Source organism: Medicago truncatula, chromosome 4, assembly GCF_003473485.1.
Source record: "Medicago truncatula cultivar Jemalong A17 chromosome 4, MtrunA17r5.0-ANR, whole genome shotgun sequence".
Classification (NCBI taxonomy): Eukaryota; Viridiplantae; Streptophyta; class Magnoliopsida; order Fabales; family Fabaceae; genus Medicago; species Medicago truncatula.
Window position 1 is genome coordinate 23633274 of NC_053045.1, and position 144179 is coordinate 23777452.

The following is a 144179-nucleotide window of genomic DNA, read 5'->3' on the forward strand; positions in this document are numbered from 1 at the left end:
ATAAGTCGAAGTATATGTGGATGACATGATTGTAAAGTCAATAGATGAGGAGCAACATGTTGAGTATTTGACGAAGATGTTCGAGAGGTTGAGAAAGTACAAGCTTCGATTGAATCCTAACAAATGTACGTTCGGCGTCAGATCCGGAAAGTTATTAGGCTTCATTGTCAGCCAAAAGGGCATTGAAGTCGATCCTGATAAAGTCCGGGCCATCCGAGAAATGCCAGCTCCACAGACCGAGAAGCAAGTCAGAGGTTTCCTCGGGCGTTTGAATTACATCTCCCGATTCATATCTCATATGACCGCAACCTGCGGGCCGATCTTCAAGCTACTCAGAAAGAATCAGCCTATTGTATGGAATGATGAATGCCAAGAAGCTTTTGATAGCATCAAGAATTACCTACTGGAACCACCTATCCTTGTCCCACCCGTGGAAGGAAGGCCTTTGATCATGTATTTGGCAGTATTTGATGAATCCATGGGATGCGTATTTGGTCAACAAGATGAGACTGGAAAGAAAGAACATGCTATCTACTATCTAAGCAAGAAGTTCACCGATTGTGAAACTCGGTATACAATGCTTGAGAAGACTTGTTGTGCTCTGGCCTGGGCCGCTAAACGCCTGCGTCATTATTTGGTGAATCATACGACTTGGTTGATATCCAGAATGGATCCGATAAAGTATATCTTTGAGAAAGCTGCTGTTACTGGGAAGATTGCACGCTGGCAGATGCTTTTGTCTGAATATGATATTGTGTTCAAAACTCAAAAGGCAATCAAAGGTAGCATTCTTGCCGATCATCTTGCCTACCAACCTCTTGATGATTATCAACCATTTGAGTTTGATTTCCCCGATGAAGAGATCATGTATTTGAAATCAAAAGACTGCGAAGAACCGTTGATTGAGGAAGGTCCAGATCCCAATAGCAAGTGGGGTTTAGTCTTTGATGGTGCTGTCAATGCTTATGGTAAAGGAATTGGGGCAGTCATTGTATCCCCACAGGGGCATCACATTCCTTTTACCGCCCGGATTCTGTTCGAATATACAAACAATATGGCTGAGTATGAAGCATGTATCTTTGGGATCGAGGAAGCAATTGACATGAGAATCAAACACCTCGACATCTATGGAGATTCTGCGCTCGTCATCAATCAGATAAAGGGTGAATGGGAGACCCACCATGCTAAGTTGATTCCTTATCGTGATTATTGGAGACGTCTGCTGACATATTTTACAAAGGTTGAGCTGCACCATATTCCTCGTGATGAGAACCAAATGGCTGATGCTCTTGCTACTCTATCCTCCATGTTTCGAGTAAACCATTGGAATGATGTGCCAATAATCAAAGTGCAACGCCTTGAAAGACCTTCACATGTGTTTGCTATTGGGGATGTGATCGATCAGGCTGGTGAAAATGTGGTTGACTATAAACCCTGGTACTACGACATCAAACAGTTCTTGCTAAGCCGTGACTATCCGCCAGGTGCTTCCAACTAAGACAAGAAGACCCTGAGAAGATTGGCCAGTAGATTCATGTTAGATGGAGATATTTTTTACAAGAGAAACTATGACATGGTATTGTTAAGATGTGTTGATGAACACGAAGCAGAGCAGTTGATGCATGATGTACATAATGGTACCTTCGGGACCCATGCTACAGGGCATACTATGTCAAGGAAGCTGTTATGGGCAGGTTACTACTGGATGACCATGGAGCACGATTGCTACCAGCACGCCAGAAAGTGCCACAAATGTCAAATCTATGTTGATTAGATTCATGTGCCTCCGCACGCTCTCAATGTTATTTCATCCCCATGGCCGTTTTCAATGTGGGGTATCGACATGATTGGGAGAATTGAACCGAAGGCTTCAAATGGTCATCGTTTCATCTTAGTGGAAATTGACTACTTCACCAAGTGGGTTGAAGCAGCATCTTATACTAATGTGACCAAGCAAGTGGTAGCTAAGTTCATCAAGAACAACATCATCTGTCGATATGGTGTTCCCGGCAAGATCATTACCGACAATGGTACAAACCTGAACAACAATGTGGTGCAAGCTCTTTGTGAAGAATTCAAAATTGAGCATCATAACTCTTCTCCTTATAACCTCAGATGAATGGTGCAGTTGAGCCGCCAACAAGAATATCAAGAGGATTGTCCAGAAGATGGTAACCACTTACAAGGACTAGCATGAGATGTTACCCTATGCTCTGCATGGCTACCGTACTACTGTGCGCAGTTCAACCGGGGCAACCCCTTTCTCTCTTGTATATGGTATGGAAGCAGTTCTTCCTTTGGAAGTGGAGATCCCATCTCTCCGTGTGATCATGGAAGCAAAGTTATCTGAGGCTGAATGGTGCCAAAGCCGGTATGATCAGTTGATCTGATTGAGGAAAAACGTATGGATGCCATGGCTCGTGGACAGTCATATCAAGCAAGAATGAAGACTGCCTTTGACAAGAAAGTCCATCCTCGAGAATTCAAGGTAGGGGAACTTGTATTGAAAAGGAGGATAAGCCAGCAACCCGACCCAAGGGGCAAGTGGACGCCTAACTATGAAGGTCCTTATGTTGTCAAGAAGGCCTTCTCCGGTGGTGCTTTAATCCTTACACACATGGATGGTGTAGAACTTCCAAATCCAGTGAATGCCGATATAGTCAAAAAATACTTTGCCTAGAAATATGAAAAGAACAGCGTGGTAGGTCGAAAACCCGAAAGGGCGGCCTAGGCAAAAATGCGCTTCCCGGTGGATCGAAACCCGAAAGGGCGGTCCAGGCAAAAATAAGGGACAAAAAAAAGAGGATTTCCAGGAATGTGTAATATAGCACGAGCCATTACGTGCCCAATACTCCAGTGTCTTGTCTGTCTCTGCGAAACTGTGTCTACAAATCGCCAACAGTCATGCATTACAAGCATTCATACACGCATAATCATGCATATTACGTGCCCATGCATTTAATGAAATTGTTATATCATTCGTGCATATTGCATTTCCAATGTCAACATCAGTCTCAATTCAATACTCATGTCGGGTTCTCTGTCAAAACCTTGTGAGCCAATAATATCGGTCAATTTCTACCTTTCAAATCAAATCGACGTCAAGTCAATCTCAATCTATATTTTGTCAAAAAAAACAATCCCCAGTGAATCTGTTTCTGTTTGGTCAAGTGGCTAGCTCAATCCAAGAGCAGCATGAACCTACCTATTTGTTTATGTTTCCGGTCGAGTTACCAGTTCGCATCCAAGAACGACTTGCACCCGTTTACTTTTCAATGTTATCGGTCGAGTTACTAGTTCAAATCCAAGAACAGCTCGTACCTGTCTATGCGTCTATGATTTTGGTCAAGTGGCTAGTTCAAGTCCAAGAACAGCTTGTACCTGTCTATCTGTTTTTGTTCGGTCAAGTGGCTAGCTCCATCCAAGAGCAGCTTGCGCCTGTCTATTTTGTCTTTGACTCCGGTGGAGTAACCAGCTCAATCCAAGAGCAGCTCACACCTGTTTATTTGCCTTGCTTTCAGTCGAGTGACCAGTTCGAATCAAGAACAACTCGTACCTGTCCATCTTCTCCATGTCCCCGGTCGAGTGACCAGTTCGAATCCGAGAACAACTCGCACCTGTTTGTCTGCTTTTATCCCCGGTCAAGTGCCCAGCTCAATCCAAGAGCAGCTTGTACCCGTCAATTTGTTCTTAGTCTCCTATCTACTCTGTTATCTGTTATCGTGCCAATGTCTACCAATCCCGCAATGGATACGACATCTTTTGTTAGTTCCATCTCTCGTTTGTCTCGCACTCATAATCCAAATGTTGCATGGCATTCATGATATTTGAAAATGTACAAGCGTATTTTTACGTCCAAACACAGTGCAAATGTTAATATTTAAGTATCTTCGTCCCGTCAAGGCAAAGACTCCGTCTCTTGACCCTCCAGACAAAGAAACTTAAATAGGGGCAGCTGTTATACCCTGATTTTGGACCTAAAAATACTCGTTCAAATTTCTTTTCTAACACTGATACTTGTCAGTTCGCTGTTATTTTACTCTGAATCTTTACTCTCTTTTTAAACGTATTTTACTGCCTCTGTCTGTCTTTTCTTGCATTACAAGTCATTTAAGAACTCTCTGAAACGTCGCATTACTTTTCTTGCATTTTATTTCAAAAATCATACAAAAGGGTATTTTGGTCATTTCCTGCAGTGGAACCCATTTTTAGTCCCTGTGTTTGCCTCTGAGTCTTTTCAACTTGTCTGTACGAATTATTGTTGAGTCTTTGTTTAAAAATCATTTCAAAAATTGCATCTGAGTCAGTTTGAGTCAGTTTAGTCCCTAGGGGCATTTTGGTCTTTTCCTGTCAAAATTTCGGCAGGGAGGTATTTTAAAATACCTCATGTCAGTAATTGGTTCGTTTTAGTCCTTTTGTTGATTTTATTTTAGGTTTCACTTTACTTTTTTTCAAATTACCAATTTTAATTCAATTTTCTTTTAATTGCATTTTGGTCCCTCAAAAGGTTTCCAAAATTGCATTTTTGTCCAAAACTTTTCAAAATTACATTTCTAGTCCATTTTTCTTATTTACAGTCCAGTCCTCATTTTTTATATTTTGCAGAAAGGTCCTTAAGGTCAAAAGTCCAAGGCAGAGTCAAATTAAGTCCAATTCCAGGTGGTAGTGTCCCATTGGGTCTCAGATACAAGTGGCAGCCTATAAAAGGCGCATTCAATGCACAAGTCAGAAAAAAAAGATCAATCACGCGCCACCACCAAAAAACACCTGAGAATTCTCTCTCTTGGCAGTTACAGATCAAAACAGAAAAAATCACAAGAACAATCACATAAACCCTAGATTTCCAGATTCATCAAATTCATCTTTTTTGCGAATCATCATCATCGAATCAAATCCTTCGCAATTCCAGTGCGAATTCATCACCATTGGCGACGAATTCAAGCACGATCACGAAGGATCCGAAGCTTGAGAAGAAGAGAAAAAGAAACAGAATCTGAACCGGTGAAGAAGAAGAAGGAACAACACCGATTTATTTTCGGTTTTAAAGCAAGAAATCAACAAGCAGAACCAGATTCAAGTGTTTCCGAAGATCTTCGTTCGAAATCTCCAACCGAAAACCACAGGTAAACACATAAACTCCACTTTCTTTCTCAGAAACATCAACAAGGACGAATCTAACGTAGATCCGTGAAGCTCTGGAAGTTTCCATTCAAAAAGAACTAAAAAGAACAAGAAAAATTTTTCAAAACCGCAAACACAAACTTCAGATCTACGTTGATTCAAATCTTGCATGCAAAATCTAGTGCCATATTCGTGTTCAGGACAAAAAAGGATATCTAAAAATGTAAAAAATTTTGAAATCGGAGAAGTTTGCTCAACTCCGGCGGCGGCGCCGCCACCCTTGGGCGGCCGGCCACCACGCCGGAGGAGCAAACTCCACCGGAGAAGATGAAGATCATCCTCCTTTTTCCAGTATCCGGTGAGATGAGAGAAGAGAGAAGTGAGAGCTTCTCTCACTAGGTGAGAGTTAGAGAGAGAAAGAACATGAAAGAATGAAAAAACCGGCGCTATCATGCTTATATAAGCCAGTGAACCGGACCGGTCCAATCCCCTTCGTTCCTGGCCGTTGGATCTAGGGTTTCCTTCCCTGCATCAATCCAACGCTCCCTGTGAATCCGGATCCTTTGGTTTTGGTTTGGGCTTTGCTTTTTTCGTTTTTGTTATTTTCCTGCTATCTGCACCCTGCTTTTTTGCTAATTGAACCTCTGCGTGCTCAATCTTTTCTCTAAAAATTCCTAAAAAATTGTTGTATGTTTCTTAATACATTTTAATACTTTTGTGATATTTTTCAATGGTTTAAAAATGATAAAAACGTGTGTGTTATTTTTCTTGATTAATTTTGTGTTTGATCTAAGTTTGTGTATTTTTGTGGTATATTTTCTCATAAAATGTTGGCATGTGATGTGGATGATTGGTGTGTAATTTCATGGTGAATGTGTTGCTGATCATATGTATGTCTTGCTGATTGTGGATGTAGATTTTCATTTCTTTCTTGTTTTGCAAGTAATGTGTGTTTTTATCAAGAAATAAAGTGCAAAATATCTCTAAAAATGTGTCATGATTCTTGGCTTGAATGTGTCCTATTTGTTCCCACATTATAGCTCAAAATCAAACCCCTTTAACATTGCTATAATGAGAGGATTATAGGTCATGTGCATGTTTAAGTGTCATAACCAATTTTAGGTTTATTTTGCCATTTTATTTCATTTCATTACTTTTTTTTCTCTTGCTATTCTATTCAATTTTGTTTACCTTTCTACCATTTTTATGTCTTATGATACTAACCATTTCATCTCACATTTCATTCATCCCATAGTTTAGGCATCATTTTTCTATTCATTTCTATATCAAATGGGTTTGTAATAATTTTAGGTAGATTAGTTCCTTTTTTAATTCCTTGCAAGACCATAGCATGTATTTAGGACTCAATGTAAAGGACTATGGACACTATAAGTGATGTACACCGACACAAGCACCGACACGCACACACGTTGCATGTTTACCGTTTAGATGTATGCTTAGGAAACGCGATTTTTAGACAAATGCCAATTTTCAAAAAAATAATAAACCAATTCCATCACTCAAATTTTTCCAAACAAACCTTGGAGTCAAAACTCCATTGAATCTTTTCTTTATTTTCTTAAACAAATCCAAATGAATCCTAATTCCTACTTAGACTTTTTTAATAACAATTGAACCAACCATTCACCATTTTTCTCTCTTATGCCTTTAAGGCCTCTTTCTCTTCTTCAAAACCATTTTCCAACAAAAACTAAAATCAACCAAACACACAAAAAACATTTTTGAAAGAGAACTACATGGAGTTTGATCCCTTAAATGGGTAGGTAGGCATGAGGTCAAAACCTCTCCAAGTCCACTAAAATAAAACCTCAAACACTTTCTCCCCCCATTCTTAACATAAATAAATTTCCTTTTTCGTAAATAGCATTAAAAATAAAGCGTAGACATAAACTAAGAAAACGGCTCCTATAGAGTACTATAGTCACCGCGGGTGCCAAACACCTTCCCGTAGTGAAAACGACCCCCGAACTTAGAATCTAAGGGTTTTTTCTCAATTTTGCCCTTCCCAAGAAAAAATAGAGAATATCAAAGATTGAAAGGTTCAAGCCTAGTTAATGACTTGACACCCGAAAATCGCGATAACAGGGGTTGTAGCCTGACATGTCGAATTATGACATTAGCGAAGGGAGCTTTATGCTATGTTAATTTTAAGCGAAGGGGGTTGTAGCCTGTCAAGTCGAATTACGACGTTAGAGAAGAGAGCTTTATGCTCTAATGGTACCACATGCATATTGCATTTGTAGAGTCGTTGTTGTTGCATTGTCGAGTCGTTGTTGTCGCATTGTTGAGAGAAGTTAGCTGATGATTTATAGTTGGAATTATATGAAGCATTGTTGATGATAAATTGATGTTGTTATGTGTTGTTAAATTCTCTTAACGAATTATATACTTATTATTATTGAATGTGAAATCTCACCACTTTTATTTAAATGTTGCCTCTACGTGTTGAACTCTGATTTATTTTATATTATTTATATGTTTGGAAAACGGGGTGTTTCACCATGCATATAATAATATGCAACATCCCTACCAATTGAGCTAAGCTCACAGGGATATCTTTATCTTTGGCAATATTTTGACATATTTATAATATATTATTTGTTTTATTTTTTTTGAAAACTCTGTATCCGATCCATGAATCGACTAATCCGAGGGGACCAATCCCACCGCCCACTTGCGGGGACCCCATTTAAAGCCAGAGCAAGCTCTGTATGGACTTAGCCCATCGAAATTGGCACCAGAGAGAATCGAACCTGGGACCTCTGGAGGAGCAAACTTCAAGATCCCAAGCCAACCACTAGGCCAACTGTAACACCCCGTTTCCCAAAATCAATTTAATTAATAATAATACATCAATAATCAGAGTAATCATAACAGGCATGCTACATTTCTTCATTTAAAATTTACTAAATAGAGAGTATATAAAAAAAATCTATTTAATCAAACGTCGTTCATAAAATTGTCATTAAACTCGCAGCGGATTGTTTGCAACATCATTCAGTCTACAATAATTATTCTTGGCATAAAAGCCATTTTAACATAAAAGTCGATCACCAAAGGGCTACATCAGTAATATTTCAAAATTGATACATAGGAAAGAATTCAAGCAATAAAATCCCATCCCACGTATCAGAGCCCTAGACACTGTGAGCCACCACCTACTACTCAGGATCACCTGCAAGTTACCCATTGGAAAGGCAACATTTTCAAGCAGAAGGGGTGAGATTCTCAAACAATAATGATAATATATAATAACATAAATAAATCTAACCCCCTATCATCATAATCATTCAGCAGTTATAATATAGCATCATTAACAACTTCATCATCCAACAATAATGGCAACAGTAACAATGATTCATGCGACCACTCGACTTCACTTCTAAGACTCATGCAAGACATGACAACTCTACTAAGACTCCTCAACAATGCAACTATGCATGTGGTACCATAACAGAGCCGAAGCTCTCATCTTTATAGAATGGTTAAAGCATTCTTTTATCAGGACATGAGTCCTCATCATAACATCGTTTTGAACACATAGTGTTCCATCATTTTGAACGACAAGGCGTTCCAGGACCGAAGTCCTCATCATAACATCATTTTTATGCTTATGCAACTGACTCCACTAGTGTATATCTACATACAACTCAACGACTAATGCATATGTACTCATATGACTCACCACTCCTTAATGCAACATGTTCATTCACTTGATTCAAGTATTCCAATATCTTCAAAATTCACAAAGTTAACCAACTAAATATCATCATGAAATAAGTAGGATTTTATGTCTATACAAAGGTCATACAAGCTAGAGGAAACACCTAGAAGTACTCACAAAGTTACCTTGTGCACGAAGCAAAATTCAGAAAAGGGCTGACTACACTCAGTTCGCTTAAGCGACGAGTAGCTCGCTTAAGCGACCAGCTCACACAAGGTTGAGGTCCTCGCTCGCTCACGGTTCGCTCGCAGTTCGCTTAAGCGAACACAATGTCGTATCTAAATTAATTCTACGCTTACGGCTCGCTCACTGGTCGCTTAAGCGACCTGGCTTCAGCAAAATCTGGGTAGCGATCGTGATCGCTCGCTTAAGCGATGGGATGTTCGCTTAAGCGACCACTCATCTGGGCAGGGTAACAGCTACGATTTTCAGACCTCTCCTCACTCCAAAAAGCCAATTTTAATCCCCTGATCACCCAAAATGTTTTCCTGAAATGTTTACGAGTCCTATATACAACCAGACATCAAAGAAACAGCAAATTAGCATCAACAACAACAATTAACTCCAATCAAACATTCATTCAGAACTTCCAAAACTCATCTATCATATTCTATTTTCACTCCAAATTATGATCAATATCAACATTATAGATTAGGAAATCATACTAATCATCAAATACAACATTATAAACCTGATTCTTACACATTTTCTTCAGAATCATCATTAACCCTAAATTTCCCAATTTTACCTTAAGAACAGTTAAATTGATTAATTTTTCAGAAATCATATATTAGAACTATTGAAAGATAATCCCACCCTTACCTTAGAATTGCAAAGATAAAGTGCAGCAAGTCAATTCCTAAGCTCTTCTCTCTTGGTCTTCTCCCTTGCCTGGCTTTTTCCTCTCCCACTTGTTTTCACGTTAAAACTGTTTCTGACTTTTCTTTCCTTAACTTCTCAAAACTATAACTTCCCCTTTTTCATTAAAACCTCCCTTATTATTATTAATTTCTAATTAATCCCTAACCTTCTAAATAATTCTATTATTTTTATTATTCTATTTATATTAAATAAGTTATATAAATAAATACTACACACTACATAAATCACATAAATTAATTAAAAACACCCAAAAGACTCTAAACAATTCTAAAAATAATAAAATAACAACTAGGGCGTTACACCAACTCCAAATGGGTTTTATAATATATTATTTTGTACTATTAATAACAACAATTTCAATGTTTTTATCATTAACGTCACATTTATAATTTTTTTCTTCTTCTTGTTTTTCAATACAACTAACATTGCAATTATGCTTCGAGACACAACTCGCGCTTCGATGCTCAACCCATGTGAAACACAATCCCCTTACTCTATATTAAATATATAACGATGTTTTCTTACATTTATGGCATAAGAGATGAGCATAAATTGTTTTCTTGTATTTATTTCATAACAAATTGGTTTTTTACTTGCAAAATATTCATTAAGTCCATAAAATTAAGTAGATTATGAGTTTAACCGGGGTTAATTATGATATTTTTATGGAGATTAATTTTCTTATAGTAGTGTTATGGATGTTAGCGGTGTAGTTTGGTTCGTTTTTGAGCCTAAAAGTCGTCTGATCTGCAACATAAAAAAGAATGCGATTTGGTTTGGTTCGGTTGGCTTTGATAATAAAATCCGAATCATACTAAACAAAACCAATGTGATTTGAATTGGTTCGATTGTTGCAATTTTTTTATGAGACAATACAATTTTTTTTCCAATATTAAAATAAAGTTAAAAACAACTTATTTCTAATAATGTTTCAAATTTGATCCAACATTGCAAATTCTTTTTCATCCAACAATGTTCCATACCAAATAAAAAAATATGAATAAAAAAGCAACCCTCTTTGATAAGAAATGAAAAAGACTAAAATATTATCTAACATTATACGAAAAAATGCAAGTAGAATTCAATTAAAACAAGAAGAACAAAGAGTTAGAGAGAGAAAGTGAGACTCTGTGAATAGTTAATTCATTTAAAACAACGACATGTGCAACTAGAATTAAGTTGCATCAACAAACATACATTAAATTAAAACAGCGAACCAAAGAGGGATTAAATTAAATTAGTGAACCAAAGGTTGTTGTTTTAATTAATCTACTATTCTTGTTCATGCATGATGAAAGGTCGTGTGAGAGATACATAGAGTTAAAGAGAGAAATTGGGACTATGCGGATAGTTAATTCATTTAAAACAACGACAAGGTGCATGTAGAATTAAATTAAAACAACGACATAAAGTAAATTAAAACAACGAACCAAGAGAAAATTAAATTAAAACAACAAACCAAAAGAGTGATAACCAAAGGTCATTGTTTTAATTGATTCTACCATGCTAGTTCACGCATCATGAAAGATTGTGTAAGAGACTGAGCAGGGCCGGCCCTAGGGCATAGGCCGCGAGTGCGACGGCCTAGGGTCCATGCCGGTAGGGGGCCCAAAAAGTTTTTTAAGGTAAGGGGGTGTATATAAAATTATTTGGATTTCGGGGGGTATATATAGAAAAATTCTCTTCAAAGGCCCAAACTTTGACATGATAAAGGAATGGGCTGACATCTGTTAGTCTTTTTGGCCCTTTTAGTGAGATTTGTTATATATATCCCATGTAACACAAAATTTTCTATATACACCCTCATATAAAAGAATTTGGTTGTTCTTGATAATATGCTCCAAAATTTATTATCGAAGAAATTGGTGATATTTTTTTGGGCCCTTTGCTCCTAATAATGTGCTTCACTAATATTAAAAATATCGACAATATTTATTATCCAAGAAATTGGGATAATTTTCGTAACAAAGCAAATTCTATTTTAGTTGAAAATAGGGTGCTAAAATTTCAGTCTACTTCACATGTGCTATTTTTCTCTACTTCTACGGTATTTTTATTTTGTTTTGGTGTATATAGGATATTTAATTTATTTTCAGATGTTGTCTAAAAAAAACATTTATTTTGTAGTGAAAAGCAAAATAAAGAAACGAAATGAAAAGCAAAAAAACACAACAATGAGCTAAAAAAATTATGATGCATTATGTAAGGGCCCTTTTTTCATATTATGCCTAAGGCCCATAAAATTCTAGGAACGGACCTGAGACTGAGAGTTGAAGAGAGAAACAAAAACTCTAAAAACTTAAGTAAAACCTCATTCGTCAACTGTAATTTAGAGTATAGCCGAGAGTTAAGTAAAATTTGGTCAAGAATTGTTCTATTTAAGAATCAAACTTAAGTTATCCTGAACAATTCGTCATTTGTTAAAAACACATTTAATCTAGAACATATGCACTATTATTTTTCTATTTTTTACAAGGGTGTTTTTGTTTTCTCTTCCTATTTTTTTTAAATTGGTTCGATTATTGCAATTTTTTTATGAGACAACACAATTTTTTGTTTCCAATATTAAAATAAAGTTAAAAACAACTTATTTCCAATTATATTTTAAATTTGATCCAACATTAAAAATTCTTTTTCATCCAACAATGTTCCATACGAAATGAAAAATATGAATTAGAAAAGCAACCATCTTTGGTAAGAAATACAAAAGACTAAAATTTTATCATTTTTTAAAAATTCTTGTTGAGTTTCTATGATGTAAGATATATCTAACATAAACATATACGAAAAAATGCAAGTAGAATTAAATTAAAACAGGAGGAATAAAGAGTTAGAGAGAGAAATTGAGACCTATGAATAGTTTAATTTATTTAAAACAAGGACATGATGCAAGTAGAATTAAATTAAATCAACAACATACATTAAATTAAAACAGCGAACCAAATGAGGGATTAAATTAAAATAGTGAACCAAAGGTTGTTGTTTTAATTAATCTACTATTCTTGTTCATGCATGATGAAAGGTCGTGTGAGAGACACATAGAGTTAAAGAGAGAAACTGGGACTCTGCAGATAGTTAATTCATTTAAAAAAACGACATGGTGTAAGTAAAATTAAATTAAAACAATGATCCAGAGCAAATTAAATTAAAACAACAAACCAAAAGAGTGAACCAAAGGTCATTGTTTTCATTAATTCTACCATGATAGTTCACGCATCATGAAAGGTCATGTAAGAGATTGAGAGTTGAAGAGAGAAACCAAAACTCTACAGACAATTATTTTATTTAAAATAATAACATGGTACAACAGTGGTAGAGGGAGAGGGGGGCCTTTGGAGATAGGTCCCCCTTACACTATCAATAATTTTTTCTATATACTACAATTAAATTGTATTATATGTTTCATAAACTGTATATTAGGTTATGGTCCCCTCAATTAATCTAATTAAAATGTTTACAATGTTATTAGATTAATTGACAACTAATATCATTTGTTTTATATGTTATAGTATTTTAAATTATCTCACATGGTTCTTTTCGCATCATATTTTAAATGGAATGAACCACGATGATATATCTTTGCAAAATAAAAGATTATTTTAACGGAAAAAAAAGAGCAAATTAAAACCTAAAATAAAAATAGGGGATTAGGATATAATTTAGTCCTTAATGTATTTTATTCTCTGATGATAAAAATTTAATGTCTCTCACACTTGTATAAAAGTTTTTCTATTTAGTCAATTGTCGTTCTCTTTTTGTATTAGCCCTTCGATTCTCAGGGTAAATAGGTCATTGTGATTCGGAGTTTAGCCAAGAGTTAAGTAAAATTTGGTCAAAATTTGTTCTACTTAAGAATCAAACTCAAGTTATCTTGAACAATTCGTCATTCTCTAAAAACACATTTAATCTAAAACGTATGCACTATTATTTTTCTATTTTTTACAATGGTGCTTTTTTTTCTCTTCCTATTTTTTTTCACTATTAAGTCAATAATTGTTTGATAACTATACTTATTTATTAATGTCTCTTATACCGGAAATAGTTATAATTTTCTTTAAGAAACAAGAAAATATTAGTTTAGGGTTTCTTATATATATTTTGCATTTAAAAAATGATTTTTTTAATCAAATTATGTTCCTTGTTTGCTAAAAAAAGTGTTTGTTGTACTCGGTCCTCCTGACTTTAAATTTCTGGCTCCTCCCCTAAGTACAAGTAGAATTAAATTAAAACGACGACATAAATTAAATTAAAACAGCGAATCAAATGATGAACTAAGTTAAAACCGCGAACCAAAGATTGATGTTTTAATTAATTATATCATGCTTGCTCATGCATGATGAAAGGTCGTGTAAGAGACATAGAAAGTTAGAGAGAGAAACTGAAACTTTGTAGATAGTTAAACTAAGAGAAATTAACCAATGCTTATGGAGTACTCTTTAAGAATCATAAGGGCTATCTATTTATAAAAATATAATTCATTAGACATCAAAATATTTAACTTCTTTATCCTCTTTTGATCTTTTTTGGTTTGATACTGTTCCTGACTTTGTTACAGGGGAGTATATTAAGAGTAGATTGGAAATGCCAACTTTAGATTCACCATCTTTTAAAAAGATTTTGGTCTAATCCCCTTTTTCTATTCTGTACTCTTTTTTCCTTTTTTTCAATGAAATGATTTGATGCTGTTGCATCTTTTTTTTTTTTTTAAATAAATAACACAAAACAAAAGTGGTCATCACTCTCAATTTTCCCGGCCAGCACAAAAAAAGGTAGAAAACAAAAATCAAAATTCCCGCCTAAGCATTCCCCAAATAAAAATATAAAAGAAAATTTCTCATTCTCATCATCACTTACACTCCAAAGAAAGAGGTTCACACTTTTTTAACAGCAGTGTTTCTTTCTCCGTCACCAAAAATGGAAGATGGTTTAATATCGGTAGATCGTTGGGCAAGAGGAAGTGAAGCATATTTCTTAACACATCTTCACTCCGATCACACTAAAGGCCTTTCTTCTAAATGGTCACATGGCCCACTCTTCTGCTCTCCAATCACCGCCAGACTACTTCCAATCAAATTCCCCAATTTCAATCTCTCTCTTCTCCGCATTCTTCATACTGGCACCTCCCACACTATCTCACTCCGTTCACCTTCTTCTTCCAATCCCACCACCGTCATTGTCACCGCCATCGATGCCTGTCACTGTCCCGGTACATATCCTTAACACATTTAAACTATTCATTACTTAGACGAGTTTGTACCACTGTCGTGTCTGATGTTTGTGTTAGTGAGGGCTTCATTGGTTGCTACTAGTAGTACAGGAAGTAGAAATTGTTATTAATTACTCTCTCCGTCTCTAAATAATACTCCATCCGTTTTTGAATATAAGTAAATTTTACTTTTTAGGTTTATTCAATTAATGATGTATGTGGTCCATATTATGAACTACATACATCATTAATTGAATAAATCTAAAAAGTAAAATTTGCTTATATTTAAAAACGGAGGGAGTAATCGTTTAAGGTTTATGCACAATTATTAAGGAAATGATTAATTGTGTTGATTTTGATGGTAAAATTAGTATCGTTTGCTAAAACACCTTATTAACTATAGTTTGAGGAGTAGTTAAGTTTGATGGAATTCAATAAATAAGGTATAATAATGAGAAAAAAATAATAATAAATGTGGCATTGATATTTTAAAGTGACAATTATTCTGAGAAAAATATATGATAAAAAGACTGTTATTATGAGACAAAGGGAGTAAAGTAGTACTACTGACGACTATTTTACTACTTTGATTTCAGTTCTGTCGTTTGATTTGTTATTTGTTGAGTTTTTGGAATAGGTTCGATTATGTTGCTTTTTCGTGGAGATTTTGGTTGTGAGCTTCATACCGGTGATTTTCGTTGGGAAGGTAGTTGTGAGAAGGCAAGGATTGCTAGAGAAATGCTTGGTGTTGCTCTAAAGGAACATGATGGTGTTGTTGATGTTGTTTGCCTTGATAATACTTATGCTAATCCTACTTATGAATTTCCTAGTCGTAGCGTTGCGGCTCAACAGGTACATTGCAATTCTATCATTGTTGCCCTAATTTGAAACATTCATTGAGTTATGAATTTGGGATAGAAATGCTGTGATAATTGTGTTAGGGTTCGGAAAATGGGATTAATGAATATCGAATAAGCCTGGGGCAATAATGCTCCCGCAACGTAGGGTTCGGGAAGGGGTCCCACCATTTGGTGTATTGTACGCAACCTTACCCTATTTTTACATAAGAGGCCCATGACCTTTTAATCACATGACAACAACCTTACCGCTGCGTTAAGGCTCCCCCTTCTCTAAGAAAATATCTTAGCAAGTTTCATCAGTGGTGTTCATATCTGTGTTTAATAAACCAAATGTTTACCATATTCACAAAAGAATTTAATAGAGCTGCACTGTGCAGTGTCGGTGTACAACTCTTTTGCACCCACATTCACTGACATTTCATTGTGTTGCTGAATAACTCCATTTTAAAACTGCATTTTAAAGGGAACTGTCAATTACTTGATTCTCATTGGTTGTTGATACAAAATTAGCAAGTGTACTAACTTATATCGAAGAAATAAAATTTGTAAGATTCGTATCCACATGGACTGTTTCAACTTCTACTCGGTAGTAACGTTATTATTGAGGATGTTTGTAAAATGGGGGGGGGGGGGGGGGGGGGGGGGGGGGTGTGCACTGAGGCAATTGGTTTGATTTGCAAGTTAAAATAAAATGGTAAATGTAAAATTGGTTTGAGAAATAATTTGGAGAGATGACTAGGTCATTCAATTCATCTGCTCATCGCTCATTAGCAACCTGTTTCTTAAGTCTACGAATGCTATAAAGTTTACGACAAATTAACAAAATAGCTTAGGTCAATCCCTTGATCCTAAGCCCTCATTTCTGATTATAATTCCCTAATCCCTTAGGTGAACCTATAATCCTCAAAGGTTTTAAGTCCGTTAATCCAATTATCACAACCTAACAACTCTCCATCCCTAGATTGTCCGTTAGATTGAACAGTATAAATATGTCAGAGTTATACGCTACGGTCAATAGTCATACAATCTCTTAAATCAGTTATATTAAGTCAGAATCATGAAAGCATTAAGAACGATTTCTACTGAATAAATTAGAATGGCATTCATAAAGATTAAGAGTTACAGGTTACATAGTCATGAGCTAGAACAAAATCATCTATGACCTAATCAATGGAAATTAGCCACTCATGATAAAAGAATTTAAACAACAAGGTTAAAACAAATTACGAAGAGAGATGTTTTACTCATCAAATTTCTTCAATCCGTGATGCTACTCTTCTATATGCGTGCGTGCGTTTTTGCTTGTGGCTTTCCTTTCATTCCGTGCTCTTTCTCCAAAAAAACGTGAAACCTAGCTCCCGTTGTGCCCAATCGTGAATGTCTAGAACGTGAATACCAGGCTGTTGTGTAGCGCCCCTACTTTTTATATGGCTCTGGCACTTATATTTTCTTCACATATTAATCCCTTGTTAATTCTCTCGGGTCCACAAATTATGCATAGCCCAATGCACCAAATAATCTTGCTGCTATTTTTCTACTCATAACTCCTTTTTCTTATTAGGCTAGACAAGTGCCACATTAATATCAATAAATTAGAAATGATGCTTTATTTAAACTGGCTCCTTATTAAATACTAAACTAGTAAAAATTGACTAAAAATTCAACTAAAATTGACTCTAAAAATAGTGTATGACTGATTGTCATCACAACCCCAAACTTGAACCGTTATTTGTCCTCAAGGAACCAACTTAAAATGAAAAATAACAGTAAAATAACACTTACTTCATCAATGGTCATATCAAAAGTTCATTTCCCTAGTTAGCAAATGATGAGCTAACTTGCTTGGTTACACATCCATTCCACAACTTCTCACAGCAATATATTGAAATATAACGTGGTTCACTTAGTCGACATGTAGAACTACTATATTACCAAAACTTGAAAAATTTCTAAGAATCAATCAAAGTCAATATTATGCACACACTTTTAAGGACTTTTTAGGTTATAACGTGGCTTAGGTTAGGGGTGGGATCATTTGGAAAATAGGTTTAAGAAAACAACGGAGTTAGACTTCATCCAACTGATCTAAGGCACACCACGCACCACAATATCATATCAGGGGACTAGAGTTTTTTTTTTTTTTTTACTGAATGAAACAACTGATTACTTTTTGACTATAAGGATTTTATATATTTTTTTTAGCTGCAAATTTGACAATTCAGCTTATTTTATCATGCTTATTATTATTTTTATAGCACAAAGTGATTTTGCTTTTCCTTTCTCTAGTACCCCTACCCCAAACTTAGAGTGTTGCTAGTTCCAAGAGCAACCCCAAACTTAAACTTTTCAAAATAACACGCATAAACATGCCTAACTCCAACAAAATTTTGGGTACATTCTAAAGTCTCTAGGCTTGTAATGTGGTTAGTCACCGAAACAAGGGGTCTAAATCCTAGTGGCTCAACTTGGTTTAAACAAATGATAATTCAATATAAACAAAGATGGGCTACAAAGGCTCAAGGTACAAGCAATTTGCCTTAGTGTGTACAATATATGACCAATCAATTACAAAGAAAAATCGCAAATCATAGAAACAACATCTACATGGAAACACTCATATTTGTAAAAATTGAAAAATAAGTTTAGGCCATAACCTTACAAGCTGAGGTTTCTGGAAGTTGTGGCTACCTAAGCATCATTTCCTGCAATTCACTTCTCTTATGGTACTTAATCAAGCAACCACCTCCTTGGAACTTTTGACAAACCATTGGTGAAATCTTTGTTACTAGACTGGTAAAATTCAAGAAAAGTAAATTCATTAATAACAAACAAGCAAACAATAAAAGTTATTAAAAATGGGAACCAAACTGAGAATTGACACAACCGACAAAGACAAGTTATTGAAAAAAAAATAAGAACTGATGTGGAATCTGATTTCTTTTTCCGTCCATCTTTTAATTATTTTTTTACTGAATAGAAATACCTGCAAAATAAACAAAATTAGAAAATATGATGGGTTGACTCCCATCAAGCGCTTTCTTTTACATCATTAAACTTGACGCCTCAGCCACTGTTAGGGTGGAAAATATGAAAGAAAGAATATATCATCTTTCTTTTTCCTCTTGTTTGGTAGAAATTCCATGAACTTCATACAATGTAGCAGATGCTCCCATGATCCAACTGCTAGACTTTCGGCATTTGAGCTCTCCCACCAAAAACAATAATAGATATACCTTTGCAAATGAATGATTTCTTTCAACCCCGTTGGTTGAGACTTCAGATAGAGACCAACATTCCTCACTTGTGCATTTTCTTCCACCACAACATGACACCCAGTCTCCATCTCAACCAGCTGCTTCTCACATTCATTCGCTTTCCCAACAAGATCACCACACTGAACTTCAAATTTCTCAAATGAAACTTGATTTAATATCAAGATATCATCCAAAATATTTTGAAGCTGAGTATTGTAATTGATGTTGATAAGCTCTTTCAGCCCTTCACAATCTGTACCTTGATGATTCACCTCATGAAGATCACATCTCACATTTAATCTTGAGATTTGATTGTCCCATTGTTTTATCTTCCAAGAAAGCAGATATTTTTCATACTCCAACGTGACAATCTCCTCTGTGTCATAAAGGCGTAACCTGTCTAATAACCTGTCTATCATAGGTGCGAAATTTGGATAAACTTTTTAGGATCAAAGTACAATGAGATAAACATGAAGAACATAAATCATAATTTTTTTCAATTTTTTAATATATAGACAAAAAATGTAATTGACAGAAATCCTAAACAATAACGAAATTTCCAAGCTGAAATGATTCAACAGAATCATAAAAGCATTAAGAACGATTTCTACCGAATAAATTAGAATGGCATTCATAAAGATTAAGAGTTACAGGTTACATAGTCATGAGCTAGAACAAAATCATCTATGACCTAATCAATAAAATTAGCCACTCATGATAAAAGAATTTAAACAATAAGGGTAAAAGAAATTACGAAGAGAGATGTTTTACTCATCAAATTTCTTCAATCCGTGATGCTACTCTTCTATATGCGTGCGTGCGTTTTTGCTTGTGGCTTTCCTTTCATTCCGTGCTCTTTCTCCAAAAAAACGTGAAACCTAGGTCCCGTTGTGCCCAATCGTGAATGTCTAGAACGTGAACACCAGGCTGTTGTGCAGCACCCCTCCTTTTTATATGGCTCTGGCACTTATATTTTCTTCACATATTAATCCCTTGTTAATTCTCTCGGGTCCACAAATTATGCATAGCCCAATGCACCAAATAATCTTGCTGCTATTTTTCTACTCATAACTCCTTTTTCTTATTAGGCTAGACAAGTGCCACATTAATATCAATAAATTAGAAATAATGCTTTATTTAAAATGGCTCCTAATTAAATACTAAACTAGTAAAAATTGACTAAAAATTTAACTAAAATTGACTCTAAAAATAGTGTATGACTGATTGTCATCACAACCCCAAACTTGAACCGTTACTTGTCCTCAAGGAACCAACTTAAAATGAAAAATAACAGTAAAATAACACTTACTTCATCAATGGTCATATCAAAAGTTCATCTCCCTAGTTATGATTGACTCTAAAAATAGTGTATGATTGATTGTCATCAGTAGTTGTCAGTGTAAAACTAGTTTACACTGACAATGCATATCCCCTTTTCTCTTCACGAATGTTTTCTTTTGACTTGGTTGATGTCTGATTTCAGGTAATTGATATAATTTCATCTCATCCTGACCATGATGTTATTATCGGAATCAATAATTATGGGAAAGAAGATCTCTTGCTTCAGATTTCAAGGGCCTTTGATATAGAGGTATTCAATTTCTCTTCAGATCAAAAGTATATCCATCATGCTACTATGTTGTATTTAAGGAGAATGGTAAACCAATGCTAGAGTTTTATGATTGATAATTTTATGACCTTAACTATCACTATCATTTTAAACTTGAAACCTGATATCAACTGTTCAGAATGTGCTTGAAGTGTCATGTTTTATATGCAAATTGTCATGTTTATATCACTACAAAACTTTGCATCTTACCATTTTGTTGATAAAGTTAATTTGGATTTTGCATTATATTTTACTTGATTCTTCCTCCTTTACCTATTGATTTTTCACTGATTTGCTTATTTTTCAATTGAAGATTTGGGTGTCGCCACAGCGGTTGCAGACTATGCATCTTCTTGGTTTACCTGATGTATTTACAACAGATACAACCGTTACTAGAGTCAGAGCTGTTCCAATGTATAGCTTTAGCAGGAAAACATTGGAGGGATTAAATTTAATACGCCCAACTATAGGAATTTTGCCATCAGGTCTTCCATGGGTAAAGAAATCCCTTAAAAAGAACGAGTTTCTCTCTGGTTCTTTTTTGACGTCGGGTTCTAAGAGAAGCAGGTGTGACACAGATAGTACTCAGGTCCAGATGGATAAGAAAATCGACAAAACAGGATCCCCCAAAATGTTCGACAAGTATATATTTTCAGTTCCTTACTCTGATCATTCAAACTGTGCAGAGCTAGAGGATTTTATTAAGCTTGTCAAGCCAAGTAGTCTGAAGGGTATCGTTTCTTCCTCTACATGCTATATTGAACCCATGTACTACTTTGGCCGACTTTGTACCGGTAACCAACCAGCACCAATGCTACATAACGTTGAAGATGTTAATGTTGAGTTAGATAGAAACATAAGCAAGGAAAGTTATTTACTGAAAGGAAGTGGTAAAAGGGTGGTAACAATCAACCCTGAAACATCATTTGAAGATGATAATGTTGAGTTAGATAGAAATAGATACAGAAGGAAGACTTCGAAGGTTAAGTTAGGTTCTCGTATGACAAAGTTTATAAAACGGGGTGGAGTTAAAATTTTAGAGCATGTTGAAGAATAGTTTCGCATGTGGCATAATTGATCAAGTATGATGTGTACGAATGAAGTTGGGCACTGCTTTGGAAGTCCATGTTGCAAGGTATGATCTACTATCCACCTAACTCAATGTACATTATAACACTTTGTTAGTAGAAAGTTAGATGATTATCAAGAATTAATTGGATGATCTTTTGTACCCCTAATCCCCTATTGGAAAGCAATGTGCGTTTTGAACACTAAAATCTGCTTGTGACAAAAGAATTGTAACTTCAATTGATCATACATATTTTGTTGATAACTCAGTATCGTCTGATTCACTTGTACTTTATAGGCTTGTGGTTTGTTTAATAAAACAGATAGTCTTTTCCTTTTTAAACGTTGCTTGCAAGTTGACAGCTCAGAAGTTGAAAAATCGTATCATGACACTCCAAAATTTAATATTTTCAACACATTCTTACTCATTTTCCAAATTCATATAAAACTTATTAAATTCTTCAGAATATCCTCTGTATTTTCAATATATTTTCGGCCATTGATGTCGTTGTTTGAGGAGCATACATTGGCTTGAACATTCGGTAACATATACTGTTATGTCACAATTATCATAACTGACCAGACAAAAACATGACTAACTTCTAACTGTTTTATTAATATGGCAGCACATTAGGTCAGTGATCTTAGTTTTTCCTATAAAAATTAAAAATACATTCCTTAGCAAGAAAGATATTCATTTCAGACAATGTTATTCTCATGCTTGTGACATTAGGAATAGAGTTGTGCTAAAAAATTACATGACTTTTAACTGTTGGTATAATTTAAAAGTAAAAACAATAAAACAAACTATTGATTGCTTGAACCAATTTCTAAGCCTGGAGTGTTCAATTGGAGTCATGTTTTATCTCTTATCTGCATTCTTCAATGCTACTTTCAATCTGCAGACTTGAAGAAGCTGTACTAGATAGGTCTTTACGTGAAAAAAAGGTTGGTTGTTTAGGGGTTATGAGGGTTGTAGTTTCACTCTCTAGCATGGTCACCACATTTGACATGTGTGGACGATCATCCGGTTCATCCTGTACGCATAAGAGTCCAATTTGGGAACACCTAATATATAAATTGGTTGGCGTTGTAAGTATCACATAGAGACGGGTCCATTAAATCTAGCAGTTTATCCTCTCTCCATAGTCTCCAAGCCTGGTAATAAGATGTAAATCTCTAAATAAAAAAACATTAATTGTAGAAAATAAAAATTGAATGCAAAGGGTGGAACATACTTAACCCAAAAGACTTGAAATCTCTTTAGACCGATAGAACCCGGTGTTCCTTTTTCCACTGATGATCTCAAGCAAGACAACGCCAACTGAAAACATCTGACTTTGTTGAAATATATCCATCCAACGCATACTCAGGAGACATGTACCCGCTGTCAACATACAGAAAATCACTCACATGCAAATAGAAACGACTAGATATCTCAACAAAGAATGTTGAGAGATTCATAATAATAATGTTGTTATAACATCCCTTTATGGTCATACAAAAGAAGTATATTTAGCAAAAAGTATAAGGAGAATTCCATTGAGAAAGAAAAATAGAAGTAAAAGGACTAGAAATTGAACTTACTATGTACCAACAACCCTCTCTGTGCTTGCCTCTGTTTCTTTGCCTGCAAATGTTCTTGCTATTCCAAAATCTGAGATTTTTGGTTGCATCTCCTCATCTAGAAGAATGTTGCTAGTTTTCAAATCTCGGTGAATAACTCTAAGTCTTGAGTCTTGATGAAGATAGAGCAGTCCACGGGCAATTCCGAGAATTATTTCAAACCGCATTGGCCAATCCAAAATTACGCTTTTTGTCGAATCTGTGAATGTTTTAGTTTACCATTTAAAGGAGAAAAATAATTAATCAATGTACTCCAAACGCAGAAAACACCACAAATGATAGATAAAATTAGAGACCAACCGAATATCAATAAGTCCAAGCTCTTGTTACGCATATACTCATAAAGCAGAACTTTTTCCTCTCCTTTTACACAGGAGCAGCCGCGTAATTTAACAAGGTTACGATGTTGAAGTTTAGCTATTGATAAGTCAATAATTTAGTGTTTATTAGAGTCTATTTTATTTAGATTTTATGTGTTTTTAATTACTTTCTAGAACTATTTTACTTCAATTTGTTGTTATTTAATTTCAGGAACAAATATGGTGAAAAATTGAGTCTTGGAGCAGAAGAAAGGGTTTTGGAGCATGATTAAGGAATGGAAGGATCTAGAGCATGATTTGGAGCTGATTCAGGCCAAAAATATGAAGATCATGTGCAAAAATATCAGGCCCGTGCCTGACAAAATCCAAACCGAGCCTCCAAGTTATTCAAGCATGCCAAACTCCAGAGAGACTGGCACGGCCCGTGCCTGCAGGTGCACGACCGTACTCGATGCCAGCTCCCCTTTTTGCTGTTTTGTTCAAAGACTGACATGGCTCATGCTAAGCTGAGCACAGCCGTGCCAAAGTTTCAGGCTGCTATTTTGATATATTTTCAGACCTAAAAGCCCATGGGTTGCTTGCTATGTAATTTTTATTCATTTTCTTAGGGCTTAAGTGAAGTAGCAATAAATGTCACAAGAAAGGGGGGGTTTGAATTGTGACCCTTTTTAAATTATTCCTGAAAGTTTATATTAAATTTTATACTCAAGAAAATTTCTTGGTTAAGATACGTTAGTCAAATAAATAATAATTTTAGGACCATAATGATCTGGAGCAGAATAAGAAAATGATATAAAGCTGAAATATAAAGATTCAGTTAAGGACCAGAATGTTCTGGAGAGTAAGAGTAATAAAACAATATATTATGCTGAATTTAAACTTTGGTTAAATATTATGCAGTTGTTTTATCTTGGACCAGAATGTTCTGGAAGCAGTGTAATTAATAAATTAATTATAAGGACCTGAGAACTCTGGATTAATATGATTGAGGTTTAAACGGGACCAGAGTGTTCTGGAAGTAATGTAATTAGTAAAGTAATAATTAATTATAAGGACCAGAGAACTCTGGATTAATATAGTAGAGATTTAAATGGGACCAGAGTGTTCTGGAGATAAGCAAATAAAGTGTGTGTGATTGTGTGTGAATATTGTGTCAAGATAGAGAGAGAGAGAGAGAGAAATAACACAGGAGAGTTATCCTGATTCACCCAATCCGGCTACTTCCAGTCCCCACACTTCGTGTGAGATTATCCACTATAGTTTTCAGTTGGTAGAAACTTCTAACCAACACTATAAGGTCTTGATCACACCAGATCAGTCCAGAACACCTATCTCAAACTATTAAGCCCAATAGACTTGAGAACTAGTTTACACTCATGTATGATGATGAGTTTAGGTCGTGATGTCTCAAAACAAAAGAGACTTTTACAAAGGCAAACTCAAAAAGATATTCTCAAATAAAAGAGATAAAGATGGTAAATATAGTGAAAGATTATGGAGTTTGCTTTGCTTGTTGTAGAAAGATTGTTGAAGAGATTGATAGTTTGTTTGCTTTGAGAGAGATAAATGCTTTTGTATTTCAAACTCTTGGTTTTTGCCTTGGATGTCTTCCTCTATTTATAGAAGCCAAAGACTTGTTCCCCAATCAATAAACCAGCTGTCCTTTCCTTTAATTTGAATTTGAAGTTTGCGCTCCAAACTTTGCTTGTTGGAAAGGTATGAAAAAATACACTTGCAGAATGTTCTTGAGCCTGTACAGAACGTTCTTGAAAATCCAGCAAGTACATGAAAAGAGCTTTCACGCGTTTATGCAAGCTGTTTGTTGCTTTCTTGGATACAACTCATGTGAAGTGACTTATGTGATGTCATGGCATGATATCATGTATATGTTGTAACACCCCGTTACCCAAAAGTAATTAAATATAACATAAACATCAGAGTTAAGCACCAAACGGGCATGTTACACTACATTTCAAAATTCCTTAAATAGCATATATAACTATTTAAATAAACAACTGTCAAACATCAATAAACTTGCAGCGGAATATTTGTTTCAACATCAACAATTATTTAAACCTCCAATAATATCTTGGCATTAAGCCTAAACAACAATAAATCAACCAACAAAGGGCCACATCATCAAGTTCCAAAATTTGATACATAGGAAAGAAAACAATAATAATAATAATAATAATTCCCATCCCACGTATCAGAGCCCTAGACACGACTCTTGAGCCACCACCGACTACTCAGGATCACCTGCAAGTTACCCATAGGAAGGGCAACATTTTCAAGCAGAAGGGGTGAGATTCACAACAATAAAATATAGATATTAAACTCTTCAATTGAATCTAACACCCTATAAATATCATTTTATCATCTTGCAAATATAGATATGTATTTCACAAGCAACAACAACATCTCATCAAATCTATTCATCATAATATGTATATAAATATGTATATATCCATCAACAACATCATCATCATTAATATGTCAACTACAACCAACGACCAAGACTCATGCATGACATGACGACACTACTAAGACTCCTCAGATATGCAATTATGCATGTGGTACCAAACAGGACCGAAGCCCTCACCGCTTTTGAATGGTTAAAGCATTCATCAGGACCGAAGCCCTCACCGCTGTGAACAACTAGTACTCCAGGACATTAGTCCTCTCCGCTGTTTATGCATATGCAATGTACCCACTCGTGTATATCTACATACAACTAGACCATGCATACATTCTCCATATGACTCCAAATAATACAACATGTATGATTCAATAATTATAGCATACATTATAGCCATCAGCAACAACATCAAACAATGATCCAACAATCTAGAATAATGCATAATTAAATATAACTATGCTCAAAACAACAACATCAATCACTACCATTCACACAATAGAATTCAGCACTCAAAAACTGGGTAGCTCGCCTCGCGAGCACTTCTGCTCGCTATGACGAGTTCACAAAACAGATTACTCGCCATGGCGAGTTCAAGGCGAACTCGAGGCGAGTGAAAAGTAGGTGCTCTCGGGAGTTTTGACATTTTTCTCACTCAAACCTCAATTCTAAGCTCCCTATTCATCTTTTTAACTTAAAACTTGCTCCAGTCATCATGAAAATCATTTAGGCACATTAAACCATCCCCAAAACATCTTATAACAACAATTTGAAAATCCAGTTTTGATTTGGGTTACTCGCCATGGCGAGTTGGTCTGCTCGAGGCGAGCTATGAAGTTGCTCACTCGCCATGGCGAGCACGGCTACTCGCGAGGCGAGCAATGAACTTCTGTACGGGCAGAAAACAGGTTTTTCCCAAAAATCCCATTTTTCTTCATTTCACTCCCCAAATTAGTTTACAGATAGGTAATGAAGTGTTCTATACATCCAGAACCTAATTCTAACATCAGAACAGCAATATCTACCCCAAATACCATTAATTCAACTTATACCCAATTCCTCAATTTCCACTAAAACCTGTTAAACTCCAATTCAGAATTTCATAACTATATTACTGAAGTAAAACTCACCCTTACCTTAATTCAGAATGAAAAATGCACAGCAAATGGATTCTCTTGGTTCTCCTCCCTTGTTCCTGGTTTTCTCTCCCAAAGCTTGGTTTCACGTAAAACAGTTCTGACTTTCTTTTCCTAACTTCCCATTACTTAACTCCCCTTAATTATCACTTAACTCCCCATAATTCTAATAATTTCTATTATTTCCCCAAACACCAAAATAATTATTATTTCTCACTTATTCTAATTATTATTAAAATAACTATATAATAAAATAAATACACCACATAAATCACCAAAAATCATATATTAGACTCCACTTAAATCAAAATAAATAAAACAACATTTAGAGTGTTACATATGTCATTAGAGATAAGAGATATTTCTTTTATGTACATTGTAACGCCCTCTTTGAATTATTAGATTTATTTAATTATTTAATTGAGTCTAAAATTTATTAAGAAGAGTTTAAAATATATTTATTTGATTATGTGATTTATTAAGTGGCTTATGTTGTTATTTAATAGATTAAGATTTGAAAATAGAAATAAGATTGAGTTGAGAGTTTGTTATGAGATTTTAGAGAGTTTTGGGGGAGAAAGAGAAATAAGATAAAATAGAAAAAGGGTTATAAATAGGAGAAACCTAGTTTAGAAAAAACATAACGATCAATTTTGGAGAAAAGGGAGAAAAAGCCGAGAGGAGGGAGAAGACCTAGGAGTGCTGCGATTTTCATCTATAAGGTAAGGGTGGGACTAACATTCAATAATCTTAAGTCATCGGTTCTGAAAAATTGGATTTAACATGTTGTAGGTTTTCGTTTTTGAGAATTTGGGAATTAGGGTTAAAAGTGATTATTTGATGATTTTCTAAAATAATGTTTTGGGTCAAGTTTTATATGGTTTTGAGTCTCTTTTGATGTATATAAATGTTTAGACAAACTTCTGGATCAAATTTGGGCATAGGGAAGTTAAAATTGGGATTTTGGGGTGAAAAGTGTGTTTTTCCAGAGTTGCTCTCTGACAGCATGTCCTGTTTCATGTTCTTGCGTCTTTTTCACACGTTTCTGTTTTGAATTAGCCTTTGGTGTAAACATGAAAGTTGTAGATAATTGTGTTAGCTTTCCAGTGGCGTCGGTTTGACTTGAAAATGATTTTCGGTTTATGAGTTATGGTCAAATTACTGCACGTAGGTCACAGTGAATTTTTATGAATTTCAGCACAACTTTGTCCGAATTTGAAATGAAAACTGGTATAGATTGGTACCACATGCATGATTAGAAGATTAAGTTGCATAGTCAAGAGGTTAAGTTGTCAAGTTGTCAAGTTATCAAGTTGTCGAGTTGTTAAGTTGTTAAATCATGAAATTGTTTAAAGCTATGATTCTTTGTATGAACTATTAAAGAAGTGAATTATGATATATTATTATCTATGATGAATATTATGATGATTACATGATGTTGTCTATGAGTTGTTAAATATGATTGATGATGCTTATGTTGTTAAATGTAATTGATGAATTATATGCTTAATATTATTATTTGTGAAATCTCACCCCTTCTGTTTGCCCACCATGGGTAACTAACAGGTAACCAAGAATAGTTGATGTCGTGTGAGCTTTCCTTCTCGTGTGTCCTAGGTGCTCTGATACGTAACGGGATGGGAACTTTGTTATTGCTTTTCTATTCCTTACGTATTGTTTTAGAAGATTTATGACTATGTTTTTAGATTGGATTTTTATGAGACATTTATGAAGAGGCCTTCGTGCCAAAGACTGTTTTAGTTATTGAAATAAATTCCGCTGCGAAGTATTAAAGATCTTGTATTTGAATTTTAAAGGATAAATAGTTATTTATTCAGTTTATGATTTTAAGAAAAGAATGTGACATTCCGTTTATGTTGAACAACTCTGATTATTTATGCGAAATTTTTATGTTGGGAAAACGGGGTGTTACATACATTAAACCCAATTCAAGTCATATGATCTTTTCCTTAATTTGGTGAGACAAAATATTCCATATTAAATTCCTTGCTCTTAATGATGCATAAGCCATTGCATATAAAGTTCACTCTTGTCTTCATGCGTGAGTGTTATTTTGATTGTTCTTGTCATGTGCCAAGATCATTCTCATAAAACATTTCTCATAAAAAATCATTAGTAGATAACAATATATAATTAAATAAATATGTTTGTAATCCTTAAAATAATAAAAAGGATTTTGCTTCAACATTAAGTTAGCTTTAGGCTATAAATAGAGCAGCCACCCTATAAATAGAGTAGCTGGAGTGACAACTATTTCAATTAATAAAAGTTCTTACTTTTCTTTCTTTTTATTATTCTTGTTCTTTACTTTCATGTTCTTCTTCTTAATCTCTATGTCTATGATGAACATGAGTGAGTAGTCTTTTTTGTCTTGGGATTGTTAGATGAGTCTAATGACTTAATCCTATTCAAACCAAGCCTAAAACCCTAATTTTATGTAAATCCTATTTATCTAATCTAATTTCACTGTTCTTAATTCTTATTTCAACTACTAACCAACGTATCGAAAGAAGAAAGTTGTTAATATTTGACATGTGAGATTAGACAAGGTTTTCGAAACATGAGAATAGTCTAGAAAACCTTGAGACCTTAAAGTTTCGCTTGAGAGAAACCTTGATAGGCTTTAGAGAAACTGGTCTTTAGAAATAGGTCTAAACATAAAATTAGTATATAGATTTGGATTATGAAAGATTTGTCATTATGATGAACCAACGATCCCGAGACTCTTTATTATTATTTTCAATCAATAAAAAATTCCAACTTTTAAAACCCTAATCTTTCAGCCAAACACTACTAAAGAGAAAATCAAAATCACAACAACTCCCTATTGAAATGATACTTTTTTACTACTTCGGTAAACCGTGCACTTGCAGATAATACACATCAGCTATCAAAACAACCTCATTCTTGAATTCCAGTGAACCTTGTGATGAAACACTTGAGAGTCTCTTTATCGCAATTTCTTGACCACCAAATTTACCCTAAAAAAATCCCCACGAAGCCATTATTTAACTTGAAATCTAGACCGACAGAAAAGATAAATAGAAGGAAAATCAATCACCTTGTAAACTGGTCCAAAACCACCTTTGCCAAGTTTATTTGCATATGAGAAGTCATTTGTGGCCACTAGTATACTCTCAAAATCAAAATAGGGAACCTCTATTCCTTCATTGTCATTCTCTTCCAAATCTTCTATTTCTATCATGTCCTTCACAATTCTTTTACTGTTGCAAAATTGCCCTCTAATATTTCTTTGTACGTTTTCTTTATCTATACTTATTAAATAATTATATAAGCTTAATCAAAAGATTAAACCTCCAGATTCAAAAATTTCAAAACAATATCTAATAGAGGAAAAAATAGAATCCTACCTTGCTTAACCATATGAGCTACTCTTCTTCTGCATGCATAAGCAAAAATAATGATGCATGCTAGAGTAAACAAACCGGCAAGAGTTAAGCCAAGAATCGAACGAGCTTTTAGAGTTCCCTTCTGAAAAAACAAATTAACACTTGGTTAACTTTTAATTTAAGTTACAATCAAATTCAAGTTACAAGATTGATGTTGCTTACTTTCGATGCAAGATTTTGGTCTAATATTTTGGTCTAATGTTAATGAGTTACTTATGGTTGCGACCAGGCATTCTAGACTGGATAGGGATGATGTCTGGTCTTAGTCTCTTTCCCTCGATGGGATATTCTCAGTGAAGCCTGCCTATTCTTATCTTATGAGGGGGTTGCCGGATGCGGGTGCCCCTCATGGTGATACCCTGCAGGCAGCGTCCAGGATTTGGAAGTCGTGGGCCCCGTCTAAGGGGATTGTCTTCTCCTGGTAGCTTCTTCTTGATAGGCTCCCAACTAGGTCTAATCTTGTTAGGCGCGGTGTTCCCCTTCCTGAGAGGGATCTTGTGTGTGTTTTATGTTCTGTGTCGTCTGAATCCGTGGTGCACCGGTTCATCATTTGTCCCGCTGTTCTTCCGATTTGGTATCAGGCCTCTAGGTGGTTAGGTTGGGAGTTTGTCATCCCAATAGGTCTTGCTCAGCTTTCCAAGGCCTTCACTGGCCTTGGAAGGGGGAAGAGAGTTAGGTTTTCTTCTGGTTTGACATGCTATTATTTGGACCATTTGGGTGTCTAGGAACAACCTTATTTTCTCTGGTGGCACTCCCTGTGAGGAGTCTGTGGTGGATAGAGTGAAACTCTTAGCCTGGAAGTGGTTCTGGCTAAGTGCCCTGCTAGTTCATGTTCTTATCATGAGTGGGAGGTGTAGTCTGTCCTGTGCTGGTATCGATAGGGTTTTGGTGGTGTTTTGCCTTGGTTCGCTTGGGGATTGGGATGGGGGTTTCTGTCTCCTCCTTCCTGGCTGGCTTCGGGGTTTGTCCCTTGGCTTTGTGCCCGACAACTTTGGTGGGCGCTTAGGTGTTTTTGTTGGTGTAGTTCTTTCTTTGATGTGTTCTGTTTTTGGTTCCTTTTTCAGGTGTTTGTTTTGGAGTTGCTCCTAGGGATTTGTCCTGGGGGTCTCTCTTTTTGGTGGTTTTCGGTAGCGTCTATTGATGGCTATTACGGTGTATTTGTACATTTCTATTTATATATATTTTGCCATTAAAAAAAAGAAATAAAAGTGATTCTTATCAATTTATGTTATTAAGATAGTTTAGACCAAAATTGATTTTAGTGTAATTGCCAAAATAGATTTCAATGTTTATTCTACAATTAGACTGCACTAGAACTTGGACATGTGCGATGCATGCGAAGTTAGTTATATTATTGACTAAAAATTTGATAATTGAGCATGACATAATAGTTGTTATTATACATGATTTGATGTTTCCAAAATATAAATAACAAAAACTTTGAAGTAATTTAGTTTTCTTATTATCACATCAAATATATTTTAGATAAAAATTATTTAATATCTCTTGTTGAATCCATTACAATATAATAGATCAAAAAATACAGACAAAAAAGAACAAATCCAGCTAATGTAATTACCCCTAAAAAGAACATCATACAAATTTATGCGTGATAATGTGTAAACAATTGCCAACATTTTAAAGAGATTTCTTGACTCTTATTGATAGTATTTACAAATGAAATAACAATAGGATATTGTTTAATTTGAAATGTGAAATGAATTTGAGGATCAAATGGAGTCAAAGACAATCTCAAGATATAAACCTTTTGTCTAAAATTGCTTCACACGACCTTTTCCCCAAGCACATAATTCCTCATTTGGATATTACTACATCCGTTCCTTTTTAATTGTCACATTGACATTTTACACAAACTAAGACAATCAACAATTGATACTACTTTTGATGCAATAAGCTATACTTTTACTATAATGACCTTATTCATTTAATATTTCATTTTATATATTTCTCTCTCCGCAATAAATAACTAAGGATAATATTGGTAAAATAACATTTAATGTTGCATTGAACTTTGAAAGTGACAGTTAAATAAGAACAAAAAATTTCTGCAAAAGTGACACTTAAAAAGGAACGGAGGGAGTAATAAGGAATGTACTATTGCATAATCAAGATGGTTGGTCTTCTCAACAGTATTATTGGACGACCAATCTTTATATTTAAATCATGGCTCGGCCATCATGAAGAATTAATGGTATTAAGAAATTCTGGAGCTTGAAAATCATTAAGACTATTAACACCAAATGTATTTGGCCTATCAACACTTAAGTATGTTTTTGCCTCACCAGGAACAATATTAAACATTGTTTTTGGTTCCAAAAAAGTGTTGAAGAGACTTAACACTTTTAGTAGGCTAGGTTGACTTCTTTTAAAATAAAATAAAATAAAAAGAATGACGAGTTCTTCATTCGCGACAACCATAGTTGTTTTATGATGGTTGATTTTGGACTCCATTGAATTGATCACATATAGATTTTAAAAGCTTTTAGCTTGACATCCACAATGCGATCTAGGGCGTTAAATTACGTTTTGTAACAAATTTAAATAGTAAAATCTTTTAGGGTATAAATTGTTTCGTGATAAATTTAAATAACTCTTCATAATCCAACATTACAGAGTTGAACTTCACCAATGAAACACAAGAGTGTGTCCGTAGCCCGTGAAATTGAATTGTTCACCCGCTTAACCCAAATCCACATGCCCCAACTTGATTTTTTATTTGCGAGTTTGAGTGGAGTTGCGGTTCCATATCCACCACTAAGTGCTTATAAGGATAGATAAACGGGTGTGGGTTCCCGACATAAACTATAAATTTTGGAAAATGTTTTATGTACACCTTTGACCTTAAAACAAATAAAAAAAGTAAGTGATCTGATAGATGTAATATGTTGCTGATGTCATGTGAAGAAAAATCTTATAGCATTTTATTCGATGTGTACTAACTCAAGACATTTGGCTGCCCATATCAAAGAATGAACAACCTGCATCCGTTTGTCTCCAAGTAAACTCCACATGTGAGAGTTTTTAAAAAATAAGTGTTATCATTGTTCATAAATTATAGTTTTGTAGTTAATACTTTAATGTAATAGTATAATGCTTCATGTATCACTTGTCAAAAGCAACCCACTATAAAGTCTTTGCTCGAGACCTGAGCTAAACTGGTTGGCTGAGTTTAATAGTATTGATCTCGTGAAAATTGCACTTTAACATAAAAAGAAAAAAAAATATCCTCAGCATATCTGGCTAACCAATTATGATTTGGTACCAACTTTTGTGCTTCTAGTAGATTGCATTGTACCAAGAAAAGGTATGACTAGATTGTAGAATCATACCATCCAAATCTAAGGTTATTTTTCTTCATATTAATGTTTGCAGCTCATTTACAGTAATCTTTAGATTCGAGTGCCGTCACATTCAGCTAAAGTTTAACTAAGCAACAACTTGTTACATGGAATTTGATATTTTATTTTCGGTCAAATGCATCTAAAGGTCCTTTAAATTTTTCGTTTTTTTCAAAGTAGTCTTTAAGTTTCAAAAGTCTCAATCAAGTCATTTAAGTTTCAAAAGTTCCAGACAAATCCTTTTAGTTTTTGAATCGTTTCAAACAAGTTCTTTTAGAGGATGATGGTGATGATTCAGATGATAGCAACAAAGAAGATTATCCACCATTTGCCATCTAAAAAGATGACTAATTTTAAGTGGGTTTTAGGAGCCAGATTTGGTACCAAAGATGAAAGATGAGTTCAAGGAAGCAATTACCAACTATGCTATCTACAATAGAACTTGTTTGAAACGATTCAAAAATTAAAAGGACTTGTTTGAGACTTTTGAAACTTAAAGGACCACTTTAGAAAAAACGAAAAACTTAAAGACCTTTAGATGCATTTGACATTTTATTTTTCATTATTTTAATAAGATTTTGTGGATGAACGAACAATCCGAAACCGTTAAAAAATTGATTAGGTAGGTACCTATCCCTTCAATCATATAGCAACAACATACTTTAGTCAAGATGTAAATCTCCTAACTCTCTTTTTTGATTTAGTAAAAAAAATTGTGAAATTAGTCTTTATATTAGTTTTAAGGTCGATATAAAAAAGTGTTTAAACATTGAACTTTCTGATTAGAATTATAACAACATCACTTCTCACATGTCATTTTTTATTCACCACGTCTAAATGAGGAATTTAAGGTTCGAACTCCGACCCCTCTATACCACAGTATCCCTATACCTAAGGTATGCTCACCAGAATTGAGATACTTTGGACTTATCATAACTCCATTTTTCATATAAATTAATGCCAAATCAAAAAATTTCCATTACTATACAAATTATTTTGTGCCAATACTTGAAAGGGAGCTTCTATACCTCGAGAAACTTTCTCATGAATTCATCCCGACAGCAGGTTTCAGTTGTAACAAAAACAAAAAAAAGCTACCACGCACATAAATGTCAGTTACCATAAATTAAGGAATTGACTATTTAAATGGGTCGTGAAGGATTCGAAAATGGAGAAACCTCAGTTACAATTCCTTAGTTGTTTTTCGTATGGTTCTTAACTAAAAATACATATTTTTTTGGATATAACAAACTTTAAGAAAATTATGGATTTAAAGAAATGGTGAATTTAGTTAAGAACCATACGAAAAACACCTAAGTAATTGTACCTAAATTTTCTCCTTCGAAAATACTTGAAAATTGACATGCCAAAAATCCATATTTATATTTCAATCTAGACTTTTGACGCATTCAATGTCGGGGTTAATAGTATACTAAATAGAATGCACATTTCTTCTCTTTTCTATGATTGCATGACACAACATGCAATTCCAAAAAAATGAGTCAAGTTTACAATATGTACAAAAGACAGAAACAAAAATGCTTCTTGATTGAAAGAATACGCTAAGAGGATGTGGAAAAAAATTAAAATATGCAAAAGGAAGGGACCCAGATGAAGAAATATGAAATTGGATCCAATGAATTTGACCTCATTGTCCCCTCAACTTTGGCTATAATATATCAATCATATGGCAAATCATTATTTTTCTAGATCCTTTATGCTCCTAAAGTTTGTAAGATTTTGGTCTAAATCTGATGATGCCTTCGAAGCCAAGAAAACATATAATACCAAAAATATTTCTAGCAACAAACACTGAAGTATGTTGTTGCTATTATGTTGAACTCCACATGACATGGTTTTGAACCTTATATTTATTACTATTTCCCTGTCCTCTTTTTGTATGACAAGGAGAAACATAGCTCATTTCATGATCTAAGAATTGATACGAAGATATATAAATAAAAAGATATTGTATACGTTTTTAAATCACTATGTATACTCTATAAGAATTATAAAATTTATAAAAATAGATATCAACAATACTTTGTCTATCCAACAAATTGTCATGATGAATTATTTCACCAAATCTAAGAAAAGATAAAGAGAATTATAATTTTAATAAATTAACCTTATCAATTATTGATTCATTCTCATGTTGGAGAATCGGGGGAAGTCAGGAGCAACAACATATCAATTTTCTAAGACATAAAGGACGAAGACAATCCATCTCCATACAAAACCTAAGAGCATTGGATATATGTCTCTTCTCTCCTATATATCCAACATTTTACTTATTTATAGGCGATTTGAGACTTAATCAATCACGCTTAAAATCCAATAATCTCTCCCCACAAGTGTGAGATCCCACCTCTTCTATAACACGGTCTAGCTCCCGCTCCCCTACCAAACCGAATTAGGGATCTAATACTACTTGTTGTGGAGTCTGTAACGAAGAATTAAAGCTCATATTTATAGTCGTGGTCTACCTCTTGCCTTACATCTCTAAGCAAATTTTAACCTTGTTTGAAAATGATACACCAAATTCCATCGTCGTCATCAGCAATCATAGTTAAAACAAGGCTTAATTGCACTTTTGACCCCCTAACTAATTAAAATACAAAACAGCCCCCTATGTATTGGATCTTTGACAATTTTGGCCCCAAAGGCCACTTTTGACTTAGTCTTTGCTGACGTGGCACCCACAATGGTCGACACGTGGCACCTCACTTAAGGGATATGGGTGCCACGTCAACGAAGACTAAGTTAAAAGTGGCATTGGGGGCCAAAACTGCCAAAGATCCAATACATAGGAGGCTGTTTTGTATTTTAATTAGTTAGGGGGCCAAAATCGCAACTTTTGAAAAGATAGGGGGCAAAAAGTGCAATTAAGCCCTAAAATAATTATCATACTCAACCATGAAGAGTATAGTGACTTAAGACAAACCATTTCAAGAATTTTTACATTGTCTTTACCGACAATCATAGTTAAAAGGAGCTATCATACTGCATCATAAGAGTATACTTCACTTGAAGTTGAACTATTTCAAGAACTTTCACATGTCGAAATTCAAGTTGAAAACTTATTGTGCAACTTCCATGTTGGCAAGAAGCCTCTTCAACCACACTAACATAATCTCACAACACACTTTGCATCAATTTCAATCAACACTTGTGTACTAATCAACATCTTGGGACTAAAACTACTTATAATATGAAATGGAATGGAATGAGTGTATCATTTTACTTAGAATGAGGTTTCATTGTCATTATGAATAAATTATATTTAATTGTACCTAACTATGCGTCAATTACTCAACCAATAAATAACAAAAGTAGACTATTTATCTATTAATGTGAAAAGAAACTTTACTTAGGGTGGCCTTTGAATTCAACTAGTGGGAGAAACAGAAACCCCTCCTAAAATTGTGTGACTAACATAAGATGAACTCTAACCATTTTCTTTATTATATGCTAACCAGAAAGATAATAATCCTTAATTACTCTTCTAATCACATGTTGTCTATCTTCTGTTTATGCTTAATATTTTTCACTTCTTTTAACCATTGTTTAGCAAAAGATACCATAACCATTAACAATTTGATAAGAGATGGAGGAAAAGATACTCTCATTTCAGCAGGAGAAAATTTTGAACTTGGATTTTTCACTCCTAATGGAAGCTCTAGTATTGATAGAAGAAGATATGTTGGAATATGGTACTACAATTTGACTCCAAAAACAGTTGTTTGGGTTGCAAATAGAGATAATCCAGTTCAAGATTCAAGTGGTAGTTTTGTCATTTCAGAAGATGGAAATCTCATGGTTTTGGATAGTAGTGGAAAATCTTACTGGAGTACAAATCTTGAAACATCATCGTCTTCGTTACATAGGAAAGTGAAACTGTTAGACAGTGGAAACCTTATTGTAAGTGAAGAAGAACAAGAACATGGACAAGGACAAGGACAAGGACAAGGACCAGGAAAAGTGATGATTCTTTGGCAAAGTTTTGCAAATCCAACAGATACATTTCTTCCAGGTATGAAAATGGATGAAAGTTTATCATTAACTTCATGGAGAAGTAACGAAGAACCTGCATCCGGGAACTTTACTTTCGAACAAGATGAAAAAGTGAATCAATATATTATATGGAAGAGATCTATGAAGTATTGGAAAAGTAGTGTATCAGGAAAATTTGTTGGAAGTGGTGAAATGTCTTCAGCAATATCTTACCTTTTGTCAAATTTCACTATGAAAGTATCACCAAACAACACTGTTCCCTTTTTGACTTCATCACTGTATAAGAACACAAGGATGGTTATGAATTATTGGGGCCAACTTCGGTATCTAAAGATGGATTCGCAGAAAAAATGGTTGTTGGTTTGGGTTGAACCAAGAGATAGATGCAGTGTTTTCAATGCATGTGGAAATTTCGGTAGCTGTAATAGTAAATATGATTCTATGTGCAAGTGTTTACCGGGATTTAAGGCTAATTCGGTTGAAAGTTGGAAAAGTGGAGATTTTTCGGGTGGATGCAGTAGGAAAACAAATGTGTGTAGTGAGAATGCGAAGAGTGACATGTTTTTGAGCTTGAAAATGATGAAAGTCGGAAACCCTGATGCTCAATTTAATGCTAAGAATGAAGAGGAGTGTAAGATGGAGTGTCTTAATAATTGTCAGTGTTATGCGTATTCGTATGACGATATTGAAAAGGTTGCAAGGATGGGTGATAGTGGTGATCCTGTTTGCTGGATTTGGTATGATGATTTGAATAATCTTGAAGAAGAGTATGAGAGTGGCTGTGATCTGAATGTTAGAGTTGCATTTTCTGATATAGGTATTTCTTTTTATGCTACTTTATTCAATTCTTGTAATGTATTGGCATAAGTTTAACATTTAAGCAACCGATCGGAAATGAGTAAATCACCGAAATGGTTCCTGCTTCTGTGAGGCGCTCTCAGTTACATCCCTGAGATTTGTTATTTTTTTTCTTAAGCCATTGGTTTCAAATCCTCTCGCTCATATCCTCATGCTTGTTCAAATAAGTCGGTACAAGGTAAGCAGGCAACAAGCTGCGCCGCTAACCCTTTTTGGATGGCAAAACCAATCCTCTTAAATACAAACATTCATGGAACTAGGAGACAAAACATTGCTTAATTTATAATCGACGATTTAAAAAAGATGTGTTTGATAGATAAAGAGAAAATGAGATTCTTCAATAATTTTGGATTAGACTACCGAATATGTTAAGAATACCTATTTCTTATGTAGCACCGAAGGCGTGTCCGACACGTCGGACACATGTGTTTGGTGTCGATGTCTGCCTTATTTCTTTTTAATTATTTCTATATGCCATGAGTTATTGTTTCTAAAGTTCCAAAATTCTACTTTTGCAGAATCAACAGGTAGAAGTTGTGGGACTTGTGGCACAAACTTCATTCCATATCCCCTTAGCACAGGCCAACACTGTGGTGACCCCGTGTACTTCAATTTTCACTGCAATACTACCAATGCTGAGCTTCAATTTGAGACGTCCGGAAAAACTTATCAAGTCATAAGTATAAATCCAGAAACACAGAAATTCTTGATTCATCAAAAAAATGTACTTAACTGTGAGGGTCAAAGTTCTCTACTTCTCAACAAATCATCTCCATTTCATATTACCGGAAATTGCTATGTCGATCCAAGTACCTTTAGTTCTAATGCTCCTCTAAAACACGGAGTCGAAATTGAGTTAAGTTGGAAGTCTCCAATAGAGCCAATTTGTTCTTCATTGTTGGACTGCAAAGATTGGCCGAACTCGAATTGCAATACAACGAGTGATGGAAAGAAGAGATGCCTTTGCAATAAAAACTTTCTTTGGGATGGTTTCAAACTAAATTGTACTCGAGGTAATAACATTTATCTATTCTAAAAAAAGTTTTTCCCTAATGTGAAGTGGCAGAATTTTGCGTCTATCTCATGTAATTTTTTCCCATATTCGTGCAATTTTGCACGAAATCTTTGCTATTTATAATTATTTGTCTTCCATCTTCACGTTGATAAACATGCTCGTTATTAAAATATCACCACGGTCAAGGTTTTTATAATATCCTTGTGACTGCGACTGATGTTGTATCGGCTGCATTTGATTGTATTCTCAGCAATATCGACCACGATTTAAAACTTTGCACTAAATGACACATTTAATATCTTGCAGAAGGCGACAGATACAAAACAAAACGGCATCTGTCCTCACCTGTGATCATTGTACTGACTTTAGCAACTGTGATTCTCTTAATTATTCTCTCAAGTACTATTACATGTACATATGTGCGCAAACGGAGACAGTCCAAGACACAAGGTAATATTAACGATCTCTAAAACTCGTTAAATATAATATTTCCCCCAGTATTCTATGTGATTGCTTAGGTAGTAACTTGTTACTTAGATCTTCAGTGTATCTTTTTGACTTCAGAAAACAAGGGATATGTTCAAAAAACCTCAGGCATCAACTTGTATGACAGTGAGAGATATGTTAGGGACATGATCGAATCTAGTAGATTCAAAGAAGATGATGCACAAGCTATAGATATTCCACATTTTCATCTTGAAAGCATACTTGATGCTACTAATAACTTTGCAAATGCAAACAAGCTTGGACAAGGTGGGTTTGGTCCTGTCTACAAGGTAATTATGAATTTTTTTTTTGCTTATGATTTTCATTTTGAAATTCATGGTAACGCAATATTGATAGAAATGAACAATATTTTCGAACACTGTTGTCAGGGAAAATTTCCAGGTGGACAAGAAATTGCAGTAAAAAGACTTTCAAGTTGTTCTGGACAAGGTATGGAGGAGTTTAAGAATGAAGTTGTTTTGATCGCGAAACTTCAACATCGAAACTTGGTTAGACTTCTAGGTTATTGTGTTGAAGGAGATGAAAAGATGTTAGTATATGAATATATGCCAAATAGAAGCTTGGATGGTTTCATTTTTGGTAAGAAAATTTCTTGTAAATATTCTGTTTTCATTATTTTTTTCTTGTACTTGAAAAGTTAGACTAATTTACAATGTTATGCCCCTTATGAACAACAACATACAAGACAAGAAGTCGTGTGTTTTATTAGACTGGGATACGCGCTTTAAGATTATATTGGGGATTGCTCGAGGACTTCTCTATTTGCACGAAGATTCTAGGTTGAGGATTATTCATAGAGATCTGAAAGCAAGCAACATTCTACTAGACGAAGAGAAGAACCCTAAAATCTCAGACTTTGGCTTAGCGAGGATATTTGGAGGAAAAGAGACGGTAGCGAACACAGAAAGAGTGGTTGGAACATAGTAAGTTCAAGTTGTCATTGAAACAAAATTACTGCAATATCATTACTTCCTTACAGTTTACAAAATGATTCAAAATGTATGTATTATTTGATTTACTTTCATAATTTGTGTAATGCAGTGGTTACATGTCTCCAGAGTATGCCCTTGATGGACATTTTTCAGTGAAGTCCGATGTTTTTAGCTTCGGTGTTGTGGTACTTGAGATTATTAGTGGAAAAAGAAACACCGGATTTTATCAAGTCGAACATGAATTGAGTCTTCTTGGATATGTAAGTGTCTCGAGTTCTACTAAGATGTCTAGCAACATACTACGATAAACGTTCAATCACTGTATCTGATCACTATGAACCGTTGAATTTCATATGATTTTCAACCATTTTGAAAATAGTATCACCACATAAAAAATGAGGCCCACATCAGTTAGCGGGCATACGCGAATTTTAGCAAAAAATAATGAGCTTTGTAGCATCGACACTTCTGATAGAAGACGTGTCTAATATCTGATACGTGTCGACATGACACTGACACATGTATTAAAAAGAATGATGAGAAAGTTTGTTAGAAAAACTTCATACAATTGATTGATTGATTGATTGAATTGTAGGCATGGCATTTGTGGAAAGTAAGCAGGGCAATGGACTTCATAGACCAAACACTAACATGCAATGAAGAAGAATGCTTAAAATGTGTGAATGTGGGGCTACTATGCTTACAAGAAGACCCAAATGAACGTCCTACAATGTCAAATGTGGTATTTATGCTAGGAAGTGAATCTAATACTCTTCCAACTCCTAAGGAACCAGCCTTTGTTATTAGAAGATGCCCTTCAAGCAGAGCATCTACATCTAGTAAAATTGAAACTTTTTCACGTAATGAATTGACCGTCACTTTGGAAAATGGTAGGTAGCTTACACTCTTAATTTTGGTTTAATTGAAATAAAATATTATTTGGTCCTAAGTTTAATTCTTGGTCAATATATGAATGAATATGTAACTTAGGGGTCACAATGGACAAGATCTGAGTAGGGTACTATAATATTAATATTTTTTGGTACAAACCCTAATGTAATCTTATCTGCAAGAAATATTTTTTATTTTTATTTTTATTTGATATATTTTGTCATTATTTATTCGTGTGAATGGGGGAAATAGGAAACTTCAATAATTTCATGTTTGGATAGATTTGACCAATTGTTATCCATTAGTGTCATAGTTGCAAATGCCAGAATGACTTTCTCAATTAAGAATAGATTCAAGACTGTGTGTGAGACTGAGCTATATTGGTCAACTGAGACACATTCAAAGTTTTGAGGTCTTTAACTATTGGTCATTTTCTCTTTCTTTTTATTTTTACAATATTATTGGTCAATTTCTATAATAAATCAATTAAGAAAATTATATGTCATTCTAACAAAATTTATTTGCCTCAAATTATATGTCATTTTATAATATCAATGAATCATTGATGCTTATTTTTTCATTATGTCCTTTATTATTTATTAGTTTATCTTTTTATAATTTTTATAATTTATGTTTATCATACCACTAATGAAAGATATTTTTGTAAAATAATTCATAATTATTCTTTTCTATACAACGTTAATTACATTTTTCAATATATGTGAAATTATTAGAATGACTTTGAGACGGATAGTTAGTATATAAATTGTGATGATGAAAACATTGGAAACAATTTACTATAAAAAGGTCGTTTCAAAGAAAATAAAATACTAAAAGGAGGGGGTTTGAAAAGAAAAATGCGGAAGACACCATTCAAACGTTTTCTTTTTAGAGGAAACACCTGTTAAACGTTGTCTTGTAAAGAAAAGCATTTTTATTTTTTTTAATAGCTAAGGAAAATCTTGTTAAATTGTTGTTTGTTAAGCTCCTTTAGGTCTTTTGTTTAAATGGAAAAACTTCTATAAGATGGATGTATATTGTAAACTGCAAAGCTATGGAAATAGTACAAACTAAGTTAAATAATTATTTTTAAAAAGTTAAATCATTTTTTATATTTGAAGGGAGAGTTAAATAAAGGTTTAATTACACTTTTGGTCTTACCATTTTGATCAACTCACGAAAATGATCTTATCTTTTTTAAATCGAACAAAATCGTCCATAAACTATATGTTTTTTGCAGTTTTAGTCCTATCTCCCTATTTCCAACTCCATAAACGCACAGAAATGACAGTTTTAGTCCAACCACCTATGCTCAACCATGAAATAAACAAAAAATAAAACATATGGGTACAAGGAAACTACTTTATTCAGCACACTAACCTAATTTCCGAGACATGTTACATACCTGAAACATGTCTTAGAAATTAGGGTTTTTCTTGGTTCAAAGTGTAGACATTTCCGGTGTCATATTGTTTATGAGTCACATTTAATTAACATAAGAGAGAAAAATAAAATGCCTAGAAGTCCTAGCTCAACTGGTAAATGCCGAAATTGTAAGGCCGGATGTCATGATCCGGATTCGAATCCAGGACCTCACAGTTGTGTGCGAGTTTAATTTCAGCGGTTTACCACTTCATCTAAGAGAAAAATAAAATATAAAAAGTGGAAGAATTGGGTCTGAAGTAAATAATATACTAAGCATTTTCATGTTCAAAAAGCTGGTGCTGAGGAAATTTAACTGGGGTTTCCGAATTTCATCCTTATTGAATTCACCGACATGGCCCTCTTTGAACCCAACAAAGCATGACAAATTCCAATTCTTTTAGTTGAGCTCGATCAAGATGCTCTCTTTTTCTTAAAAATAAAATAAAATGAAAGTTCTTCATCTAAAGTGAGAAGCTTCAATTGGTATTTTCCTACTTATACGTACAGACACCAATTAAAAAAATGTATAGAAATATTTGTGGATGTACTCTAAAAAATAGGAAAATTCTTTCATACTCTCCAGGTTTGGTGGGTCTTGGTACACTGTATTTATTATATACATTTGATCAAAATTACTTTGAATTAATTTGTTATTACTTTGAATTAATTAAATATAAAAATGAAATGACATTATGTGATTAAATGTTACAGATGTACCAAATAAAACTCTAGGTACAACCTCCCTCAAAACAAAACAAAAAAACCTACCTACAAGGGTAAATATTACCATGAGTATAATGGTGAAATCATCAAGCTAGATATGCATGTATAACTTTCTGCTATTTATCTTAATTGTTAGACTAGTATAGTTGTACCCCTAAAAAAAGTATTAAAATTGTAGTCATTTAGCAACAATCTAAGTAATTTTAGCAAAAAATATATTCTTATTTTTTTTATCTTATTTTACTATATGTAGCAAAAATATATTGATCCTTTTCAATTGATATGTTCTCTTTTTTTTTTATACTATTAATATAAAGTAATTTTGTAATATAAATCTAATTTTTAAGGTATTTTTATAAAATCATTAAAATTGATTACATTTTTTAATTCGTATATTATTTGCTAAGCTACTTCTACATAATACCTATGTTCCTGTATCAGTATGTAAGACTCTTTTCTACTACTTTCAACCTTGATATATAACCTCTTTGAGTAAATCACGAAAAATTAAGAAATCTGATTCTAATATTAAATTTATCGACAATTTGTAATATTTTTTGCATTAAATATTGCAAAAAACATGTAACATTATTAAGGATATCATGGTAAGGAAATAATTGATGCAGTTGAAAATTTGAAATGGATATTATAAAAAGAGACAAGTAAAAAACTGGAGAGATAGTTTTATATTTCAAAAGTAGTAAAATTTTATTACCCCTTCTTATAAGTTAATTTTCATGCCTTAAGATGCATTAGTTAGTTTTTTTTAATAAAAATAACTCTGATTGAATTAAGATAATTAAAAGATGAAATATTTTTATCTTTTAATAATTTAGGTATAATTTAAAACTTGTATGGATAGGAGCTATGTGTGCATGTATGCAACTATTCCCTTTCAAAACTCTCATGTTGATTTTAATCGAAGGCAAGTTATTAGGGTCGCTCGTACGTTAGCGAATGTAGCTCCGATTTATGCCAGCTCTCTCTAGTTTATTCATGTACCATTATATATTTGTACTTTAATTGCCGATGAAATGGATTAAGTTTGTTTCCCTCAACAAAAAGAAAGTTAACTCAATGGTTAATAAATTTCTATCAAGTGTAAATTATTCTGAAGAATCTGAAGCTATAATTAATCGTACTTTAAAGGTCTTTCTAATAGGGCACTTGTTAATTGTACAAAAATGAAAATATTGGCAAATTTTAAGTAAAAAAATTACTTTTTAAAATTTCAATGCATCATTTTTAAGATCAGATTTCTTCTTTAGACTTCTTAACAAATGCCCTAAATAAATAACCAAAATATGCACTTTGTATTAATAGCTTTCGAAAAAAATATGGTAAAAGAGGTAAATAAAAAACAAAAATTATACTTTGTATTTTTTATGTTTTTGTTGAAAATTTGCATTTTCTATTACTAGCTCTTGAAAAAATATGGTAAAAGAGGTAACTAAAAAACTAAAATTAAACTTTGTATTTTTTATGTTTTGGTAGAAAAATTGCACTTTATATTAATAACTCTTAAAAAAAAATGGTAAAAGAGGTAAATTAAAAAAACAGCATTAATCACTTTCACAAAGGGAAGTTCATTACTTACACCATAAGACTTTTAAAATGACAAATATACCCCTTACAAACTTCTAGGAAACAGGGTAGCAGGTGTGGTTTCTTGTCCACAATCAAAGCTGATGAGCGAATATTTCTGTTTCTTTGCTGTCATCCAAACAGGGTTCATTTACTTCTCTTTCCTTCCACCTTCTTTTTCACACTATTCTATTCACATATATAAATACCATTCTTCATTCAACAAACTCACATCAATATTCAAAATTTCATTTATCTTTAACAATGGCTACCAATGGTTTTGAAGACTTGTTACCAGTGATGGCAAACAAGCTAGGTGGTGAAGGTTTAATAAAGGAGCTATGCAATGGATTTGAATTGTTGATGGACAAAGAAAAAGGTGTGATAACATTGGATAGTTTGAGGCAAAACGCTGCTGTTTTGGGTTTACAAGATTTGAAGGAAGATGAACTTGTTGGTATGATGAATGAAGGTGATTTAGATAGAGATGGAGCACTTACTCAGATGGAGTTTTGTGTTTTGATGTTTAGGTTGAGTCCTGAATTGATGGAAGAGTCTTGGTTTTGGCTTGAGGAAGCTCTGCAACATGAACTTGGTTCCTTGTAGTTTCCTAGGAACAATAATTTATGATGTTTTGTTCTTCTCTTTATGTTGTTACAGTTTATCTTATTGAATATATTGGAAATAATAATTGACATTTTTTGGGTATACATATACTACTTTGTTTTTAAATTTTAACAGATGCATAGAATAAATTTATTTGAAATTTATTTGGTAAGCATTATGGTTTTTGGTTGTTCATGGTCATTAGGCCAAAAAGCCTTTTTGTTTAGTAAGTTTTTAATCTAGAAATTTGAAGAGGGAAATTTGAGTTTATGAACAGGGGAAAAATTTAAGAGTTAAAGGAGGCTAAAAGTGCAAAGGGGACAAAACATAGGGGCTAAAATCAAATTATTTTAATTAAGGGGTTAAAATTACAACTTTTGTAAATATAGGGGACCAAAACTGCTATTAAGTCAAATTTAATAGGATAATTCTACAGCAGAGTGAAGAGGGTCCAATAGGGTCTAGGAATGTAATCTAGGGGTAAAGCGGGAAAACTATCCTGCTTCTCATCTCACTATCATCTAATAAGTGTTGGTTTAGAAAGGAATGCTAAAAACATTTTAGTGTAACATTTTTTCTTAATACGGATTGGATGTGGCCATCGTAGCATTCAGCCAGCTAAGGTCGGCATCTTAAAAATGTCCGATTAAAGTTTTAGATTTGATTTTCTCTTATGATAATTTTGGTGGGTATACTTAGTTTAAAAAAAAATAATTGTTTGATCCATGTTTAGAAAAGTCAACCACTTATCAATAAGATGTGCACAACCTTTCATATTTGCGGGAGGATGTAAGTCAATTAAAATGTTGTTATAACGATCCTCACCCGCAAATACTTCAATATAATCATCTGTATGATCTTTCAACTCTTGAATAAGATGTGTACGAATCATGATATGATTTTGTTCGGCCAAACCCATGAACTCGACTATAGCCCGAAATCCACAATGTCCATCGCCTAAAACATCCACCATTTTTTCAATAAATGGAAGCATGAAGCGTGACATATAACCAATAGGCCTAATAACCGGGATAGCCTTAGGCTTTGGATACCAAGAACGTGGTGGAAGTGGGGAAAGTGATGTTTTACCAGACGAGCACATTTTTTTCTTTTATATAATGATGTTGTTGGTGATGGTGACGGTTGACTATCCAGATTTTGGGAATCAACAGCCTCCCACGAAAAAGGGATCCGACTAGTCGTCGAAGTGATCCCAACTACCTCAAACATTGGCATCTTGTACATGTTGGTTTTGTAGGTGGAATCCATAACCAAAACCGTTGAAAATTTGTTAAACAACTTAACGAATGATGGATGAGCCCAAAAGATATCTTCGATTGTAGTACTTTCACTTTGTGTTTTTGAGAAATAAGCATAGTTGTGCTCCTCCAACTTCGAGATTAGATATTGCAACAGTTTCTTGTCGCCTCTATTTGCCTTCCATATTTGTTGACGTTTATTGTACACTTGTTTGACATTTGTCATGCAATGTGGTCTTTTGTTCTTCAAATTTATCAAAATATTTCTTGGAAGCATCTTGCTCTTGGTCAAGTCACGTACAATCTTCTTGTCGTCCTCCTTTAATCTACCGGTAAGAATGTGTCCTTCTAAACCCGGCTCCATCCCATGGTTGTGAACTCCATTGAGAATGTTCAATCCCCATTCCTTTGTTTGCCTACTTTGATATCCACTAACCATAAACAAGCACCCACATTTTCTTGAGCCCGTTGTCGCATGCTTCGGTTTTTTTTTTCGACACTTTGTGAGCTCCACTCCTTTCACACAGTACTAGGCGGACACATGGGATTGATCAAGCTTGATCTTTGTGTGACAATTGTAAATCCCGCCTTATTTGCTTGACGACGTGCCCACTCAAGCAATTTTTCTCTATCTTTCGACTTAACGTCATCGGAAAAAAACATAATCGTGTCAACTTCGTGGGCTTGAAGTGGGAGGACACTTCAACATATTTAGAAGCGTCAACATGGACAGAAGCTCCATCAATGTTTGGTTTGGCTTCAACCTTAGGCGGTTTGACATCTCCGAAAATTTCGACAAAATTTGGTCTTGTCTCTCCTGGAACATCCTCCTCGTTCTCTACAATAATTAAACAACACAAAAATATAAATTAACAACTAACTAATGCATAAACATCAATGTCATAATGAATTAAAACAAAAAAAAAACAAAGTTTTTTTTTTTTTTTTTGAAAAAATGGCAGTCGTTGTGAAAAACATTTTCACAAGTATTTCCGGGTACCTAACTACCGAGCTTTTCCTCGGCAGTCAAGTACCGAAATTTACTTCGGTAGTAAGCTACCGAAATTTACTTCGGCAGTAAGCTACCGATGATTCCCATGATAGGGTTCTACGTAACTGACGTAGAAACGCATAACAAATCCAAAAAATAAACCGATTAAAATGCTCAATACCTGTTTATTTACGTTAAAAGTGTGTTGATACCTCCTATGTTTGATGCTTGAATGATTTTGGAGCAAGATTTGATGGAAAAAAAAAAAAAGAATGGATTTGAGGATTGGATGGAAGTGGTATGGAAGTTGATGATGAAATTGTGTGTATGGGCAGGTTACTGTTTCATCTGATGAAACATATTTCTCGGTAGTTAACTATCGAGGTTTTCCTCGGCAACTAACTGCAGCCGGTTTTTAAATTTCTCGACAGTTATCTATCGAGGGGATAAAAACGTATTTTATTTATGTGTCCCAGCCTTATGATATGTGTCAACAACAATTTTCCTATTCAATATAGATTGGACAGTGAAAAAGTTATCGATTGCATGCAGTCATTAAACTTGTGACCGTACAAAAACTTGATGACCTGATCCTTTTCTTTTTACAAATATACTAATTAAATAATGTTGAACTTACTTAAAAAAAAAAATATGTTGAACTCACATGAATTTCATTAATAAAATAAAGTGAATGTTTTTAACACTCTTTAATTCTAATATAATAGTGCTACAAACAATAACTCTGAGAATATAGGCTTGGGCAAAACAAAACTGCAAATAGAATTCAAAATTAGCAAGATGTCTAAATTAAAGTTATTTTTGGGCTTAATTTTGCTTTTAATTATCACATGTGGTGGTTTAATCCCTTTTTTTGTTTGAGAATGATCACTTAATTTACAATAACTTATGTATTTTAAGCGTGCCAACATTATGGCTTTATCGTTTTTTTTCTCATCTGATAAACTGCTTTCACATATACTTCTTTTTCTTAGTTCTTATCTGACACTCCTTGCGTTTGAGAGACTAACCTTTGATTAATACTCCCTTTGATCACATTTATAAGTAAAAAATCACTTTTTAGATTCATTGAATACCTAATGTATTTGGTATATATTATAGACCAAATACATTAGGTGTTGAATGAACCTAAAAAATAGTTTTTTGTTTATAAATGTGTCCGGAGGGAGTATAATTCATTTTAAGTTCTTCAAGAAAAAAAAAAGTTATTTTTCGACTTACAAATGAGATAGAATATTCTTTTTTAATAAAATGAAACAGAGCGCTAATAAAATCTACATTCATCGTAGCGAGTAAAGAGCGTCGATGACATGCAAATTAATAATATGCAAAGATAGATGAAAATCCATAGAAACAAAGATTGAGATGCCATAATAAAATAAAATCATAATTTTAAAGTTTGAAAATCCATATGCGAATGAATCAAAAGGATAGAAATGTAATAGAAAAAAGATGATTGATCATATCGTTACATGAAGTTAAACTTAATGAACTACAAGTGTATTTGGACAATTAAAACAAAAGAAACCAATTTAGACATAAAACAAAAGAAACAAATTTAGACAATAATTGAAATTCAATTAATTAAAATAATAAAACATTGAGTTAAATATAATATTTAATTTAGAAAACAATCTTGCTTCACAAACCATGAAAATAATAATAGAAAACTAAAGGCTAAAGTGTACTTTTCCCCTTTAAGTTTTAAAAAGTTGCAATTTTGGCCTCCTATTAAACAAAATGATAAATTTTGTGCCTTATATTTTAGCCCCTTTGCAATAGTAGTCTTTTTGTCCAATTTTGACTTTTCAACGCCTATGTGGCAGGTCACGTGTGTAATTATTAAATTTAAAGAAAATAAAAAATCTACATAATCATTTTTTAAATTAAATAAATTACAAAAGAAATGGAAAAATTAAAAATATCACAAAAATTGAAGAAAAAAAATAGAAAAGAAAAGAAAAAAGAGAAAGAAAAAAAACTTGAGTAGAACAACAACAATTGCAGCACTTCCAGGTTCCATTATCCTTCAAATTTCAATTTATTTCCTTCTTTAATTTCAATTCCAACCCCAATTGCAGTACAACAACAACACCTTGTTTTCTTCTTCTTTGCTTCCATTATTCTTTCTCACAACTCCATAGAAGAGAAATAAGAAAAAAAAATTCAGATATGCAATTCATTCAGCCATGTTTCTTCTTCTTTCAAGCATCCGTCGCAAGAGCCGCAAGGTTCATTTTACCGCCACACCAAACGTCCGTCGTGTGTTGATGAAGTTAATGAGTTAAGAAAATGAAGAAGAAGGAGATTGATGAATCTGTAGAGAGAAAGAAGGTTTGAAAGAATCATGGAAAAAGAAGATGAATCCGTTTTTCTCTTTTTTCTTTTCCTTTTCAATTTTTTTTATTTTTTTGATTTTTTTTTAATTTCTCATTTTATTTTTAATTTATTTAATTTAAAAAATTATTATATGGTTTTTTTAATTTTTTTTAATTTAATAATTACACACGTGGCATGTCATGTAAGCGTTGATCGAGTCAAAATTGAAAAAAAGACTACTATTGCAAAGGGCTAAAACATAAGGGACTAAATTTGTCATTTTGTTTAATAGGGGACCAAAATCGCAACTTTTTTAAACTTAAGGGTGAAAAATTGCTCTTTAGCCAAAACTAAAATACATTCTATATATAGAAAATTATAAATGAACGGAAGACAAATAAACAACAAATCGCGTTGTTAACTCTTTTTAGATGAAAAAATTGGTCTTCTTAAACACCATATTCTTAGACTTAAAAGAGAGAACATTTATATACATGATCATTTAAACTCTTTGTAGAATGTCAACAACCTCTAATATTAGAGGATAAAAAAAGGTTTTTTTTTACTAAAAACAGAAAAAACCAAGTTAGACATAAAATTGAAATTTACTAATTAAAATAATAAAAAATTGGTAGAAAATCTAGAGTATCATGTCTTTTACTTCAAATTCTCCATCAATCTATTTGGGAATGATACTTTCAAATTTATAAACAATGTCAGGCTACATCTCAAAGTCGATGCGGGACTTTTTTTAGTGCTATTTTTCATGCTTCTAAAGATTTAGAAGAAGAAACAATGTATAAAAGAATAATTCAGCGTAATAATGTTATAAGCAAGTATGAACTTAGCTTATTTGGTAAAAGATAATGTACAATTTGTGTAGGGGTTGAGGTTCGAATCTCGGATACCTCATTTATTCATTTTAAAGTGAATTTCTCTAGCCAATGTCTCATGGATGTCTTTTATTTTTTGTTACGATCATAGAACATGTTATCATTAATTATTTTAATTGCTTATAGATACACATAGATATATGAAGTTTTTTTTTTTTTTTTTTACGAAAATAAAACGATATTCATTCATTCAAATCGATAGAGTACATCATATACAAATATCGTTAAAAATGTAAAGGGTAAATCTGCGAACAAACTCACATCACCCAAGTTAATAAAATACAACGGCAAAATGCCTACAAATAATATGATAAAACTTAAGTCACCGAAATATTCATGCTTCCGGATCTGCAACGTTGACGTCCAAATCATTGGTTGAATTTGTAATTGACTGATGTAGATCTTTCAATAAGAACTAAACAAACACCGCGACAAGACGCGAAATCAAACGCCGTCCGAGACGACGAACAACACAGCGCTGCACTTAGACGACGAAATCACAAAAAACACAAAAGAAAAAACTTGATAGATGTGAAAACCACTTATTTAGATTGAAAGAAAAGGGGAAAAAAATATGTAGATGGATGATTCTAGGTTAAAAATAACCTAAAACCACCCATCCTCGATGAACGAAGAGAAAGAAAGTTTAGAGAAAAATTGAAGTTTCTCTCACTAGAAAACTAAGGCCGACTATAATTCAATAAATAAAAAGAGTTATCTTTCCCTAAAAAAAGCAATTTCATAGATATATGAAGATAAAAGCTGCGTGTCTTTTATTTTTTGTTACGATCATATGAAGATAAAAGATACGTATTTTGATGCTTTCACAGAAGTATATGAGAAATTCTTAGGTGAACTTTCACCTAACACGTCATTCTTACACCCAATCAATTAAAACCCAACACCTTAGTAAAATAATTAAAAAAATAAGTTAAAATCAGTTAGGGGTGCGGTGGTGGTGCTGATCAGTTAAAAAAGGTGGGGAGAGAGCAGCCCTCCGTTCCACTATATGATGAGTAACGTTACAAAAGAGAAATCAATGGGTTACAAGAATAAGTCTCCCGCCTAATTCTACCCAAAGTCCCAGCGTCTTCCCGTAACCAAGAGACTCAATCCTAATAGTGTTTCCAAGGTGAATCAACCCACAAACCCTAGTGTTTGTTCCAAAGAGACAAACTCTATACAAACCCTAGTTTTGTTGTTGCCTTTCTAAACCCTTGTTTCAGCCCCCTCTATCTCTCTCAAAGTTTAGTATGATACAAGGTCTATATTTATAGTAAACATATAACTCATAAATTTGGAACGAATACCACACTGAAGATACGTTTTTTTTTTCCTCCTTCTGTGAAAGAATATTTGCATCAAAAATATAATATTCCCTTTCAAAATATATTTGCATCAAATCGTTCTTCATACGATACAAAAATATATTTATTGTCCATAAATATATTTTCAGCACAAAATATATTTGAAACAAATCTTTTATATTTTTAGCAACAATATTCTCCATCTGTAACACCCCGTTACCCAAAAGTAATTAAATAACAAATATTCATCAGAGTATTTCACCAAACGGGCATGCTACACTACATTTCAAATTTTCTTAAATAGAAAATAAAACTATTTAATTCAACATCATTCATAACTTCAATAATTATGCAGCGGAAAGCTTGCATTTCAAATAACCACAACAACGGTTAAATTCTCCAAATAATATCTTGGCATAAAGCCTAACAACAATATCAACCATCATAGGGCCATAACAACAAGTTCCAAAAATAAGATACATAAGAAAGAAAACAATAAGTAAGAATATTTCCCATCCCACGTATCAGAGCCCTAGACACGACATTGAGCCACCACCGACTACTTAGGATCACCTGCAAGTTACCCATAGAAAGGGCAACATTTTCAAGCAGAAGGGGTGAGATTCACAACAATAAATATAGATATTAAATCTTCAATTGAATCTAACACCCTATAACCTCAAATACATCATTTTGTAAATATAAATAATTAATTCACAAGCAACAACAACATCATCGGAATCCACCCATCAAGTATGTATACAAATGTACATATTCATCAACAACATCATCATCATCAATGTAACAACTACAATCAACAGCTAAGACTCATGCAAATGACATGACAACACTGCTAAGACAACACCTTAGACTCCCCAATAGATGCAAATATGCATGTGGTACCAGACAGGACCGAAGCCCTCACCGCTTTTGAATGGTTAAAGCATTCATCAGGACCGAAGCCCTCACCGCTGTTGAGCAACTAGTGCTCCAGGACATGAGTCCTCTCCGCTGTTTTATGCATATGCTATGGACCTACTTGTGTATATCTACATACAACTTGACCATGCATACAAACTCCATATGACTCCACTTCTACAACATGCATGTTTAAATGACAAATCATACATCACAACCATCAGTAACATTCAACAATTCAGCAATCCAATCATCCGAAATAATGCATAATTACATGAAACCATGCTCAACACAACGATACTAAATCACTACTATTCATGCAAGCAAAACAGCACACAAAACAGGGCAGCTCGCCTCGCGAGCGCATCTGCTCGCTATGGCGAGTTCCTAAAACTAGCTGCTCGCCATGGCGAGTTTAAGGCGAACTCGATGCGAGTGAAAAATAGGTGCTCTCGGGAAAAATGACATTTTTCTCACTCAAACCCCAATTCTAAGCTCCCTATTCATCTTTTTAACCTAAAACTTGTTCCAGTCATCATTAAAATCATCTAGGTACCTTAAACCATCCCCAAAACATCTTATAACAACATTTCAAAAATCAAGTTTTGATCTGGCTTGCTCGCCACGGCGAGTTGGTCTGCTCGCGAGGCGAGCCATGATGTTGTTCACTCGCGAGGCGAGACATGAATGCTCGCGAGGCGAGCGATGAACATCAGTACGGGCAGAAACCAGGTTTTTCCCAAAAATCCCATTTTTCTTCAATTCACTCCCCAAACTGTAATCATATATATATATATATATATATATATATATATATACTCCATATAAATCAAAATAATTAAATAAATCGACTAGGGCGTTACAACTCTCCCCAAATTACAGAATTTCGTCCTCGAAATCTTACCTCAAGCAAACAACTCCGGATACGACTCCCGCATCTTACTCTCCAGCTCCCAAGTCAAACTTTCACCAGTCGCTCCACCCCAAACGACTCTCACAAGAGGTATCTCCTTACCTCTCAAAGACTTTACCTTTCTATCATCAATCCTCAATGGCATAGTCTCAACTGTCAGGTTGTCTCTAACCTGTACATCATCCCTTGGAATCACATGCGAAGGATCCGCCACATACTTCCGAAGCTGTGACACATGAAACACATCGTGCAAGTTCGAAAGATGTGGTGGCAAACCAACTCTATATGCCACTGTTCCAACTCTCTCTGAAATCTGATACGGACCAATGAACTTAGGAGTCAACTTTCTCGACTTCAATGCACGTCCAACACCCGTCAAAGGAGTGACCCTCAGAAAAACATGATCACCCTCCTGAAACTCAAGAGCCTTTCTTCGCTTGTCATGGTAACTTTTCTGTCGACTCTGCGAAGCGTTCATCTTTTCCCTTATCAACCTGACTTTCTCAGTAGTCTCATGAACCAAGTCCGGTCCCAACACAACACTTTCACCTGACTCAAACCAACATAAAGGAGTCCTACACCTCCGACCATACAAGGCTTCGAACGGTGCCATACCAATACTCGAGTGATAGCTGTTGTTATAAGTGAACTCAATCAATGGCAGGTGACTATCCCAAGCTCCACCTTGCTCAAGCACACACACCCTCAACAAATCTTCCAATGATTGAATCGTTCTCTCCGACTGACCATCCGTTTGAGGATGATAAGCCGAACTCAACCTCAACTTCGAACCCAAGGCGTCCTGTAAACTCTTCCAAAACCTAGAAGTGAACCTCGGATCTCTATCCGACACAATGCTCGACGGAACACCTTGAAGCTTCACCACACTGTGAATGTAAATCTCTGTCAACTGTGCTACCGGGTAACTAATATTAATAGGAATGAAGTGTGCCGACTTCGTCAACCGGTCGACAACAACCCAAATAGCGTCATGCTCTTTCGGAGTGTTCGGTAAACTCGTCACGAAATCCATAGAGATACTGTCCCACTTCCACTACGGTACATCCAACGGTGTCAACAACCCTGCAGGCTTCTGATGCTCAACCTTGGACTTCTGACAAATCAAACAGGCATAAACAAACTGAGCAACATCCCTTTTCAAACCGGACCACCAAAACAGTTTCTTCAAATCATGGTGCATCTTTGTAGCCCCCGGGTGAATACTCAACCTACTCTTGTGACTCTCTTCAAGGATCAACTTCTTCAAATCATCATTGTTAGGAATACAAACTCTTCCTCTGAATCTCAGTACACCCTGATCATCCACCTTAAAATCACTGTCCTCAGTGTCACTACCAGTAGTCATCAAATCAACCAATTTCAAATCTGCTTTCTGGGCTTCTCGAATACTGTTCAAAAAATTACTATCAATCTTCAGCATCCCCAACTGTATACTCTGAGATGACAGTTCACAGACAAGGCTCAAGTCTCTAAACTGTTCTAACAATTCAAATTCCTTCACCATCAAAGCAGACATATGCAATGTCTTCCTGCTCAACGCATCAGCAACCACATTGGCCTTACCAGGATGGTAATTCAAGCCAAAATCGTAATCCTTCAGTAACTCTAACCATCTCCTCTGCCTCATGTTCAATTCCTTCTGATCAAACAAATATTTCAAACTTTTATGATCACAGAACACCTCAAATCTTGAACCGTACAAATAGTGTCTCCAAATTTTCAAAACAAAAACCACCGCAGCTAACTCCAGATCATGTGTAGGATAATTCTTCTCAAGAACCCGCAATTGCCTAGAAGCATATGCTACCACCTTACCATCTTGCATCAGAACACCACCTAAGCCCAGCTTAGATGCATCACAGTACACAACAAACGGTTCTTCTGGTTTAGGCAAAATCAACACAGGAGCAGTTGTTAATCTTCGCTTCAACTCATTGAAACTACTCTCACACTGAGCATCCCACACAAAAGACTTACCCTTATAGGTCAACTGAGTCAATGGAAGTGCCAATTTCGAAAACCCTTCTATGAACCTGCGGTAATAACCAGCCAAACCCAGAAAACTTCTGATCTCAGTTACTGACTTCAGAGTCTCCCATTGTGATACTGCATCAACCTTCGAAGGATCCACTGCAAAACCACCACCATAAATAATGTGACCCAGAAAGCTCACTTCGCTTAACCAGAACTCACATTTTGACAACTTCGCATACAACCTCTTTTCTTTCAAAACTTGCAATACAATTCTCAGATGCTCTGCATGCTCCTCTTCGTTCTTGGAATAAATTAAGATATCATCAATAAACACCACAACAAACTTATCCAGAAAAGCATGGAAGATTCGGTTCATGTACTCCATAAACACACCAGGCGCGTTAGTAACACCGAAAGGCATCACTTTGTACTCGTAATGACCATATCGTGTCCTAAAGGCCGTCTTCTGCATATCCTCATCCTTCACCTTTATCTGATGGTAACCCGACCTCAAGTCAATCTTACTAAAAATCTTAGCACCAACCAACTGATCCATCAAGTCGTCAATTCCAGGAAGCGGATACCTGTTCTTTATCGTAACTTTGTTCAACTGACGGTAATCAATGCACAGTCTCATACTACCATCCTTCTTCTTAACCAACAACACCGGTGCTCCCCAAGGTGAAACATTGGGTCTTACAAATTTCTTATCTAACAGGTCCTCCAACTGTTTCTTCAATTCAGCTAACTCCGAAGCTGACATACGGTATGGTGCCATCGACACCGGCTTTGTTCCTGGAACAAGGTCAATTGAAAATTCAACCTCCCTCTCTAGTGGCACATCAGGAATCTCATCAGGAAACACTTCCGGAAATTCATTCACTACAGGTAACCTGTCAATCACAGCTTGATTTTCTAACGACAATTGTGCCATTAGAGAATACATCAGAATCCCGTCCCGTTCAAACTGTTTCATCTGTTTTGTAGACAAAAGCTCAACCTCACCTTCTTCTTCAGCAGAAGAAAAATGCACCGTCTTACTATAGCAGTTGATATGAACTCGGTTATACTCTAACCAATTCATTCCAAAATCACATCCATACCCGTCAACGGTAAACAAACTAAATCAACCACAAAGTCTCTACCAAACATAGATATAGGACACCCCAGACAAACAAGAGAAGTAGTTACTGAACCCTTAGCTGGAGTTTCAACAACCATTTCCCCTTTCATATCAGATACATCCAAACCCAACTTATAGGCACATTCAATAGCAATAAAACAATGAGTAGCACCAGTATCAATAATAACAATTAAAGGAGTACTATTAAAGAAACAAGTACCTCTGATAAGTCGGTCCTCATTGGTAGTCTGCGTACCAGTCAAAGCAAATACCTTTCCACCAGTTCTAACCTTCTTCGGCTCAGGGCACTGCGAACTGATATGACCCTCTCCATTGCAGTTGTAGCAGACAATATCCCCACGCTTACATTCAGCTAAACTGTGTCCCTTCTGACCACACCTGAAGCACTTCCTCTCATCTTTACCACAAACATTGCTCTTGTGGCCTTTTTCACCACACTTGTAACAAACAATCTCAGAAGGAGCATCTCTCCTCTTGGGTCTCCTATCATCATTCATCTTCTGCTTTCCTTTGTCAGTAGGAGCACTGTAAGGCTTAGGACGATTCTGCTGTCCCTTACCTCTCCTCTCACTCATTATCTTGTAATGAGCTTTGGTGTCTTCTTCATAAATTATGCATCTGTTTACCAATTCAGAGAAGACTCTGATCTGCTGATACCCAATAAGCTCTCTTAATGTCAGCTCTCAACCCATTTTCAAATTTGATACACTTGGAGAATTCAGCTGTCTCCACACTGTAATGAGGGTAGAACTTAGCAAGTTCCACAAACTTAGCGGCATACTCCGTAACAGACAAATCACCCTGTTTCAACTCCAGAAACTCAATTTCCTTCTTGCCTCGGACATCTTCCGAAAAATACCTACTCAGAAACTCCTTCCTGAACATAGCCCAAGTTACTACAGCATCACCCTGTTCCAGCACAGGCAACAAACTCACCCACCAGTCGTCAGCTTCTTCCGCTAACATGTGCGTCCCAAACCGCACCTTCTGTGTTTCAGAACACTGCATGACCCTGAAAATCCTTTCGACTTCCTTCAACCATTTCTGAGCACCATCAGGATCATATCTACCTTTTGGTGGATGATTCCTCAAGAAAGTTTCCAACATTCTGGTTCCATCAAGACCAGTCTCAGCTTTAGGTTGCTGTTGAACAGCTTGAGCTACAGCCTCAAGCGCAGCAACAAGAGCAGCATCACTACTTCCAGTCATCTCGAAATTCTACATGAGAAACAACAACTCAGAACAACAACAAAAAGGCAACATAAAAGTTGACACTCTATCCTAGGTGGCTCAACACGAGTCTACTACTTGGCCGGACGGACCAACCTGCTCTGATACCAAATTGTAACACCCCGTTACCCAAAAGTAATTAAATAACAAATATTCATCAGAGTATTTCACCAAACGGGCATGCTACACTACATTTCAAATTTTCTTAAATAGAAAATAAAACTATTTAATTCAACATCATTCATAACTTCAATAATTATGCAGCGGAAAGCTTGCATTTCAAATAACCACAACAACGGTTAAATTCTCCAAATAATATCTTGGCATAAAGCCTAACAACAATATCAACCATCATAGGGCCATAACAACAAGTTCCAAAAATAAGATACATAAGAAAGAAAACAATAAGTAAGAATATTTCCCATCCCACGTATCAGAGCCCTAGACACGACATTGAGCCACCACCGACTACTTAGGATCACCTGCAAGTTACCCATAGAAAGGGCAACATTTTCAAGCAGAAGGGGTGAGATTCACAACAATAAATATAGATATTAAATCTTCAATTGAATCTAACACCCTATAACCTCAAATACATCATTTTGTAAATATAAATAATTAATTCACAAGCAACAACAACATCATCGGAATCCACCCATCAAGTATGTATACAAATGTACATATTCATCAACAACATCATCATCATCAATGTAACAACTACAATCAACAGCTAAGACTCATGCAAATGACATGACAACACTGCTAAGACAACACCTTAGACTCCCCAATAGATGCAAATATGCATGTGGTACCAGACAGGACCGAAGCCCTCACCGCTTTTGAATGGTTAAAGCATTCATCAGGACCGAAGCCCTCACCGCTGTTGAGCAACTAGTGCTCCAGGACATGAGTCCTCTCCGCTGTTTTATGCATATGCTATGGACCTACTTGTGTATATCTACATACAACTTGACCATGCATACAAACTCCATATGACTCCACTTCTACAACATGTATGTTTAAATGACAAATCATACATCACAACCATCAGTAACATTCAACAATTCAGCAATCCAATCATCCGGAATAATGCATAATTACATGAAACCATGCTCAACACAACGATACTAAATCACTACTATTCATGCAAGCAAAACAGCACACAAAACAGGGCAGCTCGCCTCGCGAGCGCATCTGCTCGCTATGGCGAGTTCCTAAAACTAGCTGCTCGCCATGGCGAGTTCAAGGGGAACTCGATGCGAGTGAAAAATAGGTGCTCTCGGGAAAAATGACATTTTTCTCACTCAAACCCCAATTCTAAGCTCCCTATTCATCTTTTTAACCTAAAACTTGTTCCAATCATCATTAAAATCATCTAGGTACCTTAAACCATCCCCAAAACATCTTATAACAACATTTCAAAAATCAAGTTTTGATCTGGCTTGCTCGCCACGGCGAGTTGGTCTGCTCACGAGGCGAGCCATGATGTTGTTCACTCGCGAGGCGAGACATGAATGCTCGCGAGGCGAGCGATGAACATCAGTACGGGCAGAAACCAGGTTTTTCCCAAAAATCCCATTTTTCTTCAATTCACTCCCCAAACTGGTTTACAGATGTAAATTGACTTGCTGTATACATTCAGAGACTATTTCTAACACCAGAACTACATTCTCTACCCCAAAATCATCAATTCTCACAAAACCCATAATTTCCCAATTTTCACCAGAACACTGTTAAACTCAAAATCAGAAATTGAAATCTATACTACTGAAGTAAACCTCACCCTTACCTTAATTCAGCAAAGAAAAATGTACAGCAAAAGGATTATCTTGGTTCTACTTGCTCTTCTCTACCTTTTCTCCCAAAAGTTAGTTTTCACGTAAAAAAAACTTCTGACATCTATTTTCCTAACTTCCCTCTTACTTAACTCCCTTTATTTTCATTTAACTCCCTTTAATTCTATTAAATATTAAATAACTCCCCAAACTCCAAAATAGTTATTATTTCTCACCTAATCCAATTATTATTAAAATAAACCATATAATAAAATAAACACACCTCATAAATCTCCAAAAATCATATATATATATATATATATATATATATATATAGACTCCACATAAATCAAAATAATTAAATAAATCGACTAGGGCGTTACACCATCCATCAAATTTTGAGTCATACTACAACAGTTTGAACGGTAGAATTCAATTGATCATCCCTAAAGGTTTGAAAGGTGGAATCCAAGCTTGATTGTGCAGGTTCAGAGTTAGATGCTAGTCCATGGCTTGATTCTAAGACTTTCACTTTGTGTTGGTGTTGTATCTCCTTAGCTTCCAATCGTGTTTTGTTGTTCTTTATTTTGAGTTTTCTGTTTAGCATGTGGTACTGTATTGAGTTATTGTTGTCCTCTCTAGTGGATATTCATTCTTTGCTAAGACTATGTTACCATGATATGTTAAGGCGCCGTTTGCGGTGCGCTATATCAATGGGTCGCCTACGGTACATGATGTATTATATAACTTTTTTTTTCTTTCTACGTTGCTGTTTTTAAATTGAAACGGTAGGTTAATTTACTATAACAATTATATTCACGTATTGAAGCAAAGGTCAATTTAGGTAGTTCATATTTTGCACCTATCCTCTATTTTTTGGCTCGTTGAAGATGTTAATTATTTCCAACTATTTAAATTAATATATTAAGGTCAAATGTATCTAAAGGTCCTTTTAAGTTTTTCGTTTTTCTCAAAGTGGTCCTTTTAAGTTTCAAAAGTCTCAATCAAATCCTTTTAGTTTTCGAATCGTTTCAAATAAGTCTTTTTAGAGAATGATGGTGATAATTCGGATGATAGCAACAAAGAACATTATACACCATTTGCCATGCCTAAAAAGATGACTAATTTTAAGTGGGTGTAAGGAGTCAGATTTGGTACCAAAGATGAGTTTAATGAAGCAATTACCAATTATGTCATCTACAATAGGACTTGTTTGAAACGATTCAAAAACTAAAAGGACTTGTTTGGGACTTTTGAAACTTAAAGGATCACTTTGGGAAAAACGAAAAACTTAAAGGACCTTTAGATGTATTTGACCATATATTAACTATATTTGGATAAAAATAAATTAATTTTTAGTTTAATATATATTACTCCTTTCGTTTCTTTTCTAAGTGTCGTTTTGGAGGAATCAGAATAGGTTGGGATGCGTCTTAACGTCTTAACTTGGTCTCATGTGCTTCGGGAGGAAAATCAGGTTGCTGATAGTTTAGCAAAGTTTGGTCTTTCTTTATATAGCTCTATTTGTATTTTTTATTATGTCCTTGATTTTAGTTTAAATTGTGTTGTTGCTAATACTTTAGTGGTTAGTTTCCCGCGTGATTTCTAGTTCTTTTGGGCTGTTAGCCCCTTTGTTTCACCAAAAAAAAAAGTGTCGTTTTGGAATACTAACATCAAAATAAGGAAATGAATGTACGCATTTTTTCTTCCTATTATACCCTCGTGTTAATCTGTCAATAAATTTCTATTTTTTGGCACACACTTTCTTTGTCCAATAAATATAATGTGTTATCTTTCTCTTATAACAAACAATTGTTAGTCACTCTCTTTTTCTTCAACAAATTCTTATATTTTTAACACACTTTATCTCTCTCCCATGACAAACAATTATCAATAATCTAAGGTACCGGGGTTCGAACCCCGGACCTTGTATATATTTATGCATTATTCATATCAACTGAGCTAAGCTCACAAGGACAAAACTTTAAATTTATTATAAATTAACATAATAAATAAAAATATGTTTAAAATATTTTTTGAAGGGAAAAAATGTTTAAAATATAAAAGATAGTTTTTTTACAAATATTATATTTACTCAATGGCGTTTATATTGTGTAATATGAATACAAATTCGTATCATCATATAAAGGACTTGTTAAATATTTGAATAGAAGAAATAATTTAAGGAGGCACAAATAATAAAATAAATAATATTAAAATAGTTGGTTTATTCTTTTCCAATTATACTCTATAACAAATTTCGTTATAAGAATATCATATTTTTGGTGTCATTCAAAAAGATAAGAATTTATATTATATTTGTTACATTGTTGGTGTCAATGAAAAAGATATGTTTAAATTTTTTGAATAAGAAAAAGATATGCATAGTTTGTTACAATATAAAGGTGCAAAATATATATAAGTATAATTTTTTTGAGGCATCTATACTTATATTTTTAATTGAAATCAAAATATTTTAAAAAATAATTATATGCATTATGCAATACTAAAAATAAATTATACGCATTAGTGTAACAAAAAAACAGGCAGGCAGACATAAAGTATTACTCTAAACGCTAATGTGTATATATTTGCGAGGTTGAAGAAAGGAAATAAAAATATTTATGATGTTATGATGATGAAACGATATTGAAACTAAATATATAAGTGATAAAAAGATAATAAAATTCCTTCAAAAAAAATATAATAAAATTAAATTGACCCTCCTTCAAAAAAATAATTAAATGGACCGGTTCAAAAAAATAAAATAAAATAAAATGGAAGAAAAAAGCAAATTGAAATATATTATTAAAAAATAAAAGAAAAGTTTGCCGGCATGAGTTGAAGAGAGGTGCTTGTGAAATAAATTGCCGAGAAATAGTGAAGCAGCATTCAACAACTTTTGGTCAAAACTCATTCCATTCAATTTTAAGCATTATAAAAAAAGTACTTTTTTTAGGAGGTACTTTATTAATATTGTGTTTGGCCCAGCTTCTCCTTAAAAATGTAGAGAAGCTGGAAAAAAAACCGGGCCAAACAGTACTTAAATATTGTACACTTATTTTTAAATAATTGTAACATACTTTAGTACTAGATTCACACCGTGTGACATAGATTTGAATGTTTAAGATAACAAAAAAACAAACTTTGTTTGAAAAAAAAATTTTTTTTGCTTAAAAGTAACATACTTTTGTTTTTAAAATAGATGTCATTAATTAGTTTTAATGAAAAAGATGAGAGTAATTAAGAAATGGTACAAGTGACAAATCTTACCCTTAAAATGCCAAAACGACAGTTAAATAAGAACGCTAAATCCATAGTCGAACAATACTTAAAAAGAAACGGAAAAAGTGCCATAAAGATTAGTAGAAGTTGTTTGTTTTTTTAATTCAAACCGGCGTCGATAAACAATTAAACATTGTTTATAACTATTGTTTTAAAGATTAAGTATATTATATATTAATAATGGAAGATTCTAAAAGTTTGTTATTCTTTAGAAGATTCTAAAAGAATGAAAGTTAGTCTTTAGAGGATTTTCGCTAGTTTTGACAATGCAGATTCTGACATAAGGACAATTTTTTAATTTATACTATATATAAAGAAAATAAGTTTGAAATACATGAGTTTGAGATGGATTTGTCATGACCTATTTTACACTCAATTTAAACTTTTTATTTGTTATTATCATTTTTTTTTGTTACAATTTGTTATTATCCTTTAATAATATTATTTTAAATTTTACGATTTTATTTAAAAATTAAATTCCATTAAAATAGGAAATATCTTACTACAATAAGAACAATATTATCAATATTATTTTTTTTGAACATAATATTATCAATATTATAAATGAAGGATATAGATTTTAGGCTGATTTTTTTATAATTTTAATTATTCCATTAAACAAGTTTTTGTATATATATTGTTGGTGGTATTAAAAAAATATAAGGGTTTATATTATATTTTTTATATTATTGCTGTTATTGAAAAAAATAAACATGATTTTTTTTTGGATTTGTTACAATTAGAAAGTCGTAAATATTTATACTTATAATTTTAATCAAAATCAAAATTTCATATAAAATACAGTTTATAATTTACATCTGTTAGCGCAACAAAAAGAGCGGAAAGACACGTGCTAGTAAATACTAGGACAATTATTATTAACGTTTTTTAAATCCGGTTTTGTAATTTTTTCTTCTTCAGTATATATGGTTTAAATCTGTTCGTTTCAACGGTTTTCCACAATATCCAAATGCCATAATTCCACTATATTTTTAAACAATATTTTTGGTTCATTGACTAAATCACCCTTTTCAAATGAAACTACAAATTCCACAATGTTTATCAACAATACAAATTTTAACAGTCAACTTTTGAGAACTTTTAAATTAATCCATGTCGTTCACTTAAAATTAAATCCTATGGCTCCTAAACAATTTGAAAAAACAAAAAAAAAATTAAGAGGTCTTGCACGGTGAGAGACCTATAATGGTCTCGTACCGTAGCCACAGCCATATGTTAAATGTATAAGTCAGAAGCAAATCATATGCTCAAGAGTTTTTTTTTTTTTTGTTGTTGAGGGAAATATGCTTAAGAGATGTATTTGTTAGATTCTGCACTAATTATGTATTTTATCCCAATAGTGAATAGTTTTCTACACATGGTGTAATCATTAGCTTTTAAACTATCATTAAATGAAATATCCTCTTTTTAACAGGAAAAAAATAAAGTCTTAAAAAGTGCATACATCCAATTAGGGGTGTACATGGGTTGGGTAAACTCAAAAAACCCATCAAACCTACCCAAAAAAAACCCAAAAAAGTGGGTTGGGTTGGGTGATTGGGTGGATATGGTTTGAAAAAATGAAAAACTCATAAAAAATAATGGGTTTTAGGTAAAACTGGACCCATACACAATAAACCAACTTACCCAATTAATTTTCAAATTTTAATTTCATTTTTATAGGGAAGAAGAATAACAACAAATGTTTTGATCATAAGATTAGTTTAATTTCTAAAATTGACACAACACATCCTCTATATTGAAAATAAAAAAAATATTAGAGTTACAAATTATGATGTTGCAATTTATAGTTACTTTGATGCTAAAGCAATTTTACGTCATTCAACTTTAATTTATTTCAAGTATTCGATGATTAAATTTTTTATTTAATATTAAAATTTATTCTTTTATGATGCTAAAATATAGTGAAAATAGGTTACATAATTATTTTAAGAAAATAAAAAGTTGAGAAATTTTTATGAAAAAAATACAAGGACTCGTCGTTTAGTCATTTCATATTAACAAAAAAAAAATTGGATAACCCACTACCCAACCGAAACCAAACCGAAAATTAGTGGATTTGCCCAAACCCACCCATTAATTTAACGGGTGGATATTTTACCTAACCCAAACCGGAGTACCCTATATGGTTCGGGTCTTGGGTTTGGCCAAACCCAACCCAAATCAACCCACTTACACCCCTACATCCAATGTAATTGTGCGTGCGTGAAACATCAGTAGAATCGTTGAATTATGTTGATTATTTGTTTAGTAAACCATTAAATTGATATTTGTCTTGGTAAACCACTTTTAAATTAGTTGTCGATTTTTTCAATGTTTTAAATTAGTTTAGTTAGATTCATATATTTATGTTTTTATCACATGATAAATACTAACAGAGAAACTTAATTAAAAATAGTTTGACAAATATATGAACTATTTCAAAATATCAAAGAATCGGAAACTAATTTGAGAATTTTTTATAAAAACATGAACGAACTTGATGGTTTAGTTGCAATTAGCCGTTGGAACATGTCAATTTGCATAAACCTCTATTTCTTTAAATTGAAGTTCAGAAACCCATCATCATCCAGTTCTTCACTATTGTAATGTTTTATGATACGGACACTTTTTTCAAAGAAAGATCGTGCCAACCAGATCTACATCAAATATTAAACTATGAAACCGGTCGGTAGTATTGAAACAATTTTGTTAAACATGAAAAGTGGTGCCCCTATTGTATTTATCAACAATTTGTAACGAAACATATAATGATCATATTATTATATGGAGAATGTCAAAAGAGTGTCTTACGGGTGTTGATTAAGCAACCAAAATAAATACTTTCATGTCTTTTTTACAAGATTATTTTACAAAAATCATGGATATTAAAAAAAAAAAATTGGAGTAATAAATTTGTCTAAAAACATAGAGTACAGTACTAAATTGTTGTTTTTTATAAATGCATCCAATGTTCATTTTTTATATTCCAAGATAATTGGTAGGAGTAGTGCTAGCAACACTCTCTTTTAAACATTCTCATAAATACTCACTTCATTATTGGTTTAAATCAAGATGGGTCTCACACATTGAAAATGGGTTCCACTTAAAGTGGTGGGACATACACTAGTTTCATTCAATAAGAGAGTGAGTGTTGAAAAGAGAATATTGGCGAAGGTCCTTGCGAGAAGGTTGGCGAGGGTGATAAGTCCAATTATTTCCCAAAATCAATCGGCTTTTTTGAAAGGTAGGAACTTGGCGGACGCTGTTTTGGTTATTAATGAGATATTGGACTTTGCTAAGAAGTCGAAGGAAGAATGTTTGATTCTTAAGGTGGACTTTGAGAAGGCTTACGATTCGGTGGATTGGGGTTTTTTGGTGTATATGTTGCGGAGAGTGGGTTTTTGTGATAAATGGATAGAATTGATGAAGGCTTGTGTGTGTGGCGGGAGTATGTCCATCCTAGTAAATGGTAGTCCAACGGAGGAAATCAATATCCAAAGAGGATTGAAACAAGGAGATCCTCTTGCACCTTTCTTTTCCTATTAGTGGTGGAAGGTTTTAGTGGTTTAATGTCCAATGCGGTGCGTCTTAATTTCTTTCAAGGCGTCAAGATTAAAGAGGAGGGGACGGTCTATTCTCACCTTCAATATGCCGATGATACTATATGTCTGGGGAAAGCAACAGTATAGAATTTGTGGACTTTGAAGGTTTTGCTTAGGGGTTTTGAAATGGCTTCCGAGTTGAAGGTTAATTTTTTCAAAAGTTGTTTGATGGGGATTAATGTGGCACCGGAGTTTATGGATATGGCTTGTAATTTTTTGAATTGTGCTCAAGGTGTTTTTCCATTCAAGTATTTTGGTTTGCTGGTGGGAGGGAATCCGGGAAGGGCTATCACTTGGGACCCCTTGTTAGATAAATTCTCTAAAAAATTGTTTTCTTGGGGAATAGGTATCTTAGTCTTGGTGGTAGAATAGTTCTTTGTAATTCCATCTTGAATGCAATTCCTATTTTCTATCTTTCTTTCTTTAAAATGCCAGTGTGAGTGGCAAAGAAGATAGTTAGAATCCAAAGGGAGTTTCTATGGGGAGGAATGGAGGGGGGAAAGAAAATCAATTGGGTGAGTTGGAAGGTGGTGTGTCAACCTAAAGAGGTAGGACATTTTCTAGTGGAGAGATATGGTCCAAAGGTGTGTGAGTTAATGGAGATGGGTGAGGACTTGTAGCCGAGAAATGCATCTCGGTGGTGGAAAGGTTTGGTGTCACTTTCATAAGGGTTGGACATTGATTGGTTTAATGAGGAGGTGGTCCGTCGTGTGGGGAATGGGTCAAATACGAGTTTTTGGAGGGTGGCTTGGAGAGGAGATGTGCCTTTCATGTCGAAATATAGTAGGTTATATTATCTCTTAACAAATAAAGAGGCTACGGTTCAAAATTTGTGGAGGAATAACAATCAAGGAGGGGAATGGGTTTTTAATTGAAGGCGGCATTTATTTGTATGGTAAAATAATCCTTTAACAGAGTTATTGGGTGATTTGGAAGGTTTTGTGGGGAGTGAGGCGGAGGATTCGTGGAGATGGAAGTTAGAGGAGGACCACTTTTTCTCGATAAAGTCCTTGTATTTAAAGTTGGAAGGGAGGGAGATTCTGGAGGTGTCTTGACCGGAGGGGGAACGGAGGGTGTTTCGAAAAATTTGGAAAACGGGGGCACCTTCCAAGGTGATTTCTTTTGTTGGGAAGGCTCTTTTAGATCGAATCCCGACATGTGTCAACTTGGAAAAGATCACCTTGTAACCAGCAGGTGCAGTTAGCCATCGAAAGGATAGACCTATAATTAACTGGAGAGTAAGACCCTGCACGTAAGGATCACCCTGCGATCAGCAGGTGCAACTTGACGACTGACTAAGTTCAGGGGCGGTTCCTCTCAAGAGGATGGGGTAGCCTTTGCTACCCCAAAAAATAAATTATTCTTGAATTGGTTGATATAAAATTACATTTAACTACCCCAAATAATAAATATTGAGCTACCCCAAATAAACTTGGTTTGCCGAAAATTAGCATAAATAAGAAAAAAATTGCTACATGATTGACAGATATATTTATACGGGTTTGATTGATACTTTCAATCTCAATAACAACTATAGGTTGACAATAATTCAATAACAATAGTTATAAACAAATTAAAAGGACAATAAGTTTTTGAAAATAACTTGTTTGCTTACATTGAAAAACATTAATAATCTATTTATTAAACAGTCAATTATGGATAAAATTTACTTCTTAAAATACGTTTTGCCCAAATTTTTTAAATATTTTTGTCAATTTTATTTCATTTGTTGTTGCTATGATTTACACTTCATATAAGTAAAAATTGTTGTGATTTTTTTACATAATGGTTAAGTTTCGAATTAAATTTGTTTTTGTTATCTACGGCACTCGCAATTTTTAAGTCAAATTTCTAAGATTTTATTTATTTCAGTCCTTAATTTATTGTTATATAGATTAAATGCATGACTAAAAACACTTTTTTTTTTGTAAAATTTTAAAAAGCTGAGACAAAAATTGAATAAATTTTTTGTCAGGATTAAACTTATAAAATTATAATCTATGGGACTAGAAATATATTTTCCTTAAGTTTCATATTTTGATTTTAATTTTTTTTTATTTTTCTTTATTTTTGGCCCCTGCGTAGAATTTTCGCTAGCTTCGCCGCTGACTAGGTTAGAAACGTCCCACGACCGCATCACTTAGATAGTTCACTTAGAATAACTAGATGCGACATGTATGCTAATTAAATATTCAACAAATAAATAGGGGGATTCGAAGAATCCTCTAACCGCTGTTACTTTTCTGCAACCAAAAACAGGTAACTTGTTATGTTGCAAACAGATAAAAATTGCTTCCTAATGTCTTTAAGATATAAGAAATACTCTATAAAAATATCAATTAATTCTCTTTCATAAAGGGTAAACATTTAAAACAACATCGATTGTCAACAAAATTAATTCAACAATCAATATTCTTAATTCCCATGTTTTGCACAAAAGGGCCCTATAATTAAGGACGGAGGTAGTATCCTATAAATATAAGTTGTTACTTTTTAATAAAATAATAATTACACAATTTATTATAAGAATTTACTCCCTTCATCCCTAATTAATAATTATATGACCATTTTTTTCTTAAAAAAAATTATAAGACCATTTTAAAGAAAAAAATTAAATATATTGTGTCTAAATATAAAACTATCTACAAAGTACCCAAGAAAATATAGGTGAGATGACATCGATCTCTTCTAACTTAACCAAAGTCTTAGGTCGGAATTAAATCGTGCAACAATGTTAAAACTCTCAAGGAGGGTTCGCCACCCATTTGAGTCCAACAAGACTCGAGGGATTTATCACCCCAGTTGCCAGTGGCGGAGCCAGGAATTTCATAGAGCCTGGGCGGAAAATATATCACAAATTTTTTTAAAAAAGAGGTTCATCTTTTTTTCAACAAAATTACAATTTGAATTAAGAGAGATGGAATATTACCTGCCAAATAGCATGCTAGATAAAATTAGGAGGTAAATGCCCTTTCCGAGATTTCTTTGCGGTGAATGTTCGAATAATATCAATGTCATCAAGTGATTTGAATATCTCCCGCTCAGTGTAACATATCATCAAATCATTTAACCACTCATTGTTAATCTTGTTGCACAATTTAGTCTTGATAATCTTCATTGCTGAAAAAGCTCTTTCAACGGATGCTGTCGACACCGGCAATATCAAAGCCAACTCAATGAGTTTGTAGACCAATGGAAATACCAAATGTTTCTCAGTTTGAACCATCTTCATAGCCAAACTTTGAACATCTTCACAAGAAGAAAAGGAAGCATGCCTTTTCACTTGAAGTACATAAGTGTCAAGTTGCTCCCTTATTGTTCCACGATCATCATCAGAAAAGTCAGCATGATAAATATCAGCAAGATGAGCAAGCTTATCAACATCAAATTTGGAGAAAGAGTTCTTGGGGTCAAGACATGAGAAGCAATCAAGGACAATGTTACTTCCTTCACTAAAGCGATGATCCATCTCCACACAAATTTTGTCAATAGCAACATAAAAAATCTCTGCACGGTAATGGTGAAGATTAGTGACAGTCCTCCCTTCTAGTCTTGAACGACCCCTAACCGGTATTTCATCATCCATATTTGGCACCGGAATACCTTTAGCAACACAAAATTCTTGTACATCCAAAAATAAATTATCCCAACCATTATCTCTCAATGTGGCAAACCGAGCTTTGACAACATTAATTAAATCCATGGCAAGCACAATATTAAGATCTTTTCTTTGCAAGATTTTTGAAAGCTCGTTTGTGATACCAAACAACTTTAACATTAACTTCAAAATGAAAACAAATTTAAAGCTCTCCATTTTTTCTATCAAACCCGCTGCTTGAGATGGTCTACGTCCATCTTTATCAACCATACTAAGCACCACTAACACGGAGGACCACATCTGATCCAAACGAAGCAAGGTAGTATGATGTGAACCCCATCTAGTATCCCCGGGTCTAGCGAGACTACATGATTGGTTCAAACCCCTTCTTGTAGATATCTCACCACTCGATAGTTTACTCAAAATATCTTCGTGTTGTACCTCCGTCAAAGCATCCATTCTCTTACAAGATGCACTTGATGTTGTTACAATTAAGGATATGTACTCAAAGAAATCATTAATAGATGAGCAACTACTAGCAACGGACACAATCACCAATTGCAAGCGGTGAGCATAACAATGGACATAGAAAGCATAAGGGTTTTCATCTAGGATCTTTCTTTGCAAACCATTAAATTCACCTCTCATATTTGAAGCCCCGTCATATCCTTGCCCTCGTATCCTTGAAATAGATAACGTGTAACGATCAAGAATATCATAAAGAGCATTCTTTAGTGCCTCGAAAGTAGTATCTTTGACATGATATAGTGCAAGAAATCGTTCCACAACTTCCCCTTTGTTGTTCAAGAACCTATAAAATATTTGATGGATATGGATTTAAAAAGTCTAACAGTAGCTTTGAAAAAAGTCTAGAACAATAGCTTTTATATCATTATGGATATGGATTGAAAAAGTCTAACAGTAGCTTTCAAAAAAACCAAACAATGTAGAAATTGGAAAATACAACTACTGACCTCAACATCACCGCCATTTGCTCTTTGACGGATATATCACGTGACTCATCAATAAGCACAGAGAATTGTTTATCACCAAGCTCTTCCGTAATCACCTTCATAACTTCATGTGCACAAGACATTGCAAGATCCTTTTGAATGTCACCGCAAGTCATTTTGCAATTTTTTCCCCCACGGTCAAAAGCATCTCTCACTTGTTCATTCTTTGATTTTTCCCAATCTATCAACTCTCTAAAATTTCCCTTGTTTAGAGAATTAGACGTTTCGTCATGGCCACGGAAAGAAATGCCTTGTGATACGAGAAATTTAGTACAATCAAGAGAACAAGTCAAGCGGATCTTATACAACTCTTCCGATTCCCTAGTTGCTCTAGCAATCTTACTTGTCACACTTTGTCTTTGATTCTTATAATCATCATAATGCTTGATACATTTGTTGTGCATACTATTATGACCACCAATATGATCTTTCAATCCTTGAGATGCATGCTTCCAATCTTTAAATCCGTCTTTGTTGAAGACTTCATAACCAAAGTGCTCGGCCCTCCCGGGTTGCTTAAAGAGAAAGCAATAAAAACAATAAGCTGCATCCTTCGATTCGCTATATTCAATCCATGTATATTTGTTATACCATGATCTAGAAAATGACCTTGCATCCCTCCCAAATTGAGTACGAGGAAAACTTTCCAAATTTGGTTGTGTTGGACCCTTCAATATATATGCCCTCCTCACTTGGTCTTGAATATCCGGAGCATACTCCCAAATTTGTTTCCTAAGACCTGGATCACGCACAATCTCATTTGGATTAAACTCATTGGCCACATTAGGCGGTGGTTCTTCTACTTCGGTTTCCGGTTGCACAACATTTACATTCTCAATCCTTGTTCTATCTACCAAAAACTTCCTCATCTCTGAAATTTAAGGATTCAAAGTGAATATTCAATTTACATAATAACAAGTTTAAAAAATAAAGCTAACAGTTCCTTAACAGTTAACAACTAGCTTTTCCATTTCTAAAAAAAAAATCACTAGTTTAGTTTTTCCTTACCAACTATTAATCAATTTTTCAATTCACATAACAACTACTAATCTCAATTCACATAACTACTAATCTTTTAATGTAGTAGTATTTCCCATTCAAACTTCAAATAATCATTCCCCTTTGTAGTAGTAATTTCCCATTCTAAGTTTCTAACTTCAAAATCAAATAATCATTCCACTTTGTTGTCATTTAAATTTGTCCTTCAAATGATCAATTTTTCAATTACACAACACACCAATTTTTCAATTGCAGATTTGCAGTCACCAATTTTACAATTTTTCTAAAACCCTAAAACAAGGAAAGAAAGGAAGGAGAAGAGATTACCTTTAGAGAATTAGAGTGAAGAGATTAGCAACAAGGAAAACTAAGCAACCAAGAGACAGTTGAGAGAGAGATGACTGATGATGAGTGAGAGAGCTGAGTTACCGAGAGAGAGAGAGCCAGAGAAGAGGGTACCGAGAGTGAGAGAGCTGATGATGGTGTGATGTATTTGCCCATTTTTTTTTTTTGAAGTGTGTAAATGGGCCTATATGTTGGGCCTAATGTGAGGAAATTACGGATCGACGCCGGGCGGTAAAACCGCCCCTGCCAGTTGCGCACGCGGATGATACCTGTTTACAAAAAAAAAAAACCATCTACAAAGTTCTAGATGTATTTATTGCTCTTTTTTCAACTAGACCCTTGTAATACTACCAATTAGAGTAATGCTAGGGACATTCTCTTTTCAACACTCTCTCTAAAACTCACTTTCTTATTTGATGAAACTAATGTATGTCCCACTACTTTAAGTGGAACCCATTTCCAATGTGTGAGACCTATCTTGATTTAAACCAATAATAAAGTGAGTGTTTATGAGAGTGTTAAAAAGAAAAAAGGTCCGGAAAGGTTTGCGTATGATTTGGGAGGTTGCCATATGGGTGATTTGGAAAGTGAGGAATGAACGCATTTTTAATAATGTGATAGTAATGTGGGAGGAGATTGTGGAAGAGGTGAAGGTGATGTCTTGGAGGTGGATTATTGGTAGAACCTCAACTCCGAGTTGCATGTTCTATGAGTGGAGTTGGAGTCCTCGGGATTGCTTGATGCGCTAAGGAGCTGCTGCCTCATTATTGCTGTTTCTAGTCTCTGATGTGCGGCGTGTGTGTTTGTGGCAGTGCTGCTGAAGCTGCTGTTATGACAGTTCAGCAGCAGCGGTTCCTGTGTTCTGGAATTTTTGGCTGCGCTTTGGGGTTCTTTTCCTCTACTTCGGTTGCTGTTTTGGGGTCCTTCGGCTGGGCTGCTTAAGGCATAGCTATGGGATTGAATTTTGGTGTTGAGAATTAGATTTCAAGGTCAAAGCTTTAGCCATTTAAAAGTGGTTGGTGGTAGCTTTTGGTAGTTAGCCCTTTTCAGCTTCTCTGTTGGATTTTGAGTGATGTTACGCGTTATAGGCCGCATCTTTGTTGTTGTTCTTCCGTCTCTTTGCGTCTTGCGAGAGCTCCGGTTTTAATAAATTTTTCGATTAAAAAAAAAAATTAAAACAAGAGCACGAATTTCAACAATTAAGCTCACAATAATCACTTATCTCAAATAAGCATTTATGCATTGAATTAGAGAAGAGATCACAACTAAAATATTATGAATGAAATCTAACCCCCTTACTTCAAATCTTCACAAATCTAAGTTAGTGCTTCACTTTAACTCCAATCGCTTGAGTCTCTACCCTCTTCTTGCCCTCTCTCTAGCTCTCTCAAAATGTTTTATGAGAATGAACAAATGATACTAGGTGACCTAATTTCCTCAATGACAAAGGTTTAAATAGGCTCACCACTATTGGACTTAACCTTTAATGTCTTAATGGGCTTAACACACTCATTAACCAATTCATAATGGTTCTATTCACTTACGGGTAAAACCAACAATAGTTACCGGCTCTAAATTAATTACCACACTTTCTAGTCACTTATTAACAATAATTATTCTCCCCCAAACCACCAAAATAAAATTACTAATTTACCCTTGCCCACAAAATGCCAAAATACCCCTCTAGTATTAAAACCCACTAAAATATACACATGAAAAATTAATCACATACAAAACATATATGAAAGACACATAAAAACAATTAAAATAAATCTAACGAAAATCAGACTGTTACAAATTTCACTCAAATAGTCAAAAATCATGAAAACTACTAAACAACAGCAACAATTATGAAGTTTAAGATATTAACACAACATATTCATGAAGTTTATCATACCCACAATTTCACATGAAAAAGGAGCACGTATTTATCATTTAAAACCATAAAAGTCACAATTATAAAACCATTTAAACACACAAGTAGAAAAAGTGATTATAGCTTAAATTGTGAAAAAGATATTATCCCCCTTACCTCTACTCAACAACAATCCAATCCCTAGCTTCAATTTTCCTCCTAGCCACCAACCTTAAGCTTTCGCTCTCTAGTTCTTCTGTGCTCTTCAAGATCTCCTTTCCCTCTAACTCTATCTTGAAATGTTTTGTGAAAATGAGTGAAATGAAGATTATGACCTAATTTCTCATAAGACTAGTGTTTATATAGTCACTACACAAATGGACTCAAACCCTAGTCGTCTTAATGGGCTCAATATTCTTACTATCTAATTCACCGAGTTACTGCACACTTAACCGTTAAAATAACAAATAATTACCGTCTATAATTACTTACCACAATCACTAGTAACTTAGTAAAAATAATCATTCCCACTTAAAACACTAAAAATAATTCTCGCAACCAAAAGACTATTTTACCCTTACTCACCAAATGACTGAAATACCCTTGAGTCTGAAATGACTAAAATACCCTTCTTAAGCTAAAATCCACTAATCCCGAATAATATACACAGTGAGACAAATAATCACATACAAGCACATATGAAAGCACATCATATTTAGTTAAAATAATTCTAACAAAAATCGGGTTGTTACATTGCTTTTCCTCAAGTAATGAAAGAAATAACATAAGTTATTCTTTGCATTTTTTTAGGAAAAACATAACTTTCCGGGAATTGTGCTTAGGACATCTTTCATCACATCTACAACAGAGCAGCAACTAACTTACCACGCTACGTTCAAGCGGGACTGTCTAGGAGAAAGTACTATATTCTCAGCCACACTCTTTTCTATGATATATGTATGTATCACCTAAAGCTAGTTGGACTGGTCACGACATTTGCCCACTCCAGTCGTCACATGAATGTACTTTACTGTAAATTTGAAACAATTTTAAACAGTCATTCAAAGTTAAACTATATGCCTAGCCATGAACATATAAACAATATGTATTGCTTTTATGTCTTGTATGCCAAGTTTTAGGGGGAGCAAATAATCATCAACATGATGTTTTGACATCATCGAAAAGGGGGAGATTGAAGCTTGTTTTGCCGAACTGCTATTTTGATGATGTTCTTTGTTGCATGTTAGTTTCCTCGCATATTGTTTCTCTCTTTGTAGATTAGAATTAGAACTGGTTAAAGCACCTTAGTGATCTGATTATTGAAGTATATGGTCTGATGTTAATTGACTTGAAGAATTCCTAACTATTGTGGAATTGAAAGCATAAAGTGATGGTCATGGTCCTTATTAAGTGATTGAGGTTGGTGGTCTGCTATAGAATGCTTCAGCAGACTAGAAATTGGTTTTCAAATTACTCATTTAGTGACATTTTGGGATTGATTTAGTACACTTGGATTGCATCTTAGGACAGGTTCCATGAGATGAAGGACACCACTATATTATTGAGTTATGAATTACAGGTTTTCTGGCAGTCTGTGCAGCTACCGTTTTGTTTTGCATGGTTGTAGTTCATGTTCTCTTCTTCAGTTATTGACGAGGCTGCTTTATGCTCTTGCTGCAGATTTGTTTGGCATTGGTTTTTAGTCGACAAAATGGTGTTGTTTTTAGGTGTTAACATGTTTTGGTTTTTGAATTCAAATTATGTTGGATGTAATTTTGTAGTTTTCTAGTAGTTATCATGTGGATCTGTATTTTTTGTACCTATCAGCTATATACGAGTTTGTCACTTTTGCCAATTCTAGGCTCACTGATTTGACAGTGCACTACATTTTGCAGTCTATTCTTTTTTGTTTCTAAAATAAACTTATCAAAGTTGCTTCAAGTTGAGCCCTAAAGCTTATAGTCAATAAAGGTCCACTAGGCCTAGATTACTCACTCAAAATATAAAAGAAAATCTTCATCAGTTAGGATTTGAGATTTCAAACTTGATTTTGAATTATTTGCCCACTTAGACAACTAAGTGATTTGAAATGCATTTAGTATCACATTGCTTCTCTCATATCTACTCTAAGTTAGTTCTGCCGTTTCGTGATTTTTTTTTTCCTGCTGAAAACATGTACACCTTAGAGCAATTTATATGTATATTAGTATTTGGTCAATTAATTGGCAGCTTTATCATCTTACCATTTTGACAGATACATTTGTGTTATCCTTTATATTCCAAGTATGTATATTAATTAGCAGCTTTCTAATAAAGCATGTTGAGACCTACACTCATGTAATCCCTTATATTCCAAGTATGTACTAACTTTCAGACTCATATATGCTCATTTTAAACAAAACATATTGATAGCGAAAAACTTTTTTCTACTAAACAAATTAACTTACATACGTATAACATGAGTTCTTTTAACAGACCTTATGTTATATTACACCTATATTTTTTAATAAAAAGTGCAGGTAATGTTTTGAACTATCTATGACCCGTGCGGCAGCACGGGTGAAAATTCTGGTGTTTATATAGTCACTACACAAATAGACTCAAACCCTAGTTGTCTTAATGAGCTCAATATTCTTATTATCTAATTCATCGAGTTACTACACACTTAACCGTTAAAATAACGAATAATTACTGTCTCTAATTACTTACCATAACTCACTAGTAACTTAGTAAAAATAATCATTCCCACTTAAAACACTAAAAATAATTCTCGCAACCAAAAGACAATTTTACCCTTACTCACCAAATGATTGAAATACCCTTGAGTCTGAAATGACTAAAATACCATTCTTAAGCCAAAATCCACTAATCCCGAATAATATACACAGTGAGACAAATAATCACATACAAGCACATATGAACACACATAATAATTAATTAAAATAATTCTAACAAAAATTGGGTTGTTACATTGCTTTTCCTCAAGTAATGAAAGAAATAACATAAGTTATTCTTTGCATTTTTTTAGGAAAAACATATCTTTCCGGGAATTGTGCTTAGGACATCTTTCATCACATCTACAACAGAGCAGCAACTAACTTACCTCGTTACGTTCAAGCGGGACTGTCTAGGAGAAAGTACTATATTCTCAGCCATACTCTTTTCTATGATACATGTATGTATCACCTAAAGCTAGTTGGACTGGTCACGACATTTGCCCACTCCAGTCGTCACATGAATGTACTTTACTGTAAATTTGAAACAATTTTAAACAGTCATTCAAAGTTAAATTATATGCCTAGCCATGATCATATAAACAATATATATTGCTTTTATGTCTTGTATGCCAAGTTTTAGGGGGAGCAAATAATCATCAACATGATGTTTTGACATCATCGAAAAGGGGGAGATCGAAGCTTGTTTTGCCAAACTGCTATTTTGATGATGTTCTTTGTTGCATGTTATTTTCCTCGCATATTGTTTCTCTCTTTGTACACTAGAATTAGAACTTGTTAAAGAACCTTAGTGATATGTTGCATAATGTTACTTTTCCCTGTGTTAAAACTTCACATGCTTTTAAAACTCCTGTTCAATTCAAGTGAATCGATTCACAGCTATCTGAATCGTATCATACAAGTTCTGTGACTTTGTGTGAATTAACTCAATACATCATGAATCGATTCACTCCTGAATCGTGTGATAAAACTTTCTTACTTGCACTGAACTGATTCAAGTTAATCTGAATCGTATCAAACTTCATTTTTCCTTTGTCTTGTATTTCAGCTGTCTGAATCGATTCAAATTGTTATTTTTTCATGAAAATGGGCACATTCACCGATTTACTATATATACTCACTCTCTCTTGACTTTCAAAATATTGAATCATTTGTATCTATTCCCTTTAGGTCTCAAAAACTCATTGTCCATAAATTCTTTAAGATTAAACACTTTTTCTTAGGAGATTAGTTGGGTTTAATCAAGGCTCCAAAGTGAAGTGAACTATCTTATTCCACCTCCAAAGGTCTTGGGGGTATTTCTTACCGTTCTTGAAGTCGAAGGGGATTCGTTTACCGGACATAGCATCAGAGACTTGAGCGAAGTGTTCGAAGGGGTGCACGGGTAATCAATGATTCAAAAATTCAAGGATCACCAAATTCAAAGGTTATTTAAAGTTTGGGGGAGTGTTTACATAGGGGTTAAAGAGAATTAGTTTAATTTCAAGGAACTCTTGTAAACACATTTGTATTCAACATTGTTACTATTAGTGGATGACCTTGGTTAATGTGTGCTTCATCAAGAAGGGTAGACGTAGCTCTAGAGAGGAAGAAAAGAGTGAACTACTATAAAAATATCGGTGTTATCTATCTCCCTATCCTATTTACTTTCGATTATTACATACGTTAATTGAATAATTGTTAGGATAGAAACTTATATTGATCTAAGTTGTTTTTCGTCAAAAGTTAACCTAATTCGTTGAATTAGATTTTAGTAATCACCTTAGATCAATTGAGTTCAATTTCTATTCAATTCTTCAATTCCATATGCATTGTGTTTTTGATTGATAGCTTGGTATATTTTCATATAGGTTTGGTTTTGAAATTGTCTAAAGTTTTGCAAATTGTACAAGCCACATTAAGTTTCGATTGTAATAAAATATATATTGTGAATCACTCAATTCTACATTTAATCTTATTAGCACATAGTTTTATCTTTTTGGTTATTGTTGTGATTGTTCATGTGTGTTTCCAATAATCAATTTATTTCAATTTACTTATTGCTAAAACTCCGAAAAACTTTTTCAAAGCGCTATTAACTCCCCTCTAGCTTATAAACTTATTGGCCATATAGACCAATATTTTCCTGCTTTTATTTAGGGTAAAGCCCGCAATTTTAGCCCAAACCCATGTCGAAACTCTCACTAAAATACCAACATTCCTCATTCAGAATTTATCGTTCAATACTGTGGCAGTTCAAGAGGAAGGAAACTTTGGAGCTTCGAGAGAGTTTCTATCTTCTCCTTGATTTATAAGGGTATGTTTTTATCTTTAGTAATTTGTTTTTAGTTACCATGTGTAACTAAATCTTTTTAGGTTAGAGTTCTAAGATGAACCTGAAGGTGAGAAAAACACAAGAACGGGGGGTTGAATTGTGTTTTCTTTTTCTTCTTTTTCTCCTATCTGAAATAAGCAGTTCAGAAGCAGATAGAGTTCTACTTCTGAAGAGATGTTCAGAACTAAATGCAGCGGATAAAACAGGGAGAAAGAGACAAGAAAGACACAAGAAATTTATACAGGTTCCTTCCACAAACCGGAAGTCAGTCCTGTCCCCCTTGCACTTCCAAGGGGAGTTCACTATGTAATATCTGATTACAAATGCTCACTACTAAACTTAGTAAGAGACTTCAAATTGCTCAAGCACAACTGCAAGATACTTCCTATGCTCCTGAACACAATCAAGAGACTTCTATTGCTCAAGCACAATTGCAAGAGACTTCTTAATTCAAACAGAATTACAAAGAAAAATGTTTGAGATTGAACACTTGATATACAATTAGTGGTGTTCACAATATAAATTAGATACAGACTCTAAAGACTCTAGAATTCCTAAGATATAAGCTTTGTTAAAAATTCTAAGTGAACTTTGAAGTGGAGAACAATTTCAACAGAGTTTTGGCTTAGCTGATGCGTAGTATTGTTCTTATGTAACTCTGAGTCTTCACTCCTTTATATAGAGGTGTGAAAGAGACGTTGAAATGTCATCACATTCAAAATAGAGTCGTTTGAAGCTTTTGAACTATCACTAATGATCCTTTGCCTGATATGGTTATTGTCCTATGAAGGATCAATTTCAAATGCGTTCCCAATGTGAATAAACATTGTTGCAGGCAGAACTGTCATCCTTGTCTTGTAGCAGAGACAAAAAAAAGAGTAGTGGAAGTAGTGGTTGTACACTTCGTACAAACGTACTATGTCAACGCTCTTTGAAGAATAAGCATCCAATGCATTTCAAAATAGCTGTTTCCATACTTTTCCAGTGTTCTGCAATATCTAGGCGAGTTAGAGTCCTTGAAACAACTTTTGACACTTTAAGTTCCCTCTCCTGATGAACTGTAGCTTCTGGTGATACACAGCTTCTGATGAACTTGCTTCTGATGACGTCATCACTTCAGAAGCAATTCAAACTTCAGGAGCAGTTTTCTTCAGACGCTTAAAGCTTCCCTTTTTGTTGATGTACTTGCTCTTTATTTGTTCTTTCAAGACCAATTTAAGATGTCAAATTTTGTTTATAGTCATATACACTTGAAGAAATATTATTGTATCCAATTGACAATTTTTAATACTTTGTTATCATCATAACTCTTAAGGGTTATTATTGCTAATCAAATTTTGTTCCAACAGAACCTCTGTATATTTTTGTGGGATATTTATTTAATATAATATGCGTTTATTTTATTTATTCTTTTGTTCGCTATTACGTTTTATTAGGAAATAGTTTATTTCTATGATAGGTTCAACCCTAGATTAGGTACTTAGGTTGTGACAGGGCCTAATATTGCTATCACTAACTGGATGCTTATATCTTGATATTTATGTCCCTTTACTGATAACTATCTGTCTAGGAAGTAAGTGATTATTAACTAGCCAAAGATGCCATAAGAATTGTTGACCCTAGTCGTATGTACTTAGTGGCTAAAAACTATTAAGACTAGGTGGTGCCCTATAGAACCTAGGAATTAACAAATAAGTGCCTACCTGATGGAAATAAGCTGTAACCTAATAGAACCATTCTCTTGAAACCCTTAGTAAGGTAGAAGTAGATTAGGGCTGCTCGTTTGTAGAACAACTAACAACGTAGAGAGAGTGTGCTATAAGTGTCCTAAGATTCATAGATGGGCAGACCTAAGGGAACCTTGACCTTCATTGCCTTGGGAAACACTGGAAAGCGAATTTAAGTTTATGTTTCAATTACCTTTGAATTAGCAAGACCCCGCAAGTAAGGATCACCGTACGATCAGCAGATGCATATAGCCATCAGAGGGATGGACCAAAGTAGGTTAGTAAAGTCCCAACAACCTCATCACTTGTGTAACGCCCTAGTCGTTATTTATTTATTTATAATTTATTTAGATTCTTTTAGAATAAGTGGGAATTATTATTATTTTAGAGTTTGGGGATTAAATTAGAATTAATAGAATTAAGTGGAGTTAAGTGTAATTGGGAGGTTACATTAAGTTAGAGAAAAATAGAAAACTGACAGTCATAAGTAGTTTCACGTAAAACAAGTTTTGGGAGAAAAACCAAGAACAAGGGAGAAGAGCCAAGAGAACCAGATTTTGTGTAGAGATTGTTCATCTGAATTAAGGTAAGGGTGAGGTTTACTTTCAATAGTGTAGATTATAATTCTGATTTTGGTTTAACATAGTTCTGGTTAAAATTGGGAATTTGGGTTAGATTATGATTATTTGATTCTTGGGTGAATTGAGTGTAGAAATCATTGTTTTAGTGTTAGAAATATGTTCTGGTTGCGTACAGCATTTCATTGCACATCTGTGAACTGTTTTGGGGAGTGAAATTGAGAAAATTGGAATTTTTGGGAAAAACCTGCATTCTGCCTGTCCAGACCTTCATCGCTCGCCCCGGAGAGTAGCTTGTCTCGCCTCGCGAGTGAGCAATCTTCGTAGCTCGCCTCACGAGCAGAACTACTCGCCATGGCGAGTAAGTGAGTGAGAGATCATGACTTTTAAATTGTTGTTATAAGGTGTAATTTTGTTAGTTTTGAGTGCCTGGATGTTTTTAGAGAGGACTGGGACAATTTTTAGATTAAAAAGATGAATAGGGAGCTTAAAAGTGAAGATTTAGTGAGAAAAATGTCAAAACTCCCGAGAGCACCCTTTTTCTCGTTCGCCTTGTACTCGCCATGGCAAGTAACCCATTTCCTGAGCTCGCTATAGCGAGCAGATGCACTCGCGAGGCGAGTTGCCCAGTATCTGAAGCTGTTTGCTACGTAATTGAATAATGTTGAATGAATTAGATGTAGGAGCATGATTATGATTAATTGTGTATTTTTCTGGAATTGTTGGATTAATTATGATGGATTATTGCTGGCTGTAATGTATATTTATATTTAAATAAATTATACATGTTGTTAAATTCTTTTCAAAGGTTGAAGTATTATTAATTGGATTGTCGAGGTGAAGTCATATTTACATATATGCATTGATGAGTAGTTGTTGTCGTTGTATGCATTGTCGAGTTGTATGTAGATATACACAGGTGGAGTCATTGTATAATCATATAAAGTGGGAGGACTCAATTCCCTGGAACGCCTTGTCGTTCAAAGCGGGAGGGCTCATGCCCTGGAACACCTTGTTGTTCAAATTGGTGAGGGCTTATGCCCTGTGAATGCTTTAACCATTCAAATTCGGTGAAGGCTTCTGCCCTGTAAAATGGTACCACATGCATAGTCGCATTTGTTGAGGAGTCTTAGTGGTGTTGTCATGTCATTGCATGAGTCGTTGTTGTTGATTGAGTAGTACTTTCATGCTATGGATTGAAGTTGAAATGTTGATAATGATGTGATCATGAAATATGAATATATATTGAAATGTTGATGATATTTAGGGTGTTAGATTCAATTGATGAATTATTTATCTATTATTATTGTTTGTGAATCTCACCCCTTCTGCTTGGAAATGTTGTCCTTCCTATGGGTAACTTGCAGGTGATCCAGAGTAGTAGATGGTGGCTCAAGTGTCTAGGGCTCTGATACGTAACGGGATGGGGATTAGTTGTTATAGTTTTCATTCCTTATGTATCAAATTTTGGAACATGTTGTGGAGCCCTTATTTGTTGTTTGAAATAACTTTTGATGAATAATTTGTTGAGGCTTTTATGCCAGGATTATTATTTGAAGAATTAAGCATTTGATGTTGATGTTATTTATTATTGAAAAATATTCCGCTGCAAAGTTTTGGTGAAACTATTAAAGTTGATGTTTATTAAATAGTATTTTATTCTATTTAAGAATTATGAAATAGAAGTGTAGCATGTCCGTTTTGGTGATAAACTCTGATTTATTATTATATTTATATTGTTGGGTTAACGGGGTGTTTTAACTTGTATATTCTACCTAAGATTAATAAACGCGACATTACTGCTACTTATTATCCAACAATATATATACAGAGGGTATTCAAAGAATCCTTACCGCTGCTTACTTTTATGCAACCAAAAACAGGTAAAGTTGCTCTGTTGCAAACATATAAAAATTGCAACCTAACTTTTATACCGTCAGCTTACAAAAATAAGTAACGCGAATTGATTGGACGAAATGACAATCTCCGAGGATACGATACTCTACTTATCACTTTATTATTTGGTAAAGGATTTGGTACACTTGCCATATCCGATTCGTTCCCATCACATGGAAACAAAACAAAACAAACAACAATGTTTAGCCCAATGATACCAAGATTTCTTAATATCATTTATCTCAAGTTAATAAGTTTTGAAATTATTATTTGACCAATGAATGTGCTCCAAGTGTCATTAAATTGTACAACTAACCATTTCCTTTGGAAGCTTGTTTTACATGAATATTAATATGGACTGTTAAAAGTCCCAAAAACAAAGTTTTTAGAATTTGCTTCAGATATCAATATGCATTGGGTTTAGCCTAATTCCAACTCATTATAGAAGAAGAACAAAACATATTTACAAACTTTGAAAACATGATAGAGGATTACATTACAAATATGTAAAACCATATCTCATTGAACCGTCACTTTAGCCTAATATCCAAAGTCATGATTCTTCCTGCCACTTTCTTAAAGTCTGCAATTTTACGAAAAATAAAATGCTAGTTATACCATTTTTTTTTTAAATTTTTATCTTTTCTTTCTTTATGAATTCCCCATGCCATACAGAATGCGACCTCTTACAACATTATCGATAATTTCTTCTCTTAACCAACTATTTATAAAATCCAAAAGACTTTGAAACTTTGGATTGGTAAAAAACAAAAAATCTGAGGAAAACAAGTTTTCAAAACAATAGATAGAAGAGAAGCATTAGGGTTGGTGATGATAACTCTTGATTTGTAAAATTTCTCTTGTGGGGAACCAATCTTGAAACAATCTCTATCTTAAATACTAACTTTTTACGGGACATCATTTTTCTAAACAAGATTCAGAGCTTGTTTACGGATTTGGTCCAATGAGTAACAAGATATTGTGAAAAAAGAAGAATAAAAGGCGATGGGTGGTGCATGGTGATGGCTACAAAAATTAACTTAACTCTTCTTGATCATAAGAAGAATTCAATTACTTAATACCATGTACATGCACTTCAAAGCTTCCATCACTCAACTTGAATCTAAGCACTTCCCTTCTTCTTTACCCCCGCATCATGGAAACAAAAAGGAACAAACAACAATGTTTAGCCCAATGATACCAAAATTTCTTAATATCATTTGTCTCAAGTTTTATTAATTTGTACAACTAACCATTTTCTTTGGAGTAAAATTTTACAAATGCTTTCTTTACTTCAAGGCGATCACAAGCTTATTTTAATCTCAATATTTAGTTTATAGATATTTATAAATTACAATAATTACATTAATTGTTTTCCCTTTGTGCTTATCATAATTTACAATCTCACACACACACACACACACACACACAAACGCGCGCGCGCGCAGACACACACACACACAAAATATCATAAAGAGGTTTTGCTCTATATAAATAAGTAATACCTCGTAAACCATCGAAAGAAAAAAGTTTTCATTGACGGAGCCTGTGGTGGGTGACTATGACGGTTTCTAATATTGTGAGCTTTTCTTCACCAAACACTTCAAAATTGCGTCAGAGTTTTCCAGCGTTGGACAATCTGCCTTCAATGGAGCCTGATCTTTCTGATCATATCAAAGAACGCATTAGTTTCATACCAACGATCAGAAATCATGGACGAGGAGACTATCTTATTGGAAATCAGGTTGATAATGACAATACTTCTGAGGATGAAAAAGGTTGTTTTTTATTTGATTTTAATTATCTGTGTGTGAATACAATGTGTTCTTTTTCTTAACAATGGCATAGATTAGTTAATTTTTTTCCTGGTACTTTATAATTGAAATCAGATTAAACGGTTCTGTTTGATTTATGAATGTAATCGTGATTGAATTTCTTAACTGAACTTTGCATATTTATCATATGCCAAACCTTTAATTTAGATGATTAATTTTATTGTCTTGTGGGGTATTGATTTCTTTGATCATGAAGGTTTTTTGTATATTTGATGGTAGATAAAGAAGGAATAGGGAGGTGAACAATTGAATCTTTTTCTTGTTTTGAAAATTGTGTAATTCATGGGATTATCAATAGAATTTCTAAACGTAATTATTTGAAAAAATTGCAAAAACAGGTTTTCGCTCAATTAAAAAAAATGTTTATCAGATTTAGCACCATTATTTTTTTGTTTCTTATTGGTATTTTGTGAGCTTGTGCACTTGTATTAGTGTATGTCATGCAAAATGGAGTTCTTTCGCTAGAAATAATTTGCATATGCTAATCCATTTTAATCCTAACAGAAGGTGGTTCAATATTCAATCCTATTGATTTTGATGGTGATTCTCCGTGTGCTACAAAATGTCTGACATAAAATAAAAAAATTAGGTGATACATTTTATTCTATGTAGGATATTTTGTAGCAGATGGAGAATCACTATCAAGATCAATAGGATTGAAGATTGAATCACCTTCTGTTAATTGTAAAATGGATCAGCATCAACAAGTTATTTCTACCAAAAGAACCACATTATGAATGACATACACTGACACAGATGCATAAGCTCGTAAAATATCAACAAGCAACAAAAAAAATGGTGCTAATTCTGAGAAACACGTTTTGTAATTAAGGGAAAACTTGTTTTTGTAATTGTTTTTTTGAAAAGGATTAGGTTTAGAAGCTTTATTAATAATCCCCACCAGCTTATAGAATTTTACAACAAGGAAAAGATTCAATTTTTCATATCCCTTTCCTACTTTCTCTACCATCCAAATATACAACAAACCTTCATGGCACATGAAATAAATATTCAGCAGGACAATAAAATTCATCACCTAAATTAAATAATTGTCAAATGATGAATCCATTATACTCAACAAAATATCCAATGTCCAGTTAAGAGATTCAAGAACAACAATATTCACTGATTAAACAAAACCTATTAATCTGGTTTAATTTATAAAATACCAACATTTTTTTCACTTATTTATCACACTGTGCCACAAAAGAGCACATTTTTTCATACACAGATTATTAAAATCACCTAAAAAACAACCTTTTTCATCCTCAGAAGTACCGTCATTATCAATCTGATTCCCAATAAGATAGTTTTCTTGGCCTAGAGTTATGATCCTAGGTGTGAATCATATGTGTTTGTTGATATTAGAAAGCTCAAGATTCATTGAAGACAGATTGTCAAAAATAGGAAAACTTTGAGGCAATTATGTAGTTGTTGTTTAAGAGGAGGTCACCATGTTTTCAACTGTCGCTGTCAGTCTCCACTCTCTATTGGTTCATATAATTGATTGTTCCTCCTTTATTTTTTCTTCTAATTGATTGTTTTATTCACTTTTAATTCTTGTGTTTGGTTGATCCCCTTTATATTGGTTATGATGTTTTGGTTCCTTCTCTCTGCTAGTTCGTCTATTTGGTATGGATAGAAATTGTTTGGTTTGGTCTAGTGTGCTTGGTTTGATTTGGATATTCTTTCGGTTGGTTCACTCTCCCTGATTGATTACTGCTTCTCTCTCGGATGGTTCATCACTTCAGTTTCTGCTCCTCTATGTTAGTTATGATACTAGTTGGGCTAGTTTGATATAATATTTTCAGGGTTAATTTGTAACAAGCTTAAACCTTTGTAATCTGCAACTTGAATAGTGTCAGAACTTTATGTTTCCTAGTATGTTTTTGTTTTGGCATACTCTTAATGCATATTGTTATTTCATCACGAGTTTGGGGGGTTGGGGGTTGGGGTGGGATTAGATAATCGGTTAGTGGGTCTATGTTACCAGGCCATTTAGGTTTCAAAGTGAGTAGAGTCAATTATGTTTTACTATTTTCTAATAAATATCATTAAGATAAAACTGTAGTAAAACAGTAACAAAAAAAAAACTATTGTAAAATAATATATATTTTTTTTTAATAAAAGACAAAATTATTATTAAGAAATAATATCTGAAAAATACAAAGATATGGCATCAGATGGAACATCCTCCATCCAAACCTTATCAGGATCTCTAGTTGCTAATTGGGCCAAAAAATGTGCCAATGCATTGCCAGTTCTTTTTGTGTGAGAAAAAATACATTGGCTAAAGTGAGACCGTAAAGAAAGAATTCTATCAATAATAGATCCCAAGTAAAGTCTATTAACTTCTTCAGTTCCATTGAGCATCTGAATCACTCTTTCATTATCAGTTTCAAATTGAACCCTTGAAAAACCACATTCTCCTGCAAAAATCATAGCTTGGTATATACCCCAAGCTTCCGCCGTTGTTGCACACGGAAATCCAAAACAAAACCAAGTTCCAGAGGCCATCGCGAATCCTTCATCATTTCTCGCGACCACTCCAATCCCCCAAAGGTCAGTGCTAGATAAATTAGCATCACTATTCAGTTTTATAATATCCTTCTCAGGTTTCTTCCACTTCACATGTTTAGGAATACTCACCTTTTGCTGAGTTGAAGATGGGAGGGAGCTATCAATGGAATTTGGATCTGCTAGCTGAGCTTTTCTATAGTTGAAGATGCTAGAGTCAGCACGTTGAATCACAATCTCACCAGGTACGTCAATGTTGTCGAAATTTTTTTGATTACGAGTTTGCCATATACTATATAGGAGCGCTGCTATGTTGATGATGTTGTCTGATTCGTTATTGAGGATAAAATACATAAGCCAATCAGTAAAATCTGAAATTTCAGATGATTGAAAGTTTATCCCCAGTTTGGATCCAAACCACTCTTTCTTAGTAATATCACAATGGATAAAGAAATGGTTAATATTTTCTATACCAGACTCACATCTAGGACACAGGAGGGGACACCTGATGCCTTTTTTGTAAAGTTCATCCCTGACTGAGAGAGCCTTATGCAAGAGGCGCCATAGAAAAACCTTATGTCTAGGAATAGTTTCAATCCCCCACACTCTTTTCCAAACTTGGTCCATTGACCCAGTGTTAGAGGAACCTTGGTCCATGTTGTGCTTCCATATTTGAATGGCTTGATATCCTGTTTTTACAGTGTAGTCACCTGTCTCTGAGAAAGTCCACATTAGAGTATCTTCCTTGTCCTTATAGGTTATGGGAATTTGTTGGATCTGGACTCTATCTATAGGAAGGAAGGTTGCTTCAATGAGAGATTTATTCCATTTAGGAGGAGTACCTTCTAAAAGGTCTTTGACCAGTACAATGTTGGGATTGTTGATATTATGGGAGATAATTTTCAAGCCATTCTGGGTTGGAAGCCAGTTATCACCCCAAATTTTAATTTTTTGACCATTCCCTACTCTCCAACAACACCCTTTATTTAAGATCCAAATAGATTGTTGCATACTTCGCCAGGCATAACTAGGATTTACTCCAATGGGTGCCTGAAGAACATTTGTAGTAGGATAATATTTTGCTTTGAAGCATTTGGCTATAAGTGAATTAGGATTATTGTGAAGCCTCCAAATTTGTTTAGCCAGCATGGCTAAATTGAAGTCTCTAAGACTTCTGAAGCCTAGCCCACCTTCAGTTGTAGATTTAAAGAGTTTCTCCTTTCTGACCCAATGTATAGATCTGTTCTCCCCTTTACTACCCCACCAAAATCTGCACACAGGACTTTCAATTCTGTGACAAATTTCTTGGGGTAGAAGGAAGCAGCTCATAACAAAGACAGGGATGGCTTGAGCAACAGCCTTTATTAGAACACTTCTACCAGCAAAAGATAATTTGCGCTCTTTCCACCCTTTAAGCTTTTTGATTATTTTATCCATAATGTAGTTAAAATCTTGTACTTTAGATCTACCAAACTGAGTAGGAAGCCCCAAATACTTAGAGATATTATTGGAAGTACTGATGGGCAGTTGATCTTGAAAACCCTTCTTGATGTTTGGACTGAGTTTAGGATTAAAGACCATTTCTGATTTGTCTAGGTTGACCTTCTGCCTTGAAATATTTTGGTACAGCTGAAGGGTATCCATGATAAATTTGGCTTCTTGAGTCTCAGCCCTACAAAAGAAAAGGCTGTCATCAGCAAAAAAAAGGTGTGAAATAGCAGGGGCTGTGTTAGTTATCTGAATGCCATGTATATGTCCATCAGCTTGCCATTTAGCAATAAGACCAGATAGAACTTCTGCACAAATGATAAAAAGATAAGGAGACAGGGGATCACCCTACCTTAGGCCTCTGTGAGGGGTAAAATCATTAAAGGGTTGGCCATTTATAAGAATAGAGAAAGAGACAGTAGAAACACATCTCATAATGGTGTTAACATGATTAATAGGAAAGCCCATAGCAATAAGGGTATTATTAAGAAAGCTCCACTCAGTTCTATCATAAGCTTTAGTCATATCTAGCTTAATACCAACAAAACCTTTTTTGAAATTTTGTGTCATGTGAACTTTATGAAAAGCTTCAAAAGCTATTAAAATATTGTCAGTAATAAGTCTGTTAGATAAAAAGGCACTTTGATGTTCAGAGATAATAAGGGGAAGCACTTTCTTAACCCTATTGGCTATAGCTTTAGTGATGATCTTAAGAATGACATTGCATAAACTAATAGGTCTATAATCAGAGGGGAGGGTGGGGGACTTAATTTTAGGAATAAGAGCAATATAAGTGTGATTAATACAACTGGGATCACCCTCATTGTTAAGGATGCTGAGTTAACTGAAGAACATCCTGCCCAATGATATGCCAGTAATTTTGAAAGAAGAGAGCTGGCATTCAATCAGGGCCAGGAGAGGATGTACTCTTCATGGATTTCATAGCATTAATAACCTCTTTTGATGAGAACTTAACACCAAGCTCACTTTGCATATCAATGGGAACTCTATTCCTAATTACATCAAAAACATCAGGGACATTAATAGGATTAAAAGTAGAAAAAATATCAGAGAAATGATTTATAAAAGTATTATGAATGTGAATATCATCATTCCAAGTGACACCTAGGTTATCTTGTATAGAACGAATAGTGTTTTTCTTCTTCCTTTGATTGGCCTTAAAGTGGAAGAATTTGTATTGCTATCTCCATGCTTAAGCCATTGCATTTTGGCTCTTTGAGCCCACCAAACTTCTTCCTGCATCAAAATATTAGAGAGGTCTTTTTCTACAATCTTAATTTGAGAGATAATATCTTTAGATGGAATCTGGTCTTTAAGCAAACCAAGATGAGTTTGTATGAGATTTATTTTGTTAGGTAGATCACCAAATTGTGATTTACCCCGTCTGCTAAGCTAGTGTAAAGTAGCTTGAATTTTGACAGTATTATCGCCATTAGTCATATTCCAAATAGTTTTAACAATATTAAAGCTCTCTTTATCATGAGTCCACACCTCTTCAAACCTTTGGATTTTCTGCCTTTTAAATCTATGGTCCCTGCATTCACTCTTGTCCCAAAATTCAAGTAAAATAGGAGAATGATCAGAGGAGTATCTAAGCAAATGATAATTAGTGTATCTAGGAAATTCATTAATCCAAGACTCACTAGCACAATATCTGTCAAGCTTTTCTTTGATGTGATTAGAGAATTCTTGGTTATTAGCCCATGTGAACTTGTTACCATGATAACCAAGGTCAAACAAACCACAGTTGTTAAGAGTCTCTTGAAAAAGAGTACAAAGGTTCTGATCAGTATGGTTTCCCCCATGTTTTTCAGAGCTGTTCAGGTGTAAGTTGAAATCACCAAATAAAATCCATTTTTCTGCTTGTTTACTATTAAAGAGATTATTAATAGTGTCACAAGTTAACTGTTTTTGAGATTGGTAGGGGAAACCATACATACTAGTAGCATTCCAAATCTCATTATTTATAGGGTCCAAAACATAAAAATCAATCAACATTTTATTATAAGCTATAATGTGAAGATTTACATCATTATGCCAAATAAGAGCAAGACCACCTGACCTACCTCCACCTCCAGTCTCACAATCCACAATAAAGTGGTTCTGAAGGTGATTATGACACAGCTTACTTGAGACTTTAGAATCTGACTGCTTGAGTTTTATTTCCATTAGGAAAATGATATCTGGACTCTTAGACCTATGGAGCCTTTTATATGCTTGAACTGCAGCTGGGTTACCTAACCCTCTGCAGTTCCAAGATAGGATCCTCATATTCCTTGGCTGGCCTTGTTGTCAAGGCCTGCCATTATAACATATCTATCCTTAATCTCCTCAAAATTTAAACTGGTACCACTAGCTGCTGCATTTTTCCTTTTGAGCTTAATTGTTTGTAGTATGATGTCTGGATTTTTCCAACTACTGTGTTGTTCATTCCTTGCTTGTCCTGTGTGTTCAGAAGTGGTTTCCTGCAGATTATCCTCTTGTACAGTCAGATCCTCCATCATGTCAGATAAGCCTTTAGGAATGGGGCTAAACTGACCCCCACTTTAGAGAATTCCTAACATTGCTTCTGAAAGTTTTCTCCTTTCTTTCAACAAGTCTTCTGCCATAGTTGTTTGAGCGTAACCAAGCACCCCTTGGATTGGTTCCTTCCTTTTCATTATCAGGATTTTCTTCCCTTTTCTGTGAACAAATTTCCTTCGTGTGGCCAACTAACCCACAGTAAAAGCAAAACATAGGGAGATTTTCATAGCGAAAATAAACCCAGTTGATACCATCTACTTTGTTACCAATGTACAAACCAGCCCTTATGGGATTGTTGATATTGAATTGCACTTTAATCTTCACAAAATTTGCCTTGTCTGACATCTCATATACTGCAGAGTCAATAACTTCTCCTATTTGTTCACCTATGGCTGTCCCCATCTCAGCAGACCTACAATGCATAGGCAGTCCCCAAAATTGAATGCAGATGGGGACATTAGAAAAATCTAATTCCTTAGGCAGCTTCTTCCTGTCCCATGAATGCAACACAAGCCAAATATTTCTCACAATCCATGGGCTGCCCTTCAAAATTCTCTGAGTATCTTCTGCTTTTTCCATTAAAAATTTGTAAGTTTTCCCTTCCAATTCTACAATCTTGAATCCCACTGGTTTTCCCGAAATCCCATTCAGAGTGTTTTGAATTTGTTGAAGAGGAACTATCTTATTAGACAAAAACATACCAATTACGCTGTTTTGGCAATTTTTAATGCTTTCTTTGACATAGCTTTCCTGGTAATAGAAGAAAGGCTCCTCTTGAGAGTTTCTTTGAGGAGTCTGTTGGTGCTCAGTAGTGTTGGAGAAAGCCTGATTGTGTGTTTGTTGTTTTCTAACAGGATTGGATTGCTTTGAGTGGCCACCACTGCTAGAGCTTACACCTCGCTGGTTGATATTTTCCTGATACTGCAGCATAGGTACCATAAGAGGAGTTTGAAGTTTCTGAATCTTGAATGGTCTCATAATATCATTGCCAGTGGGTTGTGTTGAAGGACTTTGTGAATCTTGGATAATTTCTTTGCCGTTACGGGTACTCATGGTTCAAGAATAAGCAGATTGTGACAAGGCGAGAATAATGGAGAGAAAGGTTAAAATTCTCAAAGATAGAACAAGTTGGGGCAAAAGGTAGATGATAACAGAATTGAAAAACAAACAAAGACAGAGGAGAACCGAGCAATTAGCTCCACCAAGAACAATTAAAGTAAAAACTGGAAATCACCAACAATCATCCAAAGATGCAACCTAAAATACAACTACCCAGAAACACAAGGATTCAGGGAGGAAAAAAAGGGATCAAATAACGAGGAAAGGATAGGATGAGGAACAAGGGGTCACAGAATCTAGCAAGGAGTAATTGAAATTCAAGAAAACGAAGAGAAGAAGAGGAAGACTAGGTTAAGAACAGAGTGGAGAGACTCATGGTTCCAATCCTAAAGAAGAAGGAGAAGAAAGCGATGAAGGTGGATCTTGATTTGAGATACCAGAATCTTGGAGCCTTTGTATGGCTGGTAGCTATTGTAAAACAATATTGAAATAACTTTAGCTAACACAATTCTTATTCTTATCTTTGATTGTCTATATTGTTAACAGTTTCAACAAAGATTGAAATAATTGATTTTATTAATGATTAAAAAATAATATTAAATGAAATATATTATAATAATTTAATAAATGACTATGGAAGCTTGTTTTACATGAAAATTAATATGGACTGTTAAAAGTCCCAAAAACAAAGTTATTACAAAAATATAATAATTGTACTAAAATATAACTATTGACTATGAATTCAAAATAACTCTTTTTAGAATTTGCTTCAGATATCAATATGCATTGGGTTTAGCCTAATTCCAACTCATTATAGAAGAAGAACAAAACATATTTACAAACTTTGAAAACATGATAGAGGATTACATTACAAATATGTAAAACCATATCTCATTGAACCGTCACTTTAGCCTAATATCCAAAGTCATGATTCTTCCTGCCACTTTCTTAATGTCTGCAATTTTACGAAAAATAAAATCCTAGTTATACCATTTTTTTTTAAATTTTTATCTTTTCTTTCTTAATGAATTCCCCATGCCATACAGAAAGCGACCTCTTACAACATTATCGATAATTTCTTCTCTTAACCAACTATTTATAAAATCCAAAAGACTTTGAAACTTTGGATTGGTAAAAAAAATATAATCTGAGGAAAACAAGTTTTCAAAACGATAGATAAAAGAGAAGCATTAGGGTTGGTGATGATAACTCTTGATTTGTAAAATTTCTCTTGTGGGGAACCAATCTTGAAACAATCTCTATCTTAAATACTAACTTTTTACAGGACATCATTTTTCTAAACAAGATTCAGAGCTTGTGTACGGATTTGGTCCAATGAGTAACAAGATATTGTGAAAAAAGAAGAATAAAAGGCGATGGGTGGTGCATGGTGATGGCTACAAAAATTAACTTAACTCTTCTTGATCATAAGAAGAATTCAATTACTTAATACCATGTACATGCACTTCAAAGCTTCCATCACTCAACTTGAATCTAAGCACTTCCCTTCTTCTTTACCCCCGCATCATGGAAACAAAAAGGAACAAACAACAATGTTTAGCCCAATGATACCAAAATTTCTTAATATCATTTGTCTCAAGTTTTATTAATCTGTACAACTAACCATTTTCTTTGGAGTAAAATTTTACAAATGCCTTCTTTACTTCAAGGCGATCACAAGCTTATTTTAATCTCAATATTTAGTTTATAGATATTTATAAATTACAATAATTACAATAATTGTTTTCCCTTTGTGCTTATCAAAATTTACACACACACACAAATTTTGGAAGGTAAAAAAACCGTCCTGGTAGAGTCCCATGGACAACGATTTTCTGATTTTGTTGTAGTAGGGTATGATATTTTTTAAATTTTTTGTAACGACTCAAAAGCGTTGTGATATAAGAAACAAGAACGGATTTTTATTTGTTATTTTCGTCAACATGTATTAATTGTTCTGGTATAATTTTTAATTTATTTTTAATAAAAGTACGAATAGTACCTTCTTTAAATACCGTTCTTAAAAACTGTAACAAAAAAAATCTTAATATAAAACAGAAAACACACCTTTTTGAAAAACAAATAACTAGCACTATTAATATATATAAAAAAAAAAAAAACATTTTGTACCAACAAAAAACAAAAAAGATACGGTTCTAAAAAAACAAATAACTTTGTTAAAAAAAAAAAACAAATAACTAGCACTATTTTTGGTGAAAGATAAATTTCCTCAATAAAACATACAATTTCCTCTTAAGAAAACTATTGTTAAAAAAAAATACATTAATAAATAAAAACAATAAAAAGGAAAATAAAGGAAAAAAATAATTGAATCTTCATGTTAATCTCACGAATCCTAGATATTGTCAATAGAATCTCTGAACCTCAATCTCACCGCACAGAAACCTCAATCGAACCCTCAATCTCTCAGAACTCTGAATCGAATCCTTTAACTCACCCACTGAAATCTCAATCGATCCCTCAATCTCTCAGAATCCTGAATCAAACTTCAGTCTCAAACTCTCAAGTTCAATCACCCTCACCTCACTTAAATCTCAATCGAAGAGGTAAATATTTTTTTTTATTTCGTTAGATTTATGGGTTGTGTGAACTATCTTTGATTTTTGTTTTTGCAATTGAATGTTTGTTTTGTATAAGTTTACTTATTTTTGTTTTTCCATGTGATTGAATGCAGTAATTTGTGCAAATATATGTTCAAGACCTGTTCAAATTTAGGCGATTCTAGCTTTAAAGTTGAGAATTTTTTTGGAGGCATAACAAATTCGTGAGTTCTTTTTCATCATTCTCATTTTATTCTAATGTTAATGGTTTACTTGCTAAAACCAAAATAATGGCTACCTTAATTATATTTAGTTCATACAATCTAATTCATTTCATCATATTCCATATGGTGAAAGAAATTAAAGTGTTATCTTGGAAACAATTTTTTAGTAGATCAAAAAACTATCCATGATAATTCTATGAAAGTTGTTGGGATCTTAGTAATTGTCTATTAAGATTGTTTGGGATTAAGGTTGAAGGTGCTTTAGTTCGGTGATAACCAATGTTTTGGATACTTTTGAGGTCTGTTTTGGAGAAGTTAGCAGTTTTTGTTTTTCTGCTGATACAGACTGTTTGTTTTGGTTTGTGGGGCTGGTTCTGTTTTTGGGTCAGCCTTGTCAAAATGGGGGTGTGGCTGTTGAATTTGTTGGTGTTCTATAGGGTGTTGATCTTGTTTTTTGAGGTGTTCCGTCTATATGTGGCACCTCTATTTGTATGTCTTGCATTTTGCTAGTTTGTGTGTCTTGTACGAGCTATGCATTAATATAATCTCGTTGATTAAAAAAGAAAATATTCTATATGGGTTTGTTTCATTATTAGTTAACTGAATAGAAATTTAGGATCTTGAACTCATTGATGATATATATATTTTTAAATCAAATGGATTTACAATAATATGCTTAAAGGAATGATTTTTATGTGTGGAAATCAAATAGGTATGTACGTTAAAAATCATAACCAGTAAAAGATGTCCATTTAGTTTCTAAACCATTGTATGTTCTATTCCTGAATAGTCATGTTGCCTTGTTATTATTTATTCATTTCAAATTGAATTTGGTGGCATTTGGTTCTCCGTTTTTGTCTACCAACTTAAATAACCTTGACATAGCCCTTGGTTTTCTTTGTTGCTTTGCTACTTTCTTCATCTACTAGGTGAATTATTTGAGTGTATTGAATACTTAATGTTGACTTGTCATTGTACAATTACTATTACTGTCCCAATTTGAAGTTAATTTACGTAATGCTGTTAATGGACAGTGAGTTAAGATTTTTTGTATGCTTATCTTATTTTTAGACTATGAACAACTAATAATTCTTGTAGGTGATAATTCTTGCCTATGGTAAGGGTACATACTTCTATAGGGGGGCACTTCACTATAGTGTGTTTGCTGCTACTTGTCTCCAACATCTAAATAAATTCTTGTGCATCTATAGAAACAAAGTTCCTCCAACTCTTTTAGTGTCTATTAGACGTTATTTTTGTTTTTTAATTGAATTTGAGGAATGAGATTTAGTTAAAAGGGTAAGATTTTCTACAATTAAGAATATTGTAATATGCCGATAGAAGATTGTAAATTGGATAATAAAGAAGATCATAAAGAAAAATTATCTATTTTTTAAAATAGAATCTGTAGCTACTCATACTCAAATGCTTATAGATTTCTGCAAGTTTTAGTTTAAATGCTTTAAAGTGAATCTATATTCATTAGAACAACCTTTTACTATTATATGTGATTAATGGCGATGAGATATTATACAAGTTTGCTAATGCTTACCTTTTGTTATATATGATTTAATATTAGTAGCCTACTAGTTCAAATTTCTATTAGTATTGTGTTTAATATGCGGTCAAATGTATACTATGTTATTTACATATTGTATTTGACCTTAGATAGTTGATAATCATGATTAGGTGGATTTGGTGTCCTTTACTTTTTTTTTGTAAACAATCTAGTTTATAGGATATATAATTGATTAGAATTCAGGTTTGAATTAGCGCTGCACTTTCTTTATGTGGTGCCTCAATTTATAATTCTATATAAGGGCTGTTGTTATTTTTTGGGCGATTTTTGCTTTGGGTTTCCTAATGCCCTGTATCTGTATCTGTATCTGACACTGAATGTTGTGTAATTTTGTGTTAGTATTGAACATATTACAAATAAATTGTACTGATACATAATGAAACATAATTTTAAGAAAAAAATAATGATTGACAAAGAAATAAAGTTAGTGTGGTGTTGTGGTGGCAAATGTTGATGGTTGTATTTGTTGGTTGTGTAATTTGATGCATTTATCATTTTGGAAGTTTATCGCAAAAAAAAAATCATTTCGGAACACTTTACTTTTTATTTTGCAGATGAATAATGATGATATCAATGAAGAATTTGAAGATTTGGAAGCACAAGATGAAGAGATATAAATGTGTGTGTGTGTGTATATATATATATTAAAGATGTTAATTGTGATCAAAGATAATCTTAATCTATTTATTAAATATTAACAAAACAATATATTTTGATATATATTTAACAAGTATTTGATTTTGTTATATAGTTGTTTATTTCGAGATATTACATATAAAAAATTGCATGAATATTATTGTTTAAGTTGGTTTATAAATTATTACTAGGTTTAAAAATAGGGTGAATCACCGTGACCAAAATAATTGGTCCAGAAATTGTTTTTTTTTTTAAATCCGTTATTTATCGAAACGGTTAGAAACTGTTGTGATAGCTTATGAAAATAATTATATAAGAACAGATTTCTAAACGTCCACGTACCAGAACCGTTGCAAATGCCAATAGAAAAACGTTCTCTAAATTTTGATTTCACTACGGATTTTAAATGGAAACAAAGGAAAAGCGTAGCTTTATAGAACTTTGAAAACCGTTTTACAAAGATGAGATAAGACTACGGTTATATGTTAGCCGTGGCCGTTTCGGACGGAAACCGTAGCAGAAGGCAAGCACAAAGCCTCAGATTGCCACAGCCGCGTAACCGTTCTGGTATCCAAACACAACGGTTATTTTGCATTTTACTACAGTTTTTTGGCGTTTCTATAAGACCAAAATGTTGTTGTGTATTTCTTCTCTTAACCAACTATTTATAAAATCCAAAAGACTTTGAAACTTTGGATTGGTAAATAAAAAAAAAAAAAATCCGAGGAAAACAAGTTTTCAAAACAATAGATATATGAGAAGCATGAGGGTTGGTGATGACAACTCTTGATTTGTAAAATTTCTCTTGTGGGGAACCAATCTTGCAACAATGTCTATCCTAAATACTAACTTTTTACGGGACATCATTTTTCTAAACAAGATTCAGAGCTTGTGTACGGATTTGATCCAATGAGTAACAAGATATTGTGAAAAAAGAAGAATAAAAGGCGATGGGTGGTGCATGGTGATGGCTACAAAAATTAACTTAACTCTTCTTGATCATAAGAAGAATTCAATTACTTAATACCATGTACATGCACTTCAAAGCTTCCATCACTCAACTTGAATCTAAGCACTTCCCTTCTTCTTTACCCCCGCATCATGGAAACAAAAAGGAACAAACAATAGTGTTTAGCCCAACGATACCAAAATTTCTTAATATCATTTGTCTCAAGTTTTATTAATTTGTACAACTAACCATTTTCTTTGGAGTAAACTTTTACAAAGGCCTTCTTTACTTCAAGGCGATCACAAGCTTATTTTAATCTCAATATTTAGTTTATAGATATTTATAATTTACAATAATTACATTAATTGTTTTCCCTTTGTGCTTATCATAATTTACACACTCACACACACACACACACACGCACACACACACGCGCGCGCACACACACACAAAATATCATAAAGAGGTTTTGTTGTATATAAATAAGTAGTACCTCGTAAACCATCGAAAGAAAAAAGTTTTCATTGACGGAGCCTGTGGTGGGTGACTATGAGGGTTTCAAATATTGTGAGTTTTTCTTCACCAAACACTTAAAAATTGCATCAATGTTTTCCAACGTTGGACAATCTGCCTTCAATGGAGCCTAATCTTTCTGATCATATCAAAGAACGCATTAGTTTCATACCAACGATCAGAAATCATGGTCGAGGAGACTATCTTATTGGTAATCAGGTTGATAATGACAGTACTTCTGAGGATGAAAAAGGTTGTTTTTTATTTGATTTTAATTATCTGTGTCTGAATACAATGTGTTCTTTTGCTTTACAATGGCATAGATTAGTTAATTTTTTTTCCTGGTACTTTATAGTTGAAATCAGATTAAACGGTTCTGTTTGATTTATGAGTGTAATCGTGATTGAATTTCTTAACTGACCTTTGCATATTTATCATATGCCAAACCTTTAATTTAGATGATTAATTTTATTGTCTTGTTGAGTATTGATTTCTTTGATCATGAAGGTTTTTTGTATATTTGATGGTAGATAAAGAAAGAATAGGGAGGTGAACAATTGAATCTTTTTCTTGTTTTGAAATTGTGTAAATTGATGGGATTATCAATAGAATTTATAAACGTAATTATTTTAAAAAATTGCAAAAACAGGTTTGCGCTCAATTGCAAAAAATGTTTATCAGATTTAGCACCATTATTTTTTTGTTTCTTATTGGTATTTTGTGAGCTTGTGCATTTGTATTAGTGTATGTCATGCAAAATGGAGTTCTTTCGCTAGAAATAAGTTGGATATGCTAATCCATTTTAATCCTAACAGAAGGTCGTTCAATCTTCAATCCTATTGATTTTGATGGTGATTCTCCGTGTGCTACAAAATGTCTGACATAAAATAAATTTCATCACCTAAATTAAAGACTTGACTTATGATGCATTAATTCCATTTTTCATGTTCCAGATACAAAAAAAATTAGGTGATACATTTTATTCTATGTAGGACATTTTGTAGCAGATGGAGAATCACTATCAAGATCAATAGGATTGAAGATTGAATCACCTTCTCTTAATTCTAAAATGGATCAGCATCAACAAGTTATTTCTAGCAAAAGAACCACATTATATATGACATACACTGTTACAGATGCATAAGCTCGTAAAATACCAACAATCAACAAAAAAAATGGTGCTAATTTTGAGAAACATGTTTTGCAATTAAGGGAAAATTTGTTTTTGTAATTGTTTTTTTGAAAAGGATTAGGTTTAGAAGCTTTATTAATAATCCCCACCAGCTTATAGAATTTTACAACAAGGAAAAGATTCAATTTTTCATATCCCTTTCCTACTTTCTCTACCATCCAGATATACAACAAACCTTCATGGCACATGAAATCAATATTCAGCAGGACAATAAAATTAATCACCTAAATTAAATAATTGTCAAATGATGAATCCATTATACTCAACAAAATATCCAATGTCCAGTTAAGAGATTCAAGAACAACAATATTCACTGATTAAACAAAACCTATTAATCTGGTTTAATTTATAAACTACCAACATTTTTTTCATTTATTTATCACACTGCGCCGCAAAAGAGAGCACATTTTTTCATACATAGATTATTGAAATCACCAAAAAAACAACATTTTTCATCATCAGAAGTACCGTCATTATCAACCTGATTCCCAATAAGATAGTTTCCTTGGCCAAGAGTTATGATCCTTGGTGTGAATCATATGTGTTTGTTGATATTAGAAAGCCAGATTGTCAAAAACAGGAAAACTTTGAGGCAATTATGTAGTTGCTGTTGAAGAAGAGGTCACCATGTTTTAAACTGTCGTTGTCACTCTCCACTCTCTATTGGTTCATATAATTGATTGTTCCTCCTTTATTTTTTCTTCTGATTGATTGTTTTATTCACTTTTAATTCTTGTGTTTGGTTGGTCCCCTCTATATTGGTTATGATGTTTTGGTTCCTTCTCTCTGCTAGTTCGTCTATTTGGTATGGATAGAAATTGTTTGGTTTGGCTTGATTTGGATATTCTTTCGGTTGGTTCACTCTCCCTGATTGATTACTGCTTCTCTCTCAGATGGTTCATCAATTTGGTTGCTGCTCCTCTATGTTAGTTATGATACTAGTTGGGCTAGTTTGATATATTATTTTCAGGGTTAATTTGTAACAAGCTTAAACCTTTGTAATATTCATCTTGAAGGAGAAGACTAGGTTTAGAAAAGTTTTTACGTGAAACTGCTTGTTGGAGAAAAAGGGAGAAAACAAGAGAAGAGGAGAACCAAGAGGGAGAGAGACCGCCGATCATCAATACTAAGTTAAGGGTGGGACTAACCTTCAATAATTTTGAGTATGTGATTCTGAAGATGAATTTAACATGGTTGTAGGTTGAGGTTTTAGAATTTGAGAGATTAGAATTAAAAGATGAAATTGAAAGTTGAGAATTAAGGAAAACTAGTTTAGGTTTCGAATTGAGTTTCTAGTCTTAAAAAGAGTGGATCATACAGTAGGTTGATGAATAATTAGTGTTATAATGATAGGTTGATCATAGGGTAATGATTAGGGTCATGTTTGGAGAGTATTGGATCAAAAACGGAGTCGAAAAGATTTCCCCAAAGGCGAAATCACAATTGAACTGCGATTTTGCTGTCACTGTGCAAAACGAGTTTTTATTGTCTCAGTTTGACAAGTTTAAGTTTCGAACTGGGTTTAGGTGCCTTCACGAAGGTTGTAGATATGGATGTTATCTGTCACTCGGCTTTGGAGGCACTCGATTTAAGCACATAGAACTCAAGATATGATCAAATTACTACACAGGGGTCAGCAGAGATTAGCACAGTCGTCCTCTTTTCCCGATCATAGGAAAATCAACTTTTCAGTTTATTTGGTATGGATAGAAATTGTTTGGTTTGGTCAAGTGTGCTTGGTTTGATTTGGATATTCTTTCGGTTAGTTCATGTAACGCCCTAGTCGTTATTTTATTTATTTATGATTTATTTAGAGTCTTTTAAATGATTTTAAATAATTTTTGTTGATTATGTGGTGTGTATTATTTTATTATATGGTTTATTTTAATATTAATTAGAATAAGGTGAGAATTATTATTATTTTGGAGTTCGAGGATTTAATTAGAATTAATGGAATTAAGAGGGAGTTAAATGAAATAAAGGGGAGTTAAGTTAGGAGTTAGAAAAATAGAACCAAGAGTCAGAAACTGTTTTACGTAGAAACAAGAGCTTTTGGGAGAAAAAGGGAGAAGTGCCAAGTAGAGCCAAGTGAACCAGATTGTTGTGCAATTGTTCATTTGAATTAAGGTAAGGGTGAGGCTAACTCTCAATGATCATAATATATAATTTCTGATAATTGATTTAACATGAATTGTTCTTGAAATAGGAATTGAGAATTAGGGTTCTATTACTGTTTTTGAAGGGAAAAAGTGTAGGAATCATGTTAATTATGCTTAGAATCATGTTCAGATCGATTTTAGGATGCTGTAACATTGCTGTAATCGGAATTGGGAAAGATTAGGATTGTTGGAGAAATTTGAGAGAATTTGCAAGAGTGTTGGAATAAGCTGAATTGTTGTTGCTGATGCATGTTTTGTGTTCCTTTAGATGCCTTATTGTATAATGAACCCGTAAACATCTTTTGGAATACGTTTTGGGTGATCAGGGGATTAAAATTGGGTTTTGGAATGAAAAAGGGTTTGAAACCCGAGAGTTTTTGCACTGCCCAGATGAATGGTCGCTTAAGCGAACGACCCGTCGCTTAAGCGAGCATTCAAGCAAGCAACCTAGAATTCTATAAGCTAGTTCGCTTGAGCGAACCATGAGCGAACTCGTAAGCGAAAAATTAATTACTCTCTGCCAGAAGTTCGCTTGAGCGAACCGTGAGCGAAACCCTTAGCGAGCAGAACACCAACTCTCTGTAAGCCAGTCGCTTAAGCGAGCCAGCCTTCGCTTAAGCGAAGAAGGTCTTAGTCAGCCACTTTTTAATTTTTGCTTCTTGCACTAGGAAATCCTTTTGAGCATTCTATAATGTTTCTTTCAACTTGTATAACCTTTGTATATGCACTAAATCCTACTGAACTCGTTGGTAATCGAATTGAATTGAATCTTGTGAATTTGGATATGATTGGGTATGAAACCATGTGAATATATACTATGTTGATGAATCTTGGTGTTAAGAGTCGTTGTGTCATAGTTGACTAAGTGGTGGAGTATGTCATAATTAATTATGCACATTTGTTGTTGTTGTTGCTGTTGTTAAGTTGTATGTAGATATACACAAGTGGAGTCCATTGCATAAACATAAAGCGGTGAGGGCTCATGCCCTGGAACGCCTTGTTGTTCAAAGTGGTGAGGGCTTAGGCCCTGATGAATGCTTTGACCATTCAAAATTCGGTGAGGGCTTCTTGTAACAGCCCGATTTTTTTAGCTAGATTTATTTTAATTACTTTTAATTGTGTTTGTGTGTGATTAATTGTACTTGTGTGATTAAATGTGAGAATTCTTGAATTTGTAAAATCATACGTGATAAGTGATGTTTGTTGATTAATGAAAATCATGTGATTGATGTTGAATGACATTGTTGATTATTGATAAATATGTTGATGTGTGATGAGGAATACTATGATTTATTTGTGTGGGCATGTTTTCTTGATAATGCAAGGTTGTGGAGATGATCAATATAATTGGGTGTTGTCCTATATATTGAGTTGAGATTGTGAATTGTTGTGGCATTATCGAGTCCTTGTACATGTCCATGCATCATAGTCGTTGTTGCTGTAAAAGGGATGACTCTTTTACTTCGAGATTATTGTAAGGCAGGTGTGAGCCCTTGCATTCGATGTGCAAGTGGCATCGAAAGGTGACGACCTTGTTGAGATTTGGTACCGCATGCATTTATGTGTCCATAAGTGCATATCATAGCATGAGTCCTATGTGAATTATGTGATTGGTGATGAATTGAGATGAATGAATGTTGATAATGATTGTCTATGATTGATGTTGTGAATGAATATTTATGATTGGATAATTATTCATGTGATTGATATATGTGGATACGAACTATCAAGTTGTGGTTTAAGTATTTATGCATGACTAATATTATTCAAGCACATGATATTATTTGATTTGATTATTATCTGGATTATGATAATGTAATGCTTACCCCCAGTGGTTTTAACCGCCTACTTGCCTGTATGGGTGAGTAGACGTTGTGCAGGAGTAGTCTCGGTGAGTCTTGCGTGGGATATCGGGAGCTTCCTCCGATATCGGTGTTGTGTCGGCTCTGATCTAGGCTTGTCGTGTCGGTCTAGATTAGGTTGTTATATTTTCCTTTGAATTATTATTTTGTTGATGACTACCCGTATGTTTGGGTTTCCAGATTTATCTTTGGGATATGATTTATTTGCTCATGGCATGTATATATTTGATCACTCTGATTTATATTCCGCTGTAACTATTGAGGTTTACATACATGTCTATCGGTTTTTGAATTTTGAATAAGACGTAATCTCTATTTCTTGAATAAATGTATTATTCGCATGTTTAATTGCTTTAATAGAAATAGGAGTGTTACACTTCTGCCCTGTAAATTTGTACCACATGCATTGTCGAGGAGTCTTAGCGGTGTTGTCGAGTAGTTGCATGAGTCGTTGTTGTTGGTTGTAATTACCATTATTGTTGATGTTGTTGATTATGAAGTATATATTTATATGGAATAATTATTATTATGCTATGGTGTAAGATTCAATTGATGAATTCTATATTATTATTATTGTTTGTGAATCTCACCCCTTCTGCTTGAAAATGTTGCTCTTCCTATGGGTAACTTGCAGGTGATCCTGAGTAGTAGGTGGTGGCTCAATGTCTAGTAGGTGCTGCACTTGAGGCTCTTGCTCAAGCTGTAGGACAGCAACCGAATGCTGGTGCTGGTGCTTGTAACGATGGTGTTAGGATGTTGGAGACTTTCCTGAGAAACCATCCACCGACTTTTAAAGGGAGGTATGACCCTGATGGAGCTCAGAAGTGGCTCAAGGAGGTTGAGAGAATTTTCAGAGTCATGCAGTGCAGTGAGGTGCAGAAGGTGCGGTTTGGTACGCACATGTTAGCCGAAGAATCTGATGATTGGTGGGTAAGTCTTTTACCCGTGCTTGAACAAGATGGTGTTGTGGTGACCTAGGCTGTGTTCAGGAGAGAATTCCTGAATAGGTATTTTCCGGAAGATGTCCGAGGAAAGAAGGAGATTGAATTTCTGGAGCTGAAACAGGGGGATATGTCAGTTACAGAGTATGCTGCTAAGTTTGTGGAACTTGCTAAGTTCTATCCTCACTATACTGCGGAGACAGCTGAGTTCTCCAAATGTATTAAGTTTGAGAATGGTCTGAGAGCTGATATCAAGAGGGCTATTGGTTATCAGAAAATAAGAAACTTCTCTGATTTGGTAAGCAGCTGTAGGATCTATGAAGAAGTTACGAAAGCTCATTACAAGGTGATGAGTGAGCGTAGGGGAAAGGGACAGCAGAGTCGTCCGAAGCCGTATAGTGCTCCTGCTGACAAGGGTAAGCAGAGGTTAAATGATGAGAGGAGGCCCAAGATGAGAGATGCTCCTACTGATATTGTTTGCTTCAAGTGTGGTGAAAAAGGCCAGAAGAGTAATGTTTGTGATAGAGATGAGAAGAAGTGCTTCAGGTGTGGTCAGAAAGGACACACTTTAGCTGATTGCAAGCGTGGGGATGTTGTTTGTTATAACTGCAACGAGGAAGATCATATTAGTTTGCAGTGTACGCAGCCGAAGAAGGTTAGGACAGGTGGCAAGGTGTTTGCTTTGACTGGTACGCAAACAGTGAATGAGGACCGACTTATCAGAGGTACTTGTTTCTTTAATAGTACTCCTTTAATTGCTATTATAGATACTGGTGCTACTCATTGTTTCATTGCTGTTGATTGTGCATATAAGTTGGGTCTGGTTGTATCTGATATGAAAGGAGAAATGGTTGTTGAAACTCCAGCTAAGGGTTCAGTAACTACTTCTCTTGTTTGTCTAAGGTGTCCGTTGTCTATGTTTGGTAGAGACTTTGAAGTCGACCTAGTTTGTTTACCGTTGACGGGTATGGATGTAATTTTTGGGATGAACTGGTTAGAGTATAACCGAGTTCATATCAATTGCTTTAGCAAGACGGTGCATTTTTCTTCTGCAGAAGAAGATAGTGGAGCTGAGTTCCTAACTACTAAATAGATGAAGGAGTTGGAGCGTGATGGAATTTTAATGTTTTCCTTGATGGCATACATGTCATTGGAAAATCAAGCTGTGATTGACAGGTTGCCAGTTGTGAATGAATTTCCATAAGTTTTTCCTGATGAGATTCCAGATGTGCCACCAGAGAGGGACGTTGAATTTTCAATTGACCTTGTTCCAGGAACGAAGCCGGTGTCGATAGCACCTTATCGTATGTCGGCGTCCGAGTTAGCTTAACTGAAGAAACAGTTGGAGGACTTGCTTGATAAGAAATTTGTAAGACCAAGTGTTTCACCTTGGGGAGCGCCGATGTTGTTGGTAAAGAAGAAGGATGGTAGCATGAGGTTATGCATTGATTATCGTCAGTTGAATAAGGTTACGATAAAGAACAGGTATCCACTTCCGAGGATTGATGACTTAATGGATCAGTTAGTGGGTGCTCGTGTGTTTAGCAAGATTGAATTGAGGTCAGGTTACCATCAGATTAAGGTGAAGGATGAGGATATACAGAAGACGGCCTTTAGGACACGATATGGACATTACGAATATAAGGTGATGCCTTTCGGTGTTACTAATGCGCCTGGTGTGTTTATGGAGTATATGAATCGAATTTTCCATGCCTATCTGGATAAATTTGTGGTTGTGTTTATTGATGACATCTTGATTTATTCTAAGACGGAAGAAGAGCATGCAGAACATCTGAAGATTGTATTGCAAGTATTGAAAGAGAAGAAGTTGTATGCCAAGTTGTCAAAATGTGAGTTCTGGACTGAGATTAGGAGTTTCTTGGGTTTGGCTGGTTATTACCGCAGGTTCATAGAAGGATTTTCGAAGTTAGCACTTCCGTTGACTCAGTTGACCTGTAAGGGTAAGTCTTTTGTGTGGGATGCTCAGTGTGAGAGTAGTTTCAATGAATTGAAGCAAAGGTTGACGACTGCTCCTATTTTAATTTTACCGAAGCCGGAAGAACCTTTTGTTGTTTATTGTGATGCGTCCAAGTTGGGCTTAGGTGGTGTTTTGATGCAAGATGGCAAAGTGGTAGCGTATGCTTCTAGGCAGTTGAGGATTCATAAAAAGAATTATCCTACACATGCTTTGGAGTTGGCTGCGGTGGTTTTTGTTTTGAAAATTTGGAGGCATTATTTGTACGGTTCTAGATTTGAAGTGTTTAGTGATCACAAAAGTTTGAAATATTTATTTGATCAGAAAGAATTGAATATGAGGCAGAGAAGATGGCTTGAGCTGTTGAAGGATTATGATTTTGGTTTGAATTACCATCCGGGTAAAGCTAATGTGGTTGCAGATGCTTTGAGCAGGAAGACGTTGCACATGTCTGCTATGATGGTAAAAGAATTTGAATTGCTTGAACAGTTTAGAGACTTGAGTCTTGTCTGTGAGTTGTCACCTCAGAGTGTACGGTTGGGTATGTTGAAGATTAACAGTGATTTCTTGAACAATATCAGAGAAGCACATCAAGTGGATGTCAAGTTTATCGATTTGATGGTTGTTGGTAATGAAATTGAAGATAGTGACTTCAAGGTTGATGATCAGGGTGTGTTGAGGTTCAGAGGAAGAATTTGTATTCCTGATAATGATGAGTTGAAAAAGTTGATTCTGGAAGAAAGTCACAAGAGTAGCTTAAGTATTCATCCGGGAGCTACAAAAATGTATCATGATTTGAAGAAGTTGTTTTGGTGGTCTGGGTTGAAACGTGATGTTGCTCAGTTTGTCTATGCATGTTTGACTTGTCAGAAGTCTAAGGTTGAGCATCAAAAGCCTGCAGGGTTGTTCACACCGTTAGATGTGCCAGAGTGGAAGTGGGACAGCATTTCCGTTGATTTTGTGACGAGTTTACCGAACACTCCGAGAGGGCATGATGCCATTTGGGTTGTTGTCGATAGGTTGACGAAGTCGGAACACTTTATTCTGATCAATATTAGTTATCCGGTAGCTCAGTTGGCGGAGATTTATATTCATAATATTGTGAAGTTGCATGGAGTTCCGTCGAGTATTGTGTCGGATAGGGATCCGAGGTTCACTTCTAGATTTTGGAAGAGTTTGCAAGATGTCTTGGGTTCGAAGTTGAGGTTGAGTTCGGCTTATCATCCGTAAACAGATGGTCAGTCGGAGAGGACGATCCAATCATTAGAGGATTTGCTGAGAGTGTGTGTACTTGAGCAAGGTGGAGCTTGGGATAGTCATTTACCGTTGATAGAGTTCACGTACAACAACAGTTACCATTCGAGTATTGGTATGGCACCGTTCGAAGCTTTGTATGGTCGGAGGTGCAGGACTCCTTTATGTTGGTTTGAGTCAGGAGAAAGTGTGGTGTTGGGACCGGATTTGGTTCATCAGACTACGGAGAAAGTCAAGATGATAAGAGAAAAGATGAAAGTGTCGCAGAGTCGACAGAAGAGTTACCATGACAAGCGTAGGAAGGCCCTTGAGTTTCAAGAGGGAGATCATGTGTTTCTGAGAGTTACTCCTATGACGGGTGTAGGAAGTGCATTGAAGTCTAAGAAGTTGACTCCAAAGTTCATTGGTCCGTATCAAATATCAGAGAGGGTTGGAACAGTGGCATATAGAGTGGGTTTGCCACCACATCTTTCGAATTTGCATGATGTGTTTCATGTGTCGCAACTTCGAAAGTATGTAGCGGATCCTTCGCATGTTATTCCGAGAGATGATGTGCAGGTTATAGACAACCTTACAGTTGAGACCTTAACGTTGAGAATCGAAGACCGTGAGGTGAAGAAGTTGAGAGGCAAGGATATACCTCTAGTGAAGTTAAGAGGGAGTTAAGTTAGGAGTTAGAAAAATAGAACCAAGAGTCAGAAACTGTTTTACGTAGAAACAAGAGCTTTTGGGAGAAAAATGGAGAAGAGCCAAGTAGAGCCAAGTGAGCCAGATTTTTGTGCAATTGTTCATCTGAATTAAGATAAGGGTGAGGCTAACTCTCAATGATCATAATATATAATTTCTGAAAATTGATTTAACATGAATTGTTCTTGAAATAGGAATTGAGAATTAGGGTTCTATTACTGTTGTTGAAGGGAAAAAGTGTAGGAATCATGTTAATTATGCTTAGAATCATGTTCAGATCGATTTTAGGATGATGTAACATTGTTGTAATCGGAATTGGGAATGATTAGGATTGTTGGAGAAATTTGAGAGAATTTGCAAGAGTGTTGGAATAAGCTGAATTGTTGCTGCTGATGCATGTTTTGTGTTCCTTTAGATGCCTTATTGTATAATGAACCGGTAAACATCTTCTGGAATACGTTTTGGGTGATCAGGGGATTAAAATTGGGTTTTGGAATGAAAAAGGGTTTGAAACCCGAGAGTTTTTGCACTGCCCAGATGAATGGTCGCTTAAGCGAACGACCCGTCGCTTAAGCGAGCATTCAAGCAAGCAACCTAGAATTCTATAAGCCAGTTTGCTTGAGCGAACCATGAGCGAACTCGTAAGCGAAAAATTAATTACTCTCTGCCAGAAGTTCGCTTGAGCGAACCGTGAGCGAACCCTTAGCGAGCAGAACACCAACTCTCTGTAAGCCGGTCGCTTAAGCGAGCCAGCCTTCGCTTAAGCGAAGAAGGTCTTAGTCAGCCACTTTTTAATTTTTGCTTCGTACACTAGGAAATCCTTTTGAGCATTCGATAATGTTTCTTTCAACTTGTATAATGTAACGCCCTCTTTGGATTATTTGATTTATTTAATTATTTAATTGAGTTGAAAATTTATTAAGAAGAGTTTAAAATATATTTATTTGATTATGTGATTTATTAAGTGGCTTATGTTGTTATTTAATAGATTAAGATTTGAAAATAGAAATAAGATTGAGTTGAGAGTTTGTTATGAGATTTTAGAGAGTTTTGGGGGAGAAAGAGAAATAAGATAAAATAGAAAAAAGGGTTATAAATAGGAGAAACCTAATTTAGAAAAAACATAACGTAGGAACAATTTTGGAGAAAATGGAGAAAAAGCCGAGAGGAGGGAGAAGACCTAGGAGTGCTGCGATTTTCATCTATAAGGTAAGGGTGGGACTAACATTCAATAATCTTAAGTCATCGATTCTGAAAATTGGATTTAACATGTTGTAGGTTTTAGCTTTTGAGAATTTGGGAATTAGGGTTAAAAGTGATTATTTGATGATTTTCTAAAATAATGTTTTGGGTCAAGTTTTATATAGTTTTGAGTCTCTTTTGATGTATATAAATGTTTAGACAAACTTTTGAGATCAAATTTGGGCATAGGGAAGTTAAAATTGGGATTTTGGGGTGAAAAGTGTGTTTTTTCCCGAGTTGCTCTCTGACAGCATGTCCTGTTTCATGTTCTTGCGTCTTTTTCACACGTTTCTGTTTTGAATTAGCCATTGGTGTAAACATGAAAGTTGTAGATAATTGTGTTAGCTTTCTAGTGGCGTTGGTTTGACTTGAAAATGAATTTTGGTTTATGAGTTAAGGTCAAATTACTGCACGTAGGTCACAGTAAATTTTTATGAATTTCAGCACAACTTTGTCCGAATATGAAATGAAAAACGGTATTGATTGGTACAGAATTGGTTTTAGGTGTAAACACGAAAGTTGTAGGTATAAATGTTAGCTTTCTAATTCCGTTGGTTTGACTTCAAAAGGATTTATAGAATTTGAGTTATGGTCAAATTACTAAACGTAGGTCACAGTGAATAATTGATTATGATTGATGAATTAGTATATGAATGTATATGTTGTGAATATGATATTGTCCATGATTGATGAAGTGTTATATGTATATATGATGTTTTAAGATGTTGATTATTATTTGATGTTGTTATATTGTGATATAATTGTATATGCATTACTTGAATTATATGTGAATAATTGAGACGTTGTTGACTTGTATTTGATATTATTATGTCATGCTGTTTTTGTATACTGTTGTGTTGCTGTTGTTATTTAACTAAGCTGCATGAGTCGGTCTAAGTTGATTAAGATGATGAAGTTCCAAATTATTGGATTATATAAGAGGTTGTCGATTTAAGATGTTAAGAGGTCGAGTCCATGCATTAGCATTTCATTGTTGGGGGCTTGATGCCCTGGAGCCTTTGCTCAATTAAGTTGAGGGCTTGATGCCCTGGGAGCCTTTTTACGCTCAAATAAAGTTGAGGGCTTGATGCCCTGGAGCCTATTTACGCTCAAAGATTGGTACCACATGCATGATTAGAAGATTAAGTTGCATAGTCAAGAGGTTAAGTTGTCAAGTTATCAAGTTGTCGAGTTGTTAAATCATGAAATTGTTTAAAGCTGTGATTCTTTATATGAACTATTAAAGAAGTGAATTATGATATATTATTATCTATGATGAATATTATGATGATTGCATGATGTTGTCTATGAGTTGTTAAATATGATTGATGATGTTTATGTTGTTAAATGTAATTGATGAATTATATGCTTAATATTATTATTTGTGAAATCTCATCCCTTCTGTTTGCCCACCATGGGTAACTAACAGGTAACCAAGAATTGTTGATGTTGTGTGAGCTTTCCTTCTCGTGTGTCTTAGGTGCTCTGATACGTAACGGGATGAGAACTTTGTTATTGCTTTTCTATTCCTTACGTATTGTTTTTGAAGATTTATGACTATGTTTTTAGATTGAATTTTTTTGAGACATTTATGAAGAGGCCTTCGTGCCAAAGACTGTTTTAGTTATTGAAATAAATTCCGCTGCGAAGTATTAAAGATCTTGTCTTTGAATTTTAAAGGATAAATAGTTATTTATTCAGTTTATGATTTTAAGAAAAGAATGTGACATTCCGTTTATGTTGAAAAACTCTGATTATTTATGCGAAATTTTTATGTTGGGAAAACGGGGTGTTACATATAACCTTTGTATATGCACTAAATCCTACTGAACTCGTTGGTAATCGAATTGGATTGAATCTTGTGAATTTGGATATGATTGGGTATGAAACCATGTGAATATATACTATGTTGATGAATCTTGTCGAGTAGTTGCATGAGTCGTTGTTGTTGGTCGTAATTACCATTATTGTTGATGTTGTTGATTATGAAGTATATATTTATATTGAATAATTATTATTATGCTAGGGTGTTAGATTCAATTGATGAATTCTATATTATTATTATTGTTTGTGAATCTCACCCCTTCTGCTTGAAAATGTTGCCCTTTCTATGGGTAACTTGCAGGTGATCTTGAGTAGTAGGTGGTGGCTCAATGTCTAGGGCTCTGATACGTACGGGATGGGATTTTTTATTTATTTTTCATTCCTTATGTATCAATTTTTGGAACATGCTGATGTAGCCCTTGTATTTGATTGTTGAATTATTTTGATGAGGGTTTTATGCCAGGATATTTAGTAGAGTATTAAACATGGATGTTGATGTTGTTATTTAATGAAAAAAAAACATTCCGCTGCAATTTATTGAGGTTAAATTAAATAGTTTTATATTCTATTTAAGAAATTCTGAAAAGTAGTGTGACATGCCCGTTTTGGTGATATACTCTGATGTTTATTTATTATTTAATTGTTTTGGCATAACGGGGTGTTACAGTTCACTCTCCCTGATTGATTACTGCTTCTCTCTCGGATGGTTCATCACTTCGGTTGCTGCTCCTCTATGTTAGTTATGATACTAGTTGGGCTAATTTGATATAATATTTTCAGGGTTAATTTGTAACAAGCTTAAACCCTTGTAATCTTCAACTTGAATAGTGTCAAAACTTTATGTTTCCGAGTATGTTTTTTGTTTGGCATACTCTTAATGCGTACTGTTATTTCATCAAGAGTTTGGGGGGTTGGGGTGGGATTAGATAATCGGTAAGTGGGTCTATGCAACCAGGCCATTTAGGTTTCAAAGTGAGTAGAGTCAACTATGTTTTACTATATATTTTCTAATAAATGTCAGTAAGATCAAACTATAGTAAAACAGTAACAAATAAAAAACTATTGTAAAACAATATTGAAATAACTTTAGCTAACACAATTCTTATTCTTATTTTTGATTGTCTATATTGTTAACAGTTTCAACAAAGATTGAAATAATTGATTTTATTAATGATTAAAAAATAATATTAAATGAAATATATTATAATAATTTAATAAATGACTAAGGAAGCTTGTTTTACATGAAAATTAATATGGACTGTTAAAAGTCCCAAAAACAAAGTTATTTAAAAAATACAATAATTGTACTAAAATATAACAATTTACTATGAATTCAAAATAACTCTTTTTAGAATTTGCTTCAGATATCAATATGCATTTGGTTTAGCCTAATTCCAACTCATTATAGAAGAAGAACAAAACATATTTCCAAACTTTGAAAACATGATAGAGGATTACATTACAAATATGTAAAACCATATCTCATTGAACCATCACTTTAGCCTAATATCCAAAGTCATGATTCTTCCTGGCACTTTCTTAAAGTCTGCAATTTTACGAAAAATAAAATGCTAGTTATACCATTTTTTTTTTTTAATTTTATCTTTTCTTTCTTAATGAATTCCCCATGCCATACCAAATGCGAACTCTTACAACATTATCGATAATTTCTTCTCTTAACCAACTATTTATAAAATCCAAAAGACTTTGAAACTTTGAATTGGTAAAAAAAAAAAAAAAAACTGAGGAAAACAAGTTTTCAAAACAATAGATAGAAGAGAAGCTTGAGGGTTGCTGATGACAACTCTTGGTTTGTAAACTTTCTCTTGTGGGGAACCAATCTTGCAACAATATCTATCCTAATATACAAACTTTTTACGGGACATCATTTTTCTAAACAAGATTCAGAGCTTGTGTACGGATTTAGTCCAATGAGTAACAAGATATTGTGAAGAAAAAGAAGAATAAAAGGTGATGGGTGGTGCATTGTGATGGCTACAACAATTAACTTAACGCTTCTTGATCATGAGAAGAATTCAATTGCTTAATACCATGTACATGCAATTCAATTGCTTAATTGTTTTCCCTTTGTGGTTATCATAATTTACACACACTCACACACACACAGACACAAAATATCATAGAGAGGTTTTGTTGTATATAAATAAGTAGTACCTCGTAAACCATCGAAAGAAAAAGGTTTTCATTGACGGAGTCTATGGTGGGTGACTATGACGGTTTCATATATTGTGAGCTTTTCTTCGCCAAAAACTTCAAAATTGCGTCAGAGTTTTCCAGCGTTCGACAATTTGCCTTTAATGGAGCCTGGTCTTTCTAATATCAAAGAAAGCATTAGTTTCATACAAACGATCAGAAATCATGACCGAGGAGACTATCTTATTGGGAATCAGGTTGATAATGACTATACTTTTGAGGATGAAAAAGTTTGTTTTTTATTTGATTTTAATCATCTGTGTGTGAATACAATGTGTTCTTTTGCTTTACAATGGCATATATTAGTGAATTTTTTTCTCGTACTTTATAAATCAAATCAGATTAAACGGTTCTGTTTGATTTATGAATGTAATCGTGATTGAATTTCTTAACTGAACTTTGCATATTTATCATATGCCAAACCTTTAATTTAGATGATTAATTTTATTGTCTTGTTGAGTATTGATTTCTTTGATCATGAAGGTTTTTTTGTATATTTGGATGGTAGATAAAGAAGGAATAGGGAGGCGAACAATTGAATCTTTTTCTTGTTTTGAAATTGTGTAAGTTGATGGGATAATCAATAGAATTTCTAAACGTAATTATTTTAAAAAATTGCAAAAATAGGTTTTCGCTCAATTGAAAAAAATGTTTATCAGATTTAGCACCATTATTTTTTTTGTTTCTTATTGGTATTTTGTGAGCTTGTGCATTTGTATTAGTGTATGTCATGCAAAATGGAGTTCTTCGCTAGAAATAATTTGCATATGCTAATCCATTTTAATCCTAACAGAAGGTGTGGTTCAATCTTCAATCCTATTGATTTTGATGGTGATTCTCCGTGTGCTACAAAATGTCTGACATAAAATAAAATTCATCACCTAAATTAAAGACTTGACTTATGATCCATTAATTCCATTTTTCATGTTCCAGATACAAAAAAATTAGGTGATACATTTTATTCTATGTAGGACATTTTGTAGCAAATGGAGAATCACTATAAAGATCAATAGGATTGAATATTGAATCACCTTATGTTAATTGTAAAATGGATCAGCATCAACAAGTTATTTCTAGCAAAAGAACCACATTATGAATGACATATACTGATACAAATGCACAAGCTCGTAAAATACCAACAATCAACAATCTGACTTCCAAAGTCATGATTCTTTCTGCCAAAGTCATGATTCATCACTTTAGCCTAATATCCAAAGTCACGATTCTTTCTGCCACTTTCTTAAAGTCTGCAATTTTACCATAAATAAAATTCTAGTTATACCAAATTTTTTTTAAAATTTTATCTTTTATTTTTTAAAGAATTTTCATTGAGTGTCAAATGTGTTTTGAATTCACCTTGAAAATTACCTCTTACCCTGGCTTGTGTTTGATATGTTTTTCTCATGTTACTATTGTGATATTATGCTTGAGTAGTTGTTTCTTGTTGATTTTATTCATCCCTTGTTGCATGCTATATTTTCTCTATGCCTCATCTTGCATGCTTGCTTGTAATTCAACTGCGATTGGTTTATATGTTGTTTGTGTTGGAGGGTGTCATATTAAATATTGTTTGTTCAATTTAACACAAAATATAATTTTCTTGTTGGCCATTTGATTTGTAAAAAGCAACATCCCTCTTTGCCATTTTTAAAGGGGGAGGTTAGTTTATCATGATTGTTGCCTCGTTTATGAAAATTGGTTGTCGTGTTTTTGCATGCCTATTTTTCTTGATTGCTTGTCGGCTTGTAGTCAATTGTGATTGCTTACTTGCTTGTTCCTTTTATTTTTGTGTTACCGTGCCTTTTTGACGATGTCAAAGTGGGAGATTATGCTGACATATTCCCTCATACGTGTCAAAATACTTCCCTGTGATGTTTGAATCGATTTAGAGTTTCATGACTTGCATCACAGTGAATCGATTCAAATTATATTGAATCGTATCATAAACACTTTATTTCCTTGGTTGAATCGATTGATAAGAATTTGAATCGTATCAATCTTCATATGGGGATATTTGAATCAATTCAAAACTTGTCTGACGCATATCAATTTGCATAGCACATTTGGCTTATCATTTAACTATCTGAATCGATTCATACATTAAGTGAATCGATTCACTATGTTATTTTTGACCAAAATTTTGCAATTTCCACCCTTTTCCATATATACACACACTTCCTCGTAACACCCAAACAAATGAATCATTTGAATCTATTATCTCTAGGTCTTAAAAACTCATTGTTCATAAATTCTTCAAGATTAAACACTTTTTCTTAGAATCACTTTGTACTTTGAGTCATATGATTTTCTAGGGTGCTAATAGGGATTGTAAGTTGGTTCTTTCAAGGAAATTAGTTGAGTTTAATCAAGGTTCTAAAGTGAAGTGAATAATCACATTCCACCTCCAAAGGTCTTGGAGGTTCTTTCTAACTGTTCTTTTGTTCAAGAGGAACCTTTTGCCGGACTTAGCATTGAAGAGCTTGAATGAAGAGTTCGAAGGGTTTCATGGGTGATTAAGGATTCAAAGACATCAAGAAGCACCAAATTCAAAGGTTATTTAAAGATTGGGGGAGTGTTTACATAGGGGTTGAAGAACTAGGATAGTTTTAAGGAACTCTAGTAATCACATTTGTATTCAACATTGTTACTATTAATACCAGCGTTCAGATATCTACTGTCCGCTCTTTCTACTGCACTAACGTGTGTAACTTATAAACATTATGTTTTTGTTTGATGTTGGTTTACTTTTTTCTTGATTTATCTTGGACAAAAATATTAGAACTAAAAGAAATATCATACATTCAGTTGATATAAAAAGTTGAACTTGATACAAAAGGTAAGACGATACATGTCTACTTTTAATACATTTGTAGTAATCCGTTAATAAATTTTAATTAATCAATATTACAAATATTAGTGCTTTCCAAAACAATTATCAATGGAAAGCTCATATTACGATTAATCAACAGATTCAATATATTGTATAAATATTAATCATATTTTTGGCATTGTACCAAATTGTGTCATAATACTTGATCATTCACATCTTCATCCCATCACCTATAGGCCTTTATCCCTCACCATGTGTTTGTTTTTTGTAATCTGCATCTTCTCCTGAAAATTTCAGATATCTAATGCTTCTTTTCTCAAGTTTGATATGATTCAAGAAAACTATAATTCTTAGGTTGATGAAATTAAGGTTAATGAAATTAAAAATCTTTAATATATGCAAGCAAGAAGACAATTAGAGAATAATCAATATGATAATAATTTTAAGACTTGATGAGCATCTCACTCACACTATTTCCCAAAATAAAGGGAAAGAAGAAAATTGGTTAGAAATAGACTTAAGATACTAAAATTATGTTTAAAATATGAGGAAGTTGCCTTGAAAACATTAACTAAACCCCTATTTCTGTCTCTGGTGCAACTTTCTCGCTACTATCACTCTTGTTCCAGTCTATCCACTTTTATTCTTTATATTTTTTATTATTGTGCTATTTTATGTAACATATCTAGGGTTTAGCACCAATGCCACTAAAAATTACTTCTTAATACAATAGTATTGTTCTATGTACCTACTTCTTTGTAGATTTTATCAATGCACTTGTGATATTATTCATTCTTGGTTATTTTCTCTCTTCACCTTTAGGCTGCACATAAACTATTCCATATTGTTCCACAATTGAAGAAGTTTTGTAGCACTGGTTTTGCCTCCACCATATTCATTTATAATCGAAAATTGCAATTGTTTCTAGTTTGAAAGCTTTTGCAAGATAATTTCCCCTTCATTGTTATTCCTTTCAAATTTCCGGCATCATTTCATCCTTAAAACTACCTTTTAATTTTCTTAAGTGTACAATGCAACATCTTGAAGAAAAGTAATGCTAATGTCCTAAGTGAAAATTGGCAAAAAAGTGTTGATTTTATCTTTCAATCACAACTAATTATGTTATAACTCGGTGATGAATTTAGTCTACCACCACAGGAATGTTGACATGTTAAACTATAGAATAGATGCAAGGTATGAAAGTGTTTTTGCATGCGATTACAAAGAAGATTTTACCAAAAATTTCTAAATGATGAAAGGTATAAAAGCTCATTTAGTCACCATCTATAGTTATTTTTCTACATCCCTAAAGCCAAAGCAATAGAGAAAATGAAAGTTACCTTCACTTAGGCCCCAAAAGAAAGCTTAACTGGTCCATGCAATCCTTATGCCTTTACTTTACCCTCACACATTCCTTTCTTTTTATATATATATATATATATTCAGCCTACCATATATTCATTGAAAAGCCAAGAAATCAATAATGATACATTTGTTACCATGAAATTGAATTTGAAAAACCACAAAAAACAAATTCAAATATGCAACTAAAACAGGGAAAAGTAATTAGAGAGCAGAGCTAATTTTTTCTCGTTGCCAAGTACACTGGCATGTTGCATTACTCACCTCCATCTTCAAGGAGAACCCCGACCTTCCAACACCGACAACTTTGCATGTGGATTCTGTAGTGGTACCGCGATGATCCCATATCCCAATTGCAGTCTTTTGTGTTGTAAAGATGTGATTGCAATGCTCCGCAACTCCATTGAAGGATGTGTTCAAGTAAAGAGGGAAATTAAAAAAAATTCACATCATTAGAAAGGAAAGAAACATAAGCCTTAAAGAATTTTTTCTTTTTCGGGGATGAAGTCCAAAGTAAACATCATTGATAGCATAAAACCAAAGATGCATATAGAGTGATTAACATTTCAAGATTTTATCAAACAACAAAAAGCTTATATTAAATCTGCTATATTGTCTTGAACATGAACAATGGAATGGAAAATGAAAGAATAGACTCATAAATATTCCCTCACTCATGTGAAAGAATAGACTCTAACGAAATATTTTGGTCATGCAACAAACTAGAAGACTCCTTCCAATTAATCAAAATTAATTACATCACAGAAGTAAATACGTACCCAAATTATCTATGATAATGTTTGAAGATAGAAGTGATGGTGTATTAGTGCTCTAACCTTAATATCATGGGCTGATAAGTAATAGCTTCATTTATTCACTATCAATGTTATATTTATTAGCACATGCACAATAGTTAATTTCATGAAATTACCATCCTTCAAAGAAAAAAGAGGAAAGTAGTGAGTGAGAAAACAATTTGTGGAAGAAAGGGGTGAAGGAAACTGTCATCAAATAGTACTTTATTAAACCGACATTTGGAAACAACATCAGACCTTTTAGAGGGACAACCTCTCCCTCCATTCAAAGCATGTCTTCCTCTATGATAATGACTATACTTTCTATCATGCATGTTTCCTTTTCTCTCCTGTAACAAAAAAAGAAAAGAAATTGCATTAAGAAAAAAGAATAAGAATGGAAGATAAAATTGAACAAAGAGAGGGCAAAAGCAATAGAATTTAACAAACTTGCATGGCTTCCATGATCACAGAGATGCCATATATAAAAGGGAATTAGAAGAACATAAGTGGGTAAAAAAATTGAACAAACAAATCGAAGAAAACCCCTACAGTCGTAGCAGTGGCACCGTCACCGATGTGATAACCTATTGTTCTCACAATGATGCCTCTGTAGTTGGCCAATCCACCACATCACTACTTTTCGCCAGTGCCCAAGGATACCACCACCGTTCCCAACATTCCAACACCGACGCGGCTTTCTTATCACACATCCCAGTTTCATGTTTTAGACCCAACTTCTTTAAAAGGCTTTGCACATATCTTCATTATTGTGCAAATTTTTTTCTCTTACCTATACCAATTTAAGTGAAAGAATAACCGGCATTAATTTCTTATAGTGGCTGGTGAGAAGTTTTTTTAAGTGTGGGAAAAAAACTAAAAAGGGCATTTTTGGCATTTAAAAAAAGAGCTACAACAAAAAAAAGTATTGCCTTTATTAATAGGTATAGATTTGATTGAAATAAGATTTATCTTATGAATCACTCAATTCTACTGTAAATCTCATTAGAACATAGTTTTAACTTTTTATGATTGTTTGTGATTGTTCAAGCTCGTTTCCAATTAGTCAAAACACTTTCGCCAAAACTCCGTAAACTTTTCAAACTTCTATTCACCCCCCTCTAGTGCGCAACCTTGTTGGCTATATAGACCAACATGATGAATTGATGAATGACACAGATATGAGGATACTGATACTGTTTTTTCATTTTTTTAATTTTGAATCTTCAAAACCGGACATATCCACCCGATAAACCCATGATACAAAAGACCCGAACTTGTACAAACCGAAGAAGAGAAATGGGCAGAAATGGGTCTCTATACACAAACTGCGAGTTGGGATAGGTTGAGGGTTCGGGCCTGAACCCGCCCGATGTCCACCTCTAGAGACAACTACATAAGATAACAAATCTAACGTGAAGTATGGGTCCTTCAAGCTCTCTTGAGTTTAGAGGTCTTCCAAGTCTGATGGAGATCTTCCATGTCCAATGGGGTCTTTTAAATCTGATGATCTTCAGAGTCTGATGAGGTTAATCTTCATTTTCTGAGTAGCATCCTTTCTTTTAATCCAAGATGTTGACATATGGTTGACCTTTCTTCAGATCTTCTACCATAGTCTTTAAAGCTTCTCTAGTTCATTCACGAATTTAACATGAAATCATCACAATTAATAAACAAAAATTCAACATATAATTACAGCAACATACGAGAACATGAATTTAACATGTAATCATTACAATTCATAAACTACAATCAAACATATAGTTATAGCAACATAAAAGAACATGAATTTAACAAATTGACACCAGAGAGAATCGAATCTCAAACCTTGAGGAGAAGCACACTCTCAGATCCCAAGTTAATACCACATGTGTAACGCCCTCTTTGAATTATTTGTTTTATTTATTTATTTATTTGAGTTTAGAGTCTGTTCTTCTAGAATTTAATTAACTTATTTGATAAGTGATATTTTGTTATGTGTTGATATATATATATTAGTAGCCTATATTTGTTTATTTAATTATTTTAACGAGATAGAGTCGAATTATATGATTTATTTGATTATGTGGTATGTTGATATTTTTATTAAGTGGTTTTATTTTATTATTTATTAGAATATGATTAAATAATAGAATAAGTAGACTTGGGGGGATGAATTAGAAATTAAAGAAGTTTAGTGGGCTTAAGTAGAATTAAGAGAAGTGGTTAGTGATATAAAAGAGGAGAAATTAGGTTAGAATAGTTTTTACGTGAAAACAAGGATTTGGGAGAAAACAAAGAGAAGAGAAGGGTCAGAGAATGAGAAGTCTGTAGAACCTTGCTGTCAATCAATCTAAGGTAAGGGTGGGACTAACATTCAATAATCTTGAGTCTATGATTCTGAAAATTGTATTTAATATGTTGTAGGTTTAGTTTTTGAGAATTTGAGAATTAGGGTTAAGAGTGATGATTTTGAATGAAAGTGAAGTTGAATAATATGGGTTGCTTTTTCTGATTTTTCTTTTCATCTCTGCCCCAAATTTGAAATGAAATCTGGTATTGATAGGTCCAAAATTGGTCTTAGGTGTAAACACGAAAGTTGTAGGTATGGATGTTAGCTTTCTAATGTCAATGGTCTAATGTCAAAACGATTTATAGAACTTGAGTTATGGTCAAATTACTGCACGTAGGTCACAGTGATTTTTTATGAATTTCAGCACAACTTTGTCCGAATTTGAAATGAAAACTGGTATGGATTGGTACAGAATTGGTCTTAGGTGTAAACCCGAAAGTTGTAGGTATGGATGTTAGCTTTCTAATACCGTTAGTTTGACTTCAAAATAATTTATAGAACTTGAGTTATAGTCAAATTACTGCACGTAGGTCACAGTGAATAATTGAATATGATTGATGAATTAGTATATGAATGTATATGTTTATGAGTATGATGTTGTTTATGATTGATGAATTAGTATATGTATGTATATGTTGTGAATACGATATTGTCCATGATTGATGAAGTGTTATATGTATATATGATGTTTTAAGATGTTGAATTATATGCTTAATATTATTGTTTTGTGAAATCTCACCCCTTCTGCTTGGAAATGTTGCTCTTCGTATGAGTAACTTGCAGGTGATCGAGTTTAAGTTGCTGTTAGATTGCTGTCGTGAGTGGATTATCTCTCATGTGTGTCTTTAGGTGCTCTAATACGTAACGGGATGGGAACTTTGTTGCATGCTTTTCTATTCCTTACGTATTGCTTATGAATTTACATGATTAAGTTGTTAATTGAATTTTTATAAGATACTTTGATGAGGCCTTCGTGCCAAAATTATTTTTAGATGTTCGAATAAATTCCGTTGCGAAGTATTAAATATTATGTTATTGAATTTTGAAGGATAATTAGTTAATTATTCCGTTTATGATTTTAAGAAAAGAAGTGTGACATTCCGTTTATGTGAATTACTCTGATTAATTAAATGAAATTTTTACGTTGGGAAAATGGGGTGTTTCAACATGCCAACCCAAGTGGGTTTTCATCACAATTCATAAACTACAATCAAACATATAGTTATCGCAACATAAAAGAACATGAATTTATTAAAGATTCATTACAATTCATAAACTACAGTCAAACATATAGTTATATTCTTCTGATGCTTCAACGGTTGTGTGAGGTCGATCAACACTCTGATTCTCATGTATTATGTGAGATGATTTGAATTATTCTTAACATCACGTTAAATTGTTGGTCTATATGTTTTGCAATCAATTGATCTAAGCAAATTGTATGAAACCTAATTCAATGAATTAGATTAATTTTCAATGAAAAACAACTTAGATCAACACTAGCAATTATCCTAACAATTATTCAATTATCACATGCAATAGATAAGATGAAGGAATTTACTGAGATTCCAAAACAAGAAGTTTCACTGGAAAAGTGCCATTTCTCATATAATTGTCAATGTTTCTCTATCTGCTAGTAATTCAAATTTGTCTGCTAGTGCTAATATCAAGGAATTCTCTATCCTTAAGGCTTTTAATGTCTCAATTAACCCTCCAAGGTTGCTTATGGTTAAAGAGGTTCTTTGGTGCCCTCCTTTGGCTGGTTGGATAAAAGGGAATTGTGATGGCGCCTTTGCATCAGGTAAGGCTTCTTGTGGTGCTATTTTTAGAAACAAGCTTGGTCAGTTCATGGGGGCCTTTGCTGAAGGCTTAAATTTTGGTAACTCTCTCTTTGCTGAGCTTAGTGGAGCCATGAGGTCCATTGAATTTGCTAAGTCTAAAAATTGGAATAGCTTTTGGTTAGAGACTGATTCAAATCTGGTTGTCCAAGCTTTTAGTAACCAAGACATTGTTCCTTGGCAGCTAAGGAACAGGTGGTCCAACTGCCTTAGAACGGTCTCAAATATGAATTTCATTATATCTCATATTTATAGGGAAGGCAACGCTTGTGCAGATGCCTTTGCTAATATAGGATTAACTCTTAACTCTTTTGTTTATTATTACTCTTTGCCTATACAAATCAGAAGTGATTATGTTAAAAATAGGCTTGGGTGGCCTAATTTTAGGCTTAATCACTCTTGAGAAGGTTTTGGTATAGTCCCCATTCTTCTTTTTGTATCAATCTTTTTTGGTTAATATATTTTGGGAGTGAAAGCTAGCTGCTTTCCTCTTTTGTTTAAAAAAAAAAAAAAAGATAAGACGAAGGAGAGAAAAGGGAAAATAAAAAATATTTTGTTTTGTTTTTATTTTTTATAATTTTTTAATTTATTTTCTATCATTTTTTTTAATTCATTTAATACTGTTTTTTACCCCTGTAATATAGGTCATTTTCGGTTTTCGCCCATATAAAATTTTCGGTTTGATTTGCATCCTTGTAAACTTTTTTTTTTCTTCCGGAAAACACCCCTCCCCCATATGACTGTGCATATTTGCTGACGTGGTACACTGTGTGGCATACTGACTGTATAATTATTTTTATTTATTATTTTTTTAAGGGTACACGTGACATTTGTGCCTATTTTTTTTAAAAAAAAATAAAAGAAAAATTAATTTAGAAATAAAAATAATTTAAAAAATTTGAAAATTAATTTTTGAATATAAAAAAATTCAGGAAATTTTTTATTACGAAAAATATTTTCCAAATTTCATATTTTTTGCTTAAAAAATGAACTTTTTTATTTCGAAAATTTCGTAAAAAAAAATGATTTTTTTTCTAAAATTTTAATTTTAAAAAAGATTTTATAAAATTCTGGAATAAAATTTTTGAAAAAAAAAATCTGAATTTTTTCTAAATTGTATCCCATTTTTTTTTGTAGAAAAAAATCTGAATTTTTTTTTTATAAATATAGAATTTGTTTTTCCTAATTTTATTTTTTTTTATTTTTGAAAATTAAACTCCGGAATCTTTAAAAAAAATTAATTTCGAAAAAAAAAACCAAATATTTTTTTTTTTTTTTAATTATTTTTTTTTGGATTTTTAATTGTTTTGGAAAAAAATCTGAATATTTTTTATTTTTGAAAATTAATTTTCAAATATTTAAAAAAACAAATCTATTGTGGACAATTAAAAATAAAAAAAAATTTAAAAAAAAAAAATCAAGTAAGCGCCACATATGCACATTTGATGAGTTGGATGGAGGAGGGGAGTTTTCTGGAAAAAAAAAGTTTTACAAGGATGCAAATCAAACCAAAAATTTTATAGGGGCAAAAACCAAAAATGAGCTATATTACAGGGGTGAAAAATACTATTAACCCTTGTTTTGGTAATGAAAAAGGCAAGTGGAATTAAAATAAAGATAAAAAAATTAATAATATTCACAAAGCACGCCACATAATAAAAAAATGACGACACAACGTACCACATAAGATTAAGTGAACAGTTAAATGTCTCGACGGTTCAAAATCAAAGAATTGATGTAATTAACGTGTATGATTTATACTATATAGTTAGTGGATATAATTTTTGTTCAAAAACTATTCCGTGTCAAAACAACGAAACATATATACTTTATAAATATGATTGTTATTTATTTTTAGAGAAAAATATGATTGATGTTACTTATTTATTTATTTATTTAATTAACACGTGAATATTACATATATTTATCGAACAAACTGTGCGGAATTAATGTACCACATTTAAAATAAAATAAAAAAGTAACGATAATCATTTATTATAACAATCAATCACAGTTAATGTTACCGTACGTCGCACGGGTTTCAAACTAGTTATTTCACATAATAAAAATTAGAAGAATTTTGGTTCTTTTTTTACCCAAAAATAATGACTTAATTCAATCCCTTCTATCAAAATCTTTTATTTTCTTTTAAATCTTTTTTTTTTCAAGATAAACAAGGATGTACTAAAATTACACTAACCACCATTTTTGTAGCTTATAATAATTTTTTTTAAAAAAATAATTTGTTGTGTATATCCTCCTATTAAAGGGGGTGAGAAGTAAAAAATTTCTTAGCCCAAATTGATGCGCTGCCAAATTTTGAGAGCCTTTGTCTGAAAAAAAAAATGAGATTCAAAGCCTCATTAATTAATTAATTAATAAATAAATAGCTACAAACCCGATTATTGTTTACGCAATCACCGCTTGCAAGCCCTAACCTAATAATTGTGCGAAAAATACGGCGGTGCCGATGGATATGATCAGTAACTTACCCGACAATATCATCGTCTTCTGCATTCTCTCTTTACTTACAACCAAAGAGGCATTTGCCACAAGTATTTTGTCCAAAAGATGGACTCATCTATGTCACTTTGTTCCTAAGATCGACTTCACCAACATCATAGTGAATAGCGACGAATCTAATTCCCGTTTTATTCAATTTGTGAACTCCGTTTTGGCCTCTCGAGACGCTGTTTTTTCTCATTTCATCAATAGTTTCTGCCTTGAAATTCAATATGGTAACCCTAATCTTGCTCATCTCAGCATTCCCAGTATCGTCAAATGGGTCAACCATGTTGTTGAGCGCAGACTCGAGTATCTTTGTCTCTGTCTACATGTTAATAACCTACCCAAGTTTCCCATTAGTACCCTCGGATGCAAAACCCTTGTAACTCTCAAACTCAGGGGCTTCCATTTGGTGGGTTTTTCTCTTCCTTCCATTGGACTCCCATCACTGAGAACCCTTCACTTGAAGAATATTGAGTTTACTGGTATTCAAGGTTTTATGTTAGTTTTAGCTGGATGTCCAATGTTGGAGAATCTACGAGTGTCTGATATATATTTCCATGAGGAGGAAGAAGATTCTCTTACCATTCAAGAGGTTAAAAGCTTCAGCTTCCCTAAATTGACTAGAGCAAAAGTCACTCGTTTTTGGTCTTCGTATTTTCCGATGAAAGCACTCTCTAAATCAGAGTATTTGTGCATAGATGCATACTGGTTTGAAGACTTTATTTACGAGGTATGTTTTATTATGAATATGATGCATGCTTATCTAACACCGACACTTCATATTAAATGTATGTTGAAAATGTGGCGATGTCCAACATGTTTTGTCGGTGTCCAACACGGTTGGTAAAATATAGTGTCGGAGCTAGTGGTAGAGTGGTTAATGTTATCGACAAGAGAACAAACACTGGTAATTAGCTCCATGTATGAGGAAATAATATAATATGGTGAAGCCTTCAATATTATCGACATTGCATCTGAAAGGCTTGACTACAATTGCACCATTCCAGTCTATTTATAAGTGCTTGAAGATGATTCTAGAACTAAAATAATCTAGGTCTTTGTTTGCCTTTTATACATTAGATTATTATAGATGTTTCTAGGCTACAATTTAATCTAGACATTAATTGAACAATCTAGAAACATTTAGCAAATTTAAGCTATTATAGTTTTCTCTAATAGACATTGTCATATTTTTAACTATATTATTTTAGAGATATGTATCAATTTCAACACTCCTCCTTAATGTATGTTTCGAAAACTCCAAATCTAGTACATAGTAGCTCAAACATGATATCATCTCCTCATGCATTGATACTTTTCATAGTTGATCAATTTTACAAGTGTTACCTCTACCATGATAGTAAATTTGTGTCACATCTTGCCATAATACTTGTCGTTTGTCTCTTTGTTGGTTATGTTGAAGACTTATGTCATAGACCATTCTTGCTCCTTAGTTTCTCTAGTAATTTTCCTTGTTGGTTTTGTTAAAGACATCTAACAAGGATCACTCTTGATGCTTTAGTTGGATGGAATCTCTTTGTCGATCCTGTTGAAGATTTATGATAGCGAGCATTCATGCTTCATAGTTGTTTATGAGTCTCCTTATCACTCTTGCAGAAGAATCTTGATATGGACTCGCTCTTCCTCTAGTGGTTACATTTTTCTTCCTAGGCTTGTACTCAAGTTGAGCATCAAAGGTCGCAAGTCTCCCTTTTTATTTATTGCCTGGGCTTGTGCTCTATCTGAACTTTAGTGGCTACTGTACTCCTTTGTGTTTGAGTCATATACTATATTTTCTAGTTTAGTTGGATTGTAGGAAAGTAGGATAGTTCAATTCATGCCGTAGAATATATAGTTGGTGACACATGGTTGTATTTTGCTATGTCCACTGAATGGCGGAACGAAGCTCTGATACCATTGTTGGAAAAATATAGTGTAGGAGCCAATGGTAGATTTGTTAGTAGCATTGGACAAGAGGACACATATTTGTAATTAACTCATTGTATGAGGAGAGAATATAATATGGTGAAGCCTTCAATAGTATCTGACATTGCATGCTTGAATGCAATTGCACCTTTTAAGTCTCTTTATAGGTGCTTGAAGATATTTCTAGAACTAGAATAATCTAGGCATTTGTTTGCCTTTTCTACATTAGATTATCATAGATGTTTTTAGGCTACAAATTAATCTAGACATTAACAGAACAATCTAGAAATATGAAGTAACTTTAAAGCTATTATAGTTTTCTCTAATAGACACTGGCATATTTTAACTAGATTACTTTGGAAATATGTATCAATTTCAAAACACAACTCATGTGATTACATTCAATAGTTATAGTTTATAAAACCATTACTTGTGTCGTCTCAAACTTGTCGTGCAAATGATTACCATACACTAATGCAATGTGATGGAAAACAAAGCAAAAATGTGATTCATTTGTATTTATTACTAATTTTTGAAAACTTTGCTGCAATTTGATATTGTGCTTTACTACCTAATTTAGGTGAATCAACCATATAGTAATAGTCCTATCTTTCATAATTTGACCCACTTGCAACTCCGCGATAGTTGGGATTGGGTAGCACAAGTACTTCTGCACTGTCCTAAGGTTCAACATCTCGAACTTTACCAGGTTTGTTAAATTTAATAATCATATTCAGTTTATCTAATCTCAAACACAATTTATGTTTAGTTTTAATGTATATGTACTTTAATAGGATCCAAATGGAATACCTTTGACAAAAAATGAACAAGAGAATTGGGTGGAACCAGAATTTGTTCCAGAATGCCTTTTATCATGCCTTGGAAGTTGCACTATTGGGGACTTCTCTGGCTTACCAGTTCATCTTGGGTTAGCAAAATTTATTTTGAAGAATTCAAGAATTTTGGAAATCATGATCATTTGGAGCAAAAGGGAGCAAGCTGAAATAGAAAGAAAATTGTCTGCATGCCCTAAGGCTTCTGCAGCATGTGAACTTATAGTTTATTGATAGCATATACCATTCAACTCAACTGCTGGATTTGTTGGTTTGAAACTATGAGCTATTAATAAGGTTTTGACTTTGTTTGTTCAAAAAGGTTTTGACTTTGTCTCATTGCAAAAATAAAGGGAAAATGATCTTTAAATGCCCTAACTATGTAACTGATATCTGTTTATTTCGATTTTTAAAGAGCCATTATTTTTTATGCTTTAATTTTGTCCTTATGTAGTATAGATTCTGATACATATTTGTGTCTAATATTTTTCAATGGTATTAAAAATAACGTTGCATGCTAATTTTCGATGGTTACATTGATTGACCTTTAAATTGTTGTTTCATGATTGAAGAAAAGATTGGACAATGTGAGATATTAGGGTAATAAGTAATAACCGGCACGAGAAGTACATGTCACCATCGGAAAGTCTCATGTTACATGATTTAAAAAGTATCTAGCATGCTATCATTGTCTTATAATGTTTTGTTTGTACTTTCTAATGTTGTAATGTAAAGATTAGAAACATGTTTTTGTTATCTTTCCACAGATAAGAGACATCATGCTAACTTTATCTTACTAACTACATTTGAATGATATGCTTGGCATTCTCGTAACTAACAGGTTGAGAGTCAACTAATAACTCTAGTTTTCAAAATTAAAAGACCACTAACTATATTTAATTTGACGATCGATCTACAGATTTTTGGAAATATTTATGTTCGGAGCTATTCTTTTGAGAATTCGTTTCTCTGTAGGTTGTTTTAAGTTTCTATTCAAAAAGAAGGTAAAGAGATTGATATGACCATGAGAGAGAGATCTCAATGGGTCTCTGATCTTAAGTGGAGAAAGGATCTTAAGTACAGGAGGAATCTTTTTGAGTGGGAACTTGTGATTTTGAGAGAGTTGCTCTAGGCTTTAGAGAGATCAACCTTCTCCGAAGGTGTAGACTTTTGGGTTTGGAGAAATGATTCATAGAGCATTTATTCAGTGAAATCAACTTATAATTTGCATCATATATATGGGAGCTGGTGTGGTGGACGAGAAGTCAAAAGAAATTGTGCAACTTCTTTCAAGGGTGTGGGTTGGTCTCCTCTCAAGGTGATTGTTTTCTCCTGGCAACTACTTCAGGATCGAATTCCGACCAAACAAATCTCTTTTCTAGGAGAATTATAGTTGATCACGGTGGTATTTCTTGTGTTTTTTATAAGGGTTAATATGTCTTTACCCCCTGTAATTTGGGCGAGTTTCGGTTTACCCCTTGTAAAAAAAAAATATATTTAGATTCCAACCCTGTAAAATAAGATTCTTTGATTTTAGCCCCTGACTCATGTGATGTGCAGAATTGCTGACGTGGTGAGCTGATTGGCATGCTGACTGTGCATATCTGATTATGTGGCGTGCTGACTGTATAATTAATTTTGTTTTTCATTTTTTTTTAAATTAAAAAATAATTCAGGATTTTTTTTTTATTACGAAAAATATTTTCCAATTTTGAAATATATATTTTTCGAAAATTCCAAAATTTATAATTTACGAAAAATATATATTTCAAAATTTTTTCATTTCCATAAAATTTTGAAATTATTTTCGAAAATTTTGAAATATATATTTCAAAATTTTTATTTTGAAAAAAAAATTCAAATTATTTTCGAAAATTTGGAAATAGATATTTTTCGAAAAAGAAGTTTTTTGAATTTTCTCAACAAAAAAATTCTCGAAAATATTTGTATTTTTAAAAATCTGGATACAATTTTATTTAAAAATTTAGGAAAATTCAGATTTTTTTTTGAAAAATTTTATTCCAAATTTGTTTTTACGATGTGTTACAGATTTGAGAATATTTTTTAATATTTAAAAATTAAGGATAAAATAAAATCTAGAAATCTCTTAATATTTAAATTTATTCTTATCTATTTGTTACATGTGTTATTTGCATCGTAAATTTAGGAAATTTTTGAAAAGAAACAGCCAGTCTAAAAAAGCTGAAAGGGGTTGTTTTGTTTATATATATATTTCCCAAAAAATTATATATAAAACAAAAAATTCCTAAACTTAGTGTATTATGAAACTTTTGAAAAAAATCCAAATTTTATCATTTTTTTAAAAAAATTGATTTTTTTTTCTTATTTTAAAATTTTTTAAAATTAATTTTTCAGGGTTTAAAAAAATTAAAATAATTACACAGTGGTGTGCCACGTTAGTGTCTGATGGGGTCAGGGGTGTTTTCTGGAGAATCTTCATATTGCAGGGGTGTTTTGTGGAGAATCTTCATATTATAGGGTTGGAATCTAAACTTTTTTTTTACAGGGGGTAAATCGGAACTCACCCAAATTACAGGGGGTAAAGACATATTAACCCTTTTTATAATGAGTCTATTGAGTTGGTTAGTCACCTTTTTGTTAGATGTCATTTTTAAGGCGAGGTGTGGTATCATGTGTTTGGGTGGTTGGGGTGAGAGTTTATTTTACCTTCAGATTTAGCGAGTATTCTTAGATTTATGATCGAATTAGGTTGGGGGAAAAGGAGAGATTTGGTTTCTTATTAATCTAGCAAACAGTTGTATGGTCCTTGTGGAGATCCAGAAACACTCACATCTTTTTGGGAAAGGAGACCTGTGTGCTCCAGTTGGTGGATATTGTTAAATTCGCCTTTTGGAAATGGTTTTAGGAAGACATTCATGTCACACTTGTTCCTTCTACGAGGATTGATAGAATGTCATGAACTTGAATCCAAAACGACACAAAGCGGAGAGGAACATGGTTTGGAGTAGGGGTGTTCAGAATTGAACCGATCCAAAAAAAAACCGCCAATCGATCCAAAAAAACCGAAAACAACAAAAAACTGATTTTTTTTTTTGGATGTGTTTGGGCCATAAAAATTAAAATCGACCAGTTCGGTTCGATTCGGTTTTCGGTTTATAACTTAAGAACCAAACCGAACTGAACCGCACTTATTATATTGTTACTAGACTATTCTATTACTTAGGCTGGTTTTGTCAGCTGAAACCCTTCAGATCGCTCTCATCAGTTACCAAAGCAAACTAGCCAACTATCAAAGTACCAAGTACCAAGAGCGTGTTTAATTCTTTCTTACCCCCAATGATGACTTTTGCTATTAAATTGAAGGAATCAAATGGTTCATTCACTAATCTACCAACACTCCAAACACTAATCCCCTCTCTTCTCTCCCTTTGCAATGCGTCGCTCACTTCCAATACTGGTACCACTGCCGCCGATTCCGTCATCCTATTCAGCAAGCATCACCAGCAATCCTCTCATCGGATCCGACTCTCTCTCTCTATGGGTCATCAGGTAACATTTTTGTGTATACTCACTACTACTCTGATAGTCTTTTCATTCTCTTCAATAGCTGAATCAGATAGATTAGAAAGAATGGGGTTTTTGGTCCAATTTGCGAAATCCATGATCAAAGGGCGCTATTGATATTGTAATTTGGGTTTCTTATAATTTTGAGTGCTACTGGTAGCTTATATTTTTTGCATTATAAGGAAGGGATACGTCCCTGTAGAGTTTGGTAGCTAGCTTTTCTTAAATAAAATTAGCTTTTGAAATTCCATCCGAAAGAATATATTAGAAAGGATGGGTTCTAATTAAATAAAATTAGATTAGAAATTTATCTTAGAAAAATTTGATTAGATTAGAAAAATTAGCTTGGGTTTCTTTGCGTATTTTACTTAAATAAAATTTATCAGTTTGTCAAAATCCATGATCAATAGTTGAATGAAATAGATTAGAAAGAACAAGTTCTTTGATTCACTTACTTCTTTATGTATAAAAAATGTTGATTGATTTTTTTGTTTTTTATCACTTCTTTAGTATAACTTCTTCTTGTATAAAAACTTTCTGGTAACAACAATTGTTGATTTGTTTTTTTCCACGTAAGAATGTATGTTTTTTTTAAGGAAAAAAAATAACATTCAAACCAATGAGAATTTATGTTTGGAATATTCTTTGTTATAGAATTATTTGTTAATTCGTATGTGTATACTTTGCAGACTGAAAACATTCAAACTAATGAGATTAGAATAGCTGGGAATGTTGAATCCATGAACTCTACTGCTGAACCTGAACTACTTGCAAGACCGCCATAGATAGCATTTGTTTATATTGCTTCAGGCTACAAAAGTTTCTTTATAATTGCATACTACAAAAGTTTGCAGCAACTTAAATGTATCCAGTATACTTATCCAACAAATTATAGAATTAGGAAAGAATTTTCTACAACATAATATATTAAAGAAAAAAGAGATACTATAAGTCGTAACTTTATACGTGTAGAATAAGGAGAAAGCTTCTCTCAAAATAATTTTTAATAAGAATATTACTATCACTTTTTTACAATTTGGATAACTGAAAACCGATCCAAATTAAACCACGATAATTTGGATCGGATCGGTTCAAATTTTTTTTTCTAGCACCAACCGAACCGAGCCGAACCGCATATTTTTTTATTTTTTGGATCGGTTCACTTTTTGCCTCATAACCGAGCCGAACCGCACCGCGAACACCCTTAGTTTGGAGTGTCGTCCTCTAGTAATGATGAGTGTCACTGAGCCGTCGGAAGCAAATTATGAATAATGTTGGTGGAAATGGTGAAAAGACTAAAAAAATGAAGAAATGGAATGGATAGACAGGGACGCCACACTTTCTAATCCAAGAAAGTGATAAGTCTATGGATGCGAGGATCGCCACAAGAAATATGATTTCTTGATAAGATCAAGGATGGTTCAAATCCAGAACCACAAGAGACAAAGCTCTCAATACACATATGTGTAAAATTCTATAAAATTCAACTTTTTTTATTTCATAATGAAACTTACAATTTATAGAGCTCTTGCTCTAATGAACTCAAAGGACACTAATAAATTAAAATACACCTAATATTATTCTAAAGAAAAGAAATAAATGACATACTAGCCTTACAATTATTCTAAAAAATAAAACACTAAAATTATTCTTTGAAAATTAGCGTGAGTTGCATATTATCTTCATTTCCAATTGATGAAAGCTGCTCCAAACAAATTCTAAAACCGTTGCAAGCTGCCACCTTTAAGTGTAGTAATTACTATCAAGCTGCCACATTTTAATTCTAAAACCGTTATGAACCAGCCCCATTTATCTTCATTGAAATTGACCTGAATGATTGTGACATTTAAAAATCACGTTTTATTTGGTCTTTGGTGAGCTAGTACCAGGAATCAAAATAATTCTCTACTTTGGAAACAATAAAAACCAACGAAATTGTCCCTTGAGCAGCTTGTGACTTAATACTCCACTTCATGTATCAAATTATGCAATGATGAATCATAGAGATTTAAGCCATGAATCTTCAATTAGTTAATATCAAAGCAGTGAGAATAATAGCTCATAGAAGAAATTATTCAATTAGAAAATATGATGCTGATTTGGAATTAAAAGGACTATAAACAAAATAAAATATTATTTTTTTAGTGCATTTTTTTATATGCCTCCTTCCACATGTTTAATAAGCTCTTGATCTCATCATTCTCCCCCTCTTCAAGAGGATTTGACCTCAAATCCAAACCTGCATAAAATTGAAGTGAGCTATGTAGAAATTTTTCTCCTTGTGATTTTGGGACATAATCATTTTTCCAAAGCACATAATTTCCTTCAACTTGTTGGGAAATTTTTTCTTCATTCTCTTTGTTTCCTTCATGACATAAAGAAATGTTAGGCAATTGAATAATATTAGAAGAAGAATCCCAACATCTGAAAACACAAACCAACTTAGAAGAAGGTACTAATGTAATAGTAGGCCAAAACTTCCCAACATTTTTCTCTTCCTTTTCCTTTTCCTTCTCATTCTCCTTTTCTTCTCCTTTTTCCTCTACTTCTTTTTCCTCACTTTCTTTTGTCTCTTCTCTTTCCTTTTCACATTATTCTTCGTGAGTTTCCTTTACAATGAGACTATCTTTTTCTTCAATATTTATTTTAGGCTCTATATAATGATTTTTGATTTGAAAGAGATTTTCCTCTAGTATTTTAGAGATATCAGCAATTCCTCTATCAATTATTGCCATCATATCCTCTCTCCTATTTCTTTGTAACTCTTGAAGAGCATAAGAAGGACTAGATCTTCTCTTGATATCCTCGAGCATTTTCTCTCTCCATACTTTATCAAAATATTGAGGTGAAGCTTGGATTTCTTGAGACATTTTTTTTTTTTGCAAACAGAATATAAAATAAATATAAAAAGATAGATATCTAGTTGACTTTTAATTCTGCAGGAATCGAAAGCTTTCTCATTTTAATTTGAGGATTTCGACAAGATAGCAAGCCTAACACGCACGGTCAAGAATTCGACAGAGCAATACTAAAGGTGTAATTGCGTCGAAGTCAAGTAATCAATCAAGGCATGAAAGATACAATTTCAAGCTCAAAGGCGGTTTAATTTAATCCCTTCTAACAAAAACTTTTATTTTCTTTATCTTGTTTTATCCAAAAAAAATAAGGATGTACTAAAATTCCACTAACTACCATTTTTGTGGCTTATAATCACTTTTTTTTTTATAATAATTTGTGTGTATATCCTAATAAAGGGTATAAGAAGTAAAACTTTCTTAGCCAAATTGATGCGCTGCCAAACTTTGAGAGCGTTTGTTTGAAAAATAAACAAAATTGAGATTCAAAGCCTCGTTAGTAGATATAAATAGCTACAAACCCTAACCAAATAGTTGTGTGAAAAATACTGCGACAGAGAATTTCAAAGGCATGCGGCGGTGCCGATGGATATGATCAGTAGCTTAGCTGACAATATCATCATCTTCTGCATTCTCTCTTTACTCACAACCAAAGAGGCAGTTTCCACAAGCATTTTGTCCAAAAGATGGACTCATCTATGTCACTTTGTCCCTGAGATCAACTTGCCAAAGTGAATGGCTATGAATATAATTCCCTTTTTAACAAATTGGTGTTCGTATTTTCCGATGAAAGCACTCTCTGAATCCGAGTCTTTGTGCATAGATGCATACTGGTTCCACATAGAAGACTTTGTTTACGAGGTATGTTTTAGCATGAATATGATGCATGATTATGAAACACTGACACTTCATATCGATGGTTTGTCAATGTCCAATGTTTTGTCGTTGTCCAGCATAACTCATGTGATTACATTCAATAGTTCTAGTTTCTAATATTATTACCTATATCGTCTCAAACATGCCGTGCAATTGAATGTAATATTGAAGGTGTGTCGATGTGCAACTCAAACACAAGTGATCGATTACATTCAATAATCCTAGTTTCTAATATTATTTCTTGTGTCATCTTAAACGTGCCGTGCATTTGAATGTAATATCGAACGTGTGTTGATGTCCAATGTTTTGTCTGTATCCAGCACAACTTGTGTGATAACATTCAACAATTCTAGTTTCTAATATTATTATTTGTGTCGTCTCAAACGTGCTGTGCAATTCAATACCAATGCAATGTTATTATTGAAAACAAAGCAAAATGTGATTCATTTGCGTTTATCTCTATATTTTTAAAACTTTGCGGCAATTTTTTTTTTTGGTACAATAGAGGGCAAAGCCCAAGAGAAAAGAAACTACGAAATTAACCGGACATTCCTAGGCATGCAAGCCCCGGAAATATCATCAAACATGAGCTTTCGAAGCTCAATAGGAGGAGTCTCCAAAATAATCAAATTCAAATGATTCACAGATATGCTAAAATTAGCAAGCCAATCGGCACTTCTATTTCCTTCACGCCAAGTATGGTTGATTTGCACATGCCAATCCATTCTCAGCAGCCTCCTGATACGATGAACTAAAATAGGCACATTCCCATTAAACTTGAACTTGTCAGAAATCATGTCGATCAATATCTTCGAGTCACTTTCCACAATAAGATGATCAAAATGCTCCCTCCAAGCCATTTCTATACCCAAATACAACCCCCAAATCTCAGCATGTAAGGCATCACAAGCTCCAATCTTCTTAGTGTAGCCTTTAATCCATTTACCATCTGCATCACGAAAAATACCACCACAACCGAAAATATGACCCATATCCTTGCAGGCACCGTCACTGTTGAGCTTGATCCAACCTTCCTGAGGTCGTTTCCATCCTATGTAGATAGTGTTCGTCACCTTAGGCCCTCTATGAAAGAGCTCCAAGTTGTAGTCTTCAATATCTCTAACGAATGTTTGGATTAGTATATTTTGGATTATTCGGCCTTTGGAAATCCGCTTCAAAGATAGTCTTGTTCCTCCATTTCCACAAATACCAACACATAGTCATAAAGGTGGTATGTCATCTAGATGTGCTTGTCCCAACCATTTTTCTCTTAAGGTTATTGGAAAACCAATCCCTGCAATCAAAGGAAAAGAAGTTAGTTATAAAGTCGAAAGGAACAATTTAGTATTGTGCTTATCTACCTAATTTAGGAGAATCAGCCACAACTCCCTTATGGTGATATTCCTACACTGTCCTAAGGTTCAACGTCTCGAAACTTTACAAGGTTTGTTAAATTTAATTATCATATTCCGTTTATCTATTCTTACCACAATTTTATGTGTAGTTTTATTGTATGTGTATTTTAATAGGATCCATATGGGTTACCTTTGAAAAAAGATGCTGAAGAAAATTGGGAGGAACCAGAATTTGTTCGAGAATGCCTTTTATCATGCCTTAGAACTTGCACTATTGGAGACTTCTCGGACTCACGCTTCGAGAAACTATGAGCTTTCTTGACGTCAAGTTATTTCTGGAATGACATACTTCCATTCTCACGGAATTCTATTAGAGGTACATACTTTGGTGTTTCTCTGTCTCCACTTCAAAGACACATTGATTTTATTTTAATTTTAGCTAGAAATAGGTATTGTTTTTCATTCATATTTATAAACAAAAAAACTTCACATGCAAACAAAAAATGTCTCATATATTAAAACCTGTGTTAGGCCTCATTTATGATTGAAGAAAAGCATAACAAAAAAGTGTTACCACATACCAATATTAAGCACGATACTAAGTTCAAAAGCTACTGAAATACTTAACTAATTCTTCAATTAAACCTGCTTTATTAGGCTTATAGTAGCCTTTTATTTTGCGCTTCTGTGCCATGGACTTAAATGCAACATATGGCTTTTTCATCAGGGTTTCTGAGCTCACATCTGAATTTGTTATGTCACCCTCATAAACAACAATAGCATTAGCATCAATTTTACTATTCATACTAGCAGTAGAGGTTTTTAGTGTCCGCTGCCTCTTGGTAGATACATTGTCACTATCAAAGAACACCAGCTTTACCATGAATTTCATCCTGGCCCGATTGTACAACCCTCCAAGTAATTATACTATTCATACCAGCAGTACAGGTTTTCTGTCTGCCACTTGGTTGTGACATTCTTAGATATATCTGGAATAACTGATGCATGTCTGTTTAGTGGTTCTCTGGCAGAACATGCCTCAACTTCATATTTACTGGTCTTTCCAAAATTAATCACTTGCAGTGCATTGTTGCCATTATTTTCTTTAAAGGCACTTGATTCTGCATCAGCAAAACAAATTTTTTGAGGATAAACAATTTGTAGGGTACTAAATTTTCATCCGGAGCAACCTCAGATTCTTTCCTACAAATTTGGTACGGATAAACAATCTAAGAATGTCAAAACCAAGAGGCAGACCGAAAACTTGTACTGCTGGTATGAATAGTATAATTACTTGGAGGGCTGTACAATCGGGCCACGATGAAATTGGTGGTAAAGCTGGCGTTCTTTATGACAGTGACTATGTATCAACCAAGAGGCAGCTAACACTTAAAACCTCTATAGCTGCTATGAATAATAAAATTGATGCCAATGCTATTGTTGTTTATGAGGGTGACATGACAAATTCAGATGTGAGCTAAAAAAACACTGATGAAAAAGCGATATGTTACGTACATTGAAGTCCATGGCACAAAAGCTCAAAATAAAAGGCTAATATAAGCTTAATAAAGCAGGTTTAGTTGTTGAATTAGTTAAGTATTTCAGTAGCTTTTGAACTTAGTATTGTGCTTAATATTGGTATGTGGCAACACTTTTTTGTTATGCTTTTCTTCAATCATAAGTGAGGCCTAACACAAGTTTTTGTTGTAGAAAATGCTACGAAGACCTCCTAAACAAAAATAATGAGAAAGATCTGAGACGTGCTGAATGCACTGTCCTCAAGGATTTTCCGCGTGTAAAACGCTAACCCTTCCAAGATTTAACAGACCCTTCCCGACAAGCCGAAGATTCAGAACTGACAAGAGATTTTATGTGACAGGTAGTGTAAACCAGGAAGAAAATGGAAGTGTGAAAGTGATATAGTTTGTTTTGTACGTGAGTTGTGTTATCAGGTTTTTTCTGTAGAGTCTATTTGCTCCTCAAAATAATTATTATATAGGCTATTTTCAAAATTAACCGTTGAGCACGATAAACATGTGGGATATACACGTACTAATTATAAATATTAATTTTGAAAATAGCCCAACGGTTAATTTTGAATATAGCGTATATAATAATTGTTTTGTGGAGCACATAGACTGTACAGAAAAAACCTAATAACACAACTCACGTACAAAATAAAATATATCACTTTCACACTTCCGTTTTCTTTTTGGTTTATACTACCTGTCACATAAAATCTCTTGTTTCAGCTTGTCGGGAAGGGTCTGTTAAATCTTGAAAGGGTTAGCGTTTTACACGCGAAAAATCCTTGAGGACAGTGCGTTCAACACGTCTCAGATCTATCTCATTGTTTTTGTTTTGCAGGTCTTCGTAGCACTTTCTACAACATTTTTAATATATGAATCATTTTTTGTTTGCATGTGAAACTTTTTTGTTTATAAATAGAATGAAAAACAACACCTATTTCCAGCTAAAATTTAAATAAAACCACTGTCCCTGAAGTGGAGACAGAGAAACACCAAAGTATGTGCCTCTAGTAGAATTTTGTGAGAATGGAAGTATGCCATTCCAGAAAGTATGTGCCTCTATATTTTGAAGAATTCGAGAAATTTAGAAATCATGATAATTTGGAGCAGAAGTGAACAACCTGAAATAGAAAGAAAATTGTCTGCATGCCCAAAGGCTTCTACAACATGTGAACTTTTAGTTTAGTGATAGCATTTAGACTATGTAAGTAATAGTTTCTCTATCATGCTTGTGGTATTATTAGATCCTACCATTCAATTCAACTGCTGGATTTGGTGGTTTTGAACTATGAGCTTATTATTAAGGTTAAGGTTTTGACTTTGTCTCATTGCACAAATGAAGGGAAAATGATCTTTAAATGATTTAGTTAGTACTTATCTACCCTAACTATGTAATTGATTTCTGTTTGTTTCTATTATTAAAGAACCTTTTTTTTATGCTTTAATTTTGTCTTTATGTAATACAGATTCTTGTACATATCTGTCTCTAATATTCTCCGATCATATCAAAAAATGTTGTTGCATGCTAATTTTCGATGGTTACATTGATTGACCTTTAAACTGTTGTTTCATGATTGAAGAAAAGATTTCATGTGCCTCCCAAAGTTAAAAATTTCATGTGGAGACTCATTAGGAATGTGTTGCCTACAAGAACGCGACTCCAGGATAAAAGAGTAAATTGTCCGGAAAATTGTGTTCTTTGTAACTCTGCAGAAGAGAACACTTTTCACCTTTTCTTTGACTGTCCCAGCAGCTGCAATATTTGGAACATGGCAGATTTATCCCAAGTGGTAAGCACTGCCACGAACCAAGGAGGAAATTGTAGTAATTGTATTTTTCAGGTTCTGCAGACTTTGTCTTGTGAAAACGCAGCTTCGTTTGCATGTATTCTTTAGAGTATCTGGAAACAACGTAATAATAAGGTGTGGAATGATATTGTTGAGACGCAATGTGTTGTTCTAGAACGTGCATCGTCCCCTGTTATATGATTGGAAAGCAGCTAAGAATGCAAGTGGTTTAAAGCTCTCTGTTATTGGCCGCAACATGCAACAGCAGCAAACCAGGGAAGTGAAGTGGAAGAAACCGAGTCTAGGAAGAATGAAATGCAATATTGACGCCTCTTTCCCCAATCACGATAATAGAGTCGGTATTGGTATGTGTATTAGGGATGATGAAGGCACTTTTGTCCTTGCTAAAACGGAATGGTTTGAACCCAAGTGTGATGTTCATATTGGAGAAGCGTTGGGTTTATTGTCGGCACTTCATTGGGTACATGAGCTACAATTAGGTCCTATTGATTTTGAGCTTGACTCAAAGAAGGTGGTCGACAATTTCAATTTCAGCATTCACGATAATATGGAATTTGGAGCTATTATTAATGATTGTAAATCTTTGTTTAGGCAAATATATGAAAACTGTAGTATTGAGTTTGTGCGGAGACAAACGAATGAGGTTGCTCATGAGTTAACAAAGGCGGCCACATTGTCAGCTAGTTTCCAAATTTTGATCATGCTATCAAATTGTATTGAACACATTTTAAATAATGAAATGCTATAAGTTTTACCTCTTAAAAAAAAAATCATTACAACACATTCTTAGACTAAAAATAATAAAAATGAAAAAACGATTTAGTATATACTTTTTCAATACCCTTTCATTATTTTTAATTCTTTCCATTTAAAGTTTATGATTTATACTATATAGTTAATATCACGTCAGGGCCGGCCCTAGGGCATAGGCCGTGAGTGCGACGGCCTAGGGCCCATGCCGGTAGGGGGCCCAAAAAAAAAATTAAGATAAGGGGGTGTATATAGAAATATTTGGATTTAGGGGGGTGTATATAGACAAATTCTCTGCAAAGGCCCAAACTTTGACATGATAAAGGAATGGGCTAACATCTGTTAGTATTTTTGACCCTTTTAGTGAGATTTGCTATATATATTCCATGTAACACAAAAATTTCTATATACATCCTCCTATAAAAAAATTTGGTTGTTCTTGATAATATACTCAAAAATTTATTATCGAAGAAATTGGTGAT

The 144179-nt window shown here is 33.9% G+C and overlaps 8 protein-coding genes and 1 long non-coding RNA gene across 10 annotated transcripts; 5 read left to right on the forward strand and 4 right to left on the reverse strand.

The window, feature by feature from the left end:
* The first annotated feature begins 14412 nt into the window (after positions 1-14412).
* LOC25483430 (5' exonuclease Apollo) lies at positions 14413-24417 on the forward strand. Of its 2 annotated transcripts, XR_003009475.2 has the most exons (5): positions 14413-14954; positions 15592-15806; positions 20552-20659; positions 20991-21812; positions 23903-24417. XR_003009475.2 is itself a non-coding variant. In XM_013612124.3 (4 exons), the coding sequence occupies exons 1-4, from the start codon at positions 14663-14665 to the stop codon at positions 21732-21734; spliced, it is 1359 nt and encodes a 452-aa protein (XP_013467578.1). In that variant the 5' UTR covers positions 14413-14662; the 3' UTR covers positions 21735-22086. The 2 variants fall into 2 exon arrangements, 1 of the variants encoding a protein (XP_013467578.1); XM_013612124.3 differs by lacking the exon at positions 23903-24417 and having other exon boundaries at positions 20991-22086.
* On the reverse strand, positions 22992-30469 carry LOC120579941 (G-type lectin S-receptor-like serine/threonine-protein kinase At4g03230). Its single transcript, XM_039832708.1, has 5 exons — positions 30326-30469; positions 30125-30245; positions 23672-23788; positions 23333-23570; positions 22992-23132 (listed from the first exon to the last, which is right to left on the reverse strand). The coding sequence occupies exons 1-5, from the start codon at positions 30467-30469 to the stop codon at positions 23051-23053; spliced, it is 702 nt and encodes a 233-aa protein (XP_039688642.1). The 3' UTR covers positions 22992-23050.
* Positions 30470-37321: 6852 nt separating this feature from the next.
* On the forward strand, positions 37322-42456 carry LOC25483436 (G-type lectin S-receptor-like serine/threonine-protein kinase At4g03230). The gene is made up of 8 exons (XM_013612130.3): positions 37322-38864; positions 39424-39918; positions 40227-40370; positions 40485-40696; positions 40796-41006; positions 41113-41350; positions 41469-41619; positions 41955-42456. Exons 1-8 carry the CDS (start codon positions 37475-37477, stop codon positions 42255-42257), a joined length of 3144 nt encoding a protein of 1047 aa, XP_013467584.2. The 5' UTR covers positions 37322-37474; the 3' UTR covers positions 42258-42456.
* Positions 42457-46166: 3710 nt separating this feature from the next.
* LOC25483437 (calcium-binding protein PBP1) lies at positions 46167-46694 on the forward strand. The gene has a single exon (XM_013612131.3). It carries the CDS (start codon positions 46247-46249, stop codon positions 46586-46588), a length of 342 nt encoding a protein of 113 aa, XP_013467585.1. The 5' UTR covers positions 46167-46246; the 3' UTR covers positions 46589-46694.
* Positions 46695-55210: 8516 nt separating this feature from the next.
* On the reverse strand, positions 55211-59311 carry LOC120579942 (uncharacterized; the record flags this gene model as incomplete). The annotated part of the gene is made up of 5 exons (XM_039832709.1): positions 59146-59311; positions 58597-58769; positions 57344-57829; positions 56498-56662; positions 55211-55615 (listed from the first exon to the last, which is right to left on the reverse strand). Coding segments are annotated over exons 1-5 (1395 nt in total), but the record flags the coding sequence as incomplete, so codon positions are not given.
* Positions 59312-71184: 11873 nt separating this feature from the next.
* On the reverse strand, positions 71185-72486 carry LOC120575816 (zinc finger MYM-type protein 1-like). Its single transcript, XM_039832710.1, has one exon. The coding sequence runs from the start codon at positions 72484-72486 to the stop codon at positions 71185-71187; it is 1302 nt and encodes a 433-aa protein (XP_039688644.1).
* A 278-nt stretch (positions 72487-72764) lies between these two features.
* On the reverse strand, positions 72765-74222 carry LOC112418568 (zinc finger MYM-type protein 1-like). The gene is made up of 2 exons (XM_039833844.1): positions 74178-74222; positions 72765-73722 (listed from the first exon to the last, which is right to left on the reverse strand). Exon 2 carries the CDS (start codon positions 73718-73720, stop codon positions 72767-72769), a length of 954 nt encoding a protein of 317 aa, XP_039689778.1. The 5' UTR covers positions 73721-73722; positions 74178-74222; the 3' UTR covers positions 72765-72766.
* A 22831-nt stretch (positions 74223-97053) lies between these two features.
* LOC25483442 (uncharacterized) lies at positions 97054-99853 on the forward strand. The gene is made up of 3 exons (XR_003010017.2): positions 97054-97310; positions 97439-97528; positions 99662-99853. It is a non-coding gene; the product is annotated as an uncharacterized lncRNA (long non-coding RNA).
* Positions 99854-128181: 28328 nt separating this feature from the next.
* Positions 128182-131212, forward strand: LOC25483444 (F-box/LRR-repeat protein At4g14103). The gene is made up of 3 exons (XM_013612138.1): positions 128182-128949; positions 130726-130854; positions 130940-131212. Exons 1-3 carry the CDS (start codon positions 128182-128184, stop codon positions 131210-131212), a joined length of 1170 nt encoding a protein of 389 aa, XP_013467592.1.
* The last annotated feature ends 12967 nt before the right edge of the window (positions 131213-144179 follow it).

What these genes read in the sequence shown, in the direction of transcription:
- LOC25483430 (XM_013612124.3), top strand. Translation starts at nt 14,663, where the DNA reads ATGGAAGATGGTTTAATATCGGTAGATCGTTGGGCAAGAGGAAGTGAA. An exon ending in GTAGCGTTGCGGCTCAACAG is followed by an intron (nt 15,807 to 20,551) that starts GTACATTGCAAT and finishes GTCTGATTTCAG; the next exon opens with GTAATTGATATAATTTCATC. An exon ending in CAAGGGCCTTTGATATAGAG is followed by an intron (nt 20,660 to 20,990) that starts GTATTCAATTTC and finishes TTTCAATTGAAG; the next exon opens with ATTTGGGTGTCGCCACAGCG.
- LOC120579941 (XM_039832708.1), bottom strand. Translation starts at nt 30,469, where the DNA reads ATGATAGAAATAGAAGATTTGGAAGAGAATGACAATGAAGGAATAGAG. An exon ending in CTTGGACTTATTGATATTCG is followed by an intron (nt 23,571 to 23,671) that starts GTTGGTCTCTAA and finishes AAACATTCACAG; the next exon opens with ATTCGACAAAAAGCGTAATT. An exon ending in GAGAGGGTTGTTGGTACATA is followed by an intron (nt 23,133 to 23,332) that starts GTAAGTTCAATT and finishes GTATGTTGACAG; the next exon opens with CGGGTACATGTCTCCTGAGT.
- LOC25483436 (XM_013612130.3), top strand. Translation starts at nt 37,475, where the DNA reads ATGAACTCTAACCATTTTCTTTATTATATGCTAACCAGAAAGATAATA. An exon ending in AGTTGCATTTTCTGATATAG is followed by an intron (nt 38,865 to 39,423) that starts GTATTTCTTTTT and finishes CTACTTTTGCAG; the next exon opens with AATCAACAGGTAGAAGTTGT. An exon ending in CAAACTAAATTGTACTCGAG is followed by an intron (nt 39,919 to 40,226) that starts GTAATAACATTT and finishes AATATCTTGCAG; the next exon opens with AAGGCGACAGATACAAAACA.
- LOC25483437 (XM_013612131.3), top strand. Translation starts at nt 46,247, where the DNA reads ATGGCTACCAATGGTTTTGAAGACTTGTTACCAGTGATGGCAAACAAG.
- LOC120575816 (XM_039832710.1), bottom strand. Translation starts at nt 72,486, where the DNA reads ATGAGAGGTGAATTTAATGGTTTGCAAAGAAAGATCCTAGATGAAAAC.
- LOC112418568 (XM_039833844.1), bottom strand. Translation starts at nt 73,720, where the DNA reads ATGAGGAAGTTTTTGGTAGATAGAACAAGGATTGAGAATGTAAATGTT.
- LOC25483444 (XM_013612138.1), top strand. Translation starts at nt 128,182, where the DNA reads ATGGATATGATCAGTAACTTACCCGACAATATCATCGTCTTCTGCATT. An exon ending in TTGAAGACTTTATTTACGAG is followed by an intron (nt 128,950 to 130,725) that starts GTATGTTTTATT and finishes TACCTAATTTAG; the next exon opens with GTGAATCAACCATATAGTAA. An exon ending in AACATCTCGAACTTTACCAG is followed by an intron (nt 130,855 to 130,939) that starts GTTTGTTAAATT and finishes GTACTTTAATAG; the next exon opens with GATCCAAATGGAATACCTTT.